General features: G+C 53.5%; 3 protein-coding genes and 1 long non-coding RNA gene across 12 annotated transcripts; 1 reads left to right on the forward strand and 3 right to left on the reverse strand.

Moving 5' to 3' along the window:
* Positions 1–27,197: 27,197 nt before the first annotated feature.
* Positions 27,198–61,996, reverse strand: CYLD (CYLD lysine 63 deubiquitinase). Of its 5 annotated transcripts, none has more exons than XM_036274462.1 (18): positions 61,943–61,996; positions 61,239–61,317; positions 53,614–54,265; positions 52,558–52,860; positions 50,737–50,842; positions 48,050–48,148; positions 46,389–46,505; positions 42,534–42,913; positions 41,517–41,682; positions 40,489–40,630; positions 39,153–39,275; positions 36,513–36,604; positions 35,705–35,771; positions 32,535–32,667; positions 31,250–31,358; positions 30,415–30,533; positions 29,945–30,161; positions 27,198–27,688 (listed from the first exon to the last, which is right to left on the reverse strand). In XM_036274462.1, exons 3-18 carry the CDS (start codon positions 54,112–54,114, stop codon positions 27,504–27,506), a joined length of 2,859 nt encoding a protein of 952 aa, XP_036130355.1. In that variant the 5' UTR covers positions 54,115–54,265; positions 61,239–61,317; positions 61,943–61,996; the 3' UTR covers positions 27,198–27,503. The 5 variants fall into 5 exon arrangements, with proteins under 5 accessions (XP_036130355.1, XP_036130353.1, XP_036130357.1 ...); XM_036274460.1 differs by having other exon boundaries at positions 53,614–54,304; XM_036274464.1 differs by lacking the exon at positions 61,943–61,996 and adding an exon at positions 61,928–61,940.
* Positions 61,997–69,112: 7,116 nt separating this feature from the next.
* NOD2 (nucleotide binding oligomerization domain containing 2) lies at positions 69,113–99,343 on the reverse strand. The gene is made up of 15 exons (XM_036275344.1): positions 99,257–99,343; positions 96,863–97,017; positions 95,977–96,051; positions 94,716–95,182; positions 90,878–90,983; positions 86,415–88,227; positions 82,255–82,338; positions 80,469–80,552; positions 79,074–79,157; positions 77,294–77,377; positions 76,760–76,843; positions 75,161–75,244; positions 72,509–72,592; positions 70,172–70,277; positions 69,113–69,499 (listed from the first exon to the last, which is right to left on the reverse strand). Exons 3-14 carry the CDS (start codon positions 95,993–95,995, stop codon positions 70,205–70,207), a joined length of 3,066 nt encoding a protein of 1,021 aa, XP_036131237.1. The 5' UTR covers positions 95,996–96,051; positions 96,863–97,017; positions 99,257–99,343; the 3' UTR covers positions 69,113–69,499; positions 70,172–70,204.
* Positions 99,344–101,833: 2,490 nt separating this feature from the next.
* On the reverse strand, positions 101,834–104,247 carry LOC118638235. Its single transcript, XR_004961081.1, has 3 exons — positions 103,988–104,247; positions 103,510–103,699; positions 101,834–101,946 (listed from the first exon to the last, which is right to left on the reverse strand). It is a non-coding gene; the product is annotated as an uncharacterized LOC118638235 (long non-coding RNA).
* A 169-nt stretch (positions 104,248–104,416) lies between these two features.
* Positions 104,417–112,071, forward strand: SNX20 (sorting nexin 20). 5 transcript variants are annotated; one of them, XM_036275987.1, is made up of 7 exons: positions 104,417–104,526; positions 104,996–105,108; positions 105,204–105,385; positions 106,074–106,221; positions 106,445–106,583; positions 107,969–108,120; positions 110,956–112,071. In XM_036275987.1, exons 4-7 carry the CDS (start codon positions 106,129–106,131, stop codon positions 111,619–111,621), a joined length of 1,050 nt encoding a protein of 349 aa, XP_036131880.1. In that variant the 5' UTR covers positions 104,417–104,526; positions 104,996–105,108; positions 105,204–105,385; positions 106,074–106,128; the 3' UTR covers positions 111,622–112,071. The 5 variants fall into 5 exon arrangements, with proteins under 5 accessions (XP_036131880.1, XP_036131882.1, XP_036131883.1 ...); XM_036275988.1 differs by having other exon boundaries at positions 104,423–104,519; positions 104,996–105,385; XM_036275989.1 differs by having other exon boundaries at positions 104,996–105,385; positions 106,074–106,583.
* The last annotated feature ends 21,075 nt before the right edge of the window (positions 112,072–133,146 follow it).

Genomic DNA, 133,146 nt, shown 5'->3' on the forward strand with positions numbered 1-133,146 from the left:
CCATGTGAGCCTAGTCAGCACCAGGCTGCTGCTGTTCCCTGGTCAAGCCAGCAGAGGGCGCATTGCACCTGGACAGGTGCATGAGAGGGGACCCTTCCTTCTGCAGACGTCCCAGAGTGGCCCGCTCCCATTTGTGGGCGTGTACACGCACACTCGTGCACAAAAGACACTCATGTGTGGTCAAACTCCACATCACACCCCAGAAACCACAACCCCTTTCATCCGCCAGCCTGCAAGTTTGGGTCAGATCTACCCTGATGGACTCATGGGGTGGACGTGCACATCTGAAGGGTTCTCCTGGGAACGTCACACTGACAGTGACCATCACCCTCCACCTTCGGGGAACGTTGGGTATCAGCCAACATCAAGCGTTCGCTAATCCTGGCTCAGGTGGGGAAACAGAAACCACCCCGTCCTCCTGCCCCCATAGCGCAAAATAAACTTGTCTCATCACTTCAAAGCCTAGGCGGGATTCGGGGTCACTCAGGGGTCACTCCTTCCCCTCAGCAAACAGGGAGACAGTGAGACCCCCACTCCACAGGTTTATCCGAATCCCTCCAAGCATGTACAACCATTACGGCAAACCACAGGTAAGTGTGTACACATCTGTGTGCTGAACCACACGTGCGCACACCTGTACATTGAACCAATGTATGTGCATCCACACACATATGTGTCAGTCCACAAGGAAGCACGGCACGTGCTCAGGTGTGTGTTACACCACAGGTAAGTGTGTGCTCATCTGTGAGCATATGTGCAAACGGTGACGACCAGAGACGGTGACAGAAAACAGTAAGCAGTCAATGGCCAAAAAGAAAAAGAAAAATTATTGTTCAAATACCTTACATTCGAATTTTCATTCACCAGTCTTTACCCCACAAATATGTATTAAGGATCTAAGAGGTCCAGGTCAGCGTCCCGTCAGGAGTTGGGGACAGGAGCAGAGCCGGAGTTTTCGGGCACGTCTGCAGTGAAGACAGAGCTCAGGCTCTGAGGGAAAGGGTTGCCATGGAGTCGAGGAGGCCACGCCGTGTCCTGCTGCCCCACAGCACACTCAGGAACTGGCACGGTCACTTCCCGAAACCCCGATTTCCACCACCGGTGCAGAAGTCCCGAAGACGGGTGCTTTTTGTTTTGTTTTTGCTTGTTTTTAAGGGGTAGCATAGGTTTTTTCTAAATAGAACAGGGAAATAAGTTGGCCCTTGCAAGGAAATCTGTTTTGAGAACCAGCCGTATTCCCCACACCGGCCTAGATCCCTGTCCGCAGGTCCCCAAGTTCCTGGGGTGTGACCTGGTCAGCGGAGCAGCAGGACAGTGTCCTTGGGCAGGTTACGGATGGCGCCTGTGCGATCCAGGGAAACCCGTCTCATAGCACTGCTGTCATCAATCATCACCATCCTCATCATTGATCAAAGCCGGCCAACATTTTCTGTCATCAACAGAATGGGGTTTCTGAATGTTTTTAGCTCAGTGCCAGCACTGAAAATTAAAATAGTTGACATAAAAATTCAGAATCCAGGTTTCTCTTCAAAAATCCAAACCTCTGGGTCTGCAGGCTTGCATTCACGGACGGCAGCGTCCAGCAGTGAGGGGGCGGAGGGACGGGCCCCCCAGCTTGCTGCAGTCCCCACCCGGCACACGTGCTCATCTCTGTCACTGCCTGGCCCCGGCACCATCTAAGTGTGAGAACCTGGACGTCCTACCCGTTCCTCTCGGTGAACAGACAGGAAGACCGAAGCCAAGGCTGGACCCCGGCAGCTACATGCCCCGACCTCCAGCTCAGAACCCTTCTCCCCTCCCCAGTGAATTCTTTTGGGGCCACAAGACCAGAGGGAGGCTGAAGTCTCCGCTCCGATTTTTCCAAGCTCTTGGAGACTGATTCCCTCCCTGCTTCCGGCTAAAAGGACTTGCAGAGAAGGGCGGGGACATGGTTCGGGGGCACTGGTTGTTGCAGGCGCGTGTGGCTCGTCTGGACTTGAATGCTTCAGCCTCCCTTCCGCGTTCTTCCACACTTAGCGTATTACCAGCATTAAGGCAAAGCAGATCTATTAGACAATTACACAAGGGAGCCGGCTGCCACCGCAAAGCCAATGAAGTTATGACAGCAGGGCCCGGGAGGAATCAAAGCAGAGGAAAACCTGTCGAGGCCGCTGACAAATGATGATAAAGTGACCGCTCGCGCCGGCGCGTGATGGAAATTGACAAGGTGAGCCTCCCCACCTAATGAACAGATGCAACCCTTGCTCCCAATGAAAAGCACGGCGAGTTTAATCTCAATAAGCATCAAAATAAATTTGCTCCTACGATTAGGAAGGACAGGGACACATGCGCAGGGGGCGTGGCCTTACAGGAGGGACCCCGCGTGTGGGGTGGGGTGGCAGCGAAGTTCCGGGCTTCCCCACAGACTGCATCCCCACTGTGTGGGGAGCATTGTCCACCCGACCTGCTCCCAGAGTAGAAACCGAAGCTCAGAGGCACCCACGTCAAAGAGACACCCACCGCTCGGGGAACAATTGTCTCCACGCGTCCTATTAAATGCACCGAGCGCAACATTCTTGTAAAGTAATGTCAGTTGGAGAACAATACCAGCCTGCTAGACAAGACACATTGGAGGAAAGGCGGGTGGTGTGGGGGTGGGGGACACACACCCCCCAACCTTCGAATACAATGCACCAGCTGCACATTAATAAATATGTAATGTTTGATTAGAAATATGTACAGCATTTTCCCCTCCCCGAAAGGCTCGCCCTCCGGCGGCAGACAGGATCTGGCCCACACTGACGGGTTTCTTTCTTGCTGCTTTGAAAACACAAACTCGAGTGTTTTCCTGTCCCAGCTGTTTGCCATTGTTGCTGTTTACCAGCTTGAAGGATGAACAGTGGAACAGAAAAAACAGCCGCATCTCCAGTGCGCCAGTCCGCCGCGCCATTGTTCGCAGAAGAAAGCTGCATTGTCTGAGCCAGAAAACTTCTTTTTGGTGACTGTCCAGGTTTTAAGAAAAGCTATTCAGCTGTGCAATTTGTTTAATGCATGCAGAGAAAAGCGTATAAAATCACACGTTTTCTGAAAAAAAAGAAAAAAATTAGAGGGGGGGAGAGGAATTTGGGGAAAGGAGGAATCTCACAGTGAAGTTCTCCAACTTTGTGGGACACCGGTCTTCCCTCCTCCGCGGAAGACTCCGCTCCCCTCGGGATGCTCAGGCGGCCCCATCGGGACTGCCACAGGGGTGCTGTGCCATCTGTACCCCGCTTTTCTGCCCATCACACCAGAGTCTTCTCCGACAGCTGCCACGTTCGGAAGCGCGGTGCGGACACAGCCGGCAGTGCACGTCGGGACTCCCAGCAGCTCGCTCCGGAGCCCTCCCCAGGCTCTGGGTAAGGTCGGTGACACCCAAAGCGGACGAGGCCCTGGCACCACGGCTCCGCTAGCTCCTCTCCGGTGGGCGGTGGGCGCACAGGGGCAGCCCTGGGTGCCCCCACAGGCCCCTGCCTAGCTGCCGGGTTAGCCTGTGGGGAGGACCCTCTGTCTGAACAGAAATGACATTTACAAGGCACGGTGTGTGGCTGGGGGTCAATCTGCTCAGATTTCCTTCCAAAGGAACCTGGCCCTGAGGGGCTTCCACACTGAAGCCAGACGCAGGGACAAGAGGGGTTAGAGCACCCAGTGGGAAGACCCTCCGTGTCCCCTCCAGACCCAACTATCTAAGAAACGTCCATAAGATATAGATGACTGACATCAGACCTTATCAATGAGCGGAGGAAAGAAAAGAAATTGGACATTTTGTCCAAGAACTCGCACAACCGGAGTTAAGGGGGCACCACGAATGGGGGTCGAAATAGGCGTCAGAGTCACAGCTGAACCAGAGGGGGCGCTGTCATCCATCTCAACCTGTCTCTTCCCAGAGCAGCCTCAGCCATATTTTCCTACAGCAGAAAACAATGCTACAGCTGTGTCATTACAACCCAACTCATTACAGTGCCCCGAACTTCCAGACATGCCACACACGCCCTGTGCTGTGCACAGCCCCCCCGCTAGGCCGATGTCACCATTACCTTCAGACAGGACAGGACGAGAGGCTCCGAAGGGGCCAGAATCTTCCTGTGTCTCAGCTCCCAAGTGGGTCCTGGCCCAGCTGGGTGTGTGAAGTGAATCGCAGGTGGGCAGGGTAACCAGAGCCTGCACACATTCCCCAGCTTCCAAACCAGCACCCTCAGAACGGCTGAGGACCGGCCAGGGGTGGCCCCTGTGGGTGGACACCTGATGTGAGGACTGGTCCCCAGCATGACTGGGGGAGCTGTCCCTGATCGGCTCCCTGCCCCTGGCCCCATGATAACTTCCTGTTCTACATCGCAGCGAACACAGCAGGAACGAGCCACCACACCGGTGCACACCTCCACCTGTGCCTGCCCTTGACCCGACCGCCCAGCCCCTCCTGCACCCCCAGGGACCACCCTGCACCAGTTGTCGCCTCTTCCCTGTATCCTTGACGTTCCCCGCTCTGCTGGCCCCTGCGTCACTAAGGGGACACAGCTAAGATCCTCCTGACTTTGGAGAAATGAACACACAAAACACTGGATCCACAGGACAGCCTCAGCCTCCGCTCTCCCTGCCCTCCTGCCCCAACGCTCAGAAAAGAAAAACTATGTTTAAAAGAGAAATAGTTGCCCTGGCCAGTTTGGCTCAGTGGTTAGAGCGTCTGTCGGCCGGGGACCAAAGAGATGCGGGTTCAATTCCGGTCAAGGGCACGTACCTCAGTTGCGGTTTGGTCCCCGGCCCTGGTCGGGGTTGTGCGGGAGGCAATCAATGGATGTGTCTCTCTCACGTCAATGTTTCTCTCCCTCTCTCTCCTCCCCTCCCTCCTACTGTACCTGAAGATAAATGGAAAAAGCATCCTCAGGTGAGGATTAAAATAAATAAATGAATAAAAGAAATGGTGAACCCATAACCACCAGAACTTGTCCACAGCTGGGATTAGGAGGAGCAGAGCAAACCTCGGTGGAGCCCAGCAGAGCCAGGGCGACTGAGCAAGGGGGACCCACAGTAACCTGTGTTCACACGACACAAATGCGGCGCTGGAGGGCAGTCGGCAGAGAAGTTAGGAAAACGCCTGTGTCCCGACTGTCCTCGGGTAGCGCCGGCGCCAGCAGCCCCTCAGGTCAACCCCACGGATCGCCTGCCGAAGAAAGCGAGCCCTGTGCGGTCAGGGTGACCCTGGTCCGCCCGCGGAGGACAGACCCCGTCACGGAGGAGCTAGGAAAGCGTCCCCATTTCTCCCCTCCAGGCCCGAAGAAGCCTGTCCTGCTGTGAGCATCCCGGACACCCTCCAGGCTCACCTGGGAAACAAGACATAGGACACCTGCCAACAGACCCAGCAGAAATGCTCAGGACCCACCAGAAGAAAACGGTGAACATCTACTGCGGACATACGACCGGGATGAATGGACGGGCACAGCCGCGGGCCCGGGTGCGAGCACTCGGCATTGTAAAGAGTCGCACCTGCTCGGACTGAACTACGAATTCGCCACCTCCCCAGCCCTGTCCCTACAGGTGTGTTTATGGCGCTGCCCAAGCCAATGCTAAACTTTCTCTGACACAGAAAAATGCAAGAGAAGGGCCCAGAGACATTTGGGAAAGAAAAATACTTATTCGGGCATTTGTTCTACCAACTGCTAAAACAGACCATAAAATATGTTTTAAAGACACAGAACGAGTGAGATTAAGCAAAGAGACCCAAGAAGCAGAATGAAAGTCCAGAAATAGACATGTATAGAGAGAAAACCAGGACACCGCGGACTTCCCAATACGTGAGATTGTCACTCCCGTCTCTCCGTTTGGGAAAGAAAAGTCGGATCCCTACCTCACATCATACGATTAAGAAGCTCAAGGCAACAGGTAAATCTAGAAAAGCATTCGAAGATGCTGCCTGTTATACTGGATGTGAATTGGAATGCTGTGATCTGGAAATCATGTAATATAAAAATAAATGTCTCACATACGAAATTTGAAGTGTCCCCAAAAGTAAAACATTACGCATTGTGTCATTTCAAAACCGGTAGCCAGGCGAGCTGAAATTAAAGTTGTGTCAGCACAGCGTGGTGATGCCTCCTCAGCTGGGGAAGACGAGGACCCGGGTCTGTTGTCAGTACTGTGTCACCCCTGGGGCCCTGAGGAGGACGGTCTCAGCCTCACTGGAGCCTTCCTGGGCAGTCTCCTCACAAGGGGCGTGGGCCACCTCTGCAGTCCCAGAAGGTCCAGATTTCTCAGGTGGCATCTCAGATGACCAGGTCCTGGGTTTCAGAGTCCTACACCTTCCTTGGCAGGGGCCAGGCTCAGAATGTAGATCTGCAGCTGTGTTCCCGGGGGGCGGCTGTCTGCCCCAGGGGAGGGGACGGCTCTGTAATGCTGCCCGGGGCTCCTGTTCTCTCAGCTCGTCCCCCTGGTGGCCAGTCACCCTGAACCTGAACTTTCCTCCTTTGGAGGCATCACGGGTGTTGACCGGCGCTCAGTTCCACAGTCCTCCTCAGTCCATTCTGCCCGTGTCTCCCAGCACGAGAGCCTTTCATCTTGCAGAGGCAGCGGCCCCTCCCACCTGCACCCCGGGGCACAGGGTCACCTCAGGTGGAAGTCTGAGCAACGGCACATGCCACGGATGCCTCTCCCCTGCCACCAGTGATGGGGCATCGTTCCAGCCCACTAGCAGCATCCGTGTCCCAGCCCTTGATTTCCTAGGACCGCCCCCGGGACCACGCTGTGAGCTCAGGCTCCCTCGAAGCAGAGTGTGAGACAAGGATTCGGGAGCACCCGGTTAACCGGGAACCCTCCTCAGCAGGAAGAAGCCCAGAAGGGAGGGGATGAAGCAGGACAAGAGAGGAGAAAGAGCGGGACACGGAGGGAACAGTCTTACGTGAGCCACGGCGTGGAGCTCTGGCGTGTCAATCACACTGTAGCTGTCACCTTGGACGCCAGAGTCCTTGTACTTCTGACCAGCCAAGTGGTAGTGTGAGGTCTCAAACCCAGACCTTCTGAGCTGGGGCTGAGATTCCCGGGCAAAATACCTCCCATCAACTACGGCAATTCTGCAGAAAAGCAGCAGCTGGGGGTTGTTACCAGCCTACCCCCGGCTGCCAGGGCCCAGAAAGGGGCTCTGGGTGGAGACAGCAGCACCCTAAAGACCTCCTAGAATTCAGAGCCAGCATAATCCAAGGCCACTTGTTCCACGAGGTGCATACATTGTATCCTTGGGATGCACACCTTGATCGTGACAGTGAATCGTTTCAGCAACGCTGGACATTTTTCAGAGCACAGCCAAATTAATGGCCCATTGTGGTGGTTGTTTGGTCTCCTCCAAAATAAATGTGTCCCTCTATTCTCCCGCCCAGAGTAATGGGTGTTTAGGGGTGTGTGTGTGTATTTTAACACACACTCTAGCACTACTATCACCCTTTGATAAATGCTTAGATAATGTTGTTAAAAGATTAAAACATAATTTTAATCATAAGATCAGTAATGACATTAGTCATCAAAGTTACTGTATTGGAGGTCCCAGCCAGTGTTACAAGAAATGAAATAGAACTATTTACAATAGTTAAGACCTGGAAACAGCCCAAGTGTCCATCAGTAGACGAATAAATAAAAAAGCTGTGGTACATATACACAATGGAGTACTATGCAGCTGTAAGAGAAAGAAAGATCTCTTATCCTTTGAAACGACATGGAGGGACCTGGAAAGTATTATCCTAAGTGAAACAAGCCAAGCAGAAAAAGACAAATACCACATGATCTCACTTATTTGTGGAATATAATGAACATAACAGTCTGAGGAATATGGTAGACCCAGAACCATGGAAGTAGGGTACAAACTGACATCCCTCAGAAGAGGGGGTGGGGGGGAGGGAAGAGATAAACCACAGAACTTATATGCATGTATGCATGACCAATGGACATGGACAACAAAGCTGGGGACGGGGTGGGGGGAATGGGGAGGAGGGTGTCAATGGGGTAAAAAAGGAGAAACATGTGTAACAAAAATAAAATAAAAATAAAAAAGGCTGAAGAAAAAAAAGAATATTAAATAAGATTTCAAAGGAAAAATAAAGAAATGAGAAATATCCCTGGCCAGTTTGGCTCAGCGGTTAGAGCGTCAGCCTGCGGTCCAGAGACCCGGGTTTGGTTCCCGCTAAGGGCATGTACTTCGGTTGCAGTTTGTCCCCGGCCCTGGTTGGGTCGTGTGGGTGGCCAGCCACTCGATATGTCCCTTTCACGTCGGTGTTTCTCTCTCTCTTCCTCTCTTTCCCGCCCACTCTGTCTGAACAAATAATGGAAAAACATCTGGTGAGGATATAAAATATATATATATATATATATATATATATATATATATATATATATATATTTGAAAGGAGGAAATAAAACTGTCTTTGTTTACAGCCACGATGATCTACTTAAGAAAAAGTCTACCATAGTTTTTTTCTACCATAGTATCTACCAAAAACAATTAGAACTAATATGTGGGTTTAACTTAGTCACAGGATGCAAGATCAATATAGAAAAATCAATTCTATTCCTATGTGCTAGAAATAAGCAATTGGAAATTGACATTTTAAAATACCATTAACAATAGCTTCAAAAATATGAAATAGTTATGAATAAATCAACAATACATGTGCAAAATTTACATGCTGAAAACTATAAAACATTGTTGAAAGAAAAAACATTTTAAAGACCAAAATAAGTGCAGAGACAAACCATGTTCATGGATGAGAAGACTCGATATTGTTACAATGTCAAACCTCCCCAAATATCTTTATACAGTCCATTCAATTCCAATAAAAATTCCAACAGGCTTTTTGTGGAAATTGTCAGGTATATTCTAAATAATCTAAATTTGTATGGAAAATGAAAGATCTAGAATAGTCAAAACAATTTTGAAAAAGAGCAAATTGTAGAGGAATCATACTAATTTCACATTTGCTATAAAGCTATCTACTGTAACCACCATTGGGTGGTGTTTGCATAATGATAGATCAATGGAACAGAACAGAGAGTCCAGAAATAGACCCGCACGTAATGATCAACTTATTTTTGCCAAGGTGCCAAGACCATTCAGTGGGGAAATAATAATATTTCCAACAAGATGCTAAAAAGTTGGACATTCGTTTCAAAAAAGAAGGAAACTCAACCCTTACTTTGTACCATATGCAAAAACTATAAATGGATTACAAGCCTAAATGTAAAAGGTAATAACATAAATAATAGAAATAAATGGCTGTCATCAAACTTAAAAACGGCTCTTCAGACAATATTGTTAAGACAAGCCACAGACTGAGAGAAAATACTTGCAAAACACATCTGATTAAGGTAGGCATTTTCAAAGGAGGTGATGTCACCCTCGAGGGGGCAAAAATTGGTTCTCCGGGGACTAGAAAAATATTAAATATTACATTCAAGGGTGGCCCTTCAAAGAGCCACAGGGCATAAACAGATATACAGTATATCTATGGTATTAAAGTTCATGGGGGAGGGGGGCAGGGGGCGTTAGGAAAATAAAGTCTAAAAAGGCACCTTGACGGTAGAGGTAGGGGTGATATAAAACAATATTAATAAATACTGGGTAAACATCTTGTATCTAGAATATATAAATAACTCTCTCACAACTCAATAATAAGACAAGGAATCCACTTTTAAAATGGGGAAAAGTCTTGCCCTGGCCAGTTTGGCTCAGCGGTTAGAGCATCGGCCTGCGGTCTAGAGAGACCCGGGTTCGGTTCCCGCTAAGGGCACGTGCCTTGGATGCAGTTTGTCCCCGGCCCCGGTTGGTCGTGCGGGTGGCAGCCACTCGATGTGTCCCTTTCACATCGATGTTTCTCTCTCTCTCTCTTCCTCTCTCTCCCTCCCACTCTATCTGAACAAAAAATGGAAAAGTGTCCTTGGGTGAGGATTAAAAATAAATAAATAAATAAATAAATAAATAAATAAATAAATAAATAAATAAAATAAAATGGGGAAAAGTCTGAACAGATACCATAGCAAGAAAGCTACATGGATGGCAAAGAAGCCCACGGGAGGAGCTCGCCACTGTTGGCCGCTGACGAACTGCAGAGGAGACCACAGTGAGACTCTGCACAACTGCCAGAGCGGATGAACTGCAGAGGAGACCACAGTGAGACCTCTGCCCAACTGCCAGAGCGGACGAACTGCAGAGGAGACCACAGTGAGACTCTGCACAACTGCCAGAGCGGACGAACTGCAGAGGAGACCACAGTGAGACCTCTGCACAACTGCCAGAGCGGATGAACTGCAGAGGAGACCACAGTGAGACTCTGCACAACTGCCAGAGCGGACGAACTGCAGAGGAGACCACAGTGAGACCTCTGCACAACTGCCAGAGCGGATGAACTGCAGAGGAGACCACAGTGAGACCTCTGCACAACTGCCAGAGCGGACGAACTGCAGAGGAGACCACAGTGAGACCTCTGCACAACTGCCAGAGCGGATGAACTGCAGAGGAGACCACAGTGAGACTCTGCACAACTGCCAGAGCGGATGAACTGCAGAGGAGACCACAGTGAGACTCTGCACAACTGCCAGAGCGGATGAACTGCAGAGGAGACCACAGTGAGACTCTGCACAGCTGCCAGAGCGGACGAACTGCAGAGGAGACCACAGTGAGACTCTGCACAGCTGCCAGAGCGGACGAACTGCAGAGGAGACCACAGTGAGACCTCTGCCCAACTGCCAGAGCGGACGAACTGCAGAGGAGACCACAGTGAGACTCTGCACAACTGCCAGAGCGGATGAACTGCAGAGTAGACCACAGTGAGACCTCTGCCCAACTGCCAGAGCGGACGAACTGCAGAGGAGACCACAGTGAGACTCTGCACAACTGCCAGAGCGGATGAACTGCAGAGGAGACCACAGTGAGACCTCTGCCCAACTGCCAGAGCGGACGAACTGCAGAGGAGACCACAGTGAGACTCTGCACAACTGCCAGAGCGGACGAACTGCAGAGGAGACCACAGTGAGACTCTGCACAACTGCCAGAGCGGATGAACTGCAGAGGAGACCACAGTGAGACCTCTGCACAACTGCCAGAGCGGATGAACTGCAGAGGAGACCACAGTGAGACTCTGCACAACTGCCAGAGCGGACGAACTGCAGAGGAGACCACAGTGAGACTCTGCACAACTGCCAGAGCGGACGAACTGCAGAGGAGACCACAGTGAGACCTCTGCACAACTGCCAGAGCGGATGAACTGCAGAGGAGACCACAGTGAGACTCTGCACAACTGCCAGAGCGGATGAACTGCAGAGGAGACCACAGTGAGACTCTGCACAACTGCCAGAGCGGACGAACTGCAGAGGAGACCACAGTGAGACCTCTGCACAACTGCCAGAGCGGATGAACTGCAGAGGAGACCACAGTGAGACTCTGCACAACTGCCAGAGCGGATGAACTGCAGAGGAGACCACAGTGAGACCTCTGCCCAACTGCCAGAGCGGACGAACTGCAGAGGAGACCACAGTGAGACTCTGCACAACTGCCAGAGCGGACGAACTGCAGAGGAGACCACAGTGAGACTCTGCACAACTGCCAGAGCGGATGAACTGCAGAGGAGACCACAGTGAGACCTCTGCACAACTGCCAGAGCGGATGAACTGCAGAGGAGACCACAGTGAGACTCTGCACAACTGCCAGAGCGGACGAACTGCAGAGGAGACCACAGTGAGACTCTGCACAACTGCCAGAGCGGACGAACTGCAGAGGAGACCACAGTGAGACCTCTGCACAACTGCCAGAGCGGATGAACTGCAGAGGAGACCACAGTGAGACTCTGCACAACTGCCAGAGCGGATGAACTGCAGAGGAGACCACAGTGAGACTCTGCACAACTGCCAGAGCGGACGAACTGCAGAGGAGACCACAGTGAGACTCTGCACAACTGCCAGAGCGGATGAACTGCAGAGGAGACCACAGTGAGACTCTGCACAACTGCCAGAGCGGATGAACTGCAGAGGAGACCACAGTGAGACCTCTGCACAACTGCCAGAGCGGACGAACTGCAGAGGAGACCACAGTGAGACTCTGCACAACTGCCAGAGCGGATGAACTGCAGAGGAGACCACAGTGAGACTCTGCACAACTGCCAGAGCGGATGAACTGCAGAGGAGACCACAGTGAGACCTCTGCACAACTGCCAGAGCGGACGAACTGCAGAGGAGACCACAGTGAGACCTCTGCACAACTGCCAGAGCGGATGAACTGCAGAGGAGACCACAGTGAGACCTCTGCACAACTGCCAGAGCGGATGAACTGCAGAGGAGACCACAGTGAGACCTCTGCACAACTGCCAGAGCGGATGAACTGCAGAGGAGACCACAGTGAGACCTCTGCACAACTGCCAGACGGCTACAGTGTGACGGACCGCCGGGGAGCGCAGTGAGAAGGCGCAACTCTCTCCGAAAACATTTTGCTGGTCTTTGATCAAGTTGCACGTACCTTAACCTGATGACAGCTCAGCATTTACCTGAGAAATGAAAACACATGTCCACAGAAGGTCCTGCACTCACATGCTTGTGGCAGCACTATTTCTATGGGCCTAAACTAGAAACAACTCAAAACTCCATTCACCGATGAATGCATGTGACGGAACACTGCTTAGCAATCAAAAGGATGAACCAAGACTATGTGCAACAGACAGATAATTACGGTAAGTGAGGCATTACGGTAAGTGAAAGAAGCCAGACCCATTTGTATTTCATGTGTATGATATTCAAGAAAAGGCAGAACTATATGAACAGACATCAAAGCAGTTGTTGCCCGAGACAGGGGCTTGGGGGAGCAGATGGCAAAGGAATGTGAGGGAAATGCGGGGGGGGGGGGGGGGGGTTAGCAAGAGATGCTCTGTATCCTGACCACACCTGCTGCATGACTGTGGTCAAAACGTCTCAAAGTGATTGTACTGTGTAAACCCGAAAAAGTACAAAATGTAAGGCGCTCCCACTACATGCGGAGCAATGGGCCGATGCTGTCCTTACGAAGTTTAGAGTCACGGGGATTTGTTCTGCGAGGGTCTCATCCCAGAGCTGGACTCTGGATGGGGAGCAGGTGGGAACAGACAGCAGATCAGCGCGCCCGGCTCCCCGCGCCTGTGCTCGCTGACTCCCTGGCGGCCTGCAGCCCCGCGGGGATGCGCTCTGTGCACTCCCCTCCTCCAGGTGTGCCCCAGGCCAGCAGGTCCCCGCTGCCCAGGCAGGGGAGTGGTTACCCCGCAGAATCTCCACCGCAGCTAGGCCCCGAGTCCGAGCCTGCATTCCAACCAGCCCCCAGGCTGTCCGTCTGCCGGTTGGAGCTTGAGGAGCCCGGTCTAGTTCCAGGGCAGTCACCTCTGCCCCAGCGTGAGTTGGAGGAAGGCTGAGGACCAACTGTGTACACCCTCCAACCCATGGGTGCTGGCATTCCTGCCAAACGAAATGGCAGTCCAGCCTCGGTTTCCACCTTCTCCCGTCTCCAATAATTCGCTCTCAACCCGACAGCCCTTTCGCGCTGACACCTGTGGGATCAGTCACGCGTCTCTCCGGCGACAAACGAAGGAAGGGGAGAGTGTGTGAGGGTGAGCCGTGTACCGCTGTCCGCATCGCAGGAAATCGCACTGTGATCACTGTCGTGGTTTTTCTGCTTCTGTTTTTTTGTTGATTATTATTATTAAAATTTCATTTGTTACTGTACATTTTATTTACTTTTTGTTAAATTTTCATCTACACGTCATGTCCTTTTTGTTTTTAAAGTGTTTGTTTATGGATTAAACAGTGCATTAGACATGCATTGTATATTAGAAGGGTTAAAATGGAATCCTTTGGGGACCTGGAATGGATTAATTCAATTTACATTGTTTCTAATGCTTTGGTTTTTGAATAGCCTTCCTGAACAAATTAAGTTGCAGAACCAAGGTTCTACTGTAAATAGAACCCATCCTGTGCAATATGAGTGGGAAAAAGAAGCTTGAAAGTAATTTAAAGGTATGTAATCAAACACTCCATAAGGGTCATTTGCGTGAAATAAACATTATTGTGGAAATTCCTGTGGGCAAGGCAACGATAAGAAGTTAAGAGAAAATTTAGAAATCAGGTTTATGTATTCAGGTTGCTGGACACCATCTTTAGGTTCTGACCGCCCAAAAGAAATAAACATAAAGAAATAGGTCCTCGCCACCCCTTTGGGAAGCATCCATGGGAAGCCGGTGCCGAGTTGTCACCCCAGGAGGGTTCCCCACTCCCAGCCCTTCCCAGAGGCCTGAATTCCAGGGTCTGCGGCTGACCCACAGGAGCTGTTTGGAGTCATGTGCCAAGGGCTGTTCCCAGCCCAGCAGCCCCTCTCAGACCTACATAAAGCAACCGGGCCCCTCCCACAGAGCTTGTGACCTGGAGCCAGACGGCCATCAGACAGTCACACAGATGTCGAATGACAGCCGGGGTGGGTACCCATGTTGTCCAGAGAACCCATCCTTGGGGCACTTGATGGAGTCTGGGGGAGTCAGGGAAGGCTTCCTGGAAACAGTGATGCCCGAGCAAACCCCGAGAGAGGATGAGGGGAGAGCAGGTGCAGACCAGGCCAGGGGTAGCATCCCAGCCCCTGGAGGAAGCCAAGTGCCCGAGGGGTGGGAGGTGGGGCTGCAGTGGTCCTGGGGCAGTGAGGTGCTGGGAGCCAGGGGCTGAGGCTGGGGGAGAGGGGGGCCCTCAGGAGGTAAGCAGCCTGGTCCGGAGCCTTCTGTCCCTGCCACCCAGCTGCCATAGGGAGCCCCCTGCTCCCCATCCATTACCTGACATAACTAATTGCCTGGTGACATTTCCCATATTACAGACAAATGTGAAGGATGGGCCCAGCTGCTCCCCTTCTCGTCACCGGGATCGGTTGATAAATATGTTTATTTGAGGTCAGCCTGGCCTCATCCATTAGAAATATTGTTTTTCTAAACATTACATTGATTTAATTTAACTCTAATCAATTTAAAATGGTTCTGACAATTAACAAAAGCTTCAAATATGACCTTAAAGTAATAGGATTCATTAGCTATGTTTAGGATTAAACTTACCCTAATAGGGCAATTTTTCTTCCGAGGGTATTTGGTAACCGACTAGTGGTCAGTCAAAATGAAATCAATTATTATAAATTATACAGTGAAAGTTGATTATGTAGCCCTGCTAATTTGTATGAATAGGGTCTCTGACAATGGGAGTAATTTATTAATAACTCTCTCTCCCCCGCCCGGTACCACACTTCATGTACAGCTGCCAGGGCATCTGTAACCCATGAAGTATTATTTTCCAGGGCTGCTCTCAATGTATGCTAATTAAACCCATAATTAATTGGAACAGTTATAGTTAAAGACACAACGCCGGCGCCCTTTGCCCTACTGCTGTGACAGTCAACTCCTTCGAAAGGCAATCTGATCAAAAATTCATACGCCGGCTCAGGCGATCCCGCGACTGGGGGTGCCTCGGAGGGGTGCCAGCTGGGGGGGGGGGTGCTGTGCAGTCAGCTCTGCTGCCCCAGAGCTTCCGGGTCCCCACCCGGCCAGCACCAGCTCGGATGCCAGGGCCGAGACGGGCGGTCTGGGTCGGAGCTCACACACTGTGGTCCGTGCAGCAACAAACAACAAACGAAAGAACTCCATTTTTGCCAGAATTCTACAAATTCCGAAATCTCACTTCTCTTGGAAATCTCTGACTTGGAAACAGCAGGGCCGCCTCTCCCACTCCCTTGACCACACCAACCTCTCCTTCCCTTCCATTAGCTGCCTGGCCCTGCAGGCATGTGACCTTGGGAGCCACAGCCTGGGCCACTCCTCGTCCCACAGGTGGAGAAACAGGCCAGAGAGAGACAGTCCTCCCCAGGAGTGCCCACAGCCAGGCCCCAGGGCCCAGGTGTGGCTGGGTGGGCTTGGTGGCCGCGGGGAGGCGGCCTGTCTGTGAGGGGACCCTCGCCCTCTATAGACTGTGTGAGGGACCCAGCGCTCGAGGCGCCCAGAGTACTGCAGGGCGGGTGAGGACAACCTCTGCGTCTGCGGCGGGGCCAACAGGCTGGAAAAGGGTGGGGGCCGCTCCTCCCCAGTCCCACACGGCCCCTCAGGCATGTGGACCAAGACATCCTCAACAGCATGGGCACCAAGTGCTGGGAATGCTCATGAAGATGACCTCGTGTCCACCATCCCATCTGCCACTGAACGTGCAATGCCGCTCGTGGCCGCGGAGACGGGCAGCGTGGCTCTGGCTGGTGGCCCGCTACCGGAGCCGCTGGGTAAGGTTACGGCTGTGGAAGTCCACGGCGTCGTGGGCGCCCGGGGCTGCTCACCTTGGGGATAGGGTGCTGCTGCAGGGAAAGCCCCCCACCCGCCGTGCTCACCGGAGCAGCCTGTGGCCCGTGGGGGGGCTGGGGTGGTGCAGGCACTGGGAGCTGTGGAGGACGTGGGCAGACCACGTCACACCTGTCACTCAGTCGACCGTGGGTTTCAGCTGGGATCATGCGGACAAGGGGAAACAAAACCCAAGGCCCGCGCAGTCCGTGTGCTGACGGCCACCAGCTTCTCCAGAGCCCGTGCAAATCTCCTCAACGGAAGGCGATCTATGAGGAGACCTACGTGTTCGTGAGACACTCTTGTCACCTAAGGTACGAGGCACCTCTGCTCATGTCATTAAAAGTGATGTCCTAGAACGGGGTGGGGAACGTCCAGCCGCGGAGTCAGCGCCAGCCAACGCCACCGCCTCAGCAGGGGAGCAGCTCCCACCATCACGTCGGGGTGAGCTCATCAAACGTGACCAAACACAGCAGGCTGGTTTGTAAGTTGATAATGTTGTATGACCCTCAAATGATGTTATAAATATCCAAATGGCCCTTGGCAGAGAAAAGGATCCCCGCTCCTGTTCTAGAAGCATCCTCACTGGCCCAGAGAACGCTGCGGTCCAGCTGTACCAGAAAGTGACTGGGTCCGAACCCGGAGCCTCTCCAGTTCGGCCCCGGTATAAACAGCGCCCCCTGCAGGCCTGCAGCTAGCCCTGGGCACCCTGCAACCGCCACTGCCTTGGGGAAATGTCTCAGCACAGCTGGGTGTGAGGTGCACGGACATGCAGGTTCTGAGAAGTGAGCGTGAACGCACTCAGTGTGTGTGTAACCGTGTAGGGCCGGGGGCTGAGGAAGGACCGAACAAGGGAAGTCGGCGGTCCGAGGAGGGGCCTGCGCCCGGCAGACCTCCCACCACCACAGCAGCCACCTGGGGAGCCGGTCATGAAGCAGCGGGGTCCGAGCCGGATAGGACAGTGGAGACTGCCGTCCAGTCCTTGTGTACTAGGATGGAGAAACTGAGGCTTGGAGGGAGGCCACCCAGGAAGGTGGAGCCCTCCGCTCTCTCCAGGTGAGCCCTGCTCAGGACGAACAGGACTGGTCTCACCCGCCCTGGCCCGCAGACGGGGTGGGCTTCGGGTCTGCTATGCGTCACCCCCACCGCAGGGAGCCAAGGTGGGAGCTGGGGCTTCCTGAGACAGTCCTGCCCTGACTCGACAGCGCCGTCGGCCTCCACCCGACGCGAGCTCTTCTGGATTTTGCTGAAAGAGAAAACCCTTCCCCACACCGGCAGGCTCCCAGACTTCGGCGTGTTTGAGAGTCACTTGGGGGCCACAATTCAGATTCCAGGGCCCCTGAACGTTCAGGGGGCTCTGGGCCTGCATTTTAAGCTCACCCCATGACTCAGATGCAGGTGGCCAAACCTGGAAACATCAACACGAGTGTGGTTTTCACACTCAGACCCTGCAATGTCCACGGCAGGAGTTAGCACGTAGCCTCGAGGCTCACGCTGCAGGGGGTTCCCGCCCCCGCAGAAGCGCACTTCTAATGCAGGGACCGACCTCACCCCGTGTTGTTGGCCTTTCTTCCCACAGGCTGTGGTTTGTCCTCGTTCTGCAGATCCCGAGACACCTCGCGCCCGAGCTGGCGGCGCTCGCCCAGTAGATGGCGCTAACTCGTTGTAAATGTCATCGTGAAGGGAGCCTGGGGGCTCAGGGCGATGGAGCCCGAGAGGCGGCCACTCGGGAAGGCGGGCGAGGACACTCACAGGCAGGATGTCCAACACTGACAGCTGCCCCGAAGGGACACAGAGGAAGCTTACAGCCTCCTGGGCACTTTATAATCCGCTGTGTGGCCCTGACAACCGCCACATTTGCTTTCGAACCTCATCCGCCGCTTCCCAAACTTGGGGTCGGGCTGCTGCTGCGGAAGCCGCGGGCCGAGCCACGGCGCTGCCCTCACCCGCCGTGACCACACGATGGCGCTGTTGCACCAGAAGGCCGGGAGGCTTCCAAACAAGGCTACCTGGCAAAAAGCAATCCAAAGACGTGAGTGTGACCTGAAGATAAGATCGAGGAAAGAGACGTGTTGGTTACATTGACACTTCACAAACATGGTTTCCAGGTCATAAAGCCTATGAGGCCAGGTCTACAGTGCATCCACTTCTGAGAGGAGAGGTGGGGACCTGAGGCCGGGCCTCTTTCACGGGGACAGGCGTGCAGAGCGGGCCCCAGCAGCAGTGAGGGGGGGTGCTCCACGCACAGAAGCCCGGACGCGCCTTCTTTCATTCAGCAAATGTTTTCCACCCCCTGCAAGGAGCTAAGAAAGCTGCAGGGAGGAGGGCAGTCCCCCTGTCTAGTGCCAGACACCCCAGTACACCCTCGGGTTAAAGAGCTGGGCCCAGGTTCTGAGGGGGCAGTTCAGACTACCCCACTGGCTCCCCAGAGCCCACTGTTAATTTGTCAGGAATTTGGTGAGCCAGCTCTTAAATACAGCCATTATTAAAGTTAAATTATATCAACTTCCAATTAAATGTTACATTGAAAAGCTCTAATTAAACAAGTCACATTTAAAACTCATCACTTCCTTATTATTTTACATTCTACAGTTACCTATGCCAGGGGCAAGCAAACTCTCCGTAAAGGACCAGAGAGTAAATATTTCAGGCTGTGCGGGTCGCAGCTACTCAACTCTGCCTTGTGGCACAAAAGCAAGAGTGTCCCAATAAAATGTCATTGACAAAGCCGGCAGTGGGCTGGGTTTGGCCCTCGGGCTGTTGGCTGGCCCTGGTCCGAGCTCAGGAATGTATGTCCCTGGTGCCCGCACAGTGGCCATGCTACGTGCTGTGTGCTGAGCCTGCTGGTGTCTCCCCCACCCCCGCCTCCCGTGACGTCACACTGGTAGCTTGCACTTGGCCCTGGTGAGAATATTCACATCACAAAACTGGCCAACTGCTTTCTCCTGAGAGCTGGGTGTGCCACACTGACCAGCACGCCACTGGCTAATGGGGTCTGTGCAGGCCTCTTGGAGGAGGTGACCTCCGCACAGAACCTGCTACTGCAGGTCACCTTCCTGCTGCTGCTCATCCCACCCACAAGGGGCCAGCTACAGGGCACAGTTTGCACATATATCTGGACAGACAGCTTCGAGTTTGCAGAGACAGCCAGAAAGAGTAACACACATTCGCGTAGAATACACAGATTCCAATACGGTAGCTCACCAGGCCACGCTCGGTGGGGCAGCTGGCCGGTCCTCAACCAGAGAAGGCCCACCTAAGAGCCCACGCATCACGGCCCAAGGCCCAACCTCATTCATTCCGCAGGCGGCGAGACCCTGCCTGCCACCCAGGGGAGCCCACCAGTTAAGATCTCGGAGGTCCCGTTCCACCTCTCCGAAGTGGGAGGAGAGGGACTCGGGGGGCATCCCGCCAACTCTGTCAACCCCGTGCAGCTTCACGCTTGGAAAGGCCACTATGTAGCCACGTTGGTGTTCTGTGTGAGGCGACGGTTTGGTGCGTGGATTGGGGAGCTTTCCTGACCCTAGAAGGAGGCACGGGCAGTGTGGTGGAGGCCACTTGTTGTTCCAATTGCACTTTTGTGATGAATGACTCTACTGTTATGATGTCCAGTTCAGTTTTGCTCACCAAATTACTTTAATCAGACTCAGAAAATACTCCCCCCCCCCCACCAGTGAAAGTCAGCCCTGCAGACTCACTGCCCACACAGTGTGGCTGCCCCCAAACACGAGTCCCTCCCACGGACCCTCTGCCTCATCACTTCACCAACCTGGTTTGTCTTCTATGCCGTCTCGGTTTATACACACGTTGGGATATTTCCTGAGCGGGGAGAGTAGCATCTTCCCCGGGCCCCTCTGAGACCTTCATCCAAGTCCTCCTCTGAAGCAGTGAGATTCCGTCTGTTTCCAAAGCCTTTCTCCTGCCTCCAGGGCGCGCCCGACGTATGCTTCCCAGACTCATTCTCAAGTCTACACCCTCTGACTTTGAGCAGAGCAGAAGGTTCCCCAGGGAGTGACACGTAGCCTGTCTCCCTCGAGAGCTCCCCTGCTCCCGACAGGCGGCCCCCGTCCTGGCTGCAGGCTGGACCAGCATCCAGAGCCTTGAGAAACTCCGTGCCCGGCCGGCGGCAGGTCCCAACAGGGCTGGGTGGGCACCGGCATCCGTGTCTTTAAAGTCCAGGTGTGACTTCCACGTGCAGCCAGGACTGAGACCCGCCGTTCCGGGCTGCACACCACCGCCGGGGATTGGGGCGCCTCCCAGCCTGCCAGGGGAAGGGGGAGCCAGTGGGCCCCAGAAAGGAGGCTTCGAGGGGGCCCTCCGCCAGCCAGTCAGCTCTCTGGGACAAGGACGGTGCCCCCTCCCGTCCACATCCACAAGGACTTAGACGGTCACCGCCACACTGACGGGCCACAGGAGCCGGCGGAGCGGGGCACATGAGCAGCATGAAGCGCTGAGGTCTGACCAGCGCAGGAGCAGAGATGGCAAAATGGCAACGACTCTCAGTCCCCACCACCTTCACTCAGCTGTGGGAGACCGGGAAGTCCAACCCACTACCCCAACCGGACCGGTCCAGCGTCCCCCTCGGCATAGAAGTGGCCAGCGGCAGGTGTTTCCCGAGGCAGCCTGGGCCTGTCAGCTGCCTGGAAGGAGATGGGAGGCTCGGACCGTCCAGCAGCGAGGACGCGCTCCTCGGGGTCACAGCGAGGTAACCGCCCCTGCAGCGGGCCCGGGGCGCACTCCTCGGGGTCACAGCGAGGTAACCGCCCCTGCAGAGGGCCCGGGGCGCACTCCTCGGGGTCACAGCGAGGTAACCGCCGCTGCAGAGGGCCCGGGGCGCACTCCTCGGGGTCACAGCGAGGTAACCGCCGCTGCAGAGGGCCCGGGGCGCACTCCTCGGGGTCACAGCGAGGTAACCGCCGCTGCAGAGGGCCCGGGGCGCACTCCTCGGGGTCACAGCGAGGTAACCGCCGCTGCAGAGGGCCCGGGGCGCACTCCTCGGGGTCACAGCGAGGTAACCGCCGCTGCAGCGGGCCCGGGACGCACTCCTGGGGGTCACAGCGAGGTAACCGCCGCTGCAGAGGGCCCGGGGCGCACTCCTCGGGGTCACAGCGAGGTAACCGTCCCTGCAGAGGGCCCGGGGCGCACTCCTCGGGGTCACAGCGAGGTAACCGCCCCTGCAGAGGGCCCGGGGCGCACTCCTCGGGGTCACAGCGAGGTAACCGCCCCTGCAGAGGGCCCGGGGCGCACTCCTCGGGGTCACAGCGAGGTAACCGCCGCTGCAGAGGGCCCGGGGCACACTCCTCGGGGTCACAGCGAGGTAACCGCTGCTGCAGAGGGCCCGGGGCACACTCCTCGGGGTCACAGCGAGGTAACCGCCCCTGCAGAGGGCCCGGGGCGTACTCCTCGGGGTCACAGCGAGGTAACCGTCACTGCAGAGGGCCCGGGGCACACTCCTCGGGGTCACAGCGAGGTAACCGCCGCTGCAGAGGGCCCGGGGCGCACTCCTCGGGGTCACAGCGAGGTAACCGCCGCTGCAGAGGGCCCGGGGCGCACTCCTCGGGGTCACAGCGAGGTAACCGCCCCTGCAGAGAGCCCGGGGCGCACTCCTCGGGGTCACAGCGAGGTAACCGTCACTGCAGAGGGCCCGGGGCGCACTCCTCGGGGTCACAGCGAGGTAACCGTCACTGCAGAGGGCCCGGGGCACACTCCTCGGGGTCACAGCGAGGTAACCGCCCCTGCAGAGGGCCCGGGGCGCACTCCTCGGGGTCACAGCGAGGTAACCGTCACTGCAGAGGGCCCGGGGCGCACTCCTCGGGGTCACAGCGAGGTAACCGTCACTGCAGAGGGCCCGGGGCGCGCTCCTCGGGGTCACAGCGAGGTAACCGCCGCTGCAGAGGGCCCGGGGCGCACTCCTCGGGGTCACAGCGAGGTAACCGCCCCTGCAGAGGGCCCGGGGCGCGCTCCTCGGGGTCACAGCGAGGTAACCGCCGCTGCAGAGGGCCCGGGGCGCACTCCTCGGGGTCACAGCGAGGTAACCGCCGCTGCAGAGGGCCCGGGACGCACTCCTCGGGGTCACAGCGAGGTAACCGCCGCTGCAGGGGGCCTGGGGCGCACTCCTCGGGGTCACAGCGAGGTAACCGCCGCTGCAGAGGGCCCGGGGCGCACTCCTCGGGGTCACAGCGAGGTAACCGCCGCTGCAGGGGGCCTGGGGCGCACTCCTCGGGGTCACAGCGAGGTAACCGCCGCTGCAGGGGGCCTGGGGCGCACTCCTCGGGGTCACAGCGAGGTAACCGCCGCTGCAGGGGGCCTGGGGCGCACTCCTCGGGGTCACAGCGAGGTAACCGCCGCTGCAGGGGGCCCGGGGCGCACTGCTGTCTAGTAAGCAGCTCTGAGCCTCTCTGGAGGAGATGGATGGAGCAGGGCGGGGCCACCTGGGCGTGGTTTGCAGCCGGGCGGAGCTAAGCACTGCTCTGGGTCAGAGCTTGGAGAGGCTGTTCCTTAAGAAACGACACAGAATCGTGGTGCCAGGAGGCGACTCGGGCCCCCGGGCACACCTCCCAAACAGGAGCCCGTGAGGTTTCCACGGTGATGGACACGGTGTGGGTCTGGGGGTGCAGTGTCTCCCCTTCTCTCCTGGCTCCACTGCAGCAGCCTCAGGAGTTGTCCTCAAATCAACTCGGTCTCCCCATAACCCGAAACCCTTCCCCAAAGAAATCAAGGAAGAGGGACCATACAAATCCAGTTTTAATGATACAGAAAGAGTTGCTGGTACATTTCTTCCCACAGCAGTTCTTCGTTCAGCTCTTAACAATGTAACAAACTTCAGGCTAAATCAGAGCAATCGGAAAGTCCATTTTGTGTGGTGGTCTTTCCACACATCCTCACAAACAGAGGCTGTTCTTCAGGGGAAAAAGAAATGCTGGGCCAGGGACCAGATCCAGGAAGCACCATACAAGGGATGCTCCTAGCTTACTAGTGGCCTCCACCTCCCTGGGAAGTTACAAGTGGGACTCTGTAACTCGTGACAGAGACAGCACCTCGGGAGCTGGGAGCCCCCGGTGCCGCGGCCATTCCAGAAAGCCAGGGCCCGTCGGTCTCCTGCTCGGTTCTTCCCAGAGAAATGAAAAGCTAACGTGGACCGTGTTTAAAGAGTCAGAGAATTACATCTGAAACTGTGGGGACAGGACAACCCCCGACTGGCCCTTCCTCATCCTGTTTATACAATGAGAGACTTAAAGAAAACGGTCCAGCAAAAACGGCCTCACTGCCAAGACGGGTCAGGACATGCCCGGGGTCCCGGACACTGGCATTCACTGTGGTCGGGGGTTTCCTTCCCACTGGCCCATCGTCCTGGGCTACTGAGCTCTCTGCTTCGAGGGAGACCCTTCGGCCGCTCCAGGACTTAGAATAAGATGAAGAGTCTCGTTTTGTGTGTCTTTTTCCTCCAGTAAAACTTCTGGAAGGAGCAGAGACGAGCCTACGCTGCCTCCCTGTAGGAAGCCTCGCTCCCTGAAGTCCTGACAGGTGCTGAGCCTCCTCGCCCTGGCCCGTGGCGTCCACTACAACCCGCCCCGCCGTGGGGAACCCACGTGTCACCTGCACTGCGGGAGAACTGGGTGTCCTGACACCACCAGCCCAACAGAGAAGGTGGCTTGTTTTTCGTGACGACCCCTAGGGCCACCACTTTAACCAGGACATTTCACTTTATGGCAAGAGGACCTGTTAGCCCAGAGAAGAAATTTCTCATGTAATGTTAAAATTTTCATCATAAAGCAGCAGATAGTAAGAAATGGTGTTTTGCCTTTCATTTTGCACGACAATCTTGTTTTCCCATTTCTTTGGTTCCCAGGGCCTCAATGTCCCCTGAAGATGCACACCGGAAGGCAAACCCCCAGGTAAATACAAGTACCCTCTTGGGACTCACGTGTCCCCGCTCAGACCTCTAGGAACAGCGGGCTGAGGTATGTACACTGAAATGCATTTCGCAGACAATGCACATGTAAACACAGGCAACATGGTAAACATCCAATCACCCACGTCCACGTACTGGGTACAGTGACGTCACAGGACCACACAGCCCACACAGAAGGGACGGCTTCTGGCGCCTTGCAGCGCCGTGTGTTTCACCTGGCGCATCCTCGGGCCGCCTCTTACTGTCAACTTTCCTCAGCTCTGTCCATGCAGAGTCAGATCCAGCAGCAATGTCTGGGTCTCAGAAACTTGTTTTGTTTTCTTTAAGATTCGCTATTCCAACCCCTTGTCACACAGAGGAAGACACTAAGATCCAAAGAAGCCGAGAGGTCGGTCTGAGGCTAACAGGACGGCAGGGGAGGGCCCACGCCAGGTCTCTCGTCCCCAGACCAGCAGGTCCTGCCGCGCCACGGGCCTCCCGCGAGCGTCCCCAGACCCAGCGCCCTTCCACTGAAGCTGAGCAATGGCCAGGAGCTGTCCTGTTCTTAGAAGCAGGTGGTGAGCCATCCGGGGGCAGGGACCGCGTCTCCTGTCCCTTCCGGCCCCATCCTAGGTAATGAAAGTCCAGCAAAGACTCGCTGCTTGGCAATCACTCAGCCAAGGACCAGCGCTGGTGTCTGTCCTCACATCTGTCCACCAACATCCAGGCAGACGCGAAGGACCTGGCGGGACAGAGAGCCACCCGAGGAGGGCATGACGCCTGAACTTACAGACAACAGGAAGCTAATGCGGATACAGGCTCCGTGACATGAATTACTGTCTTCCCCTTGCTCCTGAATTATGCGAATTATGCGAAAAAATAAATGACCCCAATGGAGGGAAATAAGCCATTTACCTCTAACGTCTGTCCAACATGAATTCCAAATATCCTAGCCTGTTCTAAGCAGATCACCTGTAGTGGCTGTAACAACTGCATTTTACTGACTTTGTTGCTAGTGCTCGAGGTTTTCTGTGTTTTAGAAAACACTCCTCTGCAGATGGAGCTGAGTCCTTTATGAAGCGGAGTGTGAGGCCAAACACATTTACGTCTATAGGGCGACATTCCTGTCCTACATAAACACACGCACACACACTCACATGCATGTACTTACTGGGAGGTGGGGAGACATGACGTTATATTTTCTTTGACTATGGACTGTAAACCATGGTGTACATAAGTAATTCTATTGTATCGCCATGTTGTTTGAAGATACGACATGGAAAAAGAGCCAACACTTAAAGAGCCAACAGAAAATGTTAAACAAAATTTAAGGCTAAAAATTAAATCAACAGGCACATGGGCCACAGGTGCCACACAGCCAGGCACGGCTGGTGTCCCCTGGACACCGGGCTCTGCGGGATCGGGGACCAGGGGGACTGCGGGAGCACCAGGGCCGGGGAGGGGCCCACGGGGACCGCGGGAAGGGCCTCAGCAGCACTGCTGGTGGGGTCCCTGCGCCCGCAGAGCCCCTACGCCGAGCAGAGCACAGACGAGCGCGGATGCACACATCCAGTCTCCGCCCCAGCAGGCTGCAGGACAGCCTTCCTCAACGCAAATTATGTCTGAATTTTACAGCAAAGGTGCTGCCTCCTCTTCTTTCTACTTCTCAACTATTAAATCCAGTCTTACCTACAGTCATTCTTCCGAATGACCCTTTAACAGTGACAAGCTCCTTCGTCCATGTGCTCACTCCACACGCACTTACTGGGGTGACTGGACTCGGTCGGAGGTGATCAGGGCTGAGAGGCCTTAGCCGAGGCTCACCCACACCCTGTTTACTGGGCATGAGAGGCGGGGCCAGTCCTGCTGCCCAGGGTTCCACAAACCCCGCCCCCAATCTAGCACCCATCTCAACAGCCTGCCCAAGCATTTAGCCAAATCTTATGCAAAAGGTATGTACGTTTATTTCAAAAAATGACAAAGCGACCAAAGGAAGGAACTTCTGATTGATAGAACTAGAATCAGCATGAGGAGTGACGAAACCACAGGGCGAGCGTGTCTTGAAAACAAACGCAGGTTCGTCAAGATCCCCACCGTCATTTTTGGACAGTGTATGTAATCACATTCGGAACGTACGACACCTTTTCTGTCCTTCCGCACGGCTGGGAAGCCATGCAGAACACAGCACCTGCAGCTCGCCCACAGCACAGACACCCAGGAGCCACGGCCTAGTCTGAGCATCCACCGTCCAGACACACGATGGGCATCAGCTACGGAAACACCCGTCTTCCACTTCTCCCGCAGCAGGAGGATAAAGCTCGCTAACATCGCATCGAAGTGTCCGGCGTGCACTGACCTCACTCCACCGAAGGCAGCGGGGCTCCGGAGGGGCGGGCTGGCCGCCCAGCCACCTCGGTCTGCACGGCTTACCAGTCGCAGAGGTCAGACACCTCGCAGCCTGTCGCCTCGGGGAAATGTTACAGTCACTCCATCTGCCAGATTTACTTGCTACGGACCAGGCGTTGGTGTAGGGTGACATGTCTCCCTCTGAGCTGTTAATAAAGTTTTCTGTCCCCCACTCGATAGAATTGAGACCCCCCAACCACCGTAGGCTGACAGTCACCATGAATGAAGTGTGCCAACGGCTGTCACTCTGACCCCCCTGAAAACTACATCCAAGTGGCATTTGATGACAAAATCACTCATCTACGTCAACCCAGACAGAAAACACCACCCGCAAGGAGCTGACACTTCTGTGCCCACGGCCGCAGGACGCCCACGGGACAGCAGACCCGCGGAGCCCGCCTGGGGAGGGGCGGGCGGCCAACTCGGCACACCTTTCACAGCTGCGTGGAAACCAGTCTCGAACACCACGCACTTCTCAAGGCAACCATTACTACAAAGGAAAAATGATTTCATACCTTTGGTCCATAAAGAAGACACATTTATTTACATTCTCAATGGACTAAAAGAGGTTTAAAACTGTCACAATTAAAACTCTATGCTTCCAAAAATATCATGTGATCAATGCACTTAACTTAAAGTTTCAGTTATTAACAACTTCATTTAGACTTCTTAAAAAACCAACATAAACATACTTTCTAGAGTGCAAAATGCTTCTTATTAAATATTCAGTAACACAAAGCGATTTGTTTTAAACACGGGAATTCTTCTCGGAAAGCTGAGCGCCCGGAGCCCCTGCCGGCGGCGGAGGACGCGGAGGACACGGAGGAGGACGCGGAGGACGCGGCGGCCCGGGCGCCCTACTTGTACAGACTCATGGTGGGGCTCTGGTACATGCACATGTACGCGTCGCACAGCAGCCTGCGCGCACAGCCCTGGATGCTCCTGGAGTCCAAGGAGTGCAGGTCCTCCGGGGACATCTTCAGGTACTCCCGCACCTCCGGGCACGGGGTCACCTGCGGGATGTTGAAGCCGTTCTGACCACCTGTGGACACAGAGGAGCTCTGCTCAGGGCCGCGTCCCACCCGCGCTGCCCGGCCGCCCACCGCCCGCCGTCTCCGGCTCAGCAAGGACCGCCGGAGCCCGAAGGCTGGCTTTGCTTTGGATCCCGAGTTAGGCCCTCCTCTGCTCTCAACAGTTCTCGTGTCTCCGTTCCTGAAGGATGCTGGGGCCCAGAGTGAAGGAAACTGGCACAAGGCCAATTCCAAAACCGACGTCCCAGGCTCCTGTGTTCAGTGAGCAACATCGCACGGGTGCCTGCACCCTCCACCCCTGACCCGCACCGTCCCCACAGACACTGCAGGCGAGGGCGGATCCAGCGCGACCAACACGTGCACCGCCTCACGCTACCAGTGCGCCTGTGCGACTCCGAGGGTCTGTTCCCAGCCACCAGCTGGGCTGCGGTCTCAGGGATCCCGGGAGGCCGTGCTGGTTCAGCCTCCCGGTGGCCTTTCCGCATGTCTAGGCCCGATGCTCTGAGTTTCGTGTCAGATTAACACTCACCTGGGGTAGGGACACGTGTACAGATGGGGCTGTACGTCCCCCTCAAGAGCCTGAGAGCTGGGATGTTGACCAGCCTCGGTCTAAAGCTTGGGCTCCTGGTCAAAAGGCTGCCACAGGGTGCCCTAGGCTGACCAAGAGCCACACCGGGAGATGGGGCACGGGGTGCCCTAGGCTGTCCAAGGGCCGCACCGGGAGACGGGGCACCAGGTGCCCTAGGCTGTCCAAGGGCTGCACCGGGAGACGGGGCACCAGGTGCCCTAGGCTGTCCAAGGGCCGCACCGGGAGATGGGGCACGGGGGGCCCTAGGCTGTCCAAGGGCCGCACCGGGAGATGGGATAGGGGTGTCCTAGGCTATCCAAGGGCCGCATCGGGAGGCGGGGCACGGGGTGTCCTAGGCTGTCCAAGGGCCGCACCGGGAGACGGGGCAGGGGGGCCCTAGGCTGTCCAAGGGCCACACCGGGAGGCGGGGCACGGGGTGTCCTAGGCTGTCCAAGGGCCACACCGGGAGACGGGGCAGGGGGGCCCTAGGCTGTCCAAGGGCCGCACCGGGAGGCAGGGCACGGGGTGTCCTAGGCTGTCCAAGGGCCGCACCGGGAGGCAGGGCACGGGGTGTCCTAGGCTGTCCAAGGGCCGCACCGGGAGGCGGGGCACGGGGTGCCCTAGGCTGTCCAAGGGCCGCACCGGGAGGCGGGGCACGGGGTGCCCTAGGCTGTCCAAGGGCCGCACCGGGAGGCGGGGCACGGGGTGCCCTAGGCTGTCCAAGGGCCGCACCGGGAGGCGGGGCACCGGGTGCCCTAGGCTGTCCAAGGGCCACACTGGGAGATGGGGCACGGGGTGTCCTAGGCTGTCCAAGGGCCGCACCGGGAGGCGGGGCACGGGGGGCCCTAGGCTGTCCAAGGGCCGCACCGGGAGGCGGGGCACAGGGTGTCCTAGGCTGTCCAAGGGCTGCACCGGGAGACGGGGCACGGGGTGTCCTAGGCTGTCCAAGGGCCGCACCGGGAGGCGGGGCAGGGGGTGTCCTCGGCTGTCCAAGGGCCGCACCCGGAGACGGGACACGGGGGGCCCTAGGCTGTCCAAGGGCCACACCGGGAGACGGCTGGAGTTCGTGAGCAGGGCAGGAAGAGTGCGGGCGTGTGGGGGTCACAGCCTCACAACACCGGGCTCTCCACCTGCACTAACTCATGTTTGTTAAATATCGAGCACCCAAGACAACGGCCGAGAAGGGGCAGCACGTGCCCGCTTCAGGAGGACACGTGTCCTGCAGAACAGGCTCTTTAAGAAGACACTTGCCCCTGGTCAGCTCGTCATCGAGAAGACAACAGCTGGCTCAGCACCAGGCGCCAGGGCCCGGATGCCACAGGACGGAGCTCAGGAGCTGCGACCTCGGCCTCGGCCCTGGCAGCAGGGCAGAGTACTGCCCACCCCGCCCGCCGCGGCCACGCGATGCACGCACCCAGGCAGGAAATGAGAGGGGCCTGCAAGTTCAAGACAAAGCTGAGAAGAAAGCTCCTTGGCCTGAAACAAGAACTTTGTGCTGGTCCTAACGAACCCCTACGCCTATTGAAACATCACATCATTATCACTACTCTAGGCAGAGCTGAGAACGCATTTCATGGTTTCAGACTGTCACCACCAAGCCTGCAAGGCTTCTGCACACACCACGGTGCTTCTCAGATGCTGCCCCAGCAGCTGCCCCGCGGACGGAGACGGGCCCCAAGCAGGAGGAGGGTGGCATTACCATCCCGGTCGGCCATGCTGTCGAAGAACAGCCAGGAGGAGTCGTCCCTGCCGTACTTGACGAACGCCACGTAGTGGCTGGTTTCTATGCAGAGGACAGCGAACAGCTCCATCTTCTGGCTGGGGATGCAGCCATGTCTCCAGTCCCAGTCCGGCAGGTCTTTGGGCAGTGACACCGGGTTATACTTATGGTTCAGTCTCTTGGGATGAAGGTGGACCTAGAATGGACCAGGAATAAGTCAAACTCAGTGTTTCTGGTGAACGGACTCCACCTCCCCGACCTGAATTGCCCCTGCTCCCAGCAACCAAGAGCTTCACGGGCGTCTATCAGACGAACAGAGGCAGAAACAATACCACCTGATTGTGAAGGTTTAGACACTGACTGTGAGTCTGAACACTTCTCAGCCGGCAGTGTCTGCACTACACCCTGCTCCTGTCCTGTGGGAACACGTCCCGAGTGGCATGACTTACTTGCGTGTTGCAGGGCTTACAGAACTGCTTGATCTTGCCGGCCGAGATCTCGGGGTCCTCGTAGCACTCCCTGCACTCGTACACGGCCAGCCCTCCGCAGATGCGGCACTGTCTGGGGGCTACGGGAGGGAGAGGGCCTTTAAAAATGCTCTCTTTCATTCAAAAGATTAAAAAGTTAAGCTTTAAAAGGAGAATGTTCATGGACTCAAAAATGTCTGTCCCTCTCCATCCCCATAGCTTTAAATTGGATTTCCCTGGATTCAGGATACCTTTCAAGGTATTTTCTCTGACCAAATGGCAATTTTTCAAATTAATATATTCTAGGGTGCTTTCCCCTGATTATCAAATGCCTACTGATGAGCATCCGAGGACAAGACAGCATGCAAGAGAAAACTGAAAGCACCCCAATTCAGTTAGCAAGACTACCACTGTCGACACACTGAATTTCCTCCTCATTCTGTATCTCCGTGTACAAAGCTCCACGTGTGTGTACAGCTCCTCCTGTGCAAAGTGTCGGCACACCTTTCGCCTGATGTCACATCCTGACCACTTTCACACCTCGGCTCTTCAAACACAGGATGGATACATCGTGATTCACTCAACAACACTCCTTAAGTTAATGTATAGATTGTTTCTACTTCTTAATCATGCAACAATGAACATGTTTGCATATAAAATACCTATTGCACGTCTGACTGTCTTCTCAGAGTAAACTCCTAAAACTGGAATGCCCCGCCCACTGGCTCGCGGCCCCGAGATGGAACCGGCCCCCTCTCAGAGACAGGCAAGGCCTTCCTACCTGGGAGACAGACAGAGCAGACGAGCTCATACTTACTGTCTTCAAGTAGATCTGTTATATTTAATTCCAGAGAAGGAAAAATTTTTTTAAAAAGTTTAAAGTCTTTTCCAAACCGAGGCATCTGAATAATCAGACATGATGGTGCCTGAAAAAAAAAAAAAGATGTGTATTTTTAGTAAAAGTGCTGAAAACATTTTAAACTGAAACAGTCACGGTTGTCACCCGGGCAGCGGCTTCGTCCTCACGCCTATGCCAGTAACACAGCGTCCGAGTGGACGTGGACCCCGGGGCCGAGCCCTGTCGAGCACGAGTCCTCAAGCTCGAGGTGCCGCGGACACAGCCCACAGCACCAGGCGGGTCCCCACCTTGGTCTCAGGGAGCAGGACTGCCCAGAATGACATCCTGCTTTGGGTTTAATTTAATAAATGTTTTTGAAAGATTATTTTTGCAAGTATAATAAAGAAACTGTCATCACCAAAGGACACTATTTCTTGTATTTCAACAAATAACTTATAACCCTTAAGGTTTTACCAGGACATTCCTTCAGAAATAAATACAATAAAAATAAACTACAAGCATGTACTACTAAGATCATGAAGATACTCAATAAATAGTAAAAGAAAAATAATTGATATCACTTGTTCATTAACCAAAATAAGCCCTGGCTGGTTTGGCTCAGCGGTTGGAGCATCGGCCTGCGGTCTGGAGAGACCCGGGTTCAGTTCCCGCTAAGGGCACGTACCTCGGTTGCAGTTTGTCCCCAGCCCTGGCTGGTTGTGCGGGTGGCGACCACTCAATGTGTCACTTTCACATCGATGTTTCTCTCTCTCTCTCTGTTCCTCTCTCTCCCTCCCACTCTACCTGAACAAAGAATGGAAAAATGTCCTCGGGTGAGGATGATAAAAAAAAAAAAAAAAAAAAAAAACCAATACCAAAATAAGTGAATTTATTTTGTCTCTTACTTATTTTGTAAACATCCTTTTCTGAATATTTGAATAATATGCTTCTATAAATTTTAAATTGGGTAAAATAACATTAAAAAAAAAACCATAAACCTTCTTTTCTTTAAAATATGTAAAAGTTTTCAAATTACAAACTGGCTTGGTATTTTCTTTGGCACCAAAATTCAAAAAAGTTCAGTCTTAATTCCAAGGCATTTTCTACAAGGACAAAACTGAAACACTGCACTTTATTTAAAATTGGTGTTAAGAGTTTGTGTTTCTAACTGTTCTCAGTGGGCTAAAAGTAAGAGTTACTGAATCTACCCATAGTCTGAAGAATCCTAGAACTTTCACATGAAACACAAGTAGTGATCACTGACCTCTGCAAATTTCAGGTTACTGTTGATAAAAGACCATTCTAACAACTGCTGGATTGTAGGAACTCCAACTTTCTCATTTTTTTCCATAAAAATTTGATAGAAGTAACAATCTTGTACTTTTTGACCAGCTGACCTAAAAAAAATACCAACAGTATTTGAGAAAAACTACACATTTGATGGTGTAACTCTGGACAGTCAGAACGAGGCAAAGACAATCATTTAGATAAAGTGATTAAATGTCTTTCTGCATAAGACCTTAAACATGAATTCTTGTCCTAGTTTTCATACTAATGGTCAGACGAAAAATAATGGAATATTATCACACTCAAGAAGCACTGTGTCATAACCAGAAGCTAAAAGCACTTGGTTCAACTTAACAATACCAATATAAGTAAATTTGTTTTCTGTATTATTTATTTTGTAAACATTCCTTTTTGAATATTTGGATAATATGCTTGGGTAAGACTTTAAACTGGGTGAAACAACACTTACATTGGTATTGTCCCAATCTGGAAAGCAGTAAGCTGTATTTAGTGATTGAACAGGAAAATAGATTCTTATATGCCTGCAGAGGACCCGACCCGTAGAGGTCTTCTGGACCAATCTTGTCACTTCTGAAACAAAGGGCCTGAGACCTAAGGCAGGATAGTCACTTCCCAGGAGCCCCTATTCTCTCCGATGTCACCTCCTAGAATTATAACTAGAATCTATCTTCCATGCCTCTTATCCCGTCTTGTTTTCTAACCCTAACCCTTTGAGTTAAATTCTAGGAAATTTCTTCAGGTCTACCTTCCAAATGAGCGACCCTCTCTCCAGCTGTGTCTGCTGTATCTGGTACGGCACCCCTTCCCAGCTGCACGTACACATGGAAACGTGCGTACACATCCCTTCCCAGCCACACGTACACATGGAGACGTGTGTACACAACCCTTCCCAGTCACACGTGCACATGGAGACATGCATACACAATTCTTCCCAGCCACACGTGCACATGGAGACGTGCGTACACAACCCTTCCCAGTCACACGTGCACATGGAGACATACGTACACAACCCTTCCCAGCTGCACATGCACATGGAGACGTGCGTACACAACCCTTCCCAGTCCCACGTGCGCATGGAGATGTACATACACAACCCTTCCCAGCTGCACATGCACGTGAAGACGTGCATACACAACCCTTCCCAGTCGCATGTGCACATGGAGATGTGCATACATAAACGTTTTATTCTATTTCTGGGAACTGTCTCAGGTTATTTGATTTGGTTATCAGATCTGCATTTATTCTTGATGGGTACTTAAGTACTTCTTTTGCCTCCTCCACATTTAAGAACATTCTACAGTCTCTTGTGGTGGCTTCAGATTCTAAGGTATTCATCGTCCTATTTGCTGCATCAGCTGACTCTCCCTCAGAAGGAAAGACCCCTGGAAGGGAAGAGCGACACTTGGGGGGAAAGGGGCTAACTTTCAAAGGGTCTCTCTATATCGTTTTATAATCTTTAAACCAGTGATTCTCAGTATGAGGAGGCTGCTGAAGGGGGCAGGGAAGCCGTGCACCCCTCAACTCCATAAGGCCTTCAGAGAGGAGACGTAGCCTATGAGTGATCCCTCCCGACACCCCGAGAACCACCGCAGGGTCTACCCTGCAGTTACTGAGAGCGACCTCCCTAAGGTGTGCTGGGCTAGGACAGAAAGAAGGACAACTATTTCAATCATCTGAAATTTGTTTCTTTGAAATGAAAAATAAAAGTGACTTTTTTATCCCAAATTGCCTTCTAGATTTTTTCAGCATGTATAAATATAACTTTCCTTCCTCCTTTGTGTTTGAAGTCTGAAATGCTATAGTTAATTCTACCTCTGAGCTTTCTGTTCAGATCTATTGATCCACATTTCTAATTTTATACCAGAATCACACTGTTTTAATGTCTACTGCTTTGCCTTCATAGCTTATAATAGAATTTTTTTTTAAAAAATTATGTGTTTTCACCCATTTCATCTTGCAGAGAACTCTAAATCACTTTACTGAGTTTTAAGAAAAAGTTAAGATCTTGCTTATGTGCAAATTACTTTGTAAAAAGTTAACATCTTTTAAGTTATTTAATCTTCCTACCTGTAACACAAACTTTCTCACTAATTAATCAAGTCACCTTTCAATTCTGTGCAAGATATTTTTTAAAACCTATGTTAATAAAATTGATTTCTTGGCAATTTATACTTTTATAAAGTATGAAGTTATCCCTTTTTAATACTTGCTAGAGGGTACACAGAAATACTATTGATTTCTCCATGGTTTATCCTACATGGTCAAATTACAAATTCCTTTTTTAATACTAAGTAGTTTCTAAACAATTCTCCAGAATTTTCTTGGTATACATATAGCCATTACCAGCTTTGAATAGATAATAAATATGTATTCTTGATATTCACATATCCTGCCTTATTTCATGAGTTAGAACACCCAAATAATCTCAAAATATAGCTGTTGGTATTATTCCCTTTCTTCTTATCCATCGGTTCAGTACTGCATCCTACACCATCACTTAAGACAGAAATGAGTAAGAGTTCTTGTCTGTGATTAACTTTTAGGGAAATAAATAGCATATCAGTAATATTTTCAACAGAGAAACCCAAAAGACTAAAATATAAAAAGGCTCAGCATTCAAACTATCTGCGAATCCCATCCACCTAGACGGTGGCACTGAGAACTTGACCGCGTTCAAACAAGGCTCCCTCCCCGGCGGCCGGGAAGGGCCAGGCGGCCGGGCTGGGACCGGAAGCTAATTTACCGCCAAGTGAATTCCTGAGTGATGGACAGCTATAACTGTTCTCTCTGTTAGAGATCAGGTTAGAATAAGATTCTCTTAAAAGGGTTCATTAGTTTACATTACGAAATATTTATATACGGTTTTATAAGAAAATGATTTGCAATATTTATCACTAGGGTTAAAATTAAGGGCACAACTTTACATTGGGTTCGTCCCGCAGGTTACGCGGAATGCTACGGAGAAGACAGTGGCTGAGGTCAGTCTGCACGTGGGGACTAGCAGGGGCCGACCCCTATGCAAACACAATGCTGAGTGACCTCCACGCAGCCCTTCCCACAGACTGACAGCTGTGGAAATGAGGCCTGTCTCGTTGTCCAGGACTTCTGTAAAAGTTTAAAAGTTACCTTATTTTTAACAGTGGCTCTACCCTTAAAATATGATGGAACAAGATATTCAAGAATTCTTCGGGATCTAAAAGAAATAAAAAATCAAGTAAGTCCCTGACAAAAATGTTTAAATCATTCTATTTTTTATAACAGTCATATTCCTATACTGAACTCAATTTCGTAATCAATCTTATTTCAATTAAAAGCATAGTTCTCAAGTTTTCCTCACTAAAAATACAAAGGATATGATAAAGTATTAAGTTCTAATTTTGTTATACCTTTATTGCATTTGAAAAGGTATAGTAATTCACATATGGTGAAATAATTTTAATTTCTGGGGGGTGTTTAAGATAAGTGGAATGAAACTTGAAGTACGACCTTGTATTTTCCTGATACTTAAATAATTATCTAGTCTCTAAACAGTATAGCTAGTTCCAATACACCGTTAACACATTCCAAGCCCACTAGCTATGAACAGATCAGAGCCCTGGCTCTGACCATACACTTCCAGTGACAAGGGCAGCTGCGCGGGACGGCTGGCTGAGCCTGGGGGAACCGTGGGCTCACGCGGGATGGGCTGGTGGGAAGGGGACTCTCCACGCTCCCTTCACTGCGCTACCACCAGCCGGTCCCTAACGGGGTCCACTGCTCCGTACCACCGCTCCCTCTTGGAAGAGAGCCAGCATTTTAAAATAGGAAGGAAAGCGTACGCCACCTAGAAGCTTCTGTTTTAAAACAAACTCCCAGCTCCCCGGGCACACACTCGGCCAGGCATCCCGCACGTGTGCTCAGGGCACGTGCAGTGCGCACGTCAGGTGAGCATCACCTTTCTCCTCGGAGGTGAACCCCGACGCAGCCTCGACTTTCTCCAGAATCTTCCTCAGCTTCATGATCTTGGTTGCGCACACGTATCCATATCTATGTTAGTGAAAACGTTGAGTTAACATTGGCATATACATTAAAGTAATATAACATATTTTGATAATCACACATTTCTTATATAACTTTAGCATGTCATAAATCAATAGGCTATCAATTACTCTGAAAGATACAATTATAGGCTTCTTCTGGAGGTCTGAAAATTAAGAATCTGAAATCAGAATTATCCCAGACACTATTATACCCTAAAAGTAACTACCACGTACTAATACAAGAAAAAAATACTTTGAATTTATGATGACTGGTTTTCTAATGCTATTTGCTTAAGAAATGAAAGCCAACTTTCTGGAAGAGAACACAGTTTTGAGAGAGAGTCCGTTTAGTGTTAAGCATGAAACAGCCACGGGTGCAAGGGACAGGCACCGCTAAGGAACTGACCCGAAGGCTGCCGTCTCGCCGGTCAGCGTCAGTACGGCCCTCCCCTCATCTCCACTGCACACAGGACCCTCCACACGTTCCATGTCCGTCCTGACGATTCTTATTCTAACACTCGCTTCAGAAGAGAGTCTGGGGGCCCCGGGGCGTCAGAACTGTAATCGCATAGCCGCTTTCATATCGACTATTCATTCACCCCTTAACTCTTTGCAGCCAACGTATACTGAACACCTGGCACTTACACAGTAATCAAACCTTCTGGCTGCTGGGAATGCAAAAATGAATAAAGCGAGAAAACAGGGTCAGTGCTTTTGAGCAGCGAGAGGTGGAGAAGGCCGAGGCGTCAGTGTGATAGGGGCGGTCAGCTGCGGCACAGCTAGGACACTAATGCTGCCGACGCGAGGAGCCCGGGGCACAGCACGCAGACGGGGTGACAGGTCCGCTTGGCCAGGACTCTTCACTGGGGGACAACAGTACCCTAAGAATGTTTGGCAAGAAAGAAGGAAGCAGTACATGCCTTGGAGCTTTGGATTTGATCTGTCTTGTTCTAGATCAATCACTTTGGGGCAGGGGGTGAGGAATAGACAATATGTTCAAAAATTTTCATTTACACAAATAATACAAAATAACTGATGTAAAAATCAAGACTCATGCCCTGGCCGGTTTGGCTCAGCGGTTAGAGCGTCCGCCTGCGGTCCCGAGAGACCCGGGTTCAGTTCCTGCTAAGGGCACGTACCTCGGTTGCAGTTTGTCCCCGGCCCTGGTTGGTCGTGCGGGTGGCAGCCACTCGATGTGGCCCTTTCACATCGATGTTTCCCTCTCTCTCTCTTCCTCTCTCTCCCTCCCACTCTGTCTGTACAAAAAATGGAAAAATGTCCTCGGATGAGGATAAAAAAAAAAAATTAAGACTCATTATCTTTAGGGGCAGAATCTACAGGCGTTTTCATCGTTAGAGAATTTAGGGAAACAAAAGACATGCATAGGAAATGGATTCATCACCATTTCCTTCCCTGGTCACATTACCAGTAGGTCATTCTGAATGCTCCTTCTACTCCAGTATCTGCATTTTTTGGTCAAAATCATATTTCAAGCTATGTTTTACTTTATTTGTTAAATAAGACAAGCATGGCACAAAATGTAAATTTTTTAATCTTCACCCAAGGATATTTTCCTATTTATCTTCAGATAGAATGAGAGGAAGAGAGAGAGAGAAACATCGATGTGAGAGAGACACACTGACAGGTTGCCTCCTGCACAACCCCAACCAGGGCCAGGCACGAACCACAACCGAGGTACGTGCTCTTGACTGGAATTGAACTCAAGATTCATTGGTCCATGGGTTGATGCTCTAACCACTTAGCAAAACCGGCCAGGCCTGTAAATTAATTTATATGAACTTTAAATTATACCGTGTGCAACCTATGTTCCCAAGTGGACAGATTGGTGTATGCGCTAAGGCCCTAACTCTTCACAGTTTAAGTTTTACAATGTGACATTACTACATATTCCTACTGCTACGGATCAAAGTCTTTACAAGATGTCTCGTCACTAGGACTTGTACCATTACAAACTGCTTCCTGTGGCCAAAGAAAGACACACCTCTCATTCTTGAGTTAGGAAAGGACCCTAAACAGCACCTTTTCAAGTGAGGGGTGTGGGGCCTAAATACATTCTTTTAACCAAGAAAGGTGTTGCTAAGACACCTCACCTGTTGCTAATACAAAAGTAAAACTATAGCTACTCTCCAAATGAAAATGTGCCTTGCTCCTTTTCTGCGAAATAAAATCAGGTTAAGAAGCCAGGCTGTATCAATTGGGCTAATAGGCATGATAACCACCAGGGGGTTGGAATAAACTCTTTCGGAAGATGGGAACCCACTGTATCAGCTTTTGTACACCCCCTGCAATCACTAAATTGTAGCATACTCCAAATGGTTTCATCACTTTGTGGCGTACACCACATGCTCTACCCTGGTCAGATTTTTAAGAAAGTAAATGAGTAAAGGCAGTACAAGGACCAAAGGTTTTTAAAAAATCATTACAGCTCCATCAAGAAAATTTCCTATTAATAAAATCTGGGCATAAATGACTTGCTGCACCAAGAGACAGCAAACAGGACCGCAGTGCAGGCAGGACAACCGGCTGCCACTCACATCCTCAGGGGGTTGACGATCTCCGTCCTCAGGAGCTCCTGGGTCTCGCTGTAATACTCCACGTCGGTCTTGTCTTTGGGTCGAAGTAACACAGTGTCCAGAACGGAACTAAAAGCAAACAAGCTGCAAAATAAAAGGATCGTTTTCCTCCTGCTGTAAATGTATTATCGTTTTGAGAAACAAATACTGAAAAGAATGTGAAGAGAAAACCGCTAAGTCTGGAGAACAAATAACATACAAATTTGTGTTTTTCATTAACACAGGCTCCCAACAGCCCCGTTAAGCTCCCACAGTTCCGTCAGCGGGGCCTCGAGCTCCCTGCGGGCTGGGAAGCCTGGGGTCCAGAAGGCCACCTAGCGGCTGGCAGTGGTGGAGGACGGAAGGCACGTACGCCCTCGCTCTAATGCTGAGCCGTCTCCGCAGAAGTGAAAGTGGCCTATCCACCCGGGTCACCCACAGGCAACAGGGAGAAGTCTGGAAGCTGAGTCCCCGAGCGAACACACGGCAATGCACACACACTCCAGACCCCACCCCGGTCCTCCCCGCGCCCGGCAGAGACCTGATCTCTCTAAACGCCCAGCTCTCTACTGACCGACAGCGGTAACTTGTAGTAGCAAAGAAAATATTTGGCTAATAAAGATTTTTCATTAGGGAATCTAAAGACTACTATATCAATTCTTGCTTTTGTCAACACATCTGAGAGACTGAAAGTACATCCTGCCCCAGAAACCGCCCAGCACCTGTATTCCCGGCCCCTCTGAGGCCCAGCGCCCACTGCCCCGGCTGCCGGGCTGGCCGGTCCCTCTCAACGCGCCTGTGCTGTGCTGGCTTCGCTCCTGGGTGTGAACGTTCTCGCCCGGTTAGGTTGTCCACTTGGAAATAACTACCCGTGCAAGGGCGACCGTGCAAGGGCGACAAGTCTTCCGAGTCGGTCCAGGCCGCCCGCCTAGTGAAGCAAGCGCACCAGCTCGCCGCTTCCTGCCGTCCACGTCACACGATGTGTGCACGAAGGTTCCTCCCGGTAGGCCGTGGCTTCCCACAGACCCTGGGGACAGCTGCTCCACCTGGGACCCTGTCACTCGCCCCTTAGCCACCACTCACTGCATTACGTCATAGGTTAATATTTGCATACAGGCTCATGAGACAATAATCAACAGCTTCCAAGGAGCATATAATGAAATGCAGCGTCCCTTTCTTTCCTGACCCCGACACCCAGCTGCTCTGCTCAGAGGCAGTGAGCAGTCTCTCTGTCTCTCTGTCTGTCTGTCTCTCAAATGCACACAGATGTCCCTGCACCCAGGGCACTGTATTCCTCCTGCATTAATTTTAAACTCACCAGAATAAGGTCGAGTCTAAGTAACAAGAATTGTAATGACCCTGGATACCTTTCTTCTTTCCAATCATTATCTCCAAACCTTCTTTTTCCATTTTTGGTGGGGTATTTTCTTCGACTACTTCACTTAAGTAGCCTCCAAAGGCTGAAAAGAAAAAATGAAAACAGTAATTCTTTTAAACTATGACAACAGGCATTCCTGTATGTCTTCAGTTAACGTATTTTTTTTGCAGTTTGATGTTAAATTTGTTTCTCGACACAAAGTTAAGCTCAGGGTAGGTTTGGGTTAGCTGTCACCAGCTCGGCTGTAAAAACCGCTGCTCTGCATTCCCCACCTCCCTTCCTCCACAATCCCGAAACACTTCAGAATACTAAGTAATTAATATTTAAAAAGCATCTGTCTGAAGATGTTTCATTTTCAAGTTGAAAATTTCCGAAGTACCATTTCAACTGTAATGAAAAATGTTTTTTACAAGGATGGTTTTCCGATTTACACCTGTTTAACCCTTGAAATCTTCACCACTGTCATCTAGAAGGAAGGGGACAGGAAAGAGCCACCTGTTACAGGTAATGAGCTCTGTCCTCATCAAGCAATCTAAACACTTCTTACGACATCTTACAACAGTGCCGCCTGCGTGTAAACACACTTATTGGGCGCGTCGTGTGGAGGGAAGTCACTGCTGCTGACACGCTCAGCAGCGCCCTGAATGGGCTCTGACAGGGACGTTCGTGCCCAAGGGCCACATGTGTCCACCTCCTGTGCTGCTGAAAATTACATGTCTGTGATCAACAGGAAGAAAAAATAAATCCCAGCATTCTTCACTTTCTAAGTCTCGAACACGTTTTCCTGACTAATCATTTTTTTAAATGTTCCCTCTTTGGATAACTAACTTTCCTACACACCAAGTAACAACTTTGAGTGATTTAACAGTCTGACGAATACTGGCAAGAAACACATCTGAACACCCTGCCTCATGGCGTGAGGCCAGGCCCAGAGTCATCCCAGACGTAAGTGAAAAGCATGCAAATACCTAGAGAGTTACAGCGCTCGATCTGATTGGAAACCGGCTGCAGGGACGCGAACCTCGAGTCGGGCCTGCAGCTCTTCAGTTTGACAAAGAGCGCCTTCTTCAGGGCGCAGGTGAAGTAGCGGGTGCCCCGGAAGGTCCCATCCGTACAGCCCACACACTCGTCCTCCTGCCAAAGAGTGGCACCGTGTGCGTTACTCCGCTTCTTGCACCAAGAGCACACAGAACTACAGCTTGTTTTGAGTTTGCCCTTTGTCTGAATTCCCGCTCCACACCGGTACTGAGAGCTCCATCAGGAAAAGGGCTGACTAATCAGTATGCCAGTTCACAGCTAATGATCTCAGAAATTCACTCCTTAGTCCAGCACGAAGTCCTCAGTGGATTTCCCTTCAGAACCCATGACTGAACCTCCCCTGGTTACCTGACTTCCTGCACCTTTCCCAAAGGTATTCAGCTGAGTGTGGAGGGAGCAGAAGCTATTCATTGTACACCCTCCCAAACTAACAATGTTCACTAGCATGCAAACAAACAAAACAAGAATATATCTAAAAAAAAGCTAAATGGACTTAAATTCTTCTCTCCTGATTATGAAGTGTCAACATACTTTCCTAACCTCCGAAGGGACAATCTCTCCCCCTAGCAAAGATCCCAGGAGATTTCCTGAAATGGTGATTGATCCCAAAGCCAATATATGACCATTAGGACTGACTGGGCGAGGGAGCTGAGAGGGAACAAGAAACGCTGATAACGAATGTGCTTTCCTGACTGTGTTCTGTTCACTATAATGAGCCCAAATCATTAACCTAAAACTCTATTTCCATTCCTTGGACGTTGGTCAACTCTCCCTTAGGAAAAGTGGCCAGGTGCTCAGTAGGCGGCAGGGAAGTCGGGCAGCGTGATAATAAAACTCCTCCTGCAATGGCTCTTCTGACAGACACGTTTCACCAAAAGCACATAATAGGGAAAATCTACAAAACCCCAGACAGCAAGGAGGTGCAAGTTTAGGTCCAAGGCAGTTACCAGTTCCAGCCCAGCCAGCACTTCGTTGAGCCCCGGTGGCTGCCCGATCCAGCGGATCACCCCGTAGAAAGGAGGGTTCTCCTTCACTTCAGCCAGCGAGCCCACCTCCAGCCCGTGGGCGCTCCCGGGAGACGCAGTCAGGGGCGGGCTGTCCTGGACGGGGGTGCTGTCCAGCTCCCCCATCACTGACTGGACAGACACAGACAGCGGGTTGTGGCTAATACTCTCGCTGGTGTTGGGCATCTTTGTCAGGCTGAAGGGTAACGAGTGGAATCTGTTCTCGCTGGATAACGAGTTCATGGAAGGAGGCTGCAGGGGTGGCGAAGCTTGTCCCAAGTCCGGAGACAGCTCTGTAAGCGACTTTGCAGTGTCTTCGGCAACTATAAAGAGTAATTCTTAATCAGAGAAATGTATTCAAGAATGTTAACTATGCCCTACAGCCCTAAAAATTAATACGCACACCTCGCCCCACTGGCCCTGACCTCGCTGGCCCCGGCCCAGTGTGCCGCCCCACCCCACCGCCCCATTCTCAGCCTCAGCCAGTGGCACCCAACTGTCCAAACCGAACAACGCCAGTGTTAGTTAGAACTGCATAGGTTCTATTCTTTGTCCACATACAGTGAAGTTAGAAACCACCACAAAAGATACCGAAAAATTTAAGAAAGATGCTTCTAAATAATAAATGGATCAAAGAAAATTATTATGTAAATCTTTTTTTTTTTTTCGTGGTACATGCCCCTAGCAGGAACCGAACCTGGGACTCTCTGGTCCGCAGGCCGACGCTCAACCTCTGAGCCAAAGTGGCCAGGGCATAAATCTTTGAAATAAAGAAAAAGACAGAAAAAAATAAACATTTGTGGAACATGGCTAAGGTAATACTTTTAAAGGAAATATAGAGACTTAATAGCTTATTTTGGAAAAAAGAAAGATAACATTAATCAACTCAGCATACAACTTAAGAAGTTAGACGGCCTGGCTGGGTAGCTCAGTTGGCTAGAGCATCACCCTGATATGCCAAGGTTTCAGGTTCGATCCCCAGTCAGGACATATACAAGGAGCAATCAGTGAATGCACAAATAAGTGGAACAGCAAATCAATGTTTCTCTCTCTCTCTCTCTTTCCCTCTGCCTCTAAAATCAATCAATCAATAAAAATTTTTTTTAAAGTTTGAACAAAAAAGTAGTCAAGAAAAAGACTAAACACAAAAACAAAAATCGATGCACGAGGAAACAAACCCACAGAGGAGAAGCGAAGCCCAGAGCTGCCTCGCGGAAGGACCAACCCCGCTGCCAGGCGGGCTGCACACTGGTGGGGAGAACGGACTGTGCGATCGACAGTGTGGAGACACCCGTCATCCACACTCCACACAAAAATCCTTTCCAGGCAGCTTAAACACAAATGTAAACGCGAAACTATCAATTTTTGGAAGATAACAAAGAAGAATGTTCGTTACGACTCTAGGACAGAGAAAACCTTCTGCAACCGAGGTACGTGTCCTTAGTAGGAACCGAACCTGGGTCTCTGGTCCACGGCTGATGCTCTAACCCCTGAGCCAAACCGGCCAGGCGAGAGAAACTTCTTAAACACGAGTACACAAACAACAAAGGCAGACTAGCGAACATGGAAGCAAGAGCTACATGTTCTTTAAGAGGCACCGCAGTAACAGTGAAAATATGAGCCACGAACAAGGAGAAATCACTGCAATCTTTGTATCTGACAATGATTCGAATTTGAAAAAGGTCTGTAAACCAGTAAGAAAAAGACCAAAAAAACAACCTAGAAAAAAAAATGGACAAAAGACTTCTTGGAAAGGTAACTCATAAAAGAAGAAACTTAAATCACCAACAAAACAATGAAAAGATTCTTGTCCTCAAATAGATAAAAGAAAGTAGAAACCAACATGAGATAATTCAAAAGTTAAAGGTCTTAGAACCTTAGCTGCTGATAAGGATGAGGAACAGTGATACCCTTAGATGATGCTGGTGGACGTGCAAACCGATATAACTACCCTGGGAAATCAGCAAAGAAATCAGTGCACATCCCCTGACCCAGTGACTCCACGGAGTTATAGACTGTAGACATGTGTTATGTTATGTTATGTTATGTTATGTTAACTTCAGAGCTGTTCATAATAGCAAGAAAATAAAACCAATTTGAATGTCTTATCAGTGGTCCAGTGGATAATTACATTGTAATATAGTCATATATTTCATAGCAATGGAATGGAATGCTATACAGCAATGAAAAAAGTTATAACTACACACTACAACTTGGATGAATCTTAGGAACATAATGTTGAGGGAGAAATTACACAACATACATACAGTCCAATTCCTTGCATATAAAGCTCCAAATATGCAGAACTAAGAGTATGCTGCCTACATATACAAAGTTATAAAGCTCTAATGAAAAACAAGAGAATGATAAACATTAAATTAAAGATGATGGAAGCTCAGAGGAGAGAGAAGAGAATGACACCTCCCAGCCATTAAGTTCCTCAAGGCTTAGCCTTAACATGCATCTCCATCCTCACTGTCTCCTTAGGTGATTCTATTCATGGGACTTCAATCATCGTATATATGAAGGCAACCTACAAATTTATTTCTCTAGCTCTTACCTCTCTTCCAAGCTCCAGATCTGTATCTTCAACTGCCTACTTGATAAATCACCTCTAGAAGGTCTAAAAGGCTCCTCAAATTCAACATAGTCAAAGGCAATCCTTCGCCTTCCTCCACCATCGTCCAAGTATGCAAGCCAAGAAACAAGGAGTCAGCATCCACATCTTTCTTCCTCAGCTCTCACTTTTGACCTCTCCGTGAGTCCTGTCAATTCACTCCCAAATCTCTCACAGCCATCCACTCTCCCCACCTCTTCCCCAGCAAGCCTAGTCCTAGCTACTGTCATCCAGGACCAAGCCCCCAGCAGCCACCACTGGTGTCCTTGCATTCACACTCCCTGCTCCAACCCACTGTCCACCTGCAGCAAGAGTGAGCCTCTCAAAAGGGAAACAGGTCACACCCTGCTGAAAATCCTTCAGGGGCACCCCATTTTATTTTAATAGGGCCACCAGGCTCCTGTTTTCCTTTTTCATAAAATGGTATGCCCCTCTGTCAGTTCCAGCTACTCTGGCTCTTCTTAGTCCTTGAAAACACCAGGCTCCCTTTTCCCACAAGGCCTTACACATGCTATTCCCTCTACTTAAAACAGTCCTTCTGTCCCCACTCACTTTATCTACCACACTGCTCTGGTCAACCTAAGCTCATGTCACTTCCTCAGCACAAAATCCCTGAGCCCCTAAGCATAACCACCCTTTAATAACTCTCACAGCATCATGGACCTTCCTGCACTCATCACCACTGCAGACCTACATCTGCTTCTGTGACCATCCGATCTGTGTCTATTTTAACAACTTGATCATAAACAAAGAAAGGGCAAGAACCTATTTTTTCTCACATGTAACCTCAATGCCCAGAAGAATGTCTGGCACACAGTAAGTACCCCCAAAATATATGTTGAACAGATGAAGAAAGAAAAGAATAAACCAGAAGAACATGATGTCCCAGAACTAGGGGAAGGTAGAGTTTTCCAAAGGGAGTGTTTAAAGAGTTGAAGACCCAGACTGAAAGGTTTTTAAATGATTCATTGATTCTAGAGATCCTCTACCCTCAACAGATCAGCGAGGCCAAGAGAACAGCTGCTGATACATTTTCTAAGCGTTTTATTAATCTCAGCAGTGCAGTTCAAATTGTGTACAATATTTCAGTTCAGCAATATTAATAAAGAATTCTATTCCCCAAAATGACACACGTTGGTGAAAACACCATGTCTGTCTGACGAGTTAAAGTTCTGGATTACCTTCATCAATGTACCATGTATTTTTTGACTTGGACTGTGGTTGTGAGTCAACAGAAGACCCATTTAAGGTATAAAATAATTCAGATCTGTTTCTATTTCCAGGGTCTGAGGTAGATCCTAGAGAACGAGAAAAGTTCCTTTTAAAGATACGGTCAACATGGTGTGAAAGTTGTTCTACGCCATAAATTAGCATGCATATGGTGTTAACAATCATTTACACAACCAATCAATGCCCACAGACACACTCCGGTAACCATTTTGGCCATGCCAAAAGGATTCTTGCAACCAAGACACAATATAGGAGGGGAAAAGGAGTAAGTTTAAAGAAAACCATATTTTTTTTTTAAAACAAACTGCTCTTATAAAATGGTGCATTTTTTTAACCATATCATGTATTACATAGGGCTTATTTCCAAATGTCAAAATCACCATTCCCTAATTTCATATGATGAAATAAATTTAACCTAATATTTTAGAAGAGTTGCTCTCAGAAGGAGGTAATCTTTAAATCTTGTGTACAAATTAAAGAAAAAAATTCAATTTTTAAAATTTAAGGTTTAAACATTTTGGAACCATTGGCCATCGAACTCCCTGCTTAATTTCGTCACGTCCGGGAGCAGGTGGAGCAGCACTATTTCTCACGTCTTCCACTCCTGCCACGGACACTCAGGACATGAGCTGCCTCCAGGCTAAGAGAACACGCTGTGGATGGGAGCCATGAGGTCACCGAAACCCACACAAAACCTGACTTGTCTTTCAGTTTAAAGCAGACAGCTCTACAGTTTGTACCTGTAAGTAAGATCCACTACAACATGTTTGAGCTGCCCTATCTAGATCTGTGGGTTAGCATAGAGTAAACTAGTACCTATACATCATATTCAATTCTAAGTCTCTCAGGGTCCAAGGTCACATAAAATATTTCTAAAAGTACAATTTCCTTTCAAGTGAGCTGAAGTCGTTTTGTTCACTAGATGACTGAGGAAAAAATATTCTTCTAACCCACATCTGAGTTAACAGAAATTCTTACAGCTTTTTAAATGAGCTGTTTAGCTTATGTAACTACCATCCTATAAATCTATGAAATATGTGGCAGCTAACAAAAGAGAGCTAAGAACTTCATATCTATTTTGGGAAAGTTTCTGGAAGAGAGACAAAAATGTTTGCTTAGTGGCTTGGAATTTAATTCGTGCCGCATCTAGTTAGTGAAATCCACATGATTAAGCTCTTGTATACTTTATCCTATAACATTATCCACATACAGGCTGGGGCAAAAGTAGGTTTACAGTTGTTGGTATGGAAAATACAGTAATTAAATAATGATAGAAGAATAAACCATTTCAAACACAACTGTGCCCCACTTCTGCCCCGCCCCCCGTGATCAGTTTGCACAGCTGCAGCTCTATACAATATACAAACGTTAGAGCAGGAATTCCAGGGACCAGCCGCTGCAGACAGCAAAAGGTCCTCACCAGAAACTTTTCATCAACCAAAAAGGGTAGGGAACTCTTGGCTTCATCAACACCGTCCATAAAACCTTTGGGTAAGCTACTGAAAGTGTCTGAAAGAAGAAAAGCTACATGCACTTGGAGGGAAATGCCCGAGCCGTTCGCGGTGCCATGGGAAAGCAGCATCGGGCCAGCTAAGCACTCTGCTCATCATACCTGTGACCTTTGGTTTATTGTGGCTGGAGGAACCTTTGTCCCCAACACCTCGCGATGTGAAGGCAAGTTTGGGAGGCCTCCTTTCTTGCGTCACGCTATCTGAAACAGTAAACATGTGCTTTAAAGGTAAAAGCAAATTCTTGTAGAAGAAAAATAATCAAGCAAATAATGACAGTAACAACAAAAATGTCTTTCCCAAATCAGTATCCCTGAACACTGCTGTGTTCTGAAGTGTTCCACACCCAACTCCTTCTAGAAGATGCAGAGATGAACAACCACGAGCAGACTTCCTTACTGTGGAACCCAGATCTCTACTATGCTGAGGTGCAGTGTGAACCCCTCCAAGAGGGGAATAGAAACTAATCTGATAACATTTTTTGTACAGTCTACTTAGCATCTCAGATTAATGTAACTCATGGAACACAGTTTAGAAAAAGTCTGGTTAAAAATAGTATCAGTTTTTAAAAGCATACATACATTAAGTAACACAAATGTGTATATAAATATATAAATAGGAAAAGGTCAATTAAATATTCCTAGATCAGCCCGGCCAGTGTGGCTCAGCGGTTGAGCATTGACCCATGCACCAAGAGGTTGCCAGTTTGATTCCATGCCCAGGTTGTGGGCCCAATCCCCAGTGAGGGCACGCAGCATGTGGGAGGCAGCCAATCGACGTTCTCTCTCATCGATGTTTCTCTCTCTCTCTCTCCCTCTCCCTTCTTCTCTCTCTAAAATCAATAAAGAAAAAAAATTAAAAATAAATATTCCTAGATCAAATATGATCATAAGTATGCTTTCCCCTGAAGCAAACCATGTTTCCAAAGAGAAGCAAAGAAATAGCTAGAAATTCAATTTACCAGAAAGAACTGATTTTAAAGAAATCAAAATATGTCAGACTTTTACAAAATAAAACTGAAATACAGCTATCATTTGAATGCCTCCAACTAAATTGATGCATTCTTGCTGTAAGGCTAAAAGCTAAAGTAGAAAGCATTTCCTAACTCAGCAAGACAAGCACTTATTACTTGTCAGCCAACAGAAGAAGGAAGGACAAACCGTGCGGGCTAGCAAGAATCTCAAGGGTTCTAATATTGGCCCCTTTATGTTTACAAAAAGTAAGAAGCTGAGGCCCTGAGCTGACCAGTGGGGACCTCAGAGTGTCCTATCAAAATGAGCAACAATGGAAAAACACTGGAAGCAAACAAACCACTCTGTTCAGTTGTCATTCTTGTTCCAATAAAATTTACCTTTCATAGAATTAGAGACAAAACACATCTCCATGGAAACAATATTCTCAGGCCTACAAGTGAGGCTGAGAAGGATGCATTTCCCTGCAGGTCTTCATATTTTAAGTGTACACACAAGATCAGGGTGAGGAGGCTGGTTTAAGCAGAGCTTCAGGGTCTGACAGGTCTGGACTTGACCCTAGTCAATTGCGGCCCTACCCGGCCTGATCTAAGCCCCAGGTTTTCATCAGCAAAATGGGGATAATTCAGACCGACCTTGAAAGTCTGTTAAGAATGTGGAAAAGTGCAAGCCATCTAGTGCTGGGGAGCACAGATGTGTGACTCTGCACACAGCCCTCTGACACTCCATCCGAGCTGCACGGAGCTTGGTAAGACCCCCCACGTCTGCTTCCTCTCCCCTTCCCCTCTATCTGAAGATAAATGCAAAAAACAAAAACATCCTCGGGTGAGGATAAAAAAATAAATTAAAATTTTAAAAAGACTCCCCATGTCCGCCTGCCTGTTAGTTCAGGATGAACACAGCTGACCGGCCTGCAACCGGAACCTACTGAGCAGCGGAAGGTGCTGCTGGTGCTGCTCCGACAGGAAGCTGTCAGTGAGTTGACCATCAGGTACGACTTGTTTGAGGTCAAATAAAAGACTGCTTAGGGTGTTTTTAAGATGTGAAGTTGAGCGGTCTGCTTCTGAGTGCAGAGGCACGAGGCCTGCTCAGTCGCATCCTCTCGAAGCCGACGGGACATCCCGCGGGGGCCTCTGCACTGCACATCCGATCGTGTCAAACGACCGGCTTCTGCTTCAGGGCTCCGGCTCCAGGCAGCTCTCCCTGAACAGGGAGCACTTATTACATGTCTGACCCCTCCATTCTCAGAAAGGGCTCTTCCCCCCAAACCTAGAACGGACGGCTGAAAACAAAGTGAATGACAATATATAAATGCCACCCTACACCCACTCACCCTTCGAAGTGAAAAGCCGTAAGCACCGTTTTCATTTGGGGGCAAGAAGACAAAGCCTACTGAATAACAACGCCAAATTTTATAAAAGTCAAGTTCCAGAAATACATCTTGAAGCTTATACCTGCATCCTCATAACAAAATACATCTTTCAAATTCTGCCTAATCAAGAAATAAAACACGAAGAGCCCTGGCCAGCTTGGCTCGGCGGTTAGAGTGTCAGCCCTCGGACAAAAGAGTCTCGGGTTCAATTCCCAGTCAAGGGCGCATATCTCAGTTTCAAGTTCAATCCCGGGCCCTGGTCAGGGTCATGCAGGAGGCAACCAATTGATGTATTTCTCTCACATCAATATGTTTTTTTTGTCTCTCTCTCTCTCTCTACCCCACTCCCTCTCTCTCACGCTGTCTAAAAAATAAATAAATAAATAAAGATAAAAAAATCAATGGAAAAATATCCTTGAGTGAGGATTAAAACAAGAAGAGAACGTACCTGGGATGATGTCGTTGACATGCAAGAGGATCGTGCTCTCGACACTGGCGAAGCTGCAGAGCTGCACGCCGTCGAACCTGCCGTCCCAGTTGCCGATGGGGTTATCCTAGAGATGAAGTCACAAAGTCAACTTTACAGCCCCCTCAATAAAATGTCAACATGAGAGTCTGCATTTTCCATCAAAGGATTCTTCCAAACATTTACACTGTCGTTTTAACTGTTTCTGGGCCAGCCAGACAAAATGCCGAGTACCAATGTGTGCAACGCACTATATGTCATTGGAAATAGAAGAAAATGAAGAATCCTGCATTTGCCAGAACCTGCCTTTCCAGGAATGCCCTAGAAGGGTTGGAATGGATGCATGCACAAGCCAGCTGGAGGCCAGACTAAGGCACGGCGCAGCTGGGGTAGGTGGGCAAACCTCTAGGCCTTGCCCTGTGACTGCCAGCTAAGGAGGGCAAGGCCTAACCGGCTTTTCCAAGTCTGAGGCCCGAACAAGCTGAAGCAAGTGGAGACTAACTGCAATGACCAGGGCCCTCTCTCCAACCTTCCTTCCTCCCACCACGCCTCTCCTCTAAAGTGATGTGAATATCTGAAGAACAACGGTTTGAGGGCATGCTGAATTGTTAGGTCTCCTGCGTGGCCCAGAAGTTTGACTCTGGCTCTAACTTTGGACATGGTAAATATCCAGTAAATGTTTATCTAAACAACACGGTAATGTCTGTCTAACTAAAAGGTATCAAATAGAATGTCCAAGCACAGGACAAGAGAAATTTATGCTCAAACTTTCATACCCTACCAAAAATAGATCAAAGTAATCATTACAAACATCATGAGCACAAGAGTCTATTTCTCACATCCTAACTCATTCCCATGTTTAATAGTTCAGTATGAATTTCCTTCTTTACACCTAACAAATTCTTGTCCATATTTTCAATCTACGATACGAATGTTCTCAGCCTTTTCTTCCCCTTCTCTAAATCCCACAGGTCTCGTGCAACTTGCCAGATTGGAATGTACCCATTACTAACAAATATGATTGTAAGGGAACATTAAAAATGAATGAAACAAACGAATTCTGTATTCTACTTCTATGAGGTACCTAGAATCGAAGAATTCCCAGAGACACAAAGTAGAATCGAGGTTACCAAGGGAACGCCGGCAGAGGGAGCGGACGTGGGAAGTGACTGTGTGGTGGGGACAGAACTCGGTTGGCGATGATGAGGAAGGTCTGGAAGTGGAGGGGGTGATGCTGCTGCACGACAATGGGAATGAACTTACTGCCCCTGCCTGGACACGTGAAAATGGTCCGATGGTACATTTTACGTCATGTATATTTTACCACAACAAGAAAGATATCTGAATGAGTTACATCCTAAGAAAACACTCGTCTTCCTCTAGCGCAACGTGATTTCCTCTATTCAGGTGTTTTCTATACATGAGTTTTATACTACTCATTAAAACCAAATCAGCCAATAAAGTTTTGCAAAATGTTACAAAAGAGACACAAAGATCCTCCTCCCAAAAAATATTTCCAAAACAAAGAAAAAGAAGGTATTATGTAATATACTTTGGTGTTTTCTTTCTATTGGTCAGCTGTCATACAGCAAATTTACAGATGGGAAATGTTATTTCCGTTTATTTCAACGGAAAAGACTAAATGTAATTCTCTAGACTCTTGTCCCATATTACCAAAGATAAATTAGAACATGTTCTTTAAATTACTCCATATTACTCCATTCAAGTATTTAATTGGTACCTAAATTGATCGTAGAACTACAGATATATTCACAAAGATAATATAATCCAAAAATTTCTTACCATGTCCACACCAACAAAATATCCTAAGCTTTCTTTTCCCGGCAAAACATCACAGAATATAACTGTTCCGGACTCTATGGTTTCCCCGAGCTTCAGAGAAACTCGGGAGTTTATTTCCAAAGGAGGAAGTTCAACCTGCGCTGTGTCCCCTGGACCTGCATAGTCACTCTCCAATCCATTGTCATCATCTTCTATGATTTCTAGCTTGTCCAACGCAACAAATACTCCACAATCTTCATCACACTGAAATAGCTGTTTCCCTTGATATATCCCATCAGTGAAACCTTGGCCCCGACCTTCTTCCTAGTTGTTTTAAAAAGGGGGGAAAAAAGATAGGTAGGTAGGTAGAGACAGAGAGGTAGACACAACCTATAAGAAAAAAATATCCACTCTAGGGATTTCAGGGAATTCACTGAAAAAAATCCTAAGTGACACATATAGAAAATAGAATTATTAGCAGTTGCTATTGGATTCAGGGTGTTTTTTTTTTTAATTAAGGAAGAAGCTGACATTTAAGTTTTTGGGAATTAATATTCATTTTGAAAACTTATCATGAATTCTTGGTTCTCTTTTCAGTAGAAATAAGTTCCAAGATGACTTTCACATATATTAACAGGAACAACTATCCATAAGTTTAAATTGCTACAACTTATTATGTCCAAATTCCATCACTTAGTAGCACACAGTAAGAAAAACTGAGAAAGCTACAGAGGATAATGCCACAAGATAATTAATAGTTTTGTGATGTGACTAATTAACAATCAGCTGAGTTCCTTAACACAGACCATGTTAAAATTTCTAAGATGTGCACGTCTTCAATCATGACATGATCTGTTTGCATTTCCTACTGCCCGGGGTAGTTTTTAAAGCCCCCAATGCATCAGTCTCAATTTATCACCAGAAAGTAAATTCTCAGGATTATAAGTAGTAAAACTTCCAGAAAAGTTCTGGGAGAACATCTGGTATTCAAAGGGGAAAAATACGTGCACACATACAAATACACACGCACGCACACATGCACACGCAGAGCCCGCTAAAACGGTCCCCCACACTTACCAGTAACTCTACTCCGAAAAAGATCCCCGACACTGTCCTCTCTGCTAACAGGGGTCCCCGGAAGCGCACCACTCCGGGGAACTTTTCCTCCCCGGGCCTCAGCTGGACCTTCACGGAGCAGCCCACGTCTATCTGGAGGCCTTTACTTAGTCTGCTTCGGTTTTTAAACAGGCTGAACCTCTCTTCGCAATTGGTAATTGCCAAAAGTAGCTCTGTGAATTTCTCATTTATTTCTACCACATCCTTTTCATCGACCAAGAGCGCCGCGTGTGGCTGCTCCAGGAGCTTTACTCCGACCTGACTTTTCTTGCCTTTGGCAGGGACCCGCGAGTGCCCCACGGCGCGGTCCTGGACATGCTGCCCTATGCTCCCCTTGGGGACTTTCAGCAGCTTCTGGGTTTGTTTGTCAGTGACGCTGTACTCCTGGAGAAGCAAGTAGAAAATCCGCTCTTCCCAGTAGGGTGAAGTAACTTTTTCTTGGCTCCATAAGCCTGAACTCATTGTGACATTAACTCCAAAATATTAACTCAAAGAAAGGGGAACTCTGACGTCTGTGGTAAAAGCGCAAGAGGAGAGCTCACTGGCGGTCAGTCCCGGGGCTCGTTCCAGCCACTCGGTGTCCATGCTGCAGAACGACAGGGACTCAGAACGCCTGGGCAGAAGCAAAGAGAAACTCTTCATTCCACGCGCGCTGAAATTAAGGTAAAAGACTTGGAAACCCCATTCGACTAGTAAAACACACAAATAAAATATCTCCAAAAATATCGAAAAAGGTTAAAAGACATAAATTACTTATATCTATTGTAATTTATATATTTAAATAAGGAGATCCAATTATAAAGTATCTTCAAAAACAGTATGATAATGATTGCTTTCAAGGCACTGAGTTTGTAAAATCAAATCAAATTCTAAGTAAAAGATAACCATGTATGTGTGTGTGTGTGTGTATACACACACGCATACACACACACATATATATGTATGTATATATCTTCAGACATTTTTAAACTTTAAAAGTAGTGTTTTAACAGGTCCTACTCAACACATTGTTGACCACCCACGAATTAACTTGTGTTTGCACTTGCATTAGGTATTTCAATTTTTGAAACTCGGGGTAACATAGGATTATTGTATTTGTGACTCTTCGCCCTGAGGGTCAAAGTCTGAAAAACAGCACACGTTCTCTATTCTTGAAGTAGCTGGGGAAGGGGTACCTGCTGGTTCAAATGCGTGCAGCTCAGGACCTAACACTGGTCCTTCTGAAAGAGCCCCCTGCATTGGTTCACCCTTTAGGCTCTCAGGGCAACTAAAGACCACGTTTCAGAAAAAACAGTCACTGGTATAAAAAAAATCCAACTAGAACGTGTAAAGTGTGTGTTTCAAAAGGCGACTGCTATACAGTATACCACACCAAAAAAAATTACGAAAATATATAATATGTAGCAGATATGTACAAAGTTTCACTTAAATCCATTATGTATAAATAAAGTATACTTAAGTTTATTTAGATTGTTTCACTTTCATACTCAATTACGAAAAAATAGCCGGTGGCATGAGATAACTTGTGTAAAATTGCCGGTCAACAGTATGTTAAATGAATGAGATGCTGTATTTGGACAGAAACCACACAAATAAAAAAAAGCTATTATTTCTGTATGCACACCTAGTATAAGCAAAAAGCTATCCATCATAACTATTACGTTAAACATCTTTTATCAATAAAATGTCATAAAATAACATTCCGAACCACAATTCATTTATCTATGTGTCATATTTTGATAATGGAACATTTTATCTCTGACTGTTTCATTTCCTCAACCTTGAATATTTTGTCCTTAGACAGGCAAATCTTAATCATATTAGTCATAGCTGTCATTTAATTTCTCACAATCACAAATATTAGATATGGTAAATCTGATTACATTAAAGATATCCATCAAAATATGGACTACATAACAAGGAAATGTACCCATATAGTATCAATGTAAAATGTTTTTATACCGCAATTTTAACTATGTACACTAAAAAGGAATACACAAAAGATGACTATCAGCTTCAAAGGTTCATTTAAAAATTTTCAAGAATACTCATCTTTCACAATTAAAATGGCCTACTCAACCCTACTTTAACTGATGATTAAAAACTATACAATTTCTCCCTGGCCGGTTTTGCTCAGTGGTCAGAGCATCGGCCCTGGGACCAAAGCATCGCAGGTTCAATTCTGGCCAAGAGCACGTACCTCGGTTGCGGTTCGATCCCTGGCCCTGGTTGGGGTCCTGGGGGAGGCAATCAATGTGTCTCTCTCACATCGATGTTTCTCTCTCCCTCCCTCCCTCCCACTCTGTCTGAAAAATCAATGGAAAAATATCCTCGGTTGAGGATTAAAAAAAAAAAACCACTATACAATTTCATTAATTCAAATGAAGACTTTAATCCATTATTTTAATTAATTATCTTACTGACAACAATGGTTCCTATCTAACACATGGATGTGGCTATTTGGTTTCTAAATCCGGTAATATTCTATCCTTCTCTGACAGGTATCCATTTCCATTATTCCAGGTAACATCAGCAGTTGAGAGCACTATCATATTTACCTGCCTTGTTCTTAGAATTAAAAAGGAAACACTCCTAAAACTAAAGAACCAAATGTTAAGTTCAATCACTTATTGATTAAATAATCTGGCAAATCTAACACAGAGCAACATTTCTTTTAGATGCATTGTAGGATAACAAGGTATTCTCCAAGGTGAGTAACAAAAGCCCCTCTACAAGCCAGAATGAGACCTGCAGATGACTCAGGACAGGGGAACGAGCCTGTACCCCTTAAACCAATGGTGCTGAATGTCTGTGCAACACGCGTGAGGTCAGGGGCTGAGAGAGCACCGAAGCTTCTCTCCCTTTTTCTTTTTCTTTTTTAATCATGTATTTGTCTTAATTCCACTTGAGGGCACTGTCTACTTCAGCAGGACCCGGTCAATTCACATTTGCCACTTACATAAGACACCTGTGGACACCCCGATCTTCGCGCCACATAAACAAAACCCCTCCGAGGGTGGCCCACACAGCCACTCAAAGCCTAATTCACCTCTAGTCCTTGAAAGTAGTGAAATGAAGTGTTTGATATTTCTGACTAAAATTCTTTTTAAATTTTCAACAAGGAAATAGCACTATTTTTTCTTGAGCGCCGAATTATCCACATGAACAGAAATGGTTTTCCGCGACTCTCCACAGGCAGAGGCGTTTGCTGCTCTGGTAAAGGCCTTATTCAGACTGGGCCTGCGTCCCTGCCCGCTGTCCACAGCCGGTCTCTGGCCTCCGCAGAAGGCCTCGGGCTCCTTCCCCTGGCCGCCGTCCCACCCACTGCTCTAGTCCCTTCTGGGAGGCCAGGTGACCACACATGTCTGTGTGCTTAAACAATAACGAAGAAGAACACAAATTCTAACAGGTCTCGCAGGAGTACAGCGCACAGGCTTCACTGCAGACATGGGCGTAACGACACCGCACACACATCAGTTGCTCCCAGAGGCTGAAATGGTCAAAAGGCAACTTCTAAAAAGGTGAGTAGTTGGGTGGGGGAGGGGCATGGTAGGGGAGGGATTAGGGGACATCCATAATACTGTTCGAAAGAAAGAAAGAAAGAAAGAAAGAAAGAAAGAAAGAAAGAAAGAAAGAAAGAAAGAAAGAAAGAAAGAAAGAAAGAAAGAAAGAAAGAAAGAAAGAACTGAGTAGTTGTTTTATTCACTTTAAAATGTATTGAAATATTTTGGCCAAAAAAATATTTTTAAATATGGCAATTCTAGTCTAAAAAGAAATTTTTAATTTCTCAACATTATACCTTCAAATAGTAAAATTAAGAACTTCTTGAGTCTTAATAATTATTATATGCCAACAACACCTACTCTATTGGTTCTCCAGCTTAACAATTCACGCCCCAATTTAAAATAAAACCATCAGTGCCCATGAACTGCTACCAAGACAGAACTAAATTACTATATAAATGCACTAGGATACTATACTTTAAATAAATTTGATTACAAAGTGTTTTCTGTGAATCATTTAAGGGACTGTCCATGGTAAAACTGGGTATAACTGCTTTGGTTTATAAAAGGTTGAGGGCAATTTAACAATAGTCTTCCAGAGCCATATTTTACAGTGAACTCCACAAGGAGCAGTAACTTTTCTAACTTGCATTAGCACCAGTGAGAGTAAGCTTAGACTCAATAACAGGATGGGTCATGTTAGAAAATTAGAACAGCCAAAGGCAACAGTTATAAAATATTTAAACAGTATTATCCAAAAATAAAAAGGATGTGGTCTTTCTTCTTTTGGAAAGAATACATTAAGAAAGAATAGGTTAGGAACTATCATATTAAAAATTGATTCTCTTCATTGCAACTGACAATTAGAGAAAGTTGAATGGGGAACTTTATAGCTCTAGAGTTATACAAGATGATACATTTAATGATCTTTAATACCTCAACATAATGGCATCACAGCAGAAATATGTTGATAGAGACTGTCTCTTTAGAAAAGAATATAATGCCAACATTTCTCTTTCTCTGGGATATGCAGAACAGTCATTAATTCTAAACCCAAGACTATGTGGGAAAGATTGAAATCACATATCAAGGAGTTCTTTATCACTCAAGAAGGTTTGTCAGTTTGGTTAGCATTTTTATGCACTCAGCACAGTGTTAGATGCTGAAAAATATAGACTAGGTAAAATATAATGACTGCCTTCATTTGTGTTCTCTGACTATTTTTCAGGTCTAATTGTTTAAAATTGCCTCTAATAGCACACTTCACTTTGAGTATTAATATATCACAAATGATTCATCTAAATTCCATCGTACTTACTTCAGGTTGGAATATTATGAGTACCCTGATAATTACTATGAATATTAAATAAAGATTACCAAAGAATTGTAATACAAAATGCATTTAATCCTAAAACTATATTGAACAGAAGGCCTTTCTTTTGACAACATGCAAGATGAGAAACAATTCAGGGTAACAAAGATTTGAAAATATATCTAGTTATCTGAGTTTGTTGATAGTCTGAATCCTGAGTAAAGGAGAATTTAAGTATATTAAAACAAAGTCATTAAACTAAGATGAGGGTTGGAAGACACAAATATTTATCCATTTCCTATCAATGCAATAAAAAGATAATCAAGAAGTTTCATACAAAAATGTTAAAGGTCAGCCCTGGCCAGTTTTGCTCAGTGGTTAGAACATTGGCCTGCGGTCTGGAGAGACCCGGATTCAGTTCCTGCTAAGGGAGCATACCTGGGTTGCAGTTTGTCCCCGGCCCTGGTTGGGTCGTGTGGGTGGCAACCACTCAATGTGTCCCTTTCATGTCGATGTTTCTCTCTCTCTCCCTCCCACTCTATCTGAACAAAATATCAAAAAAATGTCCTCGGGTGAGGATAAAAAAAAAAAAAATTAAAGGTCAGAACTACCACCTTCTGGAACATAATATATAGTACAACTAAACAGCATTAGCTACAAAAAAATGACAGTGGTTAACTTTCCAGAAGATATAATGTCACTTTGATTCTCAAGTTATCAGGTTGTATTTGTTCAAAGAACTCCACTAAAGAAAACAAAGACAGCCCTGCCGGTTTGGCTCAGCAGTTAGCATCGGCCTGCGGTCCGGAGAGACCCGGGTTCAGTTCCCATTAAGGGCATGTACCCCGGCTGCAGTTTGTCCCAGGCCCTGGTTGGGTTGTGTGGGTGGCAGCCACTTGATGTGTCCCTTTCACATGGATGTTTCTCTCTCTCGCTCTTCCTCTCTCCCTCCTACTATATCTGAACAAAAAATGGAAAAATGTCCTCGGGTGAGGATAAATAAATAAATAAAATGTTTTAAAAAAAGAAAAAGTAAAGAAAACAAAGACAGATCAAATTCAAGAACAGTTTTCATCTCCTGAGATATCTGGACTTGCTCTAAAAACCACGGAGGCCCTCTAAATCAGCATAAAAATCACAATACTAAAATACTACCCCTAATATAAATGGCAAAGAGGTAGGAAGGTCAGTGTGAATACCAAAGAAAGAAGACAATGGGACTTTTTCCAAACGCTTCCAGACAGCTAGAATAAAATTACAATTTTAAGAATATCTCTCATTAAAAGAACAAGTTGTTATATTCCTAAACAGCTAAAGGATAGAAATATAGAAATTCGATGATGAGAAAAGAGACAGCCAGCTTTAATTTTCCTCATGGAATAACTTATGAGCCAAAACAAGTGGGATTTATAAGGTTAAAAAAAAAAAAAAGCCTGGCCCACACACCTCCATATTCATGGCGGAAAACAAGTGCTTGTGCTGTCTCACTGGAGTACACGTGGCCACCGCACTTCAGACTGACTTTCCCAGGTCCTTCATCTTTCCCTTTCTGATCCCCAAACCCTGCCTGACAACATGGTAGGCAATCCGGACATGCGAAATGAATGAACAACTTGGTGAACTCGGATGATAACAATAGAAACCAAAATTCCATTTCCTTATTTTAACTATTTAAGTGATTAAAGCTTTTTCCATGATAAAAGAAAAAAAGAACAAGACTTGGGAGTTGGGAGTATTTTAATGATTTTTACTTAATTCTCTGAAAAATAATTATAATTCATAATGAAGTCATGGTCAATTTTTATACCTCTTCATTGTTGCATATATAAAAAAGAAATAAATATTTCATAATTACAAAAACAACTTGTTTGAGGTTCATTTGAAACTGGCTTCCTAGATTCTCACTCCATGTCTGATACCTATGAATTCTTTATAACCATTGAAAAGACCTCGACAAATTTTAAATCATACTGTGACAGTCAGGAACAATACTAATAAGTTTGAGGACTAGGATAATTACTCCTTTCTCTCACCTTGTATTAAAGACTTCCTCAAATCAAACAAAAGCACAATTAGGGATGGCAGACCACAAGCAATCATTGCTGCTGAACGTTTAATGTTTTATATAAGGGCTCTGGTCTTATCAGCTCTTCACAAAAGTCACCACAAAAAGGTAGGCTTCTTCACAAGAACACTCTAAAAATTTGTAGCCGAGCATTACAGAATGTTCTGGATATTATCAACATTCACAGTACATGAACTTCCACAAGGATTTCCAGCAAATCATTTTCTCCTAATACTGTTCCAGTTCAAATCCACCCACTATCCTGTGGGGAATTGGCAGCTACATTCTTAGGGCCATTCAGTCTATTTGGGACATGAGGGGGCTGCAGAAAACCAAAATGTGAATGAACACCCTCTCTCAAAGCCTGGATTTTCCTCCTGGAGTCAAAGGCTGCAAAAGGGACAATCTTATAAAGATCTCTATTATCCCGAATGCAAAAGCAATGTAGGGATTGCTCCCCAGCTCAGGATACAGCTTTCCAGGAAGTCTGGGGAGACGAGGGGGCAGGGGTGATGGGGACTGGGAGACTGAAAAAGGCTTGGTGGCCGGAGGATGACAACCACCCTAAAACATGCAATGCCACAGCGTGGAATAGAAAAGATGCCAAGGACCTGAATAACCAGGCAGCTGACAGCTGAGAATCGAACCCAGCAGATTCTTAATACCATAATAAAGCAAAGCACAGGGAAGAAAAACAAAAGTATACCTTGTTTCAACAGGGCGCCCCTTTCAGCTACAGCATTCCGGGCTGTGTAAAGACCATCCTCACCCTGGAAATGGGGAAACTGAAAGGAAAAGCAGAACACGCCATCAACAGGGCCTGAACCCCGACTGCTCTCCCTGGACGGAAGCCACAAACACCTCCACACCGATGGATCGATCGATACGCTCCACCTCCCAGAAGTGCGATGTTACCGCCTGGAACGCCGGAGGCCAGCCCTGCGGTCAGCGGCCCGTGCCTCGGTTTCCCCGTTTGTCAATACGGGCCAAAGGGGGAGAGGGTTTCCTGCGCTGCTCCCACCCCAAGTCCTGTCTTCTCCGGAGGTCCCGGCGACAGCGACCAGGGTCCCACCACTCGGGAGCCCTCTCGGGAAGGCTGGGGGGGGGGGGAACCCCGGGAGACCGGACGCCGGACTGACGTCAGCGGGCTCAGTTCCCCGCGGGCCTGAACCGCTCGGGGCCGCAGCAACTAACGGGCCGGCGCCGAGGGCCCGACGGCCACGGAGGCGGCTGGAGGTGCCCTGAGGCCGAGGAGGGGCGCCCGAGGGGACCCGGCTGCCCACCGCTCGCCGATTCGCCCGCCCGCTCTCTCATTCACCTCTGGCGGCGGGGCGTCGCCCCTTCCCCTACCTCGTTAGCCCGCGTCCCCCACCGGCCCGGACGCGCAACACCCACCGCCCCAGTATTTACCTCCGACGCGCGGCCCCAGCGCAGCCGAGCCTGCTACCTGGGCCCGCCCCCACCTGCCCCGCCTCCGAACCACTGGAGGGGTGGGAGAGAGCGGGGGCGGAGGGCAGCCGCTCTGCAACCAATCACAGCCGAGTTGCGTTCTCGAGCACGCTCTGATTGGGTTGCCCAGTGACAGATCTTCCTCCAATGGCTGCCGGCCCGGAGCGGACTGTAGGGACTTTCCGCTCCATCAAGCTCGGTGGAGCCAAAGGGAAAGCAGAAGAGAGGGGAGGAGCAGCGGAGGGTGGGGGCGGGGAGCTCGGGTGATTGGGCGGAAAACTGTGGATTCCGCGTCCCCATTGGCTGACACCGAAGCTGGGGCGGGACACCGTGCTTCCCTCGCTCCACCTCCCATGCCCGGGTCCTGGCTGTGGGCTTAGCTGTCAAAACTCCGAAGACAGTTTGCGGCTGCGGTGCGGAGCAGTCCGGAGGAGAGCGGGGGTTAGCATTTCAGGATTGGGGCAAAAGCAAAGGTTGGGAATCAAACCTAAGCGTGAATACTTTGTGCTTTCAATAAGGACCGCGTGGAACGGGGAACTCACAACCACGCTGATCCTCAGTGTCCTCATCTGTAGAGTGGAGATTATCGTCAGTACTTGTCTTGCGAGGATTGTTGTGAAATACTTTATGTAAAGCTCCTGACGTACAGCAGGCGCTCAGTCAGATCTCTTCGTCTCCCTCAGATTCAGCCCGGGACCCCTGCTGCTTCTGAACCCCTGGTAGCCACCTATCCCAGGTCGGAGGGAGGTCTCCCTGGGGTGCTGAAGAAGGGAATTCTACACGCCGCCTCACTCAGCTCTGCACCCTTGGCCACCAGCCAGGACTTGGGGTGTAGTTAAGGATCTTTCAATTACGAGGGAGGTTTGTGATTCCCAAAAGTGCTCAAAATATTTAAGGAAGTGCTTTTTATAATCAGTCCCAGAGCCTTGCAGCGTGCTTTGCTTCACTGGATACTCCTGTTAATTAATTCCTTCTCCTTTGACATTTTAAGTACCAATTATAGGAGAAGGTGATTAATAGCGAGGAAGGAAGAGGTGTGTGTGTGTGTGTGTGTGTGTGTGTGTGTGTGTGTGTTTAATCATGAGAGGAAAAATTTCCCCAGTGGAAGGTGATATCTCTGAAGATCTGGGGGATTTAAACCAGTGAGTACATAAAAGAAGTCACATGAGTGATTACTAATGGTTCTAGTAAGCAGTCCACCCATGTTCCTTGCCATAAGCACCCAGAATGAAATGGACATCTTTTGAAAACCTAAACCTCGATCCACATTTGTCCCTTCCTAGTCCATTCTTATCTGGTTCCCCACGCTTCGTGACCACACTACATAGAAAGCAATAAAATGGAAAGCAACAGTCCTGGGTCGTAGTGTGACGTTAGGTGACACCATCCTCCTTCTAGGTCTAGATTCCCCAGTAAAGTCGCAGGAGTCAGAGGTCACCGTCTGGCTGTCTTGGAGAAAAATTCTGCCTGAGGACTGTTTTTTCCTGACCCATACAGTGAAGAGGAGGAGGGAAAGGAGGAAGTGGAGTGGGACAGAAGGATGTTCAAGCCTTTTACACAGGGCTGGCACTCGCCCTCCCTCTCTGCCACCCCTCACCATTCCCCGTTATTCCTCCTGGTGCCCTTCTCTCCTTTGCATGAATCACTGGCTCTGAGGCATTCGAATTTGCCACCCCTGGACTAGGACATCTTGGTGTCCTCTGAGACGAGGCGCTTGGTGCTGCTGAGCTCTCTGCTTCAGTAGAACTTTCTTCCCCACCAGCAGTGGTCCGGTCCCTGGCTCAGTCCTCCTTCCATACCTTCGCAGAATCACACAGTGTTAGGACTTGGCTGCATCCGAGAGAGATTCTTCCAAGCCAGGTCTGATCAACAGGACTCATCTCGATTACCATCTCCTCTCCATTGGTAATGGCTGCCTAGAACACAGTGTTGAAAACCATTCTGAAGCTGTATTCGGGCTCACAGGGAAGAGAGATGTCCGCCAGGGGCTAAGACAGGTGCTATCGTAATGCTATTATCTTCCATCTTTGATAAGCCAGCCTCTCCTTTTACAGATGGGAGATTAAGGTCCAAAGAGTGGGAAATAACGTGTCCTCAGTCACCCAGGAGATGAGCTGAGAACCTGCTTCTCCTGATTTCAAGACAGGGCTCATGCTACCTCTGTTTAAACAAATTCTGCAAGTGAAATGCCCATCCTCTCTGCCTTCCAAATCCTCTTGCATTTAAGGCCTAGCCAAAGTCCACTGTCTTTGAAGGTCTTTGCTGATGGCCCTAGGCCCCGCTGATCATCTCTCTCTATCCACCACCCCACAGCCGGTTCTACTCAGCCTAGCCCTGGGTTCACACAACAGGTGGTCACCATGAAACAGGGCAGCTACAAGGGAGAGGCCACCTGCCCTCTGGCGAGGAAGCATATCCTAAACAACTAATTACACGACACTTATTTAACTATTGAGGTTAGAGTGAGCATCAGCAGCGAACTGCTCTGGACACACAGAGAAGGCCTGTTTGAGGAAGTCACCTTTGAGATGAGCTAGGAAAGATGACGTAATCAGGGATTAGGGGGAGCAGCTAGGCAAAGGGGACAGGAATGTGAGTGACATGTTGAAGGAACTGAGAGGCAGGGAACAGAAGGGTGGGTGCCAAAGGGCCCGGCAGGCAGGGCCTTGGGAGCCAGGGCAGGTGTCGGTCTTTGTCCCAAGAGCAGTGGGACCCTCTGAAGGCCTTTCAGCAGGCGGTTAACTGTGATTCCAGATGTCTGCATGGCTCTCATTGCACACTGCAGGAGCCCAGCCAAGAGCCTTTGAGTTGAATGGAGCTCTCCCCCAGGAGCTGGGGTCTGGACCTCAGGCAGCCTGGTAGGGGCCCATGACTTAGAGTAACACCTAGTGAGGATCCAACAAGCCTTCTCGGCAGCATGGTTATTCAGCAGACCCTGCCCCAGGCTTCCAAATGGGTATCACAAGCTACCTCCCACTTCCAGCCTCCCCAAATTCAGCGCGTATGTCCCCCGCCCACTCAGCACCTCCACACCATACAGCCTAAAGGGCACCCCCAGTACGCCCACTCTGCTGCGGCTGCCTCCCCGTTTCAGAAACAGAACCTCCAGCTGTCGTCCAGCCATTTCCCACCCCTCCTGTAAACAGGTACATTCCGAGTGCACTCAAAACCGTGGCACTAACGGGACAGGCATCGCCCGGGCGGAGACAGAGCGTCTCCACGACTCCCAGTGCGTCAGCATTTCGTTCAGCAGGGAAGCTGAGGCTCTGCCTCTCGGGAACCGCCGAGCATTCTGTCCGGGGGCTTTTACTCAGGTCGTCTAAAAGCCCTTTTTGATCAGATAGAAGGGATTACTTTAATCATCTTTAAATAATCCAGCTGAACTATAAATCCATGCTCTCCTGTGGGAGCTACTGGCTGTTATCAATGACAAATGATTTCTGTGGGATTCAAAAAACACACAACCAGAGAAAAGGGGTCCAGGGCTCTTCATCGGGTACCCCATTTTGAACAGTAGATACGTTAGGAACACTCCCATGTCCCAGGAAATCCTCCTCCCTCAGGAAGGGACAGTAACGGTGTTGGGAGAAAGGGGATTATTATTATAATCTCCCCACCTTCTAGTTCCTACCCCCTTCAAGTAGGGTGGATTCGCCATCCATTCAAAAATATCTGAGCACCTGCTGTGCGCTGGACACCATTCGGACGCTGAGGACACGGCCGTGGGCATGGTCCCCGGTCTCCCGGCGCTGACATTCAAGGGAAAGGGAGAAACAGGTGTGCGTGCGCAGTTCCTGCTGAGAAGACAGTAAGCAGGGAAGGGATTCTGGAACCTGACTCTGCCGCCCACACTTCTGGGTTTTAGGTGGGTTGTTGCGGGAAGGAGTCCCTTAATGAGAAGACGTTTGAACAAAGACCTGAAGGAAGAAGAAAGCCAGTCCTGCCGCCCCTAGGAAGGTGTGTCCACGAGGGGAGACAGGCAGGTGCAGTGCGCTTGGCATTGCCCGGGAATGGCCAGGAAGCCGTGTGGCTGGAGGGCAGAGGATGGGGCTGTGCCGGCCCAGGGCGGGCCAGGGAAAACACAGCGGTGGGCCAGGCACACACGAGACCTCGGCTTTCACCCTGTGCCGCAGAGTGCAGATCCGAGCAGGGACTGGTCTGACTTTTGCTTTAATGGGCTCACGCCCGGGGTCAAGGGCAGAAGCAGGGAGACCAGGCGGGAGACCAACGCAGCAATGGACTCAAGGTTGCCCCGGAGGAGGCCCTTGCTTCCTGGGGGTGGGGGAGAGCAGCTGGAGAGGAGGGGCATGTAGGACTGAAAATGTCAAGAAAGAAGTTCTGAGTTTAAAAAAAAAGGTTCAGAGCTCCTGTAGGCTCTTCGGTGACTGAGAGGAAGGGGTGATGCTTAGGGGCTTGGATCTGTGGATTATTCTGGAAATAATAAGTGGGATTAAATTTAGAGTACAAAAGGGAGAAGCCAAAAATCTTGGATTGCCAGCAGCTGCCATCCCGCCCCCACATAATTCTCCAAGGGAAACTGCCCAAGCCGGTCCCCAGTGTCACTCATGAGCTTGCCGCTCACCTGTGACCAGCCAGCCAGGGCCCGAGGCTTGTGCCCGGTGGCTTGTGCTTCCCCCACTGGCTGCAGCATCCCAAGTGGGGAGGGAGGCGCGGATGTGTTGGTGCAATAATGAAACGACGCTGTCGTCTCAACTCAACCGCCTGGAACCTGACTCTGCCGCCCACACTTCTGGGACGTACTCATTCTGGCATCTGCTTTGGGTGCTCTAGGGGAGACAGACTTTTCTTTCTTCTCGGATGATAGTGAATATAATTAAAGACTGGAGATCTTTTAAAAAATGCTCCTGCTCTGATACCTCTTCTCCTACACGTAGGAATGATGGGGCGTTAGCCACGGAGGAGGACTCTGCTCCCGGTAAGCCCCTGGTCCTCAGCACGCAGCCTAGCAGAGGACTTGAAGAGCCCCTCTTCGGGAGTTACCTGCACTGGCTCAGGATGCTTTGGGTGGGTCTGCTGGCTTTTCCAAAATTAGGAGACTTCTCCTCTGAGCCCTGACAGTAACCACATGCCCAGAGCTCAGCCCCACTCCTCCTGGAGCCCTCTCGAACGGTCGTTCTCCGTAGTCTCTCCCTGGGTTCTGTCACCCAGGCCCAAGGACCCCACTCCCCTCTTGATGCCAAGGACACCGATGCCCTTCCAGCAGGCGGCGACCTCTCCCACGGGGTCCAGACTCGCGCCATCACTGACGTCTTCACTTGCCTTCTCCACGTAGGGGTCTCGGGCTTGACCATCCAACAGAAGTCCTCCCACCTCCAAGCTTGTTCCCTACCGGTCGTCTCCATTTTCCCAGTTACTCGGGTCGGACATCTAGGAGTCATCCTGGATCCTTCCCTTCCCCATCCCTCTCTTCCAGCCCATTCGTAAACCCTTGGCCATCTCGCTGGAGAGTGTCTCTGGACCCTCTCCACCTCCACTGACGTCACTCAGGCCGGCCAGCGGCCTCTTACCCGCAATAGCTCCGAGGTGGTCCTAGGTGTCTCCCCACTTCCTCTTCCCCTCACTCCCACCCCTATGCTTCCAGCCCCTCTCCACCTGGAGCAAGAGACCTTCCTTCAATGTCACAGGGTCACATCCCTGCTTAGAACTCTCCAGTGGCTTGCTATTGTACTAAGATCTGGCCTAAGCTCTTGACCGCGGCCAGCTAGGCCCTTTGAGACTGGTCCTACCTACCTCTTCATTCCCGGCTGGTGACACTCTGCCCTTAGCCTGCCTCAGATATACCGTATAGTTTCCTATGGCTGCTGTAACAAATGTCATAAATTTGGTGGTTTAAAGTGACACTGATTATTCTCTTACCATTCCGGAGACCAAAAGTCCCCAATGGGCTGGGGCCAGAAGGGTGGCAGGCTGGACGCGCCCAGCGATTCTAGGGACAAATGTGTCCTTGCTTTATCCAGTTTCCGAACCTGCATTCCTTGACCCGTGGGGTCCCTTCCTCCACCTTCAAAGCCAGCTGTGTAGCATCTTACATCAGCGGTCACAGTGCCTTCTGTGTCAAACCCCCCTTTGCCTCTCTTATAAGGATAACTGTGGCTGCATTTGGGGTCTATCCAGTTCATCTGAGAGACTCTCCTCATTGTAAGACGCCCCGACTTAATCACATCTTTAAAGTGCCTTTGGCCATATAAGCAACGGGTCCCAGGGGGGAGGACCTCTGAGGGCCAGTGTCCAGCCGAGCACACACACCAAGCTCTTCCCACAACAGGGTCTCTGCAAAGCCTGTGGCCTGTTTACCTGTTTCCTGCCTCTCCTTCCCCTCCCCCTCCCCATAACTGCCTTGCAGACAGGACCATGTCTGTGTGTCCGCCCACCAATCGTCCTAACATGCCTGGCTATGTAATTGAGGACTGAAATGAAGGAAGATGCATTTACCGTCCCAGATGTGCAAAGAGGCTGCTGTGCTCATCAAGAGAAAGTGGGCCCATCTCCATCACCCCTGGTCTCCTCTGTCGGCAACAAAGGTCCCGACAGAACCTAAAGCCACCGACAGAGAGAACCCACCGACACGCTCACGCGCAGGAGCCCCGGGAGATGCTGTGGCATTTAATAACCCAGACACACACAGAACCTTTCAAAGAAGTGGATTTCTCTTTGGGAAGTGGCCACCTGAGCCCTTGCTCATTAAACGCAGCTAAGAATTATTTCCGCAAGGCCTACCCAGGAGGCTGCCGGCTCTTCCCTGTCCTTCTAAGCCCGGAGCCCCCTGGAGAGAGCGGAGTGGGCCCAGGGCCCGTCTGCCAGGGCACCGTGGGGCCCCGCACAGCTCAGACACACACTGCCTTAGACTTGGCCCAGCGCGGTGCACCTGTGTCTGTGGCAAGGCCATTTCTAAGACTCACTTTTGCCTTAAGCAAATTAAGGAAACGTTATTTCCGTCCCCCCTTCAAGTAGAAACGTGTGATTTCATATTTGACAAGTCGCAGAAACATTACAAAAATGTCTGGTCACAACGAAGACAGCTTGGGTGCCCCTAGTGTTTCCCCTCTGTGACCATGTACAGCATGAAATTCCCGCGGGTGTGTTTGTTTATAAAAATACAAACTTGGGAGAATAACACAAAGTGCTTTATAAATAGTAGCCAGTTTTCACAAATAACGTTAAAAATAGTAACACCTGCGTAGCACCTGACCATTCACAAAGGCATCATTCTGAGAAGCGTTTGCTCTGTAAGGGGGGGCCTTTGACTTCGCCCCTGTAAATTTCTGGTCCACTTTAAATCTCGAAGTTTCTGGTCCACTTTAAATCTCGAAGCATTCCATCCCAATCGGCCAGAACCGTCTCTGAGGAACGTACTTTGGAAGTCTGTTGTCAGAGTTCAGCCCACAGGCCTCACCTGGACACCTGGTGGGCCGTTCTGAATCCTGGCACGGACTGATCTTCAAAGTTGCATTTGGAAGGGCTGATTGCAAAGGGTTCACTGAAGAGTAACTGGCTTCCCTGGAGACAAAAGCCCACGTGTGATACCCGCGGCAGCGTGGTCATATTCTTCTTGCAAATGCAGACTACCTTGGGGAACTAAGTAGCTGTCATGTGTCCCCTTCCAATAATGCTTAAGGACCAGAAGGAGAGCAGGGCAACTGTAACCCCTTCCTTGGTGGGGGTGGGGGCGGGGTGGGGAACAGCAACGCTGAGAACACCGACAGCCGCAGTCCTCAGCCACAGAGGAAATGCCACGTGCAGGGCCCGGGATGCGTGGACGAAGCAGACATGGGAAGCAGCCTGGAAGGTTGACCCACGAGTCGAGACCTGGCAGGAAGTTTCTTCCTGAACATGTCCTGTCACTGTGGGAGGCGTGGAAAGGGGCTTTTCGTGGGGAACCAGGTCTCTACGCCCATAGGCACTCAGTAACCTTTGTGGGCCCACGGACACGTCCAGTCACCTGGAGGCCGGCCCCGGGATACAGAGGCTGCTCCTTCCACAGCCCGTGGGTTGAACCCTGGGACGAACTTGACGGCCACAGGAGACTTTGGAAGCATCCGCTCCGAAGGGCACTGGTGCCCCTTCTCTGCCAGAACAGAGGTGACCTCCTGAGTTGGCCCGCGCAGGGCTCCGTCCCAACGGGCTGCTGACATGTACTGCAGCGTGGGGCCCACCCCGCGGCCCACTCACACGCGCGCTGAGATGAGCACTGGCCCGGTGACATCACAGCAGGAGCCTGGCGTCCCTGCGGCTGAGCTGCTCAGTCTCCTCGGGAGAGAAAGCGTTGCCTCGGAGCCTTCAGGGGTAAAGCAGAGAGAGGCCGGAGTGAGGACGGAGCCACAGCACTTCTTCCAGAGCCACGTGGGGACGGCCTGCCCCTCCGGCCCAGCGCAGCCCCGCTGGGAGGGAGTCTGCCCGTTCAGCGCCGGGCAGGGCAGCTCACGAACCACTGGGCATGAGGGAAGCAAGGCTCAGCGACGCCGCTCAGGGAGGCCACGCTGGGCCCCGTCGGGCCTGGGCATCATTTGTAAGACAGCAGCAGAACCTGTGCAAAGCGCATGCCCGCCTCCCCCAGCTCCACCCACAGGAAGCAAATAACATCAGAACCCTTAAAATATCAACCTGGTGCCGGCTTGCTGTCCCCAGACACAGTGTGACATTCCTTAGGACTGTGCAATGATTTAAGAAAACTCACACTGTGCCCAGGACCCAAGGAACTCACGAGGCACAGGTATTGCGCAATCCTGCAGGAGACACTCCCTCCATCACAGGCTAGTTTGAGAAGGCTTTATTTCTGGTCAGTTTGATTTTCCATCCTCACCCGAGGATATTTTCCCATTGATTTTTTAGATAGCGTGAAAGGAAGGGCGGAGGGAAAGAGAGAGAGAAACATCAATGTGAGAGAGACACATCCATTGGTTGCCTCCTGCATGCACCCTGACAGGGGCCAGGGATCGAACCTGCAACCCAGGTACGTGCCCTTGACCGGGATTCGAACCCACAACCCTTCGGGCCGGCGCTCTAATCGCTGAGCCAAACTGGCCAGGGTGAGTATTTATTTTTAACCTCATCGTTTGGTATCTACAGTTGCTGCCGCCTTGATAGGCGTTTCGAGGGCGGGATGAGTCTGCTCATTGAAGCAGCGTCACAAGCTCCCAGGAAGGAGGCCCGTCGAGTACGGGGTCCGAGGGGCCAGGTCCCACACAGCAGGCTTGGGAGGTGCTATCGGCCAGGGCCAGAGTGCCTGGGGAGTGGGCTCTGCCCTTCCTCCACTCCGTTCCATCACTGACACTGTCCCTGGGTCCAGCTTTTTTTGCAAAGACCCTGAAATATGGACTTTTATGAGGGAATCTCCTAGTTTTAAAATACAGATGGGCCCCAGCTTACAATAGTTCGACATGATTTTTCCACTTCACGCGGGGGCAAAAGCGACAGGCATTCAGTAGGAACCATGAATTTTTTTTTTTTCCTTACCCGAGGACATTTTTCCATTTTTTGTTCAGATAGAGTGGGAGGGAGGGAGAGAGAGAGAAAGAGAAACATCAACATAAGGAACACACCGAGGGCTGCCACCCGCACGACCCAACCAGGGCCGGGGACAAACTGCAACCGTGGTGCATGCCCTTGGCGGGAACCCAACCCCAGTCTCTCTGGACCGCAGGCCGACGCTCTAACCGCTGAGCCACACCAGTTAGAGCATCTTTGAAAGATCTCTGCCCGGCTGGCCGCTGCCGGGCGATGCTCCCTCGTGCTGCTGGGCAGGGGGACGCTGCTGCCCACCTGGAGGCTAATGTGAGTGTCCTGAGCATGTTTCAGGGGGGCTGGGCTGTGATGGTCGGTAAGTTAGGTGTATTCAATGCGTTACCGACTGAAGGCTACTTTCAACTTATGATGGGTTTCTCAGGACGTAACCCTGTCGTAAGTCAAGGAACGCCTGAGTTGGCTTCTAGCTCGGAGCCTGAAACGTATATAGAGATACTGACGTGTAACGTGGTAAACCGGGGGGAACCCTTCTGCTTATTATCTGAGTGATAATCACATCCCTGGAAAGGGAGATGCCTCTTTGACGTTGTGACTGAACAGTTTTTTTCACATACATGAAAGACTGGCTTTTACACACAAAGACGTGGCTGCGCTGCAGAGTCGTGCCCACCCTGTGTAGCGTCCACCCAGAGCCAGGCGCAGGGTCTGACACGGTGGCCTGGACCTGTGAAGGCAGACAGAGTGCCCAGGGGGGCAGGAGCAGCGTCCCTTCCTCTGCTACCCTCCCCCACACCCCGTCCCCAAACTCCCGCCTAGAGCAGAGTTCATTCCAAGTAAACACTCATTCTTAAAAACAAGAGTTGGTCCCTGCTCAGACGGGGAGATGTCTTTCCTAAAGAACTGCACCCATCCCATGCAGAATGCCACTGAATGTCAGAGCCAAAAGGGACCTAGAAACTCTCAAGCTCCTCTCTCCCCTCGCCCCAATTCACAGACTGGAAAACCGAGGCTCGAGAGGTAGAGAGGCCCACCCAGGGCCCTTACCAGACTTCCAGGATGGTGTCGTTCCTTTCGAGGGCCTGCAGGAGGGCTTCTGCCCCCACGTAGGTGACGCAGTTGTTGGACAGCCTGGAGAGGAAGATGTAAGGGTGAGCTGCACGGATGCTCGCCGTCCTCTTGGGCCTGTCCAATCAAAGGAGGCCTGGGAGTGGGCCGGCCTGCTGAAGCCCCTCCCCCCACGTCTCTCTCCTGCCGAGACTGCCAATGTGTGTATCAACAAAGACGCAGAGCCTAAGATGAGATGCGCCCCTCTCTCTCCCATTCGGCAGACTCGTTCATCTAACGAAGGGGCTACTTGCTCAGGAGGGTTCCGAGAACGTGCGTGTTAGCACCCGACTTCCTGGGTCCCAGTCCAGCTCACCCCGCTTCCTGTCCGATCTCAAGCAAATCAGCCCCACTTCCCTCGTCTCTAACAGGACCTGAGGGGGCGCCCCCTTCCCAGCGCACGAGAATCAAAGAGCGGCTCCTTCTAAACCACTTGGCACCGCGCGGATAGAAAGCAATCAATGAACGGTGACCTTTCACCTGGGCTCCCGGGGCCAAGGAGAAACCTGAGGTTGGGATGGGGAAGGGGGATGCCACACTGTCCGGGAAAGCAGGGAAGGGCCAGTCTCTCGTGCTGTCCTGCTCATAGCTCAACTCGGGGGACACCCTCCACTCCCGCCTTCCGCTGCTTCCCCAAACGCAGGACTTCGTGACACCCGAGGCGACGCTATTAATAAGAGCGGCCAACTGGGTGGGCTCCTCTGCGTGCCAGCTGTCACCCTGCCATGCACACACCCTAGGAGGAGGGTCCGGAGATTGTCCTCATTTATGCCTGAGACGCCAAGGAGCAATAGCCAGTAATGGTGGGGCCAGGGCCAAACCCGGGCCATCCGGTCCGGAGCCTGCCGTCCTCACCAACGCTGGGCCGCTCGGTTAAAGGAAAGATGTGGGCATCTTTTTATGGGGAAACAGTGATGCTGAATTTGAAGACTCTTACCAAGACAGCATGGGACAACCCCTGATGCCGCTGCCTAGCACCTCTGGGGATTGACTAAGTCTGTGACCATGAGAGAGCACAGATGTGCCACACTCATACCCGGGCAATAATCAAGCAGGTTTTGCCAAAGGCCTCCCTGTGTTCACAGCCTGGTGTCCCGGCTCAGACACATCCGCTTCACCCAGGCCTCCCAGCCCACTTTCACCCGTGGGATGAGCTGAAGTGTTTTCCCCAGACATTTGGCAATTGCGTTGCCCCTCAAAGCCACACACTCCAGCGTTGCCAGAGCGGCAGGCAGGCAGGCTGGCAGCGGAGCAGACGCTCTCCCAGGGGAGCTGTCTGCCTGTCCCTGAAGGTGACATTTTCCCTGGGCTCACCCCCTCCAGCAAAAGGAGCCATCTATGATGCCCTAATGTCCTTTGCCACCATGGCTGGGGTGGTGCCAGCCTCAGAGAGCACCCACACAACCTGTGATGGGTGCTGGCCTCCGGCTCCCACCCGCCATCCTTCCCCATGTGGCCTGGGCCCCGCCCACTGAGTCTACTCCGGGGGTTCCCTGATCACTTGCTCTCAGCTCCCGGACCTGCAGGGCACCACGAGCCCCTGACCCCTGTCACCAGCCTTCTCCTCTGCCATCAGCCTGGTCCAAGTCCCCATCTGTGCCCAAAAGATGGAGGGAACCCCTACTTGGTCTCCTCACCTCTGTCTCACCCTCCTTCCACCTGCTCTGATCAGCAACAAGCACACTCTCTCTGTGATGTACATCAGATCACGTGACTGTCCTCAGGAACACCCTCCAAGGGCATCTCAGTGTTCTCAGGATGAAATCCCAACCCTCCCATGGCTCTGGGCCTCTGGGGCCCGCTCCCCCACCTCTGCCCTCCCAGCCTCCAGCAGACCCACCACATAGACCCTGACCCTGGCCCTGGCCCTGACCCTGACCCTGACCATAACCCTGACCCTGACCCGAACCCTGACCCTGACCCGAACCCTAACCCTGACCCTAACCCTAACCCATGGCTCTGGGCCTCTGGGGCCCGCTCCCCCACCTCTGCCCTCATAGCCTCCAGCAGTCCCACCACATTGACCCTGACCCTGGCCCTGACCCTGACCCTGACCCTGATTCTAACCCTGACCCTGAACATAACCCTGACCCTGACCCGAACCCTGACCCTGACCCGAACCCTAACCCTGACCCTAACCCTAACCCTAACCCATGGCTCTGGGCCTCTGGGGCCCGCTCCCCCACCTCTGCCCTCATAGCCTCCAGCAGTCCCACCACATTGACCCTGACCCTGACCCTGACCCTAACCCTGATTCTAACCCTGACCCTGACCCTGACCCTAACCTTCACCCTGACGCTGACCCTGACCCTAACCCTGACCCTAACCCTGATTCTAACCCTGACCCTAACCGTAACCCTACTGGTTATCTTCCCTTCCCTGCTTCACGTCACAGCTCTGTCACCGGTTTTGCTGGGACCCCCTTGCCTTGGCATCCCTGCCTGTGTTTCAGGGACCCCCGACAACACTGCTCTGTCCGGCCAGGCCACCGCGTGGGAGCTAGCCAGGCCGGGCACCCGCCCAGGTCTCTGAGGCAGAACCCCTCCCCACACTGCTCACGACTGTCCTGGCTCCGGCCGACGGGTTCCTTACTTGAGGACTTTCAAAGCTGAATTTCTCTTCAGTCCTTCAGCGAGAGAACAGACACCTTCATCTTGGAGATGGTTCTCCTCCAGGCTGGGAAGACGAAGAGAGAAGACTTGATGGTAACATTCATCACAGAAGGTGAGGTTACAACGATGAGCCATGTCCCCCATCCAGAAAGCCCAACGACCAAAGTCCACTTACAAATGAAGCCGGAACAGATAAGGCAGGGATCGAAGGGCTCCATTCCAGGGACATCTCGGGGAGAGAATTTCCCCAAATTCTCCACTACATAAGACATTCCCTCGTGTCCCAGTGACTCGACACTCACTTTCCCTTTCTTTCTTATTAATGGAAGCCTAATTTTGTTTGAGGCAGCATGTGCTTGGTCAAACAAACTACAACAACCACCACCCCGACATTTCCCGCTCTCCACTGCAGCCAGGGTTGGCCTAGAGACATCCACATGGCCATGAACACTAAGGGGAAGTTGACAGATGGGCCCCTGGGAATGTTCTGAGAAGCAGAGAGACCCAGCTGGCCTGTGCCTTTGCCCTCCCTGGATCTAAAGACTGAATCCTGGAATACACAGGAGTGTTGGAGGTGCTGCAGCCCTCTTGTGATCATGAGGCAACCAACCACAAGGGTGAAGCCACAGTCGGAGGATGTGATAGAACAGAGTCCAGACCCCGCTGGCCTTGTGACGCCACCATATCGGCCCTGTGCTGCCCACCTCCAGAGTGCTTGTATGTGGGAAAAGAAACCCTTTACTGGTTTAAGCCACTGCAGCTGGAGGTTTCCCTCACCTGCAGCCTACAGAAGTCGTACTGGTGCGCTCACAGCGAGGCCTCCTGTAACAAGGAACTCCATCCGAGAGGGGAGCCCAGTCAGCATATGCCGATCAGGACATGATGGGTCCATCGGCAGAGCCACTGAGCCCTGCCAACTGCCAAGGCCCGTCCACAACATCCACGTTGTGACAACGCTCAGAGGTTTCCGTCCCCTTCTGCTTCCTAGACAAACCAACATCTTATCTACCGAATATAATCTGGAACTGCCCAGCCCAGCCAGCGTGGCTCAGTGGTGGAGCGTCGACCCTGCACCAAGAGGTCGCAGGTTCAATTCCCGGTCAGGGCACATGCCCAGGTTGTGGGCCCGATCCCCAGTGGGGGGCATGCAGGAGGCGGCCAGTCGATGTTCTCTCTCATCAGTGTTTATCACTCTCTCTCCCTCCGCCTTCCTTTCTCTCTAAAATCAATCAAGGAAAAAAACGTGTTTTGTGGTTGGAAGAAACCCGACTTCGAGACTTACTGAACTTGCCTAAGATCACAGCCGACCTTGAAGCTCAGCCTGCTGGATGTCAGAGTCTGTGCTCTCAAGCACTGGGGCACGTGGAGGCGGCAAGCAAATCAACACGCCCATAAGCACGATGGGACAGAAACAGAGAGACCCGCGCCAGGCTCCCTAGGGGCTCCACCCGCCAGGACACAGAGGCAAACACACTCGCCCAGTCACTCGGTCACACACCTCCGTCTCAGCCACAGACGAGGCCAGGGAATGGACAGAGGCTGCCCTCTGCCCCCAGAGCAGGGACTCCCCCAAACTCACCAGAGTTCTTCCAGAGCCATGTTCTTTTCCAACATCAGTGCTAAGGCCTGAGCGCCCACACGGCCGATGTTGTTCCCCACCAGGCTGGATGGGACCGAGGAACAGGAACGTGTCAGAGCAGGGGTGGGGGGCTCAGAAGTGAGCGAAGCCACGCAGGGCAGATGCATGGCCCCACGTCCTAGTCCGCTCCCTTCAGACACCGATAATTAATTAGCTCTTTCCATCGAGCCCGAAGGCAGCCTTGGGGTCTTTCCCAGCACGGTGTCCTGGGCAGCACTATGAAAGGTTTAGAGTTGGTCCTTGAGATAAAATAAATTCGATCCAGCCCAACATCTTCAACTTACAGATAGGGAATCAAAACCCTTGAGAGGAGAAGGGACATCTCCAAAGTCACCCACAAAGTCAAGTGTCCTGACTCCAAATCCAATGGCCTTTCTTTCTCATCCCACTAACACAGGGCTACAAATGGAGTTCAAAGACCCTCCCTCCTCACGCTGGCTCCCTGGGACAACCGCAGGACAGACAGACGCTTACCTCAGCCACCGCAAGCTCTGGTGCTCCCCCAAGGCTTCCGCCAAGGCCTGGGCCCCCTTGTCACCCACCTGGTTGCCCCAGAACCTGAAACGGTCAACAGAGTCAACAGGTGGCGTCCACGCGAACCTGCTATGTGTCCAGCTGTGCTCCAGTAGGCCCCAGCCTCTCCACGGCCCCAGCCGGTGGGGCAGGACCCCAATCCCAGAGAGGGCTCGGTGGGGCTCCTAGCTCCCAGCAGAGGGGGCCGCCTCCCTCTTTCTGGAGGGATAGCCCAACCTCACTCAGCTTGTTCGGCTACATTACATCCGACTTACAGAACAGTAGAGGCCCACCCAATGGTTACCCACAGGGACGGGGAACTCACTCTCAGTGGAGATCCACGGTCATGACCTTTTTCTTTGACATTTAGGTCACAAGTCCTTAACTACCCTCTAGACTGCCCGGAACTAGTCTGTCTCTCCCTCGTTCTTTATCATATCTGGTTTCTTCATGGTGCCCGCCTCCTTGCCTTCGGGGCCATCAGACCCACTGTGATTTGGAAACACCCCTTTTTAAAAGCACAGCTCAGCCCTGGTGACTCAGCTGTTTGCCACCTGGGAAATTAGCCTGGACACACCTGTGCACAGGTGAGCGAAGACAGCTGAACTGGGACTGTCAGGACACTTCCATCCATTAGGTGACACTGAGCTCTGGCTCTGTGCCCACAGTGCCCTGAGTCCGGGGGTAGGACCCTGGAAGCAGCCAGATGTGCACCAGTGTGAGGCCAGTGAAAGGGATTATGACACCAACCAGCAGGCCACTGAGCAGCTGTTCTTTACAAACGAGGTCACGGGAGAGGAAAAGATGTCTGTGATACATTGTTGAGGGAAAAATGCAAGTGACGGAACAGTGTGCATCATAGGATGGCGTCTGGGGTTTTAGCGGAGCGCCTGGTCCCAACAGGTGCCTTCATCAATCCGCGTCGAAAGATAAACGCCCCAGATGTGCCAGATGTGACCTCAAATGGGAAAGAGCTCAGGGGGGCTGCGGCCAGCCTTGTTCTAGACAGAGTTACTGACGCAGCCCGGGAGAGGTGCTGGTGTCAGCCGCGGGCAGCTGCCTGTGACATGGGCTGGAGCACCTGGGCCCTCAGGTTATCCTGTCTTCCTACGGTCCTGGGTTCTGACATGCCCAGTTCTTTTCAGATGGACCCCAGTTCACGCCCGGGCAAGACGGAACAGGAGGGGCTGAGGGGACTGTGCCCAGCACACAGAAGGTCCACTCCGGGCCGTGGTCAGGGAACTGCCCCCCGCCTGGCCTGGCTCCCCTCCCCCACTCGCAGGCGGGCATGGCCTCCAGCCACACGCACTCGGCAGGACCTGGTCCCGTCTCCAGCCTCCCGCTTCTTTCTCTTGCCTGGGTCCTCAGCCGGGCTGCACCTCCTCTGGGAGCTTTGGAAAATCCTGATCCCTGGGCCCTGCCTCTGGGTCGTTCCCTGAATTCACCTGGGATGGGGCCCAGGCAATAGCTTCTCCGGAAGCTCCCCTGTGGTCCCCGGTGCAGACGGAGGTGAGAAGCACAGGACCAGAGGGCTTCCTGCCACCGTGTGGGCACCGCCTTCCCCCGGCCTGACACCCTGAACTTCCTGTTCACTGAGTGGAAAAAGTAAGCACCAGGCAGCCCACGGTCTCCCTGCCTCGCCTCCCCACCGGAGCCTGGCTGCCCATGGGGCCTCCCGGCTCAAGAATGTCACCTGCCCCAAACCCCTCCACGCGGCCCCAGGCCCCAGAATCCAACCTACCCCAGGAACTGCAGGGAGGTGTTGGCCCTGAGACCCTGGGCCAGCACCTGGGCTCCCACGGCGGTGATGTGGTTGTTCCCCAGCCTGGAAGAGAAGACAGAGGCAGCTGGAGAGTGTGGACCTGGGGACCAGCCAGGCCAAAAGCCTGAGTCTGCTGGGCAAAGTGCGGCCCGGACAGAGAAACCTGGACAAAATGTTGTGGGGACCTGTCGGCAGGAGGCAGGAGGCAGGAGGCAGGGGGTCTACCCAGCGGTACCTGCGGCTCTATTTTCCTCTCCTAGGTGGTGTCTTCACACATCAGGTGCACATCTGCTCCCTCCTTGGGAGGGGATGGACGTGGAGGCAAGCCAAGAACCTGCGTGGCGGCCCGAGCGCGTTCGCTCACTGGGTAAAGCGCTCAGCACAGAGTGTATGTGGGTCTTCACTCGCTGAATCATCGCAGCCGCCTGGGAGGTGGCTATTATTACTCTCTCCATTTGACAGGGGGGAAACCGAGGCACACAATGGGCTGACCCGAGGTCACAGAGCTAACGAGGCCTCAAACTGCGGGGGTCCTGGGTTCAAACCTGGTCAATCTGGCTCCAGGGCCCCAGGCTCTCAACTGCGATGTCCTATTAGCCAGACGCGGAGGCCTCCCCCTCCGGTGCAGCCCCCACTGGGACTGGGCAGCCCAGGCCTGGCCACAGCCGTAGCGACGGCCGCAGAAGAGAGTCCTCCGCGCAGGAGGGCACCTCTGGCATCGGCCTGCGCCCTGCCTGAGACCGCTACGCAGTCGGCAGTTTCAAGTGGCAGCGTCCTCCCCGAACCCAGCACCGTGTGTAGAGGGAATTGGTGGAGGCGATTCTTCTTCGTCTTCTTTCCCTTCCCGTCAGTCCAGGAGGGGAGAATATCCCAGGGGAAGAGAAGCCAGGCCACGTGGGCACCAGGGGAAGGGCAGTGTGAGCCAGGAGAGACCGGTCGAGGCCGGGAGGACAGGGGCCGCTGACATGCGGACCTCCCAGACAGACCGCAGTCAAACTGCGCCCACCAAGCAGTGGGAGGGCCTCTTGGGAGCCTTTTGGCCACGGGCAGCCCTATCTATGGTGGCAAGTGACTGCGGCGTGCCTCCTCCGAGCACATGCCAACGTACAGCAGGGAGTTCCGCCCCGAGAGAGCTTACGACACTCAGACACAGGGCGTTAAAGGTCAAGGGCAGGAAGCGCTCAGCACAGCAGGTCCAGGGTTTGCTGGGGAGGTCACAGCATTGGCACAACCCTGCCCCGGAGGAGACCCTGCCCCCGTATTCAGCCAAGAGATCGCGCACCCAGTGTGGGCCGAGCCAGGGCCCAACCCAGACCGTGCCGATGGAGCTGTGGGGAGAAAACAGCTTCAGGAACAGGGCAGCCCGAGGCTCACCTCAACGCCAGGAAGTTCTGCCTGCACTCCAGGAGCCTGGCCATGGACTGTGCACAGCCGTCTGTCAGCTTGTTGTTGAATAAACTGCAAAGTTCGGAGACAGCGACATGGAGACCAGGCACAGCAAACAGCAACCACCCAGCCCAGGGCAGCCCCTTTTGCAGGCCAATGGAGACCAGGCACAGCGGACAGCGACCACCCAGCCCAGCGCAGCCCCTTCTGCAGGCCAATGGAGACCAGGCACAGCGGACAGCGACCACCCAGCCCAGGGCAGCCCCTTCTGCAGGCCAGTGGAGACCAGGCACAGCGGACAGCGACCACCCAGCCCAGGGCAGCCCCTTCTGCAGGCCAGGGGAGACCAGGGAACAGCGACCACCCAGCCCAAGGCAGCCCCTTCTGCAGGCCAGTGGAGACCAGGCACAGCAGACAGCGACCACCCAGCCGAGGGCAGCCCCTTCTGCAGGCCAGTGGAGACCAGGCACAGCGGACAGCGACCACCCGGCCCAGCACAGCCCCTTCTGCAGGCCAGTGGAGACCAGGCACAGCGGACAGCGACCACCCAGCCCAGCGCAGCCCCTTCTGCAGGCCAGTGGAGACCAGGCACAGCGGACAGCGACCACCCAGCCCAGGGCAGCCCCTTCTGCAGGCCAGTGGAGACCAGGCACAGCGGACAGCGACCACCCAGCCCAGGGCAGCCCCTTCTGCAGGCCAGTGGAGACCAGGCACAGCGGACAGCGACCACCCAGCCCAGGGCAGCCCCTTCTGCAGGCCAGTGGAGACCAGGCACAGCGGACAGCGACCACCCAGCCCAGGGCCGCCCCTTCTGCAGGCCAGGGGAGACCAGGCATAGCGGACAGCGACCACCCAGCCCAGGGCAGCCCCTTCTGCAGGCCAGTGGAGACCAGGCACAGCGGACAGCGACCACCCAGCCCAGGGCAGCCCCTTCTGCAGGCCAGTGGAGACCAGGCATAGCGGACAGCGACCACCCAGCCCAGCGCAGCCCCTTCTGCAGGCCAATGGAGACCAGGCATAGCGGACAGCGACCACCCAGCCCAGGGCAGCCCCTTCTGCAGGCCAATGGAGACCAGGCATAGCGGACAGCGACCACCCAGCCCAGCGCAGCCCCTTCTGCAGGCCAGTGGAGACCAGGCACAGCGGACAGCGACCACCCAGCCCAGGGCAGCCCCTTCTGCAGGCCAGGGGAGACCAGGCACAGCGGACAGCGACCACCCAGCCCAGCGCAGCCCCTTCTGCAGGCCAGGGGAGACCAGGCACAGCGGACAGCGACCACCCAGCCCAGGGCAGCCCCTTCTGCAGGCCAGGGGAGACCAGGCACAGCGGACAGCGACCACCCAGCCCAGGGCAGCCCCTTCTGCAGGCCAATGGAGACCAGGCATAGCGGACAGCGACCACCCAGCCCAGGGCAGCCCCTTCTGCAGGCCAGGGGAGACCAGGCACAGCGGACAGCGACCACCCAGCCCAGGGCAGCCCCTTCTGCAGGCCAGGGGAGACCAGGCACAGCGGACAGCGACCACCCAGCCCAGGGCAGCCCCTTCTGCAGGCCAGGGGAGACCAGGGAACAGCGACCACCCAGCCCAGGGCAGCCCCTTCTGCAGGCCAGGGGAGACCAGGCACAGCGGACAGCGACCACCCAGCCCAGCGCAGCCCCTTCTGCAGGCCAGGAGTCGCCCTGCACCCTCCGGCCATGCGAACACCTGCCGGCCCATTGCTGCCCCTGCTGCTGCCCGGGCACGAGGCCCCAGTGCGCATGGCCCAGCCGACTTACGCCAGCTTCTGCAGCGCCTCACAGTGAAGGGCGTGTTCCACCAGCTTGCAGATGCCTCGGTCGGAGATATTATTATCTCGCAGGCTACAAAACACCAGATAACAACTTGAAAACAGCTCATGGAGGGGGGGGATAACAAAAGACACTTTTACTCATTTCTAGAGTGCCAGCATCTGTGCTTCTGGGAAACGCTGCAAAAATGGAGCACCCCAGAAAAGCAGGGGACGGCTCAGGAAATGAGGACCCAGACCTCCTGCTAAAGAACACTGGACTCCTTGGAAATCACGGACGGGGCCTGAGGCACCCTTTCCCGCTCTGGGAAAGGAACATGGTCATCGGAAGAGCCTCCTAGCAGGTGTCAAGGTGGGACGGAGCTGGTACGTGGCGAAGGTTCGGAGAAATGAGATAGGCTGCCCGGGGGCGGTGGTGGTTCCCAGCTGGGGGAGCAGGTGGTAGACCAGTCAGATGAGAGAGGCCAATGCTTTGGAGAACCAGCATGCAGGCTGCAGTTCCTGAGGCCTTGCTGTCCAGCCCTTCACCCCAACAACATCACTCCTGCAGGCCTGACACCTCTCTCGGTTCAGTGTTTCCAAAGCTCACCTTGTCACAGATCTGAAAGCGTCCCTAAAATACAGACGTTCCGGCCCACACCTGGAGCTGCCAATCAGTGTGTGCAGGGTGGGCCCTGGGATCTGTGCCTTTCACACTGTGTGTGTGATTTGCGTCTTCAGAGCAACTCGGGAGGCTCTGAGTTACAGGGGACAGCTCAGGCTCTGGGATCCCTCGGTGGACGTTCGATGCTGAGCCACTGCTCACTAGCTACTTGCTAAAAGGGGAGCCCTGGTGAGGATTTCAAGAGACAGTGCACATAGCCCTGCCAGCCCCTGGCCCACGGTCAAAGCTACCTGAAATCGTGCTGGCCCGTGTGTGGGGAGCGTCCGACACGCTGGCTCTGTCCTAGCACTTCCTTCCATGAGGAAGGCAGAGAGGAAACTGAGGCACAGGCAGGTGAAGGACCTGCCACACTGCCGGCACCTCGAGGGCTTGGACCTGGGTCTCGGCCCCAGAGCCCGCTCTTCCCCGGGACACTGTGCAGCCTCGCTCTGCTCTGGGAGGGACAGCCAGGGTGCGCAGACTGCAGGTCACCCCCACGGGTGGGCCGTGGGACCCACCCCGAGGACACAGGCAGCATTGTCTACATGGAAAGGGGATGGGACAGAGCGAGCCGGAGCGTGTCCACCTTGACAGGGGAAGTCATTTTGTGAAGCTTTGTTTCAGCCTCTCTCTTTCTCACTGTGGGTCATGGTCAGAAAACCTGAAAGCCACCTCCTAGGGTCAGAGCCAGGGTCCAAAGGAACCCACATGGGGACACTTCGTGTACAGGTTTCCCGAAGCAGAGGGTTTCAGTTGGCATGGAAACACTTGAGGTGGAAAAGGCACATGGCACTGAGAGCACTCTCTCTCGGTCCCCCACCCCGTCTCTCTCCCGGTCCCCCACCCCGTCTCTCTCTCTCGGCCCCCCACCCCGTCTCTCTCCCGGTCCCCCACCCCGTCTCTCTCCCGGTCCCCCACCCCGTCTCTCTCTCTCTCGGTCCCCCACCCCGTCTCTCTCTCGGTCCCCCACCCCGTCTCTCTCTCTCGGTCCCCCACCCCAGTCTCTCTCTCGGTCCCCCACCCCGTCTTGGGGGCTCTCTCTCTCGGTCCCCCACCCCATCTCTCTCTCTGTCCCCCACCCCGTCTCTCTCTCGGTCCCCCACCCCATCTCTCTCTCGGTCCCCCACCCCGTCTCTCTCTCTCGGTCCCCCACCCCATCTCTCTCTCTGTCCCCCACCCCGTCTCTCTCTCTCGGTCCCCCACCCCGTCTCTCTCTCTCGGTCCCCCACCCTGTCTCTCTCTCTCTCTAGGTCCCCACCCCGTCTCTCTCAGACTCTCACACACACAGGAAACGCCCACGCGGCAACCCTGGGGCTGTCCCCTCCCCCACAGTGCTCGCAGTTTCCGTGCTGAGTTAAGGGTAAGGGCAGTGGGACGCGGCCCAGGCTGTCATTGCTAACAGAACATCAAGCTGGTTCCCACTGACCAGCAGTGTCCACGGTGTGGCCTCTGGACCACTTGTACCAGCATCACTAGGAATGTTTCTTTAAAACACTGATTCCTGGGCCCCCACCAGACCTGGAGAATGGGAACCACCGGGGCGGGCCCAGGAATCTGCAATGCCACCACCCCTGCCCTGAGAGTCTGCGCTGTAGGACGAGGACCAGACCAGCCTCAGCTTCCTCTGAGACCAGAGTCAGGCGCCAGCCTCCCCTCGGCCCTTCTGGGCTCCGCGGGGCCCGTGGGCTCTCCTCGCTGAGGGGATGGCTCTGTGAGGATCCCAGGCCCGTGGGGCCTGGCCTCCTGGGGCTCAGTGGCCCCTCTGAACACTGTGTGTCTATAACCCAGAAAAATGCATGTTCTTATTTCGATCAGGTAACAGCTGCCACGGGCTGGCCTAGAAATTCCTGAGTGGAAAGTCGAGATGGCCCCTACCTGGGGAGGTACGAGGATGACACCGGCCACTTCCATACACCCGGCCGTATCCTCCCGCCGCTCTCTGCCGGCTCTCGGGCCTGGGGGCCGACTCCCAGGGGCGACACCAGCAGGCCCCTGACCTGGCTCCCTTCGGGGTTCAGGCATGAGTGGGGAGTGAGGTCCAGGGTCCCAGGTCCCACCTGCCAGGCCGCTGCAACCTCAGTTCCTCTCAGGCAGCCCTCCCATCCCCCCTCCCGGGTAATAACTCCTCCTCCTCTGCCCCTCAGGCCTATGGGGATACCCCCCCCACCCCACCCACCCTCTCCACTGTCACTAGCCCCAGGGCCCTGCTCTCCCCAACACCTGCCCACGCCTTTGAACGCTCTCCCTTTATCACACTCTCCTCCAATCACCCAGGGTAGGGGTGTCACCCCTTTCCTCCTGATCTATTCATATGTCTGATATGTATTAATTACAGGTAATATACATATTAACTCCAGATGGCATCTGTGGCATCATTACATCCTGTTTGTAAACGTAGGCCCTGTCCCTACGGAGGGCTGAAGGTGGCGCTATCTCTGGCAGCTGTCTGCGTGCTCACCGCACAGAGGGTCTGGCTGCTGCGGCCCAGAGGTGTCACCCTCGTCCACCCCAGGACCACCTGCCCCTTGCTGAGGGTCAAGCACAGGTGCCTGGGAGGCCGTGAGGAGATGTGAACATTACGTTACAACTTCTGCTTCTTCGAGGTTATAAATAGGGAGGGGGACATCCTCTTTCAGGGCTGGAAGGGAAGTTGGGGCGCCTTCAGTGTGCTGGCCGCCAGACCGGGGCACACCCACTGCGCTTGCCCGGCCCAAGACAGGGAGAGAGGCCCAGGGTGCTGGGGCAGCGCCCTTCCAAAGGGGAGCCTTGCCCTTCGGATAGCGTGGAGGCGGCACGGGAGACCCCGAAACCTCGCCCGGACCCAGCACTACCTACGGGATAAAAGCTCAGGTGAAACCCCGCAGCCGCTTTGTCTGTCTGGGGTCCCGCAGCTCCCGACTTGTTGGGAGGTTCCATTTTCTGATGGGCACAAATCCCCTTGGATTGAGGAGGTTCCTAACGCAGACACACAGGACACAAAACTTCGGGTGACTCCAAGGTCGCCAGGGAGCCTCCAAAGCCAATCCACAGACGGGCTGCCTCCCGGCCCTGCCATGTCCTACGTGACCCTGGGCGTCACGTCACGTCTCTGAGCCTCAGGTCTAGGACAGTGGGGGAAGTGTCCCTGCGGAAGCCAGGGTGGCCGTGGAGATGACAAGAATGTGGGGCAGGGTGTGGCACAGTGCCCGTCACACAGGATGTCCTGTGAATCACGGCTGTCACCATCATGCAGCTAGACTACGACCCAGGCCAGGCAGCGACGAGACGCACCAGGGAGACCACTTTGTAACTTACGTACTTGTCTAACCGCTATGCCTTACCACTGAAACAAATATAAAAAATAAAACAAACGAAGGCCAAACTGGGGGAGGGCCGGGCCGGGGCTGCACAGGACAGGTGGCAGGCTGGGCTGGGCCGGAACTCCTGGACCCCAGCAGGGGTTCCTGCAACTGCACCAGGAGGCTGGCAGCCCCGCCGCGCCCCGCAGCATCGCCGGCAACACTCACTAAAGAGCCTTGCAGACACGCAGGCAAGGCAGCAGCTGCTCCACACCGATGTCGCCCACGGAGTTGTGGTCCAGCTGCAAGGCCACGGGCCGCCGGAGATGTCGAAGCACGAAGGCCAGGGCGGCACACTCGGCAGGGCCCACGCTGCAGAAGGTCAGCTTGAGGTGCCCGACCTTGAGCCCGCGCACGGCCTCCCGCGCCAGCCGCTCCTCCCGCATCTCGTGCAGGCTCCGGATGAGCCAGACGAACCCCGGCATGGCGTGCATGCTTTTGGCCTCACCCGGCAGGGCTGGGGGGATGGAGTGGAAATGCCTCTGGAGGCTGCGGGCCAGACAGCAGCGGGCGCGGGCCTGGCGCCGCAGCAGGGCCTTCTCAGACGCCTGGCACTCGAGCAGCAGGCCCCGGTGCTCCCGGGACAGCAGCCCTGCCAGGAAGGCTGCCGTGATCTGCAGGTTGTGCGGCTCAGCCTCCTGCAGCAACGCCTCCAGGCTGCCCTCCTGGCACCGCAAGCCCGGCACGCACAGCGTGGGCAGCAGCCTGGCCAGCGGCGAGCTCCCTGTCCGCCGACAACTGAAGAGGTGCCTGAGCGAGGATGATGTCACCTCGGCGCTGAGTGCCAGGTATAAGGCAGCAAAAAAGCACTGGAAAGTGATGTGCAGGAATTCCAGGGGGGGCGTGCTCCCAGGCGCGGCCCTTTTGGCACGCACCAGGAAGCCTAGAGAAATGTCCTCCTCGTCGACGTGGGCTGCCTGGAGCTGCTTGGTGGAGAACACGTAGCAGCTCGTGCCCAGGCCCCAGAGAGCGAGGTGGCCGAGGTGCAGGAGGGTGGGGAGCCTGCCTCCCAGCAGGCTGGGTCCCGGGGCGTGGGGGGCTGAGTCTGGCCGGGAGGCACGCAGCAGGAAGTGCTGCAGGATCAGCAGGTACATGTCTGTGGTGGTCTTTGGGGGGCCCCCGCCCTGCAGCAACAGCTCCTGGTGGCATTTGGACACCATCCACGCGAAGACGGGGAGGTGGCACAGGCCGTGCAGGGCCGAGGTGGCCTTGAGCAGGCCGACGAGGCGGTCGGCCACGCCCGGCTCCCGGTGGCACTTGCGCAGGTAGCGCTCAATGCCGTCCTCCGAGAAGCCCCTGAGGTGCAGCTCGGAGCGCACGCACCGCCGGAGCAAGGCCGACACCGCGTCTGGGCGGCTGGTCAGCACCTTGCGGGCGTTCTTGAGCAGGTTGCCCTGCAGAAGGTTGAAGAGCAGGTTCTGGAGCGACGTGGGGTCGGTCGGAGAGCAGTGCCGCTCGCGCTCCGTGAACCTGAACCTGAACTCGTCGAAGCCGTCGAAGGTCAGGAGGACGCGGTCCGGGTGCTCGAGGAGGAACTGGAAGACCTCCTGCCGGCCGCGGTCAGGCCAGCAGCAGAGCTCAAAGAGCAGCGCCCGCACGGACAGGGGCCTGGCCACGCACTGCAGCTGCCGGCAGCTGAACGGGAAGACGAAGAGGAACTCCTGGAAGCCCCGGCCCGCAGCCCACAGCAGGTGCAGCTGCTGCAGGAGCGTGCTCTTGCCGCTGCCCGCCTCGCCCACCACCAGCACGGTGTCCGCGTCCTCGTTGTGGCCGCGGGCACTGAAGAGCTCCTCCAGGCCCAGGGTGGCAGGGCCTGGCTTCGAGGGCTCCGCCGTGCCCAGCTCCGTGCGGATCTCCAGAACATTCTCCGTGTACACGTCCTCCAGGCAAAGATTCTCTGCCCCGTCGTAGGTGCTCAGGAAGCGAGACTGAGCAGAGACCGTGGTCCTCAGCTTGGACATGTACTTCCTACACGCGGCGTCTGGAAGAAGGGGAAAGGCAAACGAGGTGGCACCGAGCGGAGAGAGGGCTGCGCTGAGACGTTCCAGCGGCGCGGGACAGTCAGCGGCTCTCACCCCCACGCCGTGGGCTTAGGACGGCCACGGAACCTTCCTCCCCCTCAGCCTCCTCCCGCGAGTCAAGTAAGATAAGTCATGTCAAGGGCTTCACTCAACGCCTGACACAAAAGAAGTGCTCAGAAGACCCCGCGTTCTCACTCTGGACGACATCAGGACGGTCTGCAGATGGGAAGGAGCCCGGGGAAGTCAGAAGACCTGCGTCCTGTGGCCCACGCGGCCTTGGGAAGTCCCTTCCCACTCAGCTTCAGCTGAATCTTTCTAGAGGGAAGCGCAAGACGCAAGGGCTGAGGAGCCCGCTTTCAAAGTCGGACTCGCCTGAGCCGGAAACCTCGAAACCTGGGGCCCCCATCCGCTGGGGCGCGCCCCTTTTCTGGCCCCTGCAGTCTCATCTGTAAAAATGGGGACAGTCCACCTCTTGAAAGATGGTTTCAGGAGGACACAAGATAAAAGAGAGTCTGGAAGAACACCTGCCACAAGGTAAACGTTCAGAAAAACAGCTTAGCACCATTGTTATTAGTGGACGTGGTAGGCACAGCCATGGCCTCACCAGAGATGGACACGCCCGAGTGCTCAGAACCTGGGACTACGTCACCTCACCTGAGAACGGGACCAGGCAGGTATGACTGAGACCTCAAGATGGGGAGACTGCCCTGGACTGTCGGGTGGGCCTAGCCCTCAGGCCACTGGGAGCCCGGGCCAAGCACTTGGACGAGATTTCCTGATCAAGCCCCTTCTGCATCCTCTGCACCCATCCTGCAGCCCCCTGTGTAGGTGCTGCTTCCCCTTATCATCCTAATACCTGAGCAAACCACCTCCTGGCCAGGGGATGGTCCCCTTTCAGGAAATGGGGAAGTGGTGGGACCTCAGAGCGTGGTTCACCCCATCACAGCCTCATTGTCCCCAACCAAGCTCTGGCCCCTTTGCTCTCAACCCAAAGGCTCACAGCACGCTCTCAGCACACAGAACTGGATTCAGTCGCACAGAGGAGATGCTCTGTGCCCGTTTCCTCTCTGTTCCCAGATGACCGAGGCCCTCAGTGCCCTCCGGATACACCAGGAGCAGTGAACAGAGTCCACAGAATATATTTGTTCCTTGTACCCTGACGTCCAATGCAAGTTTTCCATCCATTACCAATGACTGCAAAATTCTCCAGGAAAAACAAAACAAACAAAAACACCTCTCAATTTACAAACGTCAGTGGTCACCTTTAGGGTCGTCACCTCGGGGGCTCTCACCCCGCGATGCGGTGTTACAACTTGGCAAGAACAGCAAACGTTAGCCGGGGGCTCAGCGGGCATGGCTCGTGCCGTGCACCCACAGCTGTGCTCTGTTCCCGGGTGAGAGGGGTCACACCAGGTGCAAGCAGAGCCTTCCAGCGTCCCTCCCACAGGCATGCTCGCCGCTCAGAGGGCAGGGCCCAGGGTGACAAATCCATGTGCAAGCACCACGCAGAGACCGGAGCTCTCCGTGCCAATGACCTTCCCCATGGTGACGCGGGAACAAGACTCAGGGTACCGGGCTTTCTTCTTCTCTTTACATTTGACAATCTCTTCTCCCAAGAAAGAAGAAAGTGTGGGCGGAGACCGTCTAAAACCAGACCCAGCCTCCCCTGCCTCCTCACTGGACCTCCTGCCCCAGTGTTCACGTGTGGAAAGCAGAGAAAACAACACCTACTTCTCAGGGACGGAGATTGTAAGCAAAGCACTGGGCAGGATGCCTGGACGGGTCAGTGACCCTGTGCAGCGAGAGATAGCGCGTTATCTCCATCCATGTGGTTCTTGGGTTTCTGATACTGAGTAGCTGAATGACAGGGGTCAAGAGATTCCAGCCCTTTGTAAGGCATAGAAATGTCTAATCACTATGTTGTACACCTGAAACTCATATAATATTGTCTGTCAACTGTAATTGAAAAATAGATTTAAAAATAAAAGGGAGCCCTGGCCGGTTTGGCTCAGCGGTTACAACATTGGCCCGCAGACCAGAGAGTCCCGGGTTCGGTTCCCACTAAGGGCACGTACCTCGGTTGCAGATTGTCCCCGGCCCTGGTTGGGGTTGTGTGGGTGGCAGCCAGTCGATGTGTCTCTCAGATAGATGCTGCTCTCTCTCTCTCCCCCCTCCCCCTCCTGCTCTATCTGAAGATAAATGCAAAAATGTCCTCAGGTGAGGATAATAAATAAATAAATAAAAATAAAAGGGAGACCAGCCCTATTTCAAAGTGTGTCCATCCCCTTTGGGTACACATGAGGAGAGTTTTGCTGGCCAGGAGCACCTGTGGTCAGCCCTCAGTACACCGGAGCTCCGCTGCACGTTCTGGAAATAATAAGAGCTGACCTGAGTATTATTCCACACCTCGATCCTGGGAATCCTCCCAACAGCCCAACGACACGGTGGCGGTGCTGTCCTCAACATGAGGACACTGAGCCTTAGGGAGGCGTGTGCAGCTCACAGGTGGGGTTCCAACTGGCTGTCTCCGTCTGGAGTTTTTGCTCTTAACCATGAACCTGCACAGCCTTTCTCTCCTTTTCTGAGGGACTAAGAAGAACATGTATCTACCTTCAAAGGACGGGGCCGGCAGGACGGGCAGGTCCTGGGCGTGCCGCAGAAGGAAGGCAGCCAGCCCGTTGGTCTTCACCATGGCCAGATCGAGGAGCCTTCTCGCCTACGGGGAAAGGCAGAAGCATTATTGTTCCCGAAAGGCTGGTGGAGACGTGTGGGAAGGTGTCTACTGGTTGCTCTGACTTCGTAGGCACCTCTCGTCCAGCACAGTCAACGGCCAGAAAAACCACCGAATGGCAACGTGAGGGTGAAGAAGCCCACGGAGTACTGGGCGGTGAAGTGAGCACTTCGGCATAAACACATCGACCCTGGTTTCCCCTTGGAGCCCCTAACAGAGTGAATGACTTCGACACCCAGCCCAGACTCACACTGGCACGGCCAGGTCCTCCAGCTGCAGTGACCACGACCTTGCCGAGGACTTCCCAGGCGGGGCCCTTACACCTCTCAGGGAAGGCAGAGCCAGACCACGTCCCTGAGCGTCCCCGCTCCTAGGGGCCTTCACCCAGGACGGGAAGACAGAGCGGCCCTCTCCTGCCACAGCTGTTTGTGCTGGCTACTCCGCTTTGCCAAACCAGCAACACATGGCCACTGAGGAAGGCCACCTGGGGGATGGGAACCTGCATGTCTATACCATAACACGAAAGTACGCTCTTCGCTGTAGGCATGGCATCTTCCAGTTTTAAAATCGGTCAGGCTGAGCCCTGGCCGGTTTGGCTCAGTGGTTAGAATGTCGGCCCACGGACGAGAGAGTCCTGGGTTCGGTTCCCACTGAGGGCACGTCCTTCGGTTGCAGTTTGTCCCCAGCCCCGGTTGGGGTTGTGCGGGTGGTAACCACTCAATGTGTCTCTTTCACATCAGTGTTTCTCTCTCTCTCTTCCTCCCTCTCTCACTCCTGCTCTATCTGAAGATGAATGCAAAAATGTCCTCGGGTGAGGAAATAGATAGATATAGATAGATAGATAGATAGATAGATAGATAGACAAATAAATAAACAAATAAATAAATAAATTTTAAAAATCGTTCAGGTTGAGACAATGGAGGAGACAAGCCATCAGCCTGACACCGGCCCCACCCACTGGAGCAGGTGCAGGAGTCAGATGGACAGCTGGGATTGCAGCTGGTGTTCCAGCCCCAGGTCTGCTAAGAACTGTTAGGCCCGCCGAGCAAGTTTACTGCACGAAACTTAGCCACGCTACCCCCTTGGAAGGCAGAGCTTGGCCTAAACGAGATAATGGGTGAAAAGAGCTGAGCACAGAGCCTGGCACACAGTAGGCACTCACTCAGCAGAGAGCAGTGGGTATGTTAGGGATTTAGCTCTTTCACTTGCATTGTGTTCCACTCACAGCATTTTTCAAGCTGCAGTGACAACCCCTTTTTACAGGAAGTTACAAGGTCAATTTATGAGAGTATACAAAGTAGTCCTAAATTTGGGGGATATGTTTATTGGACATATGACAAGGGTCACCCAGACTGAATCAGAAATTCAGCCACTAAGGGAAGACTACCAAGTTACAGAATCCAAGCCAGAGCTCAAAGGAGACTCACAGAGAGCTAGATTCTGTAACTTAACCCTCAGACAGCCCGGGCCCTTTGTAAAGTGCTACAATTTTCCAACCTCTTGTCTGTCATCCTCAGTTCAGTCCCAGCCCTCGATGTGTTTGCTATCTCCCTAGTCCTTTCTCTTTTCTTTTCTTAAATATGTTTTTATTGATTTTTTTAGGGGGAGAGAGAAATATTGATGTGAAAGAGAAACATTGATCGGCTACCTCCTGCACGCCCCCTACTGGGGATCAAGGCTGCAACCCAGGCATGTGCCCTGAGCGGGAATCGAACCAGGACCTCTTAGACCATGGGACGGCGCTCAATCCACTGAGCCACACCGGCTGGGCATCCCTAGTCCTTTCTTAAGATGGATTCTTGGCTCATTAAAATACAACCTTTCTTCTTTCCCAAAAGAAGCATTTAAGGTTATAAATTTCCCTCAGTGTTCTGCTTTAGCTGTATCCCATACATTTCTACAAATCACATTCTCATTATTGTCTGGCTCTGATTTCCATTATGATTTCTCATTTGACTCATGAGTTATCCTATTTTCTTTTCTTCAGTCAATCCAAATATTTCTTTTATTTATGCCCTAATTTCCTTTGGGCCCTTGGGTTCTAGGCTGCCTTCCAGTATCCAGACCAGGCCACACTGCTGAACACTTGATCAAAGCTGACATGACACAAGCCTGTAACTTCCCACAAGGGCTATTTTGATCCCCCCAACAGATCACATAAGACACCAAAGTAGGTACAATAACTAACATGTCTTCTGTAATCCCCACAAGGCCAGGCTCAAGGAGATGATGTTCAGGGTACAATTATAGGTTTCATGTGCGCTAGTAAGAGGGGACCACACCATGTGTGCTCTGTAAATACTTGGCCACCCTGAGCCTTAAAACAGCTTTAAAACAGCCTTAAAGACAGACTGACTTATTCCATCAGTCTCGACGTAGGCTTACCTAAATTCAAAGTAAACCAAATACTTTTTAAAAAATAGACAAAAATAAAAACCAGCAGGTCTCCCTTCCCAGCCCATCCTGATACTGTAATGTAATTCCAATTCAGTCATTCCGTAATCTGTCTCTCATCAACAATATTTACTGAGAACCTACTATGTGCAATGCACTCTGAGCACAATGAGCTTTCAGACAGAGCCCGGCACGTAGCAGGCACCTGAACAGATTCGGGCGGAATCAGTGAGTGAACGAGTCAAGGCCTACGTCCAGCACTGCCCTTGCTAACATCCATGAGCTTCCTCAAGCCACTGTTCTGGGCCCCAATTCCCCGCTCTATATAGCAGGGTGCTAATGACTCCCAGGAGGCCCGAGGGTCACTGGTCGGGGAAAAAACAAAGAGTTTCAAAAATACCCGGCAGACACTTCGTGTTCTTGTGGAGTGGCATTTCAGAGGCGGCTACGGCCACACTCTGAGTGCCCGTGACCTAACACAATTTCACGTCAGAAATCCCACGTGGGCATTTAAACTATATTAGTATATAGTGTGCTTGCACTAATTTTAAACACAGATATGACTTAACGAATCTTTATGATCTGCTGAGCTGCTCATTAAAAACAGACCATGGAAGCCCTGGCCAGTTTGGCTCAGCAGTTAGAGTGTCGGCCTGCGGTCTGGAGAGACCCGGGTTCGGTTCCCGCTAAGGGCACGTACTTCGGTTGCAGTTTGTCCCCGGCCCTGGTTGGTCGTGCGGGTGGCAGCCACTCGATGTGTCCCTTTCATGTCGATGTTTCTCTCTCTCTCTCCCTTCCTCTCTCTCCCACCCACTCTACCTGTACAAAAAAATGGAAAAATATCCTCGGGTGAGGAAAAATAAAAAAACAAAACAAAACAAAAATAAAAACAGACCACGGAAGTGCACAGCATGAAATGTCGTAACAGAGTTGACAGCCGCCAGTGGCAGTGTTCGCGAGCGCTTCCTCTGGGCTGGACGCGGCCCTAAGTGTTCCACGGATCAGCTCACAGAACTCTCCCAGGGGCCGACTTCGGCCGCGCCAACCAGGAGGCTGAGGCGGGAGACGGGCCGGGGGTTCTGGAGAGGCCTGCAGTCGTGCCGGGGAGCCCAGAACGCGCCCCGGCTCCAGCATCCGAGCCCTCGGCCACCACACACCCCTTCTCCTCGGCAGTGGGGTGATACCCACTTGGTTACCTTTCTAGGGGAAATCCACGGCCCACGTCTCACCATAGAACTGACTCCACAAAGACAAATGAGCCTTGGTGACCGAACAGCCAGCCCCCTTCCCCATGAATCTGATTACCCAGCGGAAGGGCCTTACCCGCTGGGATGACGTGAAGACGGGCAGCCTGATTTCGTCACATTCGTAGGGGCTGATGAAACCCTGCCCCTGCGCCAGATCCAGCACGCCCTCCACGCGGCCGTAGAGTCTCCTGACGATGGCCGGCCGGTGACGCTGCAGGTCCCGCGCCGGCTGGGCTGAGTCGGGGTCCCAGAGGCCGCCCGGTGCAGGGGACTGGCTCTCCGCCCGCACCGCCTGCACGGCCGCGAGGAGCTGTTCGCAGCCCCACGCACCTTTACTCCACACGGTGTCCAGGAGGCGCCTGGCCGAGTGGGAGAGGGGCTGGCCCAGGAGGCTGAGGCCCTCGTATTCCTCCCAAGACAGGACTTCCCAGGACAGTAGCCAGTCCAGGACGCTCTCAAAGCCCTCCAGGGATCCCGAGACCAGCAGCCCCACCAGCTGGCTCCGCTGTGCCTGGAAGGTGTCCTGCGCACACATCTCACAACCTGGGGTGGGGGGGGGGAGCAGGTCAGCATGACTTCTTTGGATGCAGGCAGGCGGGGGGGCGGGGGCAGCAGAGGGGCCAGTCGGTCCACGCTGAGCCCAAGCCCTCAGACAGTCCCCAATCCCAGTTCCCCATTGTACAGATGTGCACACTGAGGCCCAGAGAAGGCAAGAAACTGGCTGAAGGCCCCACAGAGAGCCTGAAGAGGCAGGAGTGCAGTCTGGACCCCTGGCTCCCACATCCATGCTCCCTCCCTGGCTTAGGAAGTTTAAAACCGTTTGAGCCAGTACTAAGAGCACCCAAGGGATCGATCAGGAGACGAATCCTCTCTGGGGGGTTCCGGCCACGGCCACTCTCTTCACTCGTGGCCAGTATTCCTGAAGCATCTGCACTGTCCCAGGCACTAGCTGAGCAGTTTCCCATGGGAATGCTTCACCCCTCCCACTCACTCTGAAGTAGATGCTAGATTAGCCCCATTTTACAGATGAGAAAACTAAGGCACAGAGAGGCTAGGTGACCTGTACAAGGGTTCACAGGCAGATGGAGTGGGTTTGAACCCAAGCAGTTCATCTCTGGAAGCACGCCTTTAATTGCCTTATATTTGGGTTCCCCACAGGGGCCCCGCGCCCATACCTGTATAGGTAAACCTCTGCTCCCCCAAGAGGCAGAACCAGAACACTGCTATAGGGCCCAAACCACGCAAAGCAAAAATCGTGGTACAAACTAGTGTCAACGCTCATAGGTGCACTGACCCTAGTCATCACTGTCCCGTTCCCAGCTGGCCCAGTCCCTCACCTCCGTCACCACCAGACATCGCATGCTGTCGCCCTGTCCACGGCTTGCTCCGGGCTCCGCCCTCAGCCTCTGGTCCTGGGAATCGAGAGGAAGCGATGTCTCAGAGATCCACGCGCCAGAAAGGTCCCCAAGCCGCAGAGAGACTCCCCGTGCAGAGTCCGTTCTGCGGCTGTCACTGGGTCTGGGGGACACGAGCTGGTGAAAATGAAAGTGGCAGGGCAAAGGGGAGGGACTTCCCCAGACACTCAGGGCAGCAGCCAGCAGGAGCTGGGTGACTCCATCTTCCCTATTGGTTGTTTATGTGCCTCACCCCCTTCTGGGCCAGAGCTGCAGCCTGGGGCTTACTGTCCCTGGCATGCCAAGCTGGGAACAGGGCGGGCCCTGGAGAGGCACAGTGGGAATAATTGTGAGTAAAAATCTACCGACGGAGGGGACGAGCCAGAACACCTGAGCCTGTCGTCACATGCCTGCCACGGTAAGGGGAAGGAGAACTCTCCAACCAGGAGCCTCGTGCTGGCCCGACGAGGACGCTGAGGCAGCAAGGTGCCTGTGTGTCTGGGAGCTCGGAAAGCTGGCATCCCCCGTGCAGTGAGCCAGGACCGAAAACTGTTCTCGCTGGCCAGGCAGAGATGTCAGGAGGGGCGAGGTGGGGAGAGGGGCGGAGAACAGGAAGGGGTAGGAAGAGTGCTGGGCTTGGCCTGGAGTGGTGCTCAGCTATGGAAACACCAGCCCCCCAGCACCCGCGCCCAAGTCCTGGGAACGGGAACCACCCACCCTCCCTCGGGGAGCAGCCCAGCATGGGGTTGGAGAGCACCGGAGGGCATGTGGGCAGCCAGGAGTTGACAAAGTTTAAAACATGACACAAGACAGTGCCAGCTCCACTCACCAGGATGGACAGCTGCTCCCTCCTTGGCGTCTGGGGAGCCTGGACCACCGTCTCCCTTATCAAAGTTCACCAGGCTTGGAGAGCAGACGTGGCCGCCCTCTCAGGCAGGCCCTGAGCGGGAAAGGCCGGGTGACACGGGGCCAGCAAGCCTACATCTGCAGGGCACCCAAGAGGATGGGCCGGAAGCCAGTCAGTTGTGTAGAACTAGGTAATGCTGGGCACTCTGGCGGAAAGCCTTGTGCATTCACCATGACCCACACGGAGACACCCACGGGGCCCGGAGACGTGCCCACAGATGGACTCAGTCACCAGGGGACGAGTAAGCAGGGCTTCCTGAACACACCTCGTCTGGGACAGTTGACAGATGTTCCAGCCACACACACCCAACTAGCAATGGCAGGGCTCTGTGGACACCAGGGTGGAGAGGCAGGGCAAAGCCATACCATTTGGCACCGTGTCCTCCTACCGGCAGCTGGAAAGTCCCATCTCTGCCCCGGCCCTATTCCAGAAACCTCAGAGCAGGGAGATTCCCAAAGGACCAATTTGGCCAGCACCCTGTCTTTCAAGCAGGCATTGCCCTTTTTCATCTTAAACATCTAGGAAGGAGGACCTGGCCTTGTTACTGTCCTCACAAAGAAGCTCAGGAAGTTCTTCATTATGTCTAGCTTAAGTTTCTCCTGCTCCACTTTAAATTGGGAGAGAAAAAAACAGATGTCCACTCATCACCTATTTAATAAAAGACTGTCCCTAAAATCCTGCCTCTTGCCCTTTTATCACCTGCTCAGACTTCCCTTCCTCAGACTAAATACACCTGTCTGTCATCGCCTTTTCTTCTCACTTCAGTTTCTACAACGGTGGAGTCATCGTAGTCGTTCCTCAAGGAAGATGAGGCCCATCCATCCAGAGAAAATGGCCCTTCCTTGCTGACACAGGGCCAAGGGGAAGGGGTAACCCACTCAGACCCTCCCTAATCCCAAACCCAAGCCCGGATCCTGGTGCTTCCTTCTTTCCTGACCACAGCCAGCCTGGGTCTTTGGGGCCCTGACAGCTATTTTGCTTTGGTGATGAACTCTCAGCTGCTGGGTCCCTGCAGACAGGAGGGGGAGGAAGGCCCAGCTTCTGAGCTGTCCGGGACCTGAGCTGGGGCTAACCCTCCCCTGGGCACTGGTCCATCCTCCCTTCTGGCCCCTTCACCAGCTTCTGTCTAGGAGAGCAGCAGCCCTCTCCACACCCTCTTCCCTTCTGCTCCAATCCCACTGACCCTTCACAGCCGGTCTCCTTGTCTGTTGTCTGGACCGCTGTCCCCAACTCCAGCCTTTCCATCCGGGTCTCCCCTACTCCCCAACTGCTTTGTCATGGTGACCAGTGACCTCAGCGAGCCCCGCACTGCTTGACTCTCAGCCCTCATCTTGCTCTGCCAAAGGCCTCTGTCCTCATGGCTCCTCAGAGCACCTTCCTCAATGCCTGCAGGACACCCCAACCCTTGCATCTTCCCCTCATCTCGCCGGAGGCTCTTTCTGCCTCCTTGGCTGGTTCCTGCGCTGGGAGCCCAGCCCTCTCTGGTTGGACCTCTTTTCTCCGCGTCACCCTCTCCCTAAGTGAACTCACATGCTCTCACCGCTGGAAATGCCAGTGATAGGGTGATACCGTCCAAAGTGTTCTTTCCAGGCCCAGCCTCCCCACTAACCTTCCCCAACGGCCTGTGGACATCCTCATGTGGGTGCCTGTGGGCGTCTCAGACTCAGCAGGCACCAGGCCGAACTCCAGCTCGTCCCTCTAAACAGCAACATCTCAGTCAACAGCAACTCCAACTTCCAAATGCACAGGCCGAGACACCCCAAGTCATCCTGGCTCCCCCTTTTCTCACATCTCAAGTCCTACCCACCCTGCCTTCAAAACAGATCCCAAAGATGAGCCAGAGGGCCAGCTGTGAGGTGCCCTCCCCCGGGAGACTTGGGGGGCCTTTTCGTTTGCTGGAAAGCAAGTAGGATCTGATAGCTGCTCCCCAAACGGGGCAGATCCTGGAGCGGCCCCTCTGGCAGGGAAGGGGGGCGGAGACTCCCAAAAGAGTTGCCAGGCCTCAGGAAGGGTTAGAGATCATACAGGCACTCTCTCATTTGCACCCACACTTTCACAGGGGTGCAGGAAAAGATGGGGACACTGAGGCTCTCTGCTGAGACCTGAAGCCTGGCCTCCTTCTTCCGGGGCCAGCCTGTACCAGGACTTCCCAGCCTGCTGGTGCTCCATCCACAGGCCCCGCCCCCAAATCACCGCCCCTCTCTACACCTCCAAGTTTCATGGGGGCCCCGAGTTCTAAGAGCTCCAAGCCTCGTCTTCTGTAGCTGCAGCCGCGGGACTCCCCAGCCTCCAGACGTCACCTTTCCACTTACCTACCTTCCATTTAGATCCCAGGACCCCCCGGGGGAAACTGAGGCAGCCCTTCCCAAGCTCAGCGGGGACCAGGAGGGCTCCGAAGCCAAGTGTCTCCCGGGGCGGACCCTCGGCGCCCGCCCTCTCGGCGCTGGCTCTGGGGCGCCGATCCTGCCCGCGCCCTTGGGGTCACGTCTCCCGGATCCCGTGGCTCCTGCGCTCCATAGCCCCCGCCCCCCACCCCCACCCGGGCTCGGCCCCACCCACCTGTCTGCGTCTGCGGCCACGCCCTTCCCGTCCCGGAGCCCCCGCCCTGCGCCCCCGCTGCCCCGCCTTCCCTGCTCTGTGACACTGGCTGGAGGGGCCTCCCTGGCTGCAGGACCCGAGCCACGTGTATCCCTCTTTCTGGGTCACCTTTCAACTGGAGGGAACCAGAGAGTCTCCCAGGACACGTCCCCCTCCCGCCTCTCTCTCTCTCTCTCTCTCTCTCTCTCTCTCTCTCTCACACACACACACACACACACACACACACCCCCCACGTCCTATGAAACGAGAAGCCAGGAAAGCTGTTGGAGTCAGAATGCAACGCACCTTTGGTGAAGCCCGAGAGCAGCGTTTTCTGGAGCGTGATGGGTGACATGTCAGACTCGTCCTCTTTTTTTCATTTTTCTTCCGAAGCCCGTCCGAGCTGAGGCAAGCTCTCCATTTGGCACGAACAGGGCTCGCCCTCCTCGCCAGCCCTGCCAGTGATCCCTCACTGTTCCGAGCCAGAGACGCTGTTTTCTACTCGGGCCGTAATATCAAGGCTCCTTTCAGAACACGTGTACTTGGAGATGTTTTAATGTAAAGTCAATTTAAAGAAAAAGAACTGACATTTACATAGTTCTTACTGCGGGCCAAGCTTCACACACACACACGAACTCAGTTCATCCCTTCTCCAGGGGACTGATTATCATTATCCTAATTTATAGATGAAGAAACCAAGCACAGAAAAATTAACTAACCTACCCAAGTAGTGACAGCAAGAGCTGAGATTCGTCCCCAGGTCCTGGCGCCAAAGTTCTGGCTCAAACCACCACCCCACACTGCCTCCAGGTAAATACCTGCACAGGTAGTGCCAGCAGGTTGGGGCTGCGTTAGGAGGACTGAAACTACCCCAGGGAAATCGTTCCAAATGGTTACAGATCTACCTACAGCCGTGCTCACACCATCTCCTCTGCAACCGTGAAAAGCTGGGAGCCTCCAAAACGCCCAGTAATACGAGATAACTTAGGAAAACCGAGAGCCACCGGAAAACTTAGTTGAGTCATCTCTCAAACCCCACAGCCAACCTGGGAGAAAGCTGTCCAGCTTGACCTTTAAAATACAGCCAGCATGCAGCCCCTCCTTATTAGCACCATTAGCCCCTGGGTCCCAACTGCCAGCATCTCTCACCTGGGTGACAGCTAGTGGTCCTAGCCACTGGCCGTGCCTCCACCAGCAGCCATTATGAGTCTGTTGTGTGTGTGTGTGTTTTTTAAGTCAAGTTATGTGTCACTTCTCTGCTGAAACCCCTCCAGTGACCCCCATTTTCGAGTGAAAACCAAGGAAGGGCTCTAGGATTGCTATTTGCACCACTTGCTCTCTCCGAACCCCCTCCTCTGCTTCATTCTCTCTGCACCAGCCATGCCAACCTCCTGCTGCTCCTGGGACATGGCGGGCCTGCCACCACCTCTGGGACTTTGCATTTGCTGTTCTCCCTGCCTGGAATGCTCTTCCTCTAGACAGCTCCATGGCTCCCTCTTTTCCTGTTTATTTTGTGTTGTTCTCCATAGCACTTATCTGCACGCAACACACTACATATTTTCTCATTTGTTGTCTTTGCTGTCAGTCTCTCACCCAAAATAACATGCTATCCTTTCGAGTTAGTGTTTTCATTTTCTTTGAATAAATACCTAGGAGTGGAACGGCTGTATCGCATGGTAGAAGAACCTTTGAGATTTTAAAAAGGCTTACATGTATGCGCCCAGCTGGGAGAAATAAAATTGACGTGACCGGATTTTGTGTCACCTACAAACATCTCGCCGGTCTGGATTTTCTTTGCCAGATCTATGGAGGCACACCTGTCAGTGATCAACCCTTGTTGAATTTATTTAAAAAAAAGCTGTGGCCCTGGCCAGGTTGGCTTAAAAATTAGAGCACGGGCCTGCGGACCAAATAGTCTCGGGTTCGATTCCCTATGAAGGGCACGTACCTCGATTGCGGGTTAGATCCCCAGCCTTGGTTGGGGTCATGCAGGAGGCCACCAATTGATGATTCTCTCTTTCTCTCCCCCACCCCCCATCTGAAAAAGTAATGGAAAAATATCCTCGGGTGAGGATCAAAAACAAAGTGTGTCAGTGTTGGGGTCCCAAGCCTGTTGGACAGCCGGGCGGTGGTGAGCTGCAGTGTACGGATGCAGTTACTTGCCCAATCGAGCAAGGAGGATCCTTCATTTCAGCTCATGTTGCAATTACGGAAACTGAAAGCGGAGGGGCCGTGGCTGCCCAGGGCACATGGTGAGTCAGGGCTGAGCTGGAGCCACAGCCCGATCACCACCCTCTGCATCACCCCTCACTCACTCATGGGTTCATTTCCATCGCAAGTACTGAGCTGCCATGGCACTGTGGCAGGCACTGCTGTAGGGACAGACTGCTGACACGGAGTCCCTGCCATCATGGTGTTCGAGACCAGCTCTAAATAAATAAGCAAAACAATGATAGGTCTCAACAGAGAGGGTCAGGGAAGAGTACACAAGGGAGAGACAACCCACCGCAACCTGAAAATGAGAGCTAATCATGGAGGAACCCAGAGAGGGGCACTGCGGGCTGAAGGAAGCCCAGGGGCAAAGGCAGGGGAGCAGGAAGCAGCTCGGGACACGGCTGTGTGCAAGTGATGCTCCGAGATGTCCAAACGAAGTTGGGAGGGGAGCCAGCCCTGGTGGGGTCTGGATTTACTCCCAATGCAATGAGACGCCACCGAAGGGCCCAGGCGGTTTGGATTCTAGAAGAGTTTGGATTCTGTAAGAGACCCCTGGACTCTGAGATGCCAGCATTTCCTTTCCTGATGCCCTAGGACCCCTCCAGGCCCCCTTCTCTCACCATCTGGCTCCCGTGTGACAGTGGGCGGGGCCACCCACACCTGTGTCCCCGCCATGACAGCGGGGCCTTGCCTGACGTGCAGACACGCAGAGCTCCTCAACCACAACGAGCTCTGTGCTGCAGAGGAAAGTCAGCTCCTGGCTGGTCACTCTGGCCCCTCTAGGTTCTTCCTGCTCAGGCCAGAAGCCCCTGTGTGTCCGGGGGTTTCCAGAGAGCATCTCCTACCCCAGAAGAGGAAGCAGTGTCTTCTACACACTCTGCCCTGGCATGTGCAGATGCCAGGCCCAGGCAGAGGGTGGGGGAGAAAACTGGAAACTGCAGGACAGGAGGGCAGAGGGAGCTCAGCCTCACTGTACGCAGAGCCCACGTCACCCGGCCACAGCAGGCCACCTGCGGGCAGCACAAGGCAAAGATGAATGAGGTATGGCCCTGTCCTCCAGGGCTCACTGCTAGCAGGCCGAAGGGACACTGTTCGGGACACTCCCCTCGAGCTAACAGGCCCTGACATGCGCCGTGCTCCTTGTCACCGTGGTGGCACCGTCAGCATGCTGGCCGTTTTCAGTGAGCAAGGCCGGTAGGTAAACACGGGGAATAAACACTGCACCTCCTCCCCCACACCCGAATGAGACAGGCAAGTGGAAAGGTTGAGAACAACCCGACGGCTGGCTCCTGCCAGCGCACTGCGCCGCCGCTGTTCTAAGGGCTTCGCACACCCGCCGCGGCTGCTGGAGCTGCTGCAGGAAGAAAGAGTCATCGAGGACAAATCCCAGCCTCGAGGCTAACACCAGGGTGAAAGAAACGATCAACATGGTTGAATCCTTTAGAGTTGGCGACTTCTTCTCATCCAAGTACCTCGTTACGAGAGTGCAAAGCAAACCACGGGCTGAGGAGGAGGCTGAGAAGCCATCTACCCCCGGAAAAACATAAAGAACGCCCACAAACCAGAAAGAAAATAATCCGGTCAAAGATGAGCCATGGACTTTCTATCCTCGATAGAAAGATGGTAATAAGCCCATGAAAAGATGCACAGTGACACCAGTCAGGAGAGAATGCAGCTGAAGACCGGACGAGAGAGCCCCGCCCACCCACGAGAACGGCTGACACAGAAGATGCTGCGCCCGGAGAGGTCAGGGAGGGCGGGGGGCGCCCGGAACTCACGCACTGCTGGCGGGTCGGGAACGGATACCGCCGCTCGGGAAGACGGCTGGACGTGATCTCAGAGCTGCAGCCGTCCATACCCGAAACCCCGGTCATGGCACCTCACACAGCGCCGGCGCTTGCATACGTGTAGAAGAATATTCCCCGCGTCATTGATCATGATGAAACCACCCAAGTGGGCATCGGCAGACTACATCAAAACAAAACGGAAAAAGATAAATGATGACGGGATTACACGTGGAGCAATACAACCATAAAAACGAAAAACCCCAGCTACACTCTAAAATGAATGACTCTCATTCACATACATGCTGAAGGAAAGAGATAAGACACAAAAGCATGCAAATAGTATGTGTGGTTCAATTTATAGAAAATTCCAGAACTGAGTAAAATGAAACTGTTGTTTGGGGGTCTGTCCGTGGGTGTTTCACGTACTAAGAAGAAGGGGAGTGACCCCTCAGACCCAGAGGAGACGCACCGTGGACTTCCAAGGTTCTGTTCTGTGTCTCGTCCCCAGCTCCTGTCCTCAAGGCCACCACGCTGTGGCCATGAACCATGTCACTTCCCAGAGGTTTGGTTTCCCTGGTTCTCTGTCAGGAGTGTGGGTGCAGCTTGGCACAGGGAAACGATGCCACCTCCTTCCACAACCCACCCTGGCCCCACCAGCTCTGTGCTCCTCCCTCAGTTTCCCCGTCTGCAAATGGGGCATGATGGAGCCATCATGGGAGCTAAGGTCTGGGTGCCAGAGACTGGGAAGTGAGGCCCAGCGCGAACCCTCGGGGCTTCTGCCCTGCCCACCAGGCTGCCAGGAGCCCCAGGCTGCTTGGATTCGCTGCACCATCCTCCACCAGCCAATGGCTGGGGTGACCCGGAGCAGGTCACACAGCCTATTTCCTGTTTTCAAATGGGGAACTCAGCAGAGCAACAGCCCCGAGCTGCAGCGGAGAGCTGAAGGGGGGCCATGTGACGTCTCCTGGACCCCCAGACACCCGCAGGGCCAGAAGCCTCAGGTCAGAGGTCAGTGTTTGATCCCAAGTTCAGTGGGCCTCTGCCCTTGGGACCTGAGCCCATCCTTCTGTGAGCCACCCTCCGTACCTGTTGGGGGAAGGGTGGGACAGAGAAGGGTTGGTGACAGCATCAGTATGGGGGAGCGGCTCTCCTTAGCACCTTGGGACAGAACAGGGAGCCTCCTCAACCCTCTGTGGCCTCAGTTGGAGTGCCAGATGCTTCTACAGCCCCTCTGGAACCTGGGGAATAATTCTCCACAACTGGGTTTCTCCAAAAGTGGTGGCTGGGAACACCCGCATCAGCACAGTCCTGGGGGCGAGTGCAAAATGCAGAGCCCAGGGCCCACCCACACCTGCTGGGTGGACTCTCTGGTGTCGGGAGCCAGGGGCTCTGCTTTCACAAGCCCCCAGCACCCCACCCTGAGGAGGTCCCGGTGCCAGCTGGGACAGTCCATCAGCACGGCCCCACCTCTGTGCAGGCCACAGGCAGCAAAGGACTTCAGGCCCAGGCCCGGAATCTGACGACCAGAGTTCGTGTCCCAGCTCCACCCGGTGATGCGCCTGCACACCCCTCGGGTCCGTCACGCAGGGGGTAAGGTCACCTGCACCCTTCTTATTTTGAATTTCTGCTTATGTTTTCATTGTCCCCTTTCTAATTTGTCTCAGACATTTAAAACGTTTTTCCAGCTTCCACCTTGATTTACAGCCGCTTGTTTCCATGACTTGTCGAGCATCTATCACATGTCAGAGAGCAAGAGGGACTAGTGCACTGCGCCTGGTGTGCGCGGTGCCCTGAGCTGATGCTGTGCACGGACACCAGCCTCAGGAAGTGGGCTCTGTAGTTTAAGGGAAACTGAGGCACAGAGACGGTAAGGCACTCGCCGGGCACCAGGCCGTCTCATTCACGTGTCCGGGTCACGGACAGCTGCTGCACGGACGGAACCCCAGGGCTCCCGCCGCTTATCCTCCCCTGCGCAGGGCGGAGAGGGTTCTGAAGTCAGACCAGCCTGCGCTCGTGTCCTGCCCCACCTACCAGCTCTCGATCCTGGGCAACTCCAACTCTCGGTTCTTTTATCCTAAAATGGAGATTTGAAACTCCTACCGCCACGGGTTCACATTGAGCGAGAGGGTGGGTGTCGCCTGCAGAGGGCACAGCCTGGCACGGCGCAAGCACTTGGCTTTGCTTGCTGGGCACACTCACCAGCCATGTGACCTTGGGCTTGACCCCATCTGTTCTTGGAGTCACGGTAGATTTGGGGGTTTCCTGTATTAAATACGATAGTGGGTGTGAAGAACCTGGGTGACTACGACTTGGGTATAAGAAGTTGTCAGTAGCCCTGGCTAGTGTGGCTCAGTTGGCTGGGTGTCATCCTGGGGACCGAAAGGTCCCTGGTTGATTCCCAGTCAGGGCACATGCCTGGCTCGCGGGCTTGCTCCCCAGTAGGGGGTGTGCAGCTGACAGCTGATAGAGGTTTCTCTCTCTCAAAAAAAAATTTTTTTTTGAATCAATAAAAACATATACTTTTGTTAAGTCAGTAAATGTTCATGTAACAACAGAGAGAGACGGAAGTCAGATACCAGCGCCCTCCACTGGACACAGGCTCGTGCACAAATGCGTATCAAATGGAGAGCTGGGACCTTCTTCTGGACAAGCCAGCATTTTTCTTACCTTTGCTTGAAGTCGCCTCATTTCACACGCAACTTGGTAATAGAAGGATCCCAACAAGAAGAGAGGATCTGCTCGGCCTTGGACCATAAGTCCAGCGAAGGGCCAGACCCTGGCTTGGCCTCTCACGCTGGGCGGACAGCGGGGTGGGCGGTGAAGGGAGAACTCAGCCGTCGGGACTGTGACACGAGTCCCAGGCGTCCCAGGACCCCCCGGGAGCCCACATGAGTGGGCACTTGCTGTTTCTTCTTCCCCCCTGTAGCCTTGCAGCATGGCGAGTGCCGAGCACCCTGGGGGCCCCAGACGGACAGGATGCAGAGCCCAGAGCACGGCAGGGCCCCAGCAGGAGGCGTCAGCCACTGGCCCTGACCTCCTGCCTCCAGGACCGGAAGGGGACTCAGGTAGGCCCGAGGCCTGGGGCTTGGTCAGGGGAACAGAGGCTTGAGGACATTTGAAACACACATGTGGGTACTTCAGTAGATGCCACAGGCAGTGGGGCAGCTCTCGTGGCGTGGCTTATCCCAAAGCAGACACTGAGACGGCTTTCGTGGGTTACCTGCCAGACGGTCCCAGGAGGGACAGCCGGGCAGGGGGAAAGCCATGTAGGAACGGAAGGAAGGGCAGGAATCCATGAGGGGTGTCCATGAACAGATTTTGGGGCAACTGGGCTCCATTCCAACAGGGGTTCTCTGGGAGTCTATCTAGAGCAACCCTCAGAGTGGTCCCATCTGAGAAGCGAGGAGGCCGGGCTATGACACAGCAGTCCCACCCTTCATGGCTGAGGGCTCCCCACGATAAGCTGCTGATGCCTGAGAAAGTCCTCGGGCAGGACCCATAGGAAGCCCGGGGATGGTCCAGGACAGCGAGCACCAAGGCGTCTGCTCCAACACCGTCTCCTGGAGCCAATCTCTGCTCATCACTGACTCATTCACTCACTGGTCCGAGATGTGCCCCCTGAACACCTGCTCTGTCCCCGGCCCCGTGTAGGCTGCTGGGGAAACAGGGACAAATCCGGCCCCGTGCCAGCCCTCAGGCTCAGAAACAGTGAAAGATCATTTCACGGTGAAAGAAGAGACTACAGGGCTGAGGTGGGCAGCTCTCACACTGATGCCGCGAAGTGACACGAGGGCTGGGTCTTAAAGGACACGTTGGAGAAGGGCTCCTGGGACCCATATCCCTTGAAAGAAAGTGCACAGTGGTTAGCACATTTCTGGTGGAGAAGGGTTTTCTCGGCCAGGGTTCTCAGACTGGCCCAGGGTTCAGGGGAGGCTTAAGGAACACAGTGGCCAATGCTTGAGGCAGGGGAGAGGGTGGCACTGAAGGCAGAAGAGGTGACATGTGCAAGAAAAAGCATGGAGTATGGGCAATGAGGGGAGAGGGTTGGGAGGGGCCCAACATCCTCCTAGCCGCCGGTGCGGCGCTGACCTGTGCTCAGGGGGCCCACGCAGCCACGGAGTCAGTGATGTGCCAAGTGCGGAGGTGAGCTCGCCACGGTCCCTGCTCACCAGGGACACGAAGCTCCATGGTGGCCAACCTGCAGCCGGCAAGTGGACCATGCATCACACCCTAAACCCCTTGGGGAGGAGGGGCTACTTCAGGTCATCCGTGGCAGGATGGATTCAGCTGGCTGGGGCATAGGGTCGGGCTGGTGCCCAGCTGGACCTGTTCTTGGTAGGATGAGTCACAGCTCTTCTGGGAATCTGCTGTTCCATCCCAGACGGACCCAGCCATTTCCCGGGCCCCTGCACTGACCTGGTCCGAGTCCTCAGGGGTGCTATTCTTGCAGACACCGGCAGCAGCCCGAACCCCAACTCCAGCATGACCACGCGGGAGCTGCAGGAGTACTGGAGGCACGAGAAGGGCTGCTGGAAGCCCGTCAAGCTGCTCTTCGAGATCGCGTCGGCCCGCATCGAGGAGAGGAAGGTCTCCAAGTTCGTGGTGAGCACCGCCTCCGCCCCGCCTCCGCCCGCCCTGGGCGCCGGCTCCTTTCAGGGCCTCCGCTTTCCCAGCCGTGGATGGGTTCACACACTCTAACTCCCGGAGCACTTCTGGGGCAACAGTCAAAGAGCAAGATTTCATGCTCAGCACAGTGCTGGGGCTGTGAGGACTGGAGCTGTATGAGTCACGGTCCCTGGTCCTCAGGAGGAGCTGGCCATTGATCCCGTGTTGTCTGGTATCAGTCGTCTGCGTCCCTTTGCCTTTTTTACCATATTCCTGTATCATTTATATTATTGTTTGCCTAATTGTTTCCTTTCAATTAGATCACATTTATTTATTTATTTTTAATTTATCTTTATTGTTGAAAGTATTACAGATGTCCCTCCTTCTATATTTTTTAATTGATTTTCTAGAGAGCGATAGAAACATCGATGTCCGAGAGAAACATTCATCAGCTGCCTCCTGCACACCCCTACTACAGATCCAGCCTGAAACCCGGGCACGCGCCCTGACTGGGAATCAAACCGGGACCCCTCAGTCCATGGGACGATGCTCAGTCCACTGAGCCACACTGCCAGATGTCCCTCCTATTCCCCCCCATTGACCCCCTGAAATTGGTTCACTTTTTAACAACACTAAATATATTCATTTCTAAGAAAAATGCCTTAATGGAAAGCCAGTATCCTGTCATAAAGAAAAGGTGGTCATGGAAGTAAACGCAGGGAGCACTAGGTACTGCTATTAAACCCCGGCCGGCTCCTGGGGAGAAAGCTCTGTGTTTGGGGCTGCTCTCTGTAACAGCAGAATTTCAGCCAGTGTCAGGGGAGATGTTACTGGCCACGGAACAGCCACGCTTCACCTCCCTGGGACTGGAGTTAGGACAACAGAGGACGCTGCATGCTGGCTGCCGGCTGCTTTCAGGGCACAAACTCATTTAATCCTCACCCAGTGTGGCTCAGAGAGGTTAAATTACCCACCTGAGACCACCCAGCTGGACCAGGGTGGGGCTGGAATGATAACCTGCACCTTCATCAGTATCCTCTTAAAGGGAAGCAGAAAGGAACCGTTTTCCTACAGTCCAACACTGCGGCCAGTGCAGCGCCTAAGCCATCTCCCAGGTGTGGGGCCTCTGGCAGCACACACCCCCTTCAGGCTTCCCCTGCAGGAACCCCTGCACCCCCGGGCTGGCCGGCTCCTGCGCCCTGCTCCCCGAGGTGCCTCCTCAGCTTGTTCTTCTTGGGTTCATGCTCCACTTTTACAGCTCGGCCGGTCCCCACGGCAATGTAAGCCAGAGTCACACAACAGCAGCCGTTTTCAGGGCAGGCTTTATGGTCGCCGCTACTTTTACTTGCCAGGCTTGCCCTGTCGGCTCACCCCGCCGTGAGGGTGCGCTCAGGGCTGTCTCTCTGCACCGCAGATGTGGGGGTGCGCTCAGGGCTGTCTCTCTGCACCACAGATGTGGGGGTGCGCTCAGGGGCTGTCTCTCTGCACCGCAGATGTGGGGGTGCGCTCAGGACTGTGACCCTGCACCGCAGATGTGGGGTACACTCAGGGCTGTCTCTCTGCACCGCAGATGTGGGGGTGCGCTCAGTGGCTGTCTCTCTGCACCGCAGATGTGGGGGTGCACTCAGGGCTGTCTCTCTGCACCACAGATGTGGGGGTGCGCTCAGGGGCTGTCTCTCTGCACCGCAGATGAGGGGGTGCGCTCAGGACTGTGACCCTGCACCGCAGATGTGGGGGTACACTCAGGGCTGTCTCTCTGCACCGCAGATGTGGGGGTGCGCTCAGTGGCTGTCTCTCTGCACCGCAGATGTGGGGGTGCACTCAGGGCTGTCTCTCTGCACCGCAGATGTGGGGGTGCGCTCAGTGGCTGTGTCTCTGCACTGCAGATGTGGGGGTGCGCTCAGTGGCTGTCTCTCTGCACCGCAGATGTGGGGGTGCGCTCAGGGCTGTCTCTCTGCACCGCAGATGTGGGGGTGGGCTCAGGGCTGTCTCTCTGCACCGCAGATGTGGGGGTGCGCTCAGGGCTGTCTCTCTGCACCGCAGATGTGGGGGTGCGCTCAGGGCTGTCTCTCTGCACCACAGATGTGGGGGTGCGCTCAGGGGCTGTCTCTCTGCACCGCAGATGAGGGGGTGCGCTCAGGACTGTGACCCTGCACCGCAGATGTGGGGGTGCGCTCAGGGCTGTCTCTCTCACCGCAGATGTGGGGGTGCGCTCAGTGGCTGTGTCTCTGCACCGCAGATGTGGGGGTGCGCTCAGGGCTGTCTCTCTGCACCGCAGATGTGGGGGTGCGCTCAGTGGCTGTGTCTCTGCACCGCAGATGTGGGGGTGCGCTCAGGGCTGTCTCTCTGCACCGCAGATGTGGGGGTGCGCTCAGTGGCTGTCTCTCTGCACCGCAGATGTGGGGGTGCACTCAGTGGCTGTCTCTCTGCACCGCAGATGTGGGGGTGCGCTCAGGGCTGTCTCTCTGCACCGCAGATGTGGGGGTGGGCTCAGGGCTGTCTCTCTGCACCGCAGATGTGGGGGTGCGCTCAGGGCTGTCTCTCTGCACCGCAGATGTGGGGGTGCGCTCAGTGGCTGTGTCTCTGCACCGCAGATGTGGGGGTGCGCTCAGGGCTGTGTCCCTGCACCGCAGATGTGGGGGTGCGCTCAGTGGCTGTGTCCCTGCACCGCAGATGTGGGGGTGGGCTCAGTGGCTGTCTCTCCGCACCGCAGATGTGGGGGTGCGCTCAGTGGCTGTCTCTCTGCACCGCAGATGTGGGGGTGGGCTCAGGGCTGTCTCTCTGCACCGCAGATGTGGGGGTGCGCTCAGTGGCTGTCTCTCTGCACCGCAGATGTACCAGATCGTCGTCATCCAGACGGGCAGCTTCGACAGCACCAAAGCGGTCCTGGAGCGGCGCTATTCCGACTTCCAGGCGCTCCAGAAAACCCTCCTGAAGACGTTCGGGGAGGAGATCGAGGACGTCCCCTTCCCCAAGAAGCACCTGGTGGGGAACTTCACGCAGGAGATGATCCTGGAGCGCAAGCTGGCCTTCAAGGAGTACCTGAGCCAGCTCTACGCCATCCGCTGCGTGCGCAGGTCGCGCGAGTTCATCGACTTCCTGACGCGGCCCGAGCTGAAGGAGGCCTTCGGCTGCCTGCGGGCCGGCCAGTACCCCAAGGCCCTGGACATCCTGACGCACGTGGTGCCGCTGCAGGAGAAGCTGACGGGCCACTGCCCGGGGATGGTGGTCCCCGCCCTCTGCGCCATGCTCGTGTGCCACCGAGAGCTCGAGCGCCCCCTGGAGGCCTTCGCCGCCGGCGAGAGGGCCCTGGAGCGCCTGCAGGCCCGGGAGGGCCACCGTTACTACGCCCCGCTGCTGGACGCTATGGTGCGCCTGGCCTACGCGCTGGGCAAGGACTTTGTGTCGCTGCAGGTGAGGCTGGAGGACAGCCAGCTCCAGAAGCCCACCTCCCGGGGCTTCACCCTGAAGGAACTGGCCGTCCTGGAGTATCTCTGACGAGCCGCCTGGTAGAGGGACTGCAGACCCGGGATGGGCATTGCTCTGTGGCTGCCCGGGGTGCCTTTTGGATGGGAATGGCCAGGACAGGCCACTTCAGCTCTAACCCGCATGGTGACCTTGAACAAGTGCCCCCTCTCGTCCTCTGTTTCCCAGCTGTGTTGAACTGAGGTTCTCTGGGGTGTCCTTGGAAGCCTCTGCTGGTGTCCTGTGTCCCCTAGATGCCAGGCTCACTTTATCTCAAAACCACAAGCCCAGTGCCAGAACCCTGGACAGTAAGATCCATCTCCTCGATGCTTTTGTAGGGAGCTGGAGCAGAGGTCTCCACCACGCACGTGGATGGACACAGCTGAGTCCGTTTCTTCTCTGAAGCTGTTCTTGGTATTTTCTGTCTGCTCCTCCCCGGCCCGCACCCCCACCCACAGGTGCTGCCTAAGCAAATAGCAAATATTCCCACCTAAGTATCTTATCCTAATTACTCTGGTTCTTCCCTCTGAGCGTGTAGACCCAACTCACAAAACAAATCTCACCACCTGCTCCTCGGGGCCAGTGTGGGCCCCGGCTGGGGGCTGTCATACTTTGAAGGGTAGAAGTAACCATGTCCTAAGAGTCTGTGATTCAAGGCATTTTTTCACAAAGGCAGTTAGGAGGATATAACCCATTGCCTCAGGGTAGATTTTCATTTATAAGGCAAGGGTCCCTTGAATGGCCTCCTGGCTTCCGGAGCTGTAGCCCTCGGGGAGGAGGGAGAAGACTCTCTGAAGGAAGTTAGCCTCGGACCAGGCCAGTCGAGAGGGCGGATGCCACTGAATCGGGGTGTGTCAAATGTGGGGGTATTGTGCACCTCCAAATCACACACACGTGGTGTATGTGTGTGGTAGAGAGGATTTTTTAAAAACCTAACAATGGGGTAGAGGGGACTTACAAAGTCACATCGGGGGCTTCCCGTTAGACCCCTAATGCAGGGCTGGCTCCCCACTGTGCGCACAGGGAATGGACTTACTCTGATGTCCTAAGAAGGAACTGCCCACAAAGGCTCACTTCACAGGGCTCCCGCCTTGTCTCCTGGTGACCTCCAGGCCGGACAGCCGTGGCCCGACGGTCACAGTGCTTCTAGTCACACATGGTCTCCTCCCGTCAGCTTGGGATGACCCTGTCATCCTCCTGGCATCTCCCTTTTGCTGGAGAAGTCGGAGACCCACTCACTTCTTGGGTCTGGCACAAGTCCTTCAACTCCTCCAGCTCCCTCCTCCCGGAAGCCTTCCCCGTGGCCCACCACAACCCGGCCGGGGACCAGAAGCGTCAGCTTGTAAGAAACGCCGAATCGCAGGCCCCACCCCGGACCTCCTGAAGCAGGATCTGCACGTGAAAAGGCTCCCGCCCCTTCTTCATAAGCGATTCCTGTCCGCACAGTTTAAAGTAGGGGACCCTCTGGTTTGGAGGGGCCTTGAAGAGCCGTCTGCTGTCAGGTTCCTCCCCACTGCCTGGCCCTGTCCCACACACCTGCCCCAGCCCAGGCCAGCTCACCCACACCTGGCAACCATCAGGCACTGCCTGGAGGCTGGGGGCTCCTTCAGACAGCAGCCTGCCCAGCAGCCTCTCCCTGCCCTATGCCCACCCTCCCCACCCCCAGGACAGGATTAGACATCCGTGTGGCCTGTGCCTGGGATGCTGGCAGGCAAGCCGCCCTCCCCACCCCACCACCCCCCCGGCCAAGATGGGAAACAGCATGTCAGTGGCCGCCTCTGTGCTGAGACCAGAGCTGCCCAGCCCTGTCACAGCCCTGCTGTGTGTCCAGGGTGCCCCTCGACACTGCCTGTGCGGCTCTGCTTGAGAGATGTCCTTGTTCCATTTAACAGACAGGACACAGACACCCTGAGGGGTTAAGTGACCTTCCCAAAGTCACACAGCCAGCAAGGGGCACAGCAGGAAATTCAGCACAGGCCCTGTGATCCCGCTGGGGGGCGGAAGAAGAGGGCTGGGGATGTGCCCGGTCCTCTCACCCTAAGTGCCCTCTAAGGTCATTTCACTCATGTCTGTTTACAGGTGGGGAAACTGAGGCTTCACTCAAGGTTACATAGGGCAGCTCCAGGACCAGAGCTGGCGTGTCCACATCAAAGCAGTATGATCTGGAAGGCAAGCAGACACAGTAATCCTGGGTTGGAATTCCAAGGGCCCCGCTGGACCGGGGGTGCAGGGTCAGACTGACTGTGGGGCAGAGGCTGGTAGCCTGCCGGCCAGGAAGCTTGCTTCATTGTGGGCTCCAGCCCCCACACCCCTAGCTCTGGAGGCCACAAAACCATCTCCAATACCACCTGTGAGGGAGGGGCTCCCATGCACCCCTAGCTGGGCTCTCCTGGCTCCTCCAGATCTTTCCTGTCCCTCCGGCAACAACTACAAAGAGCTGCCTTCTAGAACCCTCCCTCCCTCCCTTCCTCTCTTCGGCCAACAATGCCACCACCTGTTCCTTCGGCCCCTCGCCATTCCGCCATTCCGTCTGGCAACCTCCTTTTACTTAGGAAATTTCCTATCACTGCCCCAAGGAAAATCAGAATCACTTGCTGTAATTAGCAGGTGGCTATAAAAACCCACACCGTGGAGCCTGCGTCTGTGACGACACCTGCAGGCCCTTGTCTGAGGCAGGCCCCGTCCGCTGCCAGAGACTGGCTTCAGCAAGCTCAGCCTGCTCTCTGACCTTCTCAGGAGGACTGGAAAACACTGAAGGAAGTTTCCGGAGCATGGCCTGGGTCGTCCGCAGTGTTCTGTGCAGCACCCCTGACTGCCGGGCTCCCTCCCTGGCCCTGGGCCCGTCCCCATGCCGTGTGTTCAGCTCTGCTTGTTCTCCTGCCCCTTGGCTCTGACTGACATCCTTGGCTTTCAACACCCAAGCTGGGAAGTGGTACCCAGGCTGCAGCTCCTCCGTCCTGCGGCTGTGACATGGGGCAGATATCTTACCTGGTATCAGGTAAGACTCCCAAACAAAGGGAGAGTTCTGGGCCCACCAGAGCCCGAACCCGCAGCATGTCCTATAGGTGGTGTCACCGTGCCCCCTGTTTCGAGGGCCCTGCATCGCCCCCCCCCCCCAGTCAGCACGGAAAAGGGCCTCTCCACAGCCTCACCCACCCGCCTGTGCATGTTCTCAGTCAGCAGCAGTTAATGACCATCTTCCCATGCGCCAGCCCCTGCGAAGAGCTGAGGACAGAGCAGTGAACAGGACAGGCCCAGTCCCTGCTACAAGGGAGCCACTCAGAGCAGACAGAAGCTGGAGCAGAATGGTTTTCCTCAGCCAGATGGTCGGGGGTCTTCTCGGAGGAGGAGTTTCAGGGAGCCATAGGGACGCTAGGAGGCGGCCATGGCAGATGGGGAGGCGGGAAGGTCAGGCAGAGTGAGGCAGAAATGCAGCCTTGAGGCAGGAGCCTCCTCCATCCCTGGGACCCAGGGTTGGGCCAAGAACGGAGGCAGCCCCCACCCTGGCTGTGCCAACCGAGAGGAAGGTTCCAGGTGTTGACAGAGACGTGCCTGGAAGGTCACACCTGTGCCAGCCCCATCTCCAGTAACAGGCTCAAAGTGAATCAGCTGGGGAGCCCGAGTTTGGGTGTCAAGTGACAGAAAGCCAGGCCAATCTGACAAGGGAGGACTTTATTTTCAGAAAAAAACCCGGGAACAGACTAGCTTGAAACCAAGTTGGATCCAAAGACTCAAACCTTGTCACTCAGTCTCTTTCACTTTCACTTTCTCTGTATCACTTCCGCGTTGCCTTCTCTCGTCTCCTGGTGGCAAGATGGCTGCAGCAGCTCCAGGCTTCCACGCGCCCTTCTCTGCAAGCCCAGAGGACGCCCTCCAGGGTTCTCATGAACTTTCACCTGTAGGAAATGCAGGGAACACCCACATGTCCTTTCCTCGGGAGCCTGGGTGGCACCCCCACCCCACAGTGCAGCAACCATGATCAGCCGCCCACCTACAACAGAAATAGGTCTTACCTTGTTTTGCAATCTGCTTTGCAAATGTAAGAGACTTTATTTCCTTGAGCAGTTTTAGGTTTGCAGCAAAATTAAGAAAAAAGGTACAGAGATTTCCCATTTGTCCCCTCCCCACACACAGGCACAGCCTCCCCCACTATCCACACCCCCACCAGAGGGTGCATTTGATGAGACTACACTGACACATTATCACCCAGAGTCCACAGTTGACATGAGGGTTTACCCTTGGCATCATACATTCTATGGGTTTAGATAAATGTATCCGCCATTAACATGTATGCGAGTATGAAGTACAATTAAATTCTATCACTGTATCATGAGGATTTCCCTGTAACATATACTATCCTCCCTGCCATTGCTATTGCTATTGGCTTCATTGTATCCTAGTACATGTGCCCTGGTGTTTTCTCTCTTGTGCAGTGTTACAGAATTTCCTTATTTCGGGCAACAAAGCAACCGCCTTGACCAATGTTTTTGTCTTCGTGCACTCCTAAGGCAATTTCTACCAGTGAGTTCTCAATCATAACCAAACAGTTTTAAAGATTTTGATATTAATTTCTCTCTCTCCGGAGAGGCTGTTCTAACTAGCCCATCAGCTGAGTAGGAGATGACCATTTCTTCTGAACTTCCAAAACTGGAGGTTAGCACCTTACAACTAGTTTCCCGTGTGAGAGATGAGAAGCGGTACCCACGGTGTAATGTGCGTTTCCTCGTTCCTCATGAGTGTGGACATTTCACAGGCTTACTGGTCATGTCTGTTGTCCTGGAGGCTGCCAGGATGTTTCTTTCCCTTGCCCACCGGGCACTTCTGCAGGAAGGCGACGTCGAGGGAGGACCTAATCCTGACATTTAAAAGGCGACCAGCAGATGGCGCCGCCGCACTGGGGGCTCGGCAAGCTTCGCGGGTTGTGTGGCGCAAAGGCGGGGAACAGTAGGGGAATCGAGCATTTCCCGAAAAAGAAAAAGACTTTGAAAAAGCCATTCAAAGGGGTTGAGATAATGCTAGAAATAAAAAAGAGCTTTGCTGGGAAAGAGCCGATGCTTTGCTGCCTCCTTAACCACCCCCCATGCGTCACTGCCACTGGTGCTTGGGGTCCCAGGCGACCCCACTTGGGGTTCGGGACCTCACGCCTCGGTTCCTGTTCCCCCAGCCTCTTCCTTGCCCTACCGAGGCCCCCGAGGCAGAGGAGGCCCCCATGCTGCCGCCCCTTCCACCTCCTGGGGGATCAGAAGGGAGCAGGTGAAACCGGAAAATCCTAACAAAATAGGGCGCGTAAAAATAGTCAAGGGGCTGCGGAGCCTCTAGGAGCCTCTCATGTTGTGACCAGCTGGCTCCTGGGCCAGCCGCCTTGATTAAACCTCCCTTGTTATGGGCGAGAGGCCCTTTTTCCAACGGGAGGGGGTTGGGCACCCCAGAGCCCCACCACGTCGCCTTCCAGGAGGGAGGCTTTGGGTGCCATGCTCCTCCCCAGACTTCACCTCCCACCTTTCGAGGACCCAGATTGGGGGGAGGGGGAGCTTCCCATCCACGTGTTTACTGAATTGGGGGAGGGGAGAGGACTCCCAGGGCCACACACCTGGACTTCTTTGAACCAGTCCATAAGCTGAGGCCCTGCAGACTGCTGGTAAACCGTGGGTTGGAAGCGGGAGAGAGGGTGGGAGGGAACAGAACAAAGAGGTATCCCTTGCTTGTTAGGGTGCGAAGGGTACAACCACTCAAAACCACTTGGCACCCTCTCCGGAAGCTGGGCGTAGATGACCCTAGGAGGGCTCAACACCCCCACCCTCGGGACTGTACCCTACACATAGATAGGCAGACATTCACCGAAAAGCCTGAAGTCAAATTTCTGAGCAGGACTGCTCCCAACAATAACCCCCAACTGGAAACAGCCCAAATGCCCCTCAACAAGAAGGCCAATGAGTACATTGTGGCATATTCACCGGTAGGAATATTATACAGCCACAAAAACGAAGTGTACTTACGCACCATGAAGTGGCTGAATCTCACCAGCTGGCTTCAGTGGGAGCAGACAGACAGACAGTACAGCCTGTATGATTCCAACTTCATGACGCTGGAGAAAAGGAGGAACTCGGTGACTGGTTAGGATGCTCACTTAGGTGGCAAGGAAAAAGCAGAAAGGGTCGCTGCGAAATCCGGATGGTGGCTATCACATCTGGGAGGGGGAGGGGCTTTGGCGGGAGGGGCAGCGAGGAGTGTCCTGGAATGGGGGTGTTCTCTCAGTCCGGGGCAATGCTTACAAGGGCAGGTGTTTGTAGTAATTTAAGCTGTACACTTACATTTTATGCACTCTTCTGTGTGTGGCATACTTCACAAGGAAGATGTTTTAATAAATATTTTAATAAAAGAAGAAAAGAATGGGCTTTCGCCAGGTAATTCGGTTGGTGAGAGCATCATCCCAATACGCCAAGGTTTGGGGTTTGAACCGAGGTCAGAGCACATACGAGAATCAACCAATAAATGTATAAATAAGTGGAACAACGAACTGACCTCTCTCTCTCTCTCTCTCTCTCTCTCAAATCAATAATTAAAAAAAGAAAAAGACAAGGATGCAGCCGAGATGAACTTGATAGTTAGGAGGCACCAGGCCTCGTGAATTATCCCCGTAGCGGTCCTGGTGCCCGGCAGGTAGAAGGCACTCAACAAATAGTTACTGAGGACTCCGCCTGAGCCCTGCCCACCCCCACATCTCCTCCTGAGAAGCTGGGTGAGGACTCCACCCAGGCTCCAGCAGAGGAGCAGAAAGGGGAGGTTGCTGGGCAGGTGGGGTGAGGAGGGGGCAGGAGACCAGGCCCCACCTGATCCCAGCTGACCCTTCAGCTTCCACAGCCTGTGATTCCTGATGAATCAAAGTCGATTTCCCCTCAGAAACCCCCTTCCACCAAGCCCCTTGGGGACGCCCTCCCCAACCTCCGGGCTCCTTGGCCCATGTAAAGCCCCAAGCTGCAGGCGAATCCTGAACCATCCTCAGACAGCAAGTCTGGAGCCTGGAGATCACGTTTCTGCTTTGAAAGCGGCCACGGCTGGCTTCCCCACCTGTGCTCCGAAGCTCTTCACAGGCCGCGTTTTAAACACTCTTTCTCCTCTCGCTGTGATCAAAGGACTTGCTTGTTCCCCTGATAGGTGACAAAAGATGTCAGAGAGACTAATGAGAGAATGAGATTGCCTCCTTCCTTTCTCCTGGAGGGAGGAGGATCACAGGGCGTCTTCGGCTGGGTGGCCTTTAGGGTTGGGAAGGGGAGGGGCGCGGAGATAAGTGGAGAGGCTACAGGCGGGTGGAGGAGAGGACTTCGGGCAGGCTGATAATTTGGTGCCAGTAGCTGTCAGGGGTTGGGTGGGCCTCCCAGCAAGCATTTCCCCTTCTGGGCAGAGAACCCCAGTTTGGCTTTAGGGTGACCACCCTTCCTCCACCCTCATCTGGTTGGGGGGGAGCTGACTCCAGCCCGTGTTGGGCTGCACATGCGACTCAGACCTGGCAGAGTGGAGTCTGGTATTCTCCCAGCCCCGGTGATTAGTTGCAATTTGGGACTGAGCCCATCAGAACCACTGGGAAGCAATCCTGCCAGGGAGCTTGCCCAAGGGGGACTAGGAATAGAGCCACAAATGTGATGAGAAATGGACAGACGCCAAGTCCCAATGACCTTAAGCTCCTAGATCAAACTGTACCTGAACATGGCAGCAAGAAACTCCCTTTTCTTGCTTAACATGTTGAGTTGAGTTTTTCTGTCATCGTGACAAAACCTGGCCATTTCGTGGTTGCCTTCTATTATCTGACCATGTTTTGGGCACTTCACTGCCTACAGTGCCCCCAGGCACTTGGCAAATATAATTTCCTCCATTCACACATTTGTAGGCACAGTTTCAGCCCCTTCCAGGCCTGTCACACAGCAACACCGGAGGAGCCTCTGTGAGAGGGCCCGAGTCTGGGCAGGGAAACTGAGGCTCCCTCAAGTGGGATACCAAACAGAGAGGTCCTGGGGTGGCCACACCGCCGGGTCGTCCCCGCCTGGGCATCTGGGTGCTCAAGAGGCAGTCCAGAGGAATGGATCAGAAGTCCTCATAGCCCTGTGACTCCTGCAGCCTATATTACTCTCTTTGAATTTGGCAGGCCCATTTCACAGTTCAGGGACTGAGGCATAGAAACAGGGGACATCTAACATTCCTACTCTCGTCTCCTCACCTTGACACACACTCAGCACTTAGCCCTCCACTGTGCAGGTAGTAGAGAGGAAGACTGAGTACTGCCAGTGTTCATTGTGCTCCTGGATCCAGCTATGCCTGCAGGCCCTCTTTTAGGCTTAAGCCAGGTTGAGTTGGGATTCTGCCACTTAATCAACCCAAAGAGTACTGATTGTACAGCTGCCTTCCCATCTCCAAGGTGCTGTATATCGTGGACAAAGGGAGAAGCTATATCCAGTCAGCCCCAGAGGTCCGGGAGAAGACCTGTCGCAGGGAGCTCAGGCACCTTGTGAACCTCCTCAGTTATCCAGGTGACTTCGAGCCCCTGGGAGCAGTGGGAGGGAAGGCCGGCAGGGTGGGGACTAGGACGCACGGGACAGGCACAAATGCCGGGGCAAAGTGGCCCTGGGGAAGGGGCTGGCCTTCCAAGGTCTGGGGCCATAGATGCCGCAGGCCGGTGGTCTTGAAGCATGGTCCCCAGACAGCAGTATCAGTATCAGCATCAGCGTCACTTGGGAACTTGTTAGCAAAGCAAATTCCCAGGCCCCACCCCAGCCTGCTGAGTCAGAACCTGGGTGTGGGCCAACCATCTATGTTCCAGCAAGCTTTCCAGGTGAGCGTGACGCCGAGGGAGGCCGAGCACCACCGGTTTAGACGTTTCGATGCACTGAACTTGCTCTGTGAGCAGAGCAAATGGTTTACTTCTGAGAAGAACAGTGGCGAGGTTTCCTGTTCACAGGCCCCATGCCTCTCCATAGGCTCAAACCAAGCAAGGGGGCAGACAAGAGGCTGCACCACCCCCAGTCCCTGCAAGTGCAGTGGCCTCGGCCTCCTCCAGAGGACCCTCCTCCCCTGAGGGCACCCCAGGCAGCAGCCTGCCAGGCACAGAGAGGAGAGCATGGCCCAGGGTGTGAGTGTTGGGCAGGGGTTGACCAGATGACCTATAGCCTGACAAGCAAAGATTAGATACCCAGCCAGACCCCGACTGCAGCCCTCCCTTTGTCCCGAACTCCCACTCAGTCACTCCACCCTGTATTCATCAGGATGAGGCTGGGTTATGTTGTAATGACGCTCTAACCTGACATCTCAGGGGCTTCATACATGACACTTTACTTCCTTGTTCTCAGAGTCCAGAGGAGTCCCCGGCTTTCCAGGACCCTTCTCTTCCGTGCCACAGCTCAGCAAAGCCGGCTGCTTGGCTCACACAATACCAGGCATGTAACACCATCTCAATGCAAGGCTCGGGGAAGACACGCACAGGCTCCTGAATCCTTCCACCCGGTCACTGCCACCTGCACCTCTTTGGCCAGGACCAGCCGCATGGCCCGTGTAGCTGCAAGGGACTCGGGCACGTGGGGGACACATGGTGAGCAACAGAAATCTCTGCTACCCACCCACTGGACATCACCAGCTGAGGTCCACTCTGCCACTCCCACTCATTTTTTCACCAAACACCTACCGAAGATGACAGATCTGGGCGCCGAGCTCAGCCTGGGGTCCACCACCACGAACAGGACAGACACGGTCCCAGTCCTTAAGGAGCTCCCAGCTGGCAGGGGGCTGGAAGATTGAGGAGACCCTCATCAAAATGCTGCAGGCCCTCACTGCTGTGCCCCCTTCTTTACGTCACCCTCCTTTCTGACTCACTAAATTTAGTCAGCTCTCAAGCCTTGAATGAGCCTCCATGTTCTCATCTGAGCAACGGGGATAGTAAGAGACTAATGGAGGCCATCCAACAACAGTGAGAAATGTCTCAGATGGGTGAAGCCTCGCAGCCATGGGGAGCGGAGCCAGGAGTCAAACACTGTCAGTCTGATTCCACGATCCCAGTCTCTTCTTCCTCCCTCTCTGGCGAGCGGCCTCTCTGAGTCTTCCCCCACCTCTTACTCTTCCTATAAGAAGGAGAGCCCACCTCCTTGCCACAGCCAAGGTCAGCCGGGCCCGGCCTCCAGCCAGCTGGGTCCCCTGAAGACAACTGGAGCCAGCCCGGCCTGGCCTCCGAGGCTCGGCCGGTCCAGAAGGGCCGCCCCGGGGTGCGGGCAGGGTCAGCGCCGAGCCCTTGCCCCACCGCCCTGTCTCCAGACTGAGATGTGGTTGGAAAGTTCACCACGGGACCAGGGAGGCCATCGCTGCACCATGAGAAACCCGATCCCAAGCCGCTGATTGAAACCAGGAGGGGGTTTTAATCAGCCGGAGCCACATGCTACTTAACGGAAGATGAAAGTACTGACGATAAGCATCGTCTCCGAAAGGGTGTCGTGAAGGGAGGAGCACAGCAGCAAGTGACGTCTTTCATCATCACCGCGGCCCCTCGCGACGCTCTCTTTGGGGGCTCTGAGGACCATCTGGGCCCCGTCTCGATTAGGCAGGGGTGTCATTGTGTTCGACGCGGCTCCGCGCCCTCGCCTTGCTCAGCTTCTCAATATACAATTAATGCCTATTAATTATAGTTTTCAAACCAGCCAAATGATCCTTCATTAACTTAATCGCCTCTTCCATTTTATCAGGAAATTGTATTCTCTCTCTTCGTAATCCCTGCATCTGAAGTCACCCGTTGGCAGGGCCCGGGGGATGGTGGCGGGTGAGGCTGGGCAGTTGCCACTCACCGAAGCTGGGCCAGCAGGACCCCAGGTCAGAGGGGCTGGATCTCATCGAGGGGGGTGTGGAAGGAGGACTGGGGTCAGTGTCTTGGCGCAGCCCTGTCCTCATGCCAGCAGCCCTGGGCACCGCTCTCCCGGTCACACTAGCCAGGAGCACAGATAAGTTCACCGAGACCCTCAAAGGGGAAGTAACGTTACTTCAAGCTGCAGAGCAGAGGGGCGGCCATGCTGGGACTCAACTTGGCTTGTTGGACTCCTCGAGACGGTGCCATCCTGAGCGTGCGCAAGTGGCCGGCGGCGTTGTTGTCCAGTGGAGGGTCACTCTCCTCGCCCCCCCCGCCCCCGTGGAAGGTGGTCTCTGGTCCCATTGCCTTCAGGCTGGGCCACGTGGCCTCTCCCACCAGTGGGACGGGGCGAGTGTGATGCCCACAGCTCATTTCAGGGTGGTCAGGAGATGCTCAGGGGAGGGGGAGGCCGGGAGGACAGAGAGAGGACACCCGGCTTCTGGCTCGGGCTACTTGGTGGATTGTCTGGCTATTTACCGAGCTCAGAACAAGTTGGGGGTTGGATGCCAAGTTTCGGGGGTCATGTAGTTAGAGCTCCTCGTCAGCAGCCAGGAGAAGGCCGCGGTGGCCACGGCAGTGGGTGAGACCCCGAAAAGAGTCCATGGAGGAGACAAGGGGACCAGACCGAGATGGAAGCGATACCACCATCCTGGAAACATCTTATGCAGGAACACAGATTCCCGGGAAGCTGGGCCGAGAGTCCCCTGCCCCAGCGTCCCAGCTGTGATTTTTAATTTTTTTAATCCTCACCCGAGGACATTTTTGCATTTATCTTCAGATAGAGCAGGAGGGAAAGAGGGGGGAAGAGAGAGAGAGAAACATCGATGTGAGAGAGACACATCGACTGGCTGCCACCCCCACGACCCCCACCGGGGCCGGGGACAAACCGCAACCGAGGTACGTGCCCTTAGCGGGAACCGAACCCGGGTCTCTCTGGTCCGCGGGCAGACGTTGAGCTGTGAGGTTTAAAGGACCGTTAGGCACAGCCGACTACTGAACATGGCCCAGAGAGACCGGAATCAACCTGACAGGGCTGGGTGTCAGGAAACGATTTCACTTACGACTTAGTTTGGCTGCAAATGAGAGTGGTTTAAACGAATGAGAAGGTGAGTTTCCTCATGTTTTCGTCTAAATAAGTGTCCAGGTCTGGAATAGAATTCCTGTTCCTCTAAGTCCTGGGGGGCACAGGTTTCTTCCAGAGACAGCAGCATCTCTAGGAAGCTGTCCTTGGCCTCATGGTCCGAAATGGTGGCTAGGATCGCAGCCATCACATCTACTGTCCAGGCAGCAGAATAGAAGACGGGATGGAGGAGGACACGAGATGATGGGAATAAACAAGCTATCTTTTAAAGAAGATTCTCCGGAGCTGCCGCCTGACGCTTCCCGCTAATCAGGACTTAGCACAAAATTTAGTTGCAAAGGAGTCTCAGAACTATCGTCTTTCTTCTTGAACTCAAAAGCAGAGTCTCCAGTACCAGGAAGCAGGGGAGAATGGATTTAGGGGAGCAACTAGCAGTCTGGGCACAGAATCCAAGGGCAGCGGGAGCTCCCCAAGGGCGGAGGTGGTCACCATCATGGAATACAGCCCAGAAGTTAAGAAAGGGAGCTACTGAAATGCCCCCTGGATTTAGGGACAAAAAAGTCAATGGCAAGTTGGTACTAATGACAATTGTCCATCTGATCCCAGAGCCCTGGATCCCGAGGTTGCTACTCTTTCCAGAGTTAGCATTTGTCAGGTTGGTGGGGCAGAGCCCAGAGGTGACGGGGCGGAGGGTATTGGCTGAGGCAGGCACAGGCCACTGGCCACCTAGAGCAAGTGGGACGTGGCAGCGAGGGGTGAAAGAGCGGATGTGTCGGGAAGAACCAAGAGGGACCGTGAGAAGGACAGAAGGGAGGACACAGGGAGGCAGCTGGCTTAGACAAGCAGGAGAAATTACTGGAGGAGGCCCCCACCTCTCTGAATGTGTCGCTGGTGAGGAGGAGGAGGAAGAGGGGAGGGGAGGGGAGAAAAAAGGAACAAACAGAAGCAAACCCCTCATTTGTAATGCCAAAAGAACTTATACCCTCAAAAACTCCTATCTGGTCATGTTGTAAATATTACGACCAAACTATAAGTTGGAAAAACAAGACTGGCTTAGACTGATCACCCTTGCGCAGAAGGGACACTGGAGTCAACCACAAAGCACAAACAGGTCCCACCTTCCCTGCCCTCTGACCTTCCAGGGCAGATACATGAAACAGTGAGCAGATGGAGCTGGTGGACCTTCCTGCCATTCAGGCATGCATGCATTCATTCATTCAATCATTCATGCACACATTCATTCATTCACGCATGCATGCATGCATGCATTTGTGCATTCATTCAATCATTCATTCATGTATGCATTCATTCATTCCATCATTCATTCATGCATTCATTCATTCAATCATGCATTCATTCATGCATTCATGCATTCATTCCATCATTCATTCATGCATTCATTCATTCAATCATGCATTCATGCATTCGTGCATTCATTCAATCATTCATGCATGCATTCATTCATTCAATCATGCATTCATTCATGCATTCATGCATTCATTCAATCATTCATTCATGCATTCATTCATTCATTCAATCATTCATTTCTTCAACAGGCATACATTGAGTGTTTACCAGGCCTCTGCCCTCAAGGTGCTCACAGGCTACTTGCTGGGGATGGAGGTGGGGAAGACAAGGAAGCACAGAGGGCTGGTGGGGCTGGGTGGCAGAGGCAGAGCCCGGGTGCCCTGATCCAGCTGCCTGCCAGGATCATGTCTGCGGGAGATTTCCTGAGTTCCCCAGGCCTCCGGTCTCCATCCAGTCCATAGCCCCTAGGACCTTGCTTGGATGGACCAGGCCCTGGGCTGACAAGACCTTGGCTGGCTCCGAATTGTCCTTGTGTGTGTTTGTCTTGTTTTCCCCTTTAAGGGCTCCTAGAAGGAGGGGACTGTGTCCCCAGGGCTGACCCACAGGCTGGCCTGACCTCCTACGGGAGGCCAGTCCCAGCCCCCACGCCTGCCTCCTGGCTCCCCCCTCCCCCTCTCTGCCGTCCATTTCTCGCTCCACACAAATCCATTTCTGCCCGTTTGTGTCGTGTACATAAAAGACTGTGGCATCAATTAGCCCTCGTTGTCTCTCTCCCCTTCTCTCTTTTGCTTCTTCGTCTTTTTTGGAAACCTCTTTGTAGGGAAAATCTCGTATTTCAGCAATTTGCATTACCCACACACTCGGCTTTGAAGTTCTAAGTTATGGTAAGAAAAGGACCCACTTATCTGCCCATAAAAAATGTTCAAAGCTTATAAATTCCCTGAAACAGATGTACATTATCATTGGATTTGCCTTTCTTTTTGCGAGAGCATGCTTAATAGAGCTTTGGCCGCCCCCTGGCCCCTTCCCCCGCCCCCGTGAGCATCTTGTCTCCGCGGAAGCCGCTCCCCACTGGGCCAGCCGACTTCAAAGGTCCCAGGCTGTCTGTGAGAAGCAGAGCACAAAGTGGGAACACAGGGGCCTTTTCAATCCCCCACGTTTAAGTCAATATCATGCCTGCCTCCTTCCCCTCTCCTGGCAGAGGGATGCAACACAGCCTTTCCGCTCTGCCTTCGGAGGGAGGGAATCGAGCCGCGTTCTCTCGCGGGCTCTCTGCCTTCGCCCCTCGTCCTCTCCAGCGTCACTTCCGTCTTTTCCCCACTAAAGAAGAATGTTGTTCAACCGTGGGGAAGGTGTTCCCGCCCCCCGGGCTGTCCCGAGTACTTTTATGAGTAGGAATGTCATAAGCAACTTCTATCCAACAGGCCTCCATGGGACCCCCCTCTCCAGGCTACCGTCTCCGATCCCTTCTCCACTCAGTGGCTAGCTGGTCACCTCCTGTCCCACCCACCCTGTTGACCCTCCAACTTCTTGATGTCCCCCCAGAGTAATGAGCAACTTCTCCGCTACAGCCCCCCAGGTTCTGCTCACCTGGGCTCCCCCTTGCTGTCCACATTCTGCCTCACTGGCCTCTATCAGTTCGTCCGATGGCCACCGGCCCTCCCAGCTCTCGGCCTTTGCACTGCTTCTCCTAGCGTTTCACCTGGCTCATGCCTCCTCGTCCTGGAGACGCTGGCTCCAACCCCGTGCCAACCGTGTCCGCCCCGTCCTCTCCCCACACGTCTCCCCAGAGTGACCACAGTTGATGACAATGTAACTGTGTGACAGCTGACCCCGCTGGGCAGAAAGCTCCCTGAAGGCAGGTAGGGGGATGTCTGTTGTGCTTAGTGCTGAGCACGGCTCCTGACACAGAGTAGTTGACCAGCACATATTTGAAAGTAGGGACAGACAGAGGGATGCGGATAAACTGGGGACAGGTGTGGTCCTGGGAAAGGCCAGCTGGGTCGGAGGAGGACCTCTCTGTGAAATGACTACCGGGTTAGGGTCACCCTTTGCTCTTCCCAAAACTCAAGCAAACTCTGTTTGGGCAGTTCCCTGTCTTCAGGGAGTGGTCGGACCCCAGAGGCTGACTTGCAGTAACCAAACTGCACAGCAAGACTGGATGAGATACTCAATCTTTTCTCCAGAAGGAAGGAAGGGAGGTTGGGAGGGAGGGAAGGGGGAGGGAGGGAGGGAGGGCCACATGGACCACTCTAGAATATTCTGGCCAGGAATTTCTGAGCCAAATCATAATCAGATGCTGCTTTTAAGGATGGAGTCAGAGGAAGTGGGGTCAGGTGACCAGTTAGGATGGCCAGGGCCCCTCCATCTGGAAAGGGTCCAGCCAGGGCCCTGAGCCATGAGTCACCCTGGGTCTGGACTGTGCGGAGCCCAGAGGCCGAGTCCCAGGGCACTCGCTCTCTCCCCAGGCCACCCAGCGCCTCCCTGCACACTCCTGGTTGTCTGTCTGTCCAGAGGTTGCGTGTCTTCAGTCCCATGCGCAGAGCTGTGCCGAGTCTAAAGCAGCCACATGCCAGGTCTGGCTTGGGCCCGGGGGGAGGCCGGAGTGCGCGTCCTTCAGCCGCTCGGCGGATATCCCACAGGCACCTCTCCGGGCTGAGCCTCCGGGATGACAAAAGCATCTGGTGACCGGGACTGGGCTTCGGTGGAGACACATGTTCACTGAACCGTCAGAGGCACAGACCAGTAGACACAGGCAATCCTGACTCGTCAGAGATCACATATGAATCCCGATCCCTCCCGTGTACCCGGAACCCCAAACCACTGTCACGGCGCTCGTGGTCGCTGGCAGCCGTGCGCCGGCAGCGGGGTTCTGAGCCGCTGGCCGCCCTGTTTGCCAGCTGACACCGGGGCCCCGCCCTGCCGTCCTGTTTCAGCTCACATCCTGCACAGGTGTTCTGTCCGTGGCCTGTTCAGCCCACGCCTGTCCCCACGTCCCCCACGGGGCAGCCGAGGCCACAGCCCGCAGGCCCAGCTTGGGGTGAAAGTGTCCATTCATTCTACCCCCAGGACCTCGAACACCGGTTCCCGGTCTCTGGGGGGGGGGGGGGGGGCGTAACCTCCCCACCACGGGAGTAGTTCACCACCGCACAGTGACGGCTTTTCCTCTCGAAATGAAGCTGATTTGAGTCCTTTTTGGTTTTTCCTTACACAGTGAGAGACTATAGTTTTTCTTGGTTCTATGTTCTTATTTGGCAAAATTAGAAGTTGGCGAGGCTGCGTTGCTCTGTCCAACCTTCATCTGAAACGTTCCTGCTCCGTGGAATTCCACAGCCATGGACCCGCCCGCTGAGTAGGGTTGAATCCTCCGCCCCCCCAGCTCCAGCCCCCCTTACCGTTCCTTCCCTCTCGTCCTCCCGGTGACCGCCTACCACGTGCCGTGCAGCACGGGCTCCCTGCCTGCACGGACCGGGGGACCAGCAGGGAGGTGGCCAACGCGAGGATGCTGCGAGCGCGCCAGGCCGCCCGCGTGGGCACCAACAGGTGGGCTCCGGGACGCGACGCCTTGTTGGAAAAGAAAAAATGGAAAAGGTCAGCCTCGATGAACTTACCCAGAATTCTGTGATCAAAAGCGTCTGGAAAAGAGTTATTTTAGCGGAGCAGGAGGATGTCAAAGCTCAGGGTCGGGCAGGGTGGAAGTGGCCGACACTTGTAGTGCTCAGGGTCCCGCTCTGCTTGTCGCCCTGAGAGGGGAGCGGTGGCCCGGGGGTCGGACTGCTCCCCTCCTCCAGCTCTCGTCCTGGGACCCTCGCAGTCCTCCCCAGGCTGCCTGCACCTTAGTCCCTCTAAGGCTCTAGCGCCCCTCCCTGCACCCCTCCAGACATGGGGTTTGGGAAGAGCCCTCAGGCTCTGCCCAGACATAAGCCCAGAGCAGACCCGAGTAGAGGCAGGGCAGGCAGCTCGGGGACCAATCCTGGGTCTAGCAAAGCCGGGCTCCTGGGGGTCGTACCAAGCCCCGAGTCCCAAGGCTGGCCTTGACCAGCTCCCTGGGGAGCAAGGGCCCCAAAGCAAAGTGAGACGATCGGAAAGAGGCCGCTAGCACCTCCCTAAAGGGCCAAGGGAGGAAGGGGTCGCTGGGGACCTGCCCTTGTTGAAGTATGGACACCCCTGGGAGTCTCCCTAAGTTTGGCTCCCTGGGGTTCTTACGACTCCTGAGGTTAGGACTTTCCTCCAAGGGCCCTCTGAGGTCCTCTGGGGGGAACTCGAGGCTCTGGGTCCTCAGCCTGGTCTCCCAGGACGTCACCAGGAGCCTGAAACATCCTGACGCCTGGGCTACACGCCAGACCAGAAAATCAGCGTCGTCAACGGTGAGGCCCAGACACAATCTCTCCAGGGATTTCCGAAGCCCTCCGAGGACGAGAACTGCTGGGTGGACCTGCCCCCCCCCACCCCACCAGGCTGGTCTATGCCCGAGTCATGTCTTGAGGGCCTCATGTCCAGGTAGAGACCCTCTTGTCTCTACCAAGCTCGTGACGGAATGCACTGGGATTCTCCCACTTTGTGGGGAGGACGGAGAGGAGAGGGCATCCATGGGTGGTCAGTCAGCTGGAGACCAACCTCTGCTGTGCCCTCCCCTGGGCACCTTGTGCTACTAGAAAATGGGCTTCACACCCGCCCCCGTTCTCACGCTACAGGCAGACGCTGGTGAAGAAAGTCCTTTGCCGGGTAATACGTCAGCCGGTACAATTACTCAAGGGCATGAGCTCCTGAGAGGAGGGGTCGGGTTCAGAGGTGTGCTGGTTTGGGAGAAAGTGACAAGACCGAAAGCCGGATCAGAGTCCCAAACGAGGGCATGACTGTAGGAAGTGACAAAGCTGGGGTGACTGGCGGAGGGTGCCCTGGGCACAACATCTCGGGGTCCATGCTGCGTGTGGCTGAACCATCTGTACAGACTGTAAAATGCAGCCACGCATGTTGGGAGAAGGGGTGATGCTGGGCTCAGCCCATGAGCCTTGGGAACAAAGACAGGAACTGGGAGGGTGGTGCTGGGCTGAACTGGGCCTGGGCAAGCTGCCTGGGGTCTCCCGGGCTGGATGGCAGGCAGCCCTGCCTTCGATAGGAGGGGGAGGCGTCACAGCCCACTGGCATGAAGCACATCTCAGGGGTCCCCTTGCCTCCGTGAGCGCTGACAGGTCTCACGAAAGCCGTTATTAGTGCCGGCGTCTGACAGAAACGGGACTTGGGGCACAGGCAGCCTTTCCTCCGGCCCAGTAAGGATCTGGAGAGAGGGGTGCGGGGCTGCTCCCAGCTGTTTTCTTTGCCAAAACGTGTAATTGGCATGGTTGGGCAGGAAGTGCACCCTCAGAACCCCCCGGAGATGAGAGTGGGCTATGGCAGTTGCAGACCTCACCCCACTGGCTGCCTTAACAGCCCAGGCGTCCTCAGTGCCCAGAGAGTCAGCAGAAGCGGGCAGCAGGGCACCAGCTGGTGCTTGTGGGCATGTGGGTAGGGCCGGAGTCCAGCCTCCCCTTCACGCCCTCTGGGCCCCACAAGCCCGGTGCTCTGAGCTCGGGGGCCAGGAAGCCGCAAGCTCTCCTCTAGCACCGGCTGGGAGATTTCCACACCAGACAAAACTCACGCACTCCAGCCTGCAGGCAAGGTGCTCAAAGCCTCACCCAGGAGCACGGCTGGCGCCCCGTCGCCGCCCCTCCCTTCTCTCTCTTCTTCCTTCAACTTCTAACTCTTTGGTACAACTTCTAGAGGTTCTTTACAGCAGCCTCCAAACTGAAACCTCACGTGCTGCTCAAGTCAGCAGGCCTGTGTTGCTACTCTCTCGTGTCCTGCTGGGGAGCAGCGAGGCCCACGCACGAGGGCCTGCTAAGCCTAGGACGGGACCACGGCCAGCCGGGAGGGTGGGGCAGCCTCGGTGCCAGGGGCGGAGCAGCTGAGAGAGCAGGGCCAGAGCTGCAGACCCAGCGAGGCAGCTCTCCAAAGACATTAGGTCACAGAGAAAAGGGCCCGAGTATGAAGACTATGCTCCTCCTTGGGTAAAAATAAAAGGGTGGGGCGGGAGGGGGATTAGGCAGTAACTGCAATGTTTTCGTTCTTAAAAATAGATCTGAAATAAGTATTGCAAAATGTCAGCTTTTCTCAGATCTGGAGGAGTTCACAGTCACTGTTACACAAGTTTCTGTTTCAAATTGTGTTGGAAATATTATTTTAAATGGACAAAATTGGGGGTAAGGGGAAGATGAACAGAAAGAGCACAGAGGATTTCTGGTATTTGGTGAAAATACTCTGCATGATAGTATAATGATGGATACATGTCGCCGCACATTTGTCCAAACGCATGGGTGAACCCCGGTGCGAACGGCGGACTTTGGCTGATGATGTTGTCTCCACGTGGGCCGTCTTGGTAAAAAATGTGCCACACTGGTGGGTGATGTGGGGAATGGGGGAGAGGGGGGAGGCAAGGCATAACGGGGGCTGGGGGATCTTTGTACCTTCCTCTCAGTTCTGTTGTAAACCTAAAACTGCTCTGAAAAATAAGTCTTTCTTTAAAAAGAAGAAAAAAGAACAAAACTTACAGGAGGAGGTATTATACATCAACGTATTTATTCTTGTAAACAACGGCAGCTCGCGCTGTTATAGAGCTCCCAGGGACGACCGCGGCTTTCGCTCCTGAATTCTCACCATAGCTCTGCACGGCAGGTCTTTGATGAGCCCCTTTCTGAGGGAAACTGAGGCTTGAGGGTACGATACACTGCACGAAGCACCGAGAGCACGTCAGGACTTGAACCCAGGCAGCCTGGCCCGCAGCCGGTGGCCCCAACCACCACGCCTCACGGGGCGGCCCTAGAAGGTGCCCCGAAGGCAGTCAGGGTGCTGAAGGAAGTAGTTTCCACTGCACACCTTTCAGTGCTGTTGGAATCTCTCGTGTGCACAGTACTATTTTCTAAAATGATCTTTACAATAAATCCCGGTGACCAAGAAATAGAATCTTGACCGTCGTGGGCTGGGGAGGCAGCGTGGGATCTCCTGTCGAGGTTGAGGAACGGCTCTGAAGCCACCAGGCCGCAGAGGGGCTCCCTGCCTGGACCCCATTCCTGGTTTGTTTCCATGGTTGCAGCACTTCTGGGCCTAGGGCACCCGGCTCCTGTCTGCTCGGCATCCTTCCTCTTCTTTCTTGGGAAGCCCCGCCCCCTTGCCACAGATGGGCCATGTGACCCCAGTGGGCTACAGTGATTGGTCCAGGGATGGGAACCAGCACTGAGCCCAGCCAATCAGAATCTTCCCCTGGGCTTTCCCTAGTGCAAGATCCTCCTCCACTTGGTTGTGTGGTCCAGAGAGCCAGCAGCCCCCACACCCTGACAAAACACAATGGGGTTGGGGGGCCTCCCTCCTCCCTCCCTGCCTTTGGTTACATTCCCCTCACTTTGAGCTGGATGCTGTCAGAAGCCCAGACACAGTGGTTAAGCTTCGGTGGTTAAGGGCCTGTGGGGAGGACTAGACTCCTCCCAGCTCTGCCTCCTGCTGTGTGACCTCACCAGTCACTCAACCTCTCTGAGCCCACCGTGCTTCCCGAGCTGCCACTGGCTGTCCCGCAGGGTTGCCCTGAGGACTGACCCAGTCCCGGGCACACCAGTCACTACTCTAACAACACGGTGACAACTACGACCCGCATCTTAAAAAATATTTCCTTACCAACCACACTGAACCCAAGCCAGGGGCTCTGCAGAGGGGAGGGGGCTGGAGACCAGGCCACAGAAAGGCAGCAGCTGGAGTCACCCTTCCTTCGTGGGTGCCCCCAGACTCACTCTCCTCTCCGCCCTGGAAGAGCCCCGGGGTGACCCTCATCAGCGGCTCCTCCGCCCGCGACCTCCCAGTGGCTCTGGCCACTGCAGCCCCCACAGGACTCGGGGCAGGCGGGGAGGGAGGCTCCATGTCGCTGCAGGGTCTCCACAGGCTGGTGGCTCCCGACCCCACCCCACGCAGGCCGGGAGTGACCCCAGTGCTGGCCGGGGTTCTGCACTCCTCTGGGAGGCCCTGCCCACGTTGTAGGTGACACACCGTGAGCGTGTCTCCGACCGGATGAGACCTTTCCTGGCCTTCCCAGACCCTCGTCAGACAGAAGCCAGCTCTGCAGTGGACACTGCTCCGGAGTCCAGCTCTGTCCAGATCTGTCCGACCCCAAACCACAGGAAGGACCCTTGATGACAGACAAGCGGCTACGCGCACCTGACGGGCAGGGGGCACGCAGGGCCACATCTGGGCTGAGACGCCTAGAGAGGCA

Source organism: Molossus molossus, unplaced genomic scaffold (assembly GCF_014108415.1).
Source record: "Molossus molossus isolate mMolMol1 unplaced genomic scaffold, mMolMol1.p scaffold_m16_p_21, whole genome shotgun sequence".
NCBI lineage: Eukaryota > Metazoa > Chordata > Mammalia > Chiroptera > Molossidae > Molossus > Molossus molossus.

Bases quoted from the DNA above. Each gene is read 5' to 3' on its own strand.
- NOD2 (XM_036275344.1), bottom strand. The intron at 77,378-79,073 runs GTAGGTTGGATT...TGACCGTTTCAG, and splicing joins ACCTCCCTGCAGTTCCTGGG to GTTCTGGGGCAACCAGGTGG. The intron at 75,245-76,759 runs GTGAGTTTGGGG...TCGTCTTCCCAG, and splicing joins ATGGCTCTGGAAGAACTCTG to CCTGGAGGAGAACCATCTCC.
- CYLD (XM_036274462.1), bottom strand. From the start codon at position 54,114: ATGAGTTCAGGCTTATGGAGCCAAGAAAAAGTTACTTCACCCTACTGG. The intron at 50,843-52,557 runs GTAAGAAATTTT...CTTCATCTCTAG, and splicing joins ATTTTGTTGGTGTGGACATG to GATAACCCCATCGGCAACTG. The intron at 39,276-40,488 runs GTGAGTTTAAAA...TTTATTTTGCAG, and splicing joins TTAGACTCGACCTTATTCTG to CTTGTTTGCTTTTAGTTCCG.
- SNX20 (XM_036275987.1), top strand. From the start codon at position 106,129: ATGCGTATCAAATGGAGAGCTGGGACCTTCTTCTGGACAAGCCAGCAT. The intron at 106,222-106,444 runs GTAATAGAAGGA...TCCCCCCTGTAG, and splicing joins CTCATTTCACACGCAACTTG to CCTTGCAGCATGGCGAGTGC. The intron at 108,121-110,955 runs GTGAGCACCGCC...TCTGCACCGCAG, and splicing joins GGAAGGTCTCCAAGTTCGTG to ATGTACCAGATCGTCGTCAT.